General features: G+C 43.2%; 1 protein-coding gene across 2 annotated transcripts; it reads left to right on the top strand.

Moving 5' to 3' along the window:
* Positions 1-23,374: 23,374 nt before the first annotated feature.
* Positions 23,375-120,976, top strand: ATXN10 (ataxin 10). 2 transcript variants are annotated; one of them, XM_075855938.1, is made up of 12 exons: positions 23,375-23,537; positions 37,325-37,501; positions 40,743-40,825; positions 57,023-57,119; positions 58,384-58,548; positions 66,367-66,447; positions 67,872-68,037; positions 72,679-72,787; positions 73,103-73,272; positions 92,152-92,215; positions 107,422-107,626; positions 120,573-120,976. In XM_075855938.1, the coding sequence occupies exons 1-11, from the start codon at positions 23,398-23,400 to the stop codon at positions 107,601-107,603; spliced, it is 1,434 nt and encodes a 477-aa protein (XP_075712053.1). In that variant the 5' UTR covers positions 23,375-23,397; the 3' UTR covers positions 107,604-107,626; positions 120,573-120,976. The 2 variants fall into 2 exon arrangements, with proteins under 2 accessions (XP_075712053.1, XP_075712052.1); XM_075855937.1 differs by lacking the exon at positions 120,573-120,976 and having other exon boundaries at positions 107,422-107,839.
* The last annotated feature ends 512 nt before the right edge of the window (positions 120,977-121,488 follow it).

The raw sequence follows: 121,488 nt of genomic DNA, 5'->3' as shown, positions 1-121,488 counted from the left end.
CACTTAAATCCCAGTCCCCCACTGATCCGGAGATCTATAGAGGTCTTCTTGCAGGTTGCTGCAAACAGGTATTACGCTTAGATCCCGGGCTGTGGTTGTCATGACCGGCCCTTGGAACCTTTACGGGAAGTTATTTCAGACCGTTTTACTATACAGGTTCCAGGGTTATGATAACCGCTGCCCAGGATCAGTGGGTACTAGCAGTCTACAGGAGAGGCTACAAGAAGACCCTTATGGCACCTGAGATTAGTTAAGTATAACATTGCGGGTGGAGATCAACTGCAGTCAAATGTTGAATTATCACCCCAGAGAAAGACTTTAATGGTGTAACTAATAAATTATAACCCCCAGCACCGCTGCCGGTTGCCACTTTTCATATTATATATCACTTCACAGTGGAAGCTTAGAATTCTCTAAAATGCCATTGTAGCCTGCAGCCATTCCCCATCAAGTATGGAGCCCAAATCGTGAAAATATATATATATAATTACAGATATAATTTTAGTATACATTCAGCTCATTCTTAATGCTATATGTCAGTGAAAATAAATATATGAAATGCTAATGACTTCAGTACCTCATTCTGCTGCCCGCGAATAGGTTGTAATGATGTTGATATAGAAGGAGCTACAATACCATTGCTCAGCACAACTCGGCTTTTTACTATATATGTAAACTGAAAACCCTCAAGATTACTCCTTCTGCGGCGACATTTATGTTATATATAAGCTGCAAGAAAAATCGGTTCCATTCACAAACTGTTGGCTAGTCAATGCAGCCCTGGTTTCCAAATGAGGGTCAAGAATTCAGTGTGGTCATCGTGGAATAGTTCGACAAGAAATATATAATATATACACTATATTATTTTAACCCTGAAGCGCTGAGATTACAGGATAGCATATGTAGCATGTTTCCATCACCATCCCTCGCCTTGTTTTATATACTGTATCCCCGTTACCTAAAACAAGCCTATGGAGCCATAGAGAGGCAGTCTCCATGAAGAACTCCCAGTGACCACTTCAGTACAAGTAGCTACATGTAATGACATGGTAGTCACCCAGACAGCAAGTTTACCAGTTGCTAAGCAATCTGCAGAGCAAAAATCGAAATTCTGCAAGAGTCGGGTCCGGACTTCCTGGTAAGGAGATCCCATCATGGCCAGCGCTTTCCCATAACCCCCATAACGACCTACAGTGTAAAGCCGCAAGATCTCGAGTCTCTAGCGGCAGTCTCTAAGTCAAAGCCACGAGAACTTTACATTATATGCCGCTGTGGGGGGTTATGGAAATTTTCATACCAGGAAGTTTGGACCCAATTCCTGTGGTGTCAGGTCATTTATATGCTGGGCGCCCGACCTATATAGCGTTTTATTTTTATGTTATATTTAGATAAGTGTTATTCTTTTGGGGTGCTAATGATTTTTCTAATATAACAGAGTGGGTAATCCTGGTGATAGGTCCTCTCTAAAGTTAAATCGTGTCAGAAAGATGGTTCCCTTTGGAGAAGTATGGACAGTAGAGCCCTCACAGCTGTAAGATGGGTGGAAATGACTATTAGTCATGAGGGGTTGCCTGCTTTGGACAATCCCTTTCTGGTAAAAGGATCCACAAAAGTAAGCTGATCACAGGATCTCCCGTTTTTGGGATCCCCAACAATAACCTGTTATCTTTGGGGAACCTGGCAGTAACTGTTCAATTCCCCTGCAGCGCCTCCACTGGAGAATTGATTAATTACATGGTGATCATTCAAGTCAATGAGCTGTAATCATTGAGGAACCTTGCAGTAAGTGTTCAATTCTCCTGCAGCGCCACCACTGGAGAATTGAAGAATTACATGTTGATCACTCAAGTCAATTGGCTGTTTGTGTAATGCATGGACAGGCTGGATCCTCCAGAGAAAGAAACAGACACTCTTTGTAGCCACTCTCCACTCTGGCTAGTAGTTGGAGGTCGTGCATGAGGGGCCTTCCTCTATTACCCCAGAAATCACTAATAGGGCATTTTTGAACTGACTAAATTACTATGGGACTGACCCTTGTCTTCTGGACTTAGAATCATGTACGGCACTCTATACTTTGTGCAGATTTTAGACCAAAGTACCACAGATCTGGCATGTTATAACTAATACTGTGCACATACATCCAAGCGGCGCCCAAATTGCACTGGAATATCCCAACAGGACTTATTCTATTACAACGTGATAAAGAGTAGAAATCCTAGAGATGTGATCTCCAATTTTTAAGGTCATTGGTCCACCACAAACCTTCCATCTTAAACCCTATTTAATGCCGTTCCGACCTTGGATTTGCAACTTACGTTGGACAAAATTGGCTACTCCTCCTTTCAGCACCTCAAACAGCCAAACCACATAAAACCCAACTACATTCTTCTATTTTGCACTCGTTAAATCTCGGCTACAGCCTTGGAAACCAATAGGGTGTCTTTGTATGTCTAATTGCTTTACAACCTTGAACCAAATGGAGACAACGTTTGGTTCGTTGACCCAGAAAGGAATGTAGATCAGACTATAGAGTTACCGGCTAATTGCCTATCATTAAGGAGAAATAAGCCAAAAATATGGACGGGGGGGGGGGGGGGGGATACTCTGACTGAGAGATTTCAACAAGTTTGTTTATTCTTAGAAAGGCAAAAAATGTTTCCTTACTATTTGGTGGTTTTCCCAGTAAAGACATCTCTAATATAACCTTGTTTTAGGATTTCAAGAACTTTAGATAAAGATATTCTTTAGGTTCTAGTCCCATTTAGACTTTGGGGACTCCGACAATTTTGTTATGAACTCAAATCATTAAATAGATCTTACTCATAATATGCATGGGTGGACAAAGTAGGCCTTGCCCATCAATGTTCTGTACTTCCAAAAACATTGGGATTTAGTGCCTACCTTCTAGCCTCAGCAACCAAGCCAAGTTTTTTTGGTTTACAATTGATGTGGAGGCAATATCTGATGTACAAAAGTAGATGAACTGACATGTCCATATATTAAAAGAGATCATGCTAAGGCCTCAAATGTCCATGGCCGTATTCGGGATCCATAACACACAGGCCCTAAATACGCCCCCAATAGAATTCTATGGGTCCATGCTGTACCTCCGTGTGACTGCGAATGTATACAGAGGCAAAAAATTGCATTGCGTCTAGGGGAGGATATGATGCATCACGGGGGGAAGAACGTGGAACTGCAGACCCGTAGTGCACACATCATTGTCTTGTACATGACCCTTACTTGGGAACAACTTTAATAACCCAGGTGTAGATTAAAGTGTAGCTAAACGTTCGACAATCTTCTGACGTCATAGTGACATGTTAGAAGTTTGGATTGGTGGTGGTCCGAGCACTGAGACCCCCACCGATCGCTAGAACGAAGCAGCTGAAGCAATCGTGTGAGCGCTCAACCGCTTCGTGCCTGTTCGGCTTTTTCAGGAAATAAATGTATCGGTGTACGGACACAATAGAAAGTCTATGAGCCCGTACTCCGAACAGACACGAAGCGGCTGAGCGCTCACACGAGGGCTTCAGCTGCTTCGTTCTAGCGATTGGTGGGGGTCTCAGTGCTCGGACCCCCACCAATCCAAACTTCTGACATGTCACTATGACATGTCAGAAGTTTGTCAAGCGTTTAGCTACAGTTTAAGACTGCGAGGTGGAAATAATGAAAAACATCATTGTTCAGACATCACCAATTAAAAGACCTAGCGCCCCAAGATGGAAATAGTAAAAAAAAAAACACTTTATTCCTCCGAATAAAGAACCAGCACCCCTATCATTTAAAATTCTGTTGTTTTTGCTGGTGTATATACAGGTTATATACGGGTGTGGGTATCGGATCTGCTTTGAGTCCTTTTATATAAAAAAAAAGGTAAATTTTTGATAATGCATCCACTTTTTGAAGTATCTCTTAGGCCTCATTCACAGCGCGTTTGTGCTATCCGTCGAGCATATACGTTTTTTTTATAAAAACGCGGACCATTGAAAACGTATAGCAACGTGTACCATTTTCTGTTTACGTCTGTGTTTTTTTATAGCGTGTACGTTTAGCGTATACTCATACATCGGTATATGTTTCTGTCCGTCTTTTACTTAAAAAAAAACGTATACTTTTTTTTAAAGTGAACAGTGATAGAAAAAACACCCAAAAACGGATAGATTTATTGTATGTAAACAGATACAAACGTATAGCATTACATTTGCATACGTCGTCCATTGAGATCAATGGTAAAAAAATATTACGTCGCGCATACCATTTTTTGAAGTACAGAATAGCGTAGCAGACTACGCTTTTCAGTACTTTAAAAAAAAACAGTATCCCAGTGTAAACCAGGACAAACGTAGACCAAACGGATGCTATTTTGGTGTACGTTTGACCCATTATAGTCTATGTATACACTGAGCTATACGTTTCAATACTTTTTTAGTGTTTAAAAAACGTATACGCTCGGTGGATAGCACAAACGCGATGTGAATGGGGCCTTACCCTCAAAATGTAATCTTATTTTTAGATATTAAGAAGCCGATTTGAAGTTAATGGGGCGGGTCCCTTGTTTGGGACCTCCATCAATAAGCAGGAGAAGAGAGTAGCTGCAGATTGTATTTTCTACCTCTGGAGGACCCAGCATGCTTGTGCATTAGGCTTCGTTCACATCTGCGTCGGGACTCCGTTCATTGTTTCCTTGGGAGCTTTCCGTCAGGGGAACCCATGAACGGAATCCAAACGGAAACCATTTGCACCGGATCCTTCACCATTGAAATCAATAGTGATGCAAACGGAAACCTATGGTTTCAGTTTGGATTCCGTTCATGGGTTCCCCTGACGGAAATCTCCGAAGGAAACCATGAACGGAGTCCCGACGCAGATGTGAACGAAGCCTAACACATACAGCCCATTGATTTTAATGCACCATGCAATGCTTAATTTACCCTATGGAGGCGCTGCAGGAAAATTGAACAGTTTCTTACAGATTACAGTTACTCACTGAAGATCCCAGTAACAAAACAATATGTGATCATCTTATTTTTGGGGAACCCTTCTAACAATATGGGATTGTAAAAAGCAGATAACTCCTTTAAATGACCAACATTTTATTCCTTTACAAAGGGAGCTCTACATTTTTCATCAGAGCAGACATATATGTGAAATCTAAAATATTAAAAACTTTATAAAATTATTGTAACATTGGCAGGTGAATGTGTGTTGTGGCCCCAATGCTTTGCCCCACCTCCCTGATATCGGTGATGGAGATCAATCATGATCAAGGTGTCTTTGGTATGAGGATCCTTGAGGACGTCAAGTGATATATTTTCTGGCAAACAACGATAGCTCTCATGAAACCTTGTTATATTCAGAATAGGTACCTGAATATACAAAAAAAATAAGCGTGAACTAAAATCCCTGGAGGTTAAGCGACCCGGTCATGAGAAAATATTTGTGAATGAGACTGAGACCTCTTCATCATGTGGCTTCACCAAGGCTTAAAGATTAGTCTTCATCTACAAACAAGGAGTTTGCGGCCCTAATAACAGGCGTATCATCTTTCTGTCAACAGCCGTCATTGCGATTTCCTTTCCCAGTCAACCTGAGCTGTGACCTCCTCATTGAGAAGGTTGTACTTTGACAGGGATTAGCCCCGACTACTGAGAAATGTGGCAACAAAAACTGGCAAAGTGGAGAACTGGAGTAGGATGGAAGTGATGGACTCCAAGGCAATGTAGTGTGATGGTGGTAGCAGGGGCGTAGCTATAGGGCGTGAAGAGGTAGCAGTCGCACAAGGGCCCTGGAGCCTGAGGGGGCCCAAAAGCCCCTCAGCCACATAAGAAGACACCAGTATAATAAATTATATATATAGTAGGTGAGGACCCCATTATAGATTTTGCATTGGGGCCCCGGAGCTTCAAGTTACGCCTCTGGGTGGCAGCCTTCTATATCTCTACTGAGGAGACCTTCTTCATCTTATATGTGGAAGAGGATAGAATGTAAAACGTCAATGGCGTGCTCACTCGATTGGGGCTTTTTACTGTATATTCATCGTGTCCTAGTTTTAGTATAAGCTATGGGTAAGGGCCTGGATCACATAAGCAATCATGGATTAAATTGCTTTTAAAGGGTCACTCTAATTCCGTTCTGGGATGCTAGGAACATATTGGGTGGTACAGCTGCTGACGCAACCCTATGCTGCCTCTTGCTTAGGACCTATTCTAATTAATAAGAACCGCGCATGAGACTTTACAGTTGCCTCTAAAACAGTACCGCCCATGGCGTTCCCTGCTCCCTCCATCTCTCCATGCCCAATGTCTGATCAGGAAGAACGGAATTAGAGTGACCCTTTAAGGCTGGGTTCACACGTGGCGGAATTTCACTTAAATTCCGCAGCGGACACTCCGCAGCGTTAATCCGCAGCGGAGCCGTTTGTCCATTGACTTACACTTTAATTTAGCAGTGTTCGTTTAGACGAGGCGTAAAATTCCGCTGCGGAGCATAGGCTGCGGAGCGGAATTTGGTGTCCGCAGCATGCTCTGTCTGTTGCGGACCAGTGGCGGACTCATGGCGGAATTTCTCCATTGACTTCAATGGAGATTCTAATTTCCGCAATGAAGTCCGCAGCTGTCATGCACATGTTATGTGTGCTGCGGATCTGTCTTGCTTTTTTAACTTGACATTTCTTCATTCTGGCTGGACCTATGTATTTCTAGGTCTACAGCCAGACTGAGGAAGTCAATGGGGCTCCCGTAATGACGGGAGCGTTGCTAGGAGACGTCAGTAAATAGTCACTGTCCAGGGTGCTGAAAGAGTTAAGCGATCGGCAGTAACTGTTTCTGCACCCGGGACAGTGACTACCGATCCCAATATACATGTATCTGTAAAAAAACATATAAGTTCATACTTACCGAGAACTCCCTGCGTCTGTCTCCAGTCCGGCCTCCCAGGATGACGTTTCAGTCTAAGTGACGGCTGCAGCCAATCACAGGCTAATAACAGGCTGCAGCGGTCACATGGACTGCCGCGTCATCCAGGGAGATCGGGCTGGATGCCGAAGGAGGGACGCGTCACCAAGACAACGGGCGGTAAGTATGAATTTCTTTGACTTTCACAAGGGAAAGTGCTGTCCCTTCTCTCTATCCTGCACTGAATAGGGAGAAGGGAAGTACTTTTACCGCAGTCCGCAGCAGCTAGTCTGCATCAATTTTCTGCACATTTTGTGCAGATCCGCAGCAGAATCTGCAACGCAGATTCTGTGCGGCATTGATGCGGACAGTTGCGGAGGAAATCCGCCACGTGTGGTCATGCCCTAAAGCTTTTGATCAAAGTAAGGGTTTCCCCTTATGTGGAATCATCTTGAAGTGCAGGGTCCCTTATGTGTTTTCTTCATATCAATGCAAGGTCCCATGCACATGTACATATTATGGGCCCGTATAAGCTCTGGGTTGTATGGAGCCGTAATATGGCACCCAAAGAAGTTCATGGGCCCATACTGTACCTCTGTATATTTTATACAGAGGCATCCTGAGTTTTTTTCTGTTGGATTCATAAAGAAGAAAAATTGTGCCATGCTTCAACGGATGCCGTATTACGGAGGAATTCTCGTCTAGAAGCATTGCTTCAAAGTAAGAATTTCTCGATAATATGTGCTGTACAGACGGTCCGTGATTACGGGCATGGCCCGCCTTGGACGGCTGCAGACAGTCATCCGCATTTGCGGACTGTGCTCCCATTATAAAGTATGAAAGCACTGTCCACAAAAAAAAAAAAAAGAGGACATGTCCTATTTTTTACGGGAGGTTTCTACGGCATGGACACCTTCCCGCAAATATACAGGAAGGTGTCCGTCGGCCATAGAAATTAATGGGTCCACAATTACAGACGAATTCTACGGTCTTGTGCATGGGACCTTGCCTTTTCCCTTCAAGGCCAGATTCACACGAAAGTGGGGAAGCTAAGACATGAAAAACTTGATGTTTTTCATGTCCGAGGTGCCCCCGTGTGGGTCCCGCTTTCACGGATCCCCATAGGACATGTTCTATCTTTCAACGGACCCTTCACATGGTTCGTTGAAACAACGGCCGTGTGAATGGCCCCATTGAAATACATGTGTCCGTGTGACCGCCGTTTTTTTAACGTACTCTACATTTGTCTGAATAAGGCCTTAGAGTCCATTAGAGAAGATTTCCTATTCCTCCAGATTCAACAAAAACACAAATACCACAAATCCAGGGGATAATCTCGGAGCTGTGTTCATAGCTGGTTCCTGTCTCCGATTTCGAGTTATTTACCCAAATAATATTTTTTATTATTTTGTTTAACATTGTAATTTTCGTCTAACATTCCTAAAAACACTGCGGTTTCTGGCACATTAGCTACAACGGCTCCAGCGTTTCTTCACAGCCAAGTTTTACTACTTCTGTGCGGTTCAAGGAAAACAGTATATAAAACTGTACGAAAATCCCCGTTATTATGAGATAGAATTTTATTGGACGTAAATTAAATGTGTTAATCGTGTGCATTTCTTGTATCACATATGTCAAGGGAGACAAAGTATGTCAGTGCTGAAATATGCCCAGTGGCATCCCTAATATTAAGGGACATGACAATTTTCCTTAAAGGGAATGTCTCACAAATTTAATGTTACTTTCATTGATTAAATATAATCCTGTAGAAGAGAAATAACGTGTTTGTTCTTTTTTTAAATGTTATAGTTATTTTTATTTAATTTTTAAAACTGTCCCTGGAGCGGCCATATTGGCAACACACACTTCCTTCCTGCACTACCTGTATGCAGCAGAGTGTGTTTGCTTTATGGCAGCTGAAATGAAATAATGAATCGATTAAAAGAGAAATGTCATAGGTTATTACAGTCTCCAGCAAGCAATGGAGTATAGCCTTCCCCTCCCAGAGACCAGGTAGTGACAGGAAAGCTGCAAACAGAGCCTTATCTGTGTATATTTATACTATCCTGCCTTATCTAGGCCTCCAGCAGTACGATAGAGCCGCCATTAAATCTCCCATCCTCTAATGATGATAAGATGACTTTGCTTATCCTATCCCAATCTATACAGTAAAGCATCCTATTGTGACTGCTCTAGTGGACAGTTTGAAAACAGGAATATTTCAATTTTTTTTTAAATGGATAGTCACATAAAAATAAATAAAAAGCATCACCAAAATTTTTTAAAAAAAGTCTGTTTATAAAAAAAACATGATTTTAATAACAATTTTCTGATGATACATTCCCTAAAAAGTCCTCATATATATATATATATGTATTGTGCAGGATTTACCCATTAAGATACACCAGTTGGCTTAAAGGGTAACTAAACGTTCAAAAAACTTCTGACATGTCATAGTGACATGTCAGAGGTTTTCATCAGTGGGGGTCCGAGCACTGAGACCCCCACCGATCGCTAAAATGAAGCGGCAGAAGCGCTCGGGTGAGCACTGAGCCGCTTCGTCTCTGATCAGCTGTTCTAAGAAAGCCGAGCAAATGTTGTATTGGCTCAATAGACTCAATAAAGTCTGTGAGCCCATACACCAACTGCTCGTCTTTCCGAGGAAAGCCGATCAGAAACTAAGCTGCTCGGTGTTCACCCGAGCGCTTCTGCTGCTTTGTTTTAGCGATCGGTGGGGATCTCAGTGCTCGGACCCCCAACGATCAAAACCTCTGACATGTCACTATGACATGTCAGAAGTTATTTGAACGTTTAGTTACCCTTTAACATATATGGATATCACATCCATATGTCTCATCTCATTCCAAAATCATAGATATTAATACAAAGTTGGTGCTAGCTGTGATGATATAACACCCTCTACTCTTCTGGGTAGGCTTTTCATTGGGTGTGGAGATTCATGTCCAATAAACAATTATTGAGGATAGGCATTGATGATGGACGTTAAGGACTGGCTTTTCAACTCATTCCATAGGTGTTGGAAGGGTTGTGGTCTGGGTTCTTTGCATGCTAGTTCCTCCATTTTTTATGACCACTTTCAGCACTAAGTCAGGAAAAAAGAAAGGGCCCTCTAGATTCAATTCTCTAGAATGTTTTTGAAAGATACAGCATGAAAGAAGCCTAGCCCAAACTATTATAACCAACCCCAGACCATTATTCCTCCTGTGCCATACTTTACAATTGGCACTCCAAATTCAGCCAAGAAATGTTCTCCATAGATGTAATGCCGGGGTAGGGAGACAGACAGGTGAGCCCTAATCTACCCGCCACTCAGTCCCTGCCTACTTGCAACGGCCCGTCCTAGGCGACGGCGTACAACTGGGTGACGGTCCCTACGCTCAATAAGTGCACGACAGACAAACAGACAAGGGTACACAGAAGGGTACACAGAAGCTAGGGAAATGGGGCAGTTGCCCACAGCAGCACCGTGAGCAACGAGAGTAGTGAACGAGCCGAGTCAAACCAGGAGTGTACGAGGTACCAAACGCAGAGCAGGAGAGTAGTGGACGAGCCAAGTCAAACCAGGAGTGTACGAGGTACCAAACGCAGAGCAGGAGAGTAGTCAGTAAGCCAGGGTCAAAATGAGGACAAATAGTTCAAGCAGCAGCAGCAGAGCCAGGAAACAGGCAGAATCACAGGCACTGGAGGAGCAGGAAGTGAAGGTATAAATAGACAGAGGGCGGGAGCTAGCTCCGTCTGGCCAGGCTGTGATAGGCTCTCCCACTCCTCAGCCTCCCAGCCTGACTGGTAGAAGATGGAGTCACTCTCTCAGACTTAGGAGCAGGTGCAGACTGATTACTCACGGGCGTCGACACAGAAGCTGTGTCTGGCAGATCCTTTTCAATAGAGTTGGCTATTAAAATGCCAGATGGTGAGGGCCTTGCTTGATCTGTTTTTAAGTCTAGACCAAAAAGAGCTGACTTGCATTTCATTTTGTTTTTGTGATTCACTGATGAGGATTAATATGGACAAAACAGTTCTTTGTATATATACACTTGTTTGCTGCCCAACATTCTGAAGAGAACACTTGTCTACAGATTATTCTTCCCTATCTACTTTGAGTAAAATGGAAAAACAGTTCATCTTTTTTTTTGGCCATCTGCCGGAAATGCGAATTTGGGGCAACCTGATCGTTATGTGTATGGCTAGCTTTAAGGTGACCATACACATTAGATTAATGTCAGTGGAAGCCACGGATTTCTGCAGGAGTCGCTGACCATCTAATGTCTATCGGGGCCTCCTCAATCGGCATGTAAAAACCCAACTGCACGTTCCTTCTCTTCCTTAACATCTGCCATTGGGAGAGATGTCAGAGGTTAAGGAAGAGAAGGATCGTGCAGTTCGATTTCAACACGCCGATCCTTTTATTCTCAGGGGAGATAAGCTGCTGCCAGAGGTGTCTGCCACCCCAACACTTTTTCTCTGCCACCTCACCTGTAGCTACACCCCTGTATAAGGCCCTACAGTTGCTTTTTAGGCCTATGGCCAAACCAAAACCCCCCAAAAAAGTGGCTCCCATTCGATCTTGACGGATCTTGTTTTAAACCAATTGAAATAAATAGGATCCATCAACAGGCTGGCCACTTTGTCTCAACATCACAGTGGAGTAGCATCAATATAAGATTAAGCAGTGAATATTAACTTCAGATTTGCACATTTCCATATTATTATTCAGTTTTAGTAGGTGCTGGAAAAATGGCTGAAATGTCCTATAACTGTTCCCGTCTCCTGTTTTCTTCGTTCCGTATGTCAACTCCCGCACATTCTTTCCTCTTCTAATTGGCTTCCATGGAGCGTGTAGCAGCTGGTTTTATAACAAGACAGAAAGCAAACCGACAATTTAGATTATTTCCCGCAGGCCTTAGCAACCCCATTGTCATTCCTATTTCAAAATATGATTTACTGAAGAAAAGAAAGTGGAAAATTACCCAAAAATACGAAAATTATTTCCAACAAATTGCCAACCTCTTATGTAATATTATCAGTCAATGGAAAAAATTAATCACATCATTATTTATCCAATAGTCTGGAACCAGGGGCCCTTCAGCTATTGTGAAACTACAACTCCCAGCATGCTCTGACAAACGCAGGACCAACTGACATATGTGGAGACTCCAGATGAAATGATGCTCGTAAACTGTGGCTGCTCATTTCCCCTACAGAGGTTGCTAAAGAAAAATGTAGCACTAGGGTCAGTTCACACGGGGAGTCTTCATGGTGGGTCCCGCCGCAAAATCCGCTGCACAATTATTCCTGTTGTCGGCAGGAAGATTCCTCCTGCAACTTCAATGGGAGGTTTGGGTGGAATCCGCCCGAAGATCGTGCAGGACGCTTTCTTTACCCGCTAGCTGAAGAAATCAGCCAGTGGCAAAAAGAAGTGTCCGACTCCCATTGAATTGAATAGGAGGTGGAAATTTGCGTGGTGGGTTCCACCGCAAAAATTCTGCCATGTGAACAGGGCCTTAAATGCGGCCATTCGAGTTAGCGAGCAGGGTCCGACCGAACGAGAGCCACTGCTTGTCAGCAGCTTTCCAGTCTGGCTTATAGACGGGGCCCTGAGCGGGGGACCACTCTCGATGACGTCCAAGTGCCCTAGTAAGGCATATGGATAGGGGTTGTCGATAGGATTCCAACCTTTTGAGTCTTAAAGTGTTGGTCTCCTATTGACAATACCTATCCATATGACCTACTAGCCCATATAGATATCATAGAAAGTGGTCTTCCACTCAGGGCCCCCGTTTAAGAGCCTTAAAGTTTAAGATGTGATATTGATTGGCTGCCTTTATCCTGCTTGTTTCTGAGCTGGATATTGCCCTATATATAATGTTTTGGGGCCAACAAAGGAGCAATGCAGGCAAAACGTATACGCTGTGTTATGCCTAGCACAGGTCCTCAAGGGCAGAGTGTCTCTCTTTGGTGTTCTCTCAATCCCCGTGTCACGCCCCGCCTGCTCATGCCATGATAAGTCCTAAGGATCATGCTACTCCTTCTTGCACCATAGATGAGTCTGTTATGGGTCCTGCTCAGAAGAATGGCCCCTATCTCTCGTCTCCAATGCAATGTCAATCTCTGTAGAACTCCTCCACGTGCCGTAACACCAACAGGATCCAAGAAATGACTACATGGGCGTAACTTAAACGCCTGGGCCAAAATGCAAAAATCTGTAACAGCACCCCCCCCCCCCATTGGTGTCTTCTTATCCAGCGGGGGGCTTTCAGGCTTCCTCAGGCACCAAGGCCCATTTATGACTGCCACCTCTTCACCCTCCTATAGCTACGCCCAATTATTTCGGAAGTGTTAACCCAGGTTGTGTATTATGAGTATGATGGGTTATAAGGGGCTCGTGACCATTAGTGCTCGGGACCCAGACAACTCTCTATCACCGGTCATGCTGCACTTCTCCCCTACAAGAGGAATAGAAGAATGCAAAAATATTGGGCCCTCATATCCTGAGAAGCTTTTTTGGTGGCATAAACCATCTTCATTAAGGGTGGGCGACGCATTTTGATTTTTGCTTTGTACACCCCTGCCCTTACTAATCATAGCAGCAGAACATGCAAATAAAATAACGACCTTCACTCTGACAAGAAGTTCCGCATTGGGCTGGATGAAGACCATTTATTTTTGGAAAAAAGTACCAAGTGATCGTCTAGTTCATTGCTCCAGTTTTGGGTTGTCAGGAAAGTGCACATATTATGGACAGTATAACCCACATCATAGATCCTTAACTGCTTCAGACTGATTTAATCTCTGTCCCAGTCTGGATGGTTGTAATTCCAGACATTTTTTTTTTTATCTTCGCCCCTAGTCTTCTCAACCAATAAAAAAAAATCATCCTTTTATAAAATCATGCTGAATGACTGAGATCAGTGGGCTACATAGAAGAAAGGGGAGCCCAAGATCAAACTGCCCTTCCACCTAATTATAGTGCCCATTTTTTCCACCTAGAACATAAGGGCTTGTGTTTCTTTGCCCCATCCTTGTACATGACCCTTGGATAAATTCCCTATCCCCTTGTTTGCCATTGGATGGTGAAAACCTGTCCAGGACTCCCCTCTATAGAGGAAATGCATTGTTAGCAATGGGGATGGGACAAACCAGGTTTGGGACCCGTCTCGCAAGGGCCACATAGCAGTTATATAGTCGGCAATTATGTCACGTACGGCCTTGGCTGAGATACCACTAACCAGGAATGATCCATACCTTCACATGACAAGAAATCATTGTCCTCCATTTTTGCTGTAGCAATGATTCAAGGAATCTTATAGGAGATGTGTAGCGGTTGTTAAAAACAATATTCTCGACTACAAGGGCCCAATTGAATTGGGTTATTCATTTTTTACAAAAATAAAAATTAAAACCCACAAGATAACAGATAACTCACCAAATGTGAATTAACAGGAAAGATAAAATAGATGGAAAGGATGGAAGAATATAACTGCCAGATCAGACTACACAGGGCTTGTTTGTAGTCTGTAACCATGGACGCATAGGAACTAATAATATTGGTGGAAAAGGTCTTTAACTCTTTATATTTAAACTAGAATGTTTTCATTCACTGACAGCATGCAGAGATTTTCAAAATGGTGGCTTACTACCATAAGCTAGAGATAATAAATGTTCTACATTTAAACACTACATATGGATCTGCAAACCCTATCAACGCTATGTAAACAGGGACAATTTTAGAGAAAAAGGAGCTCTGTGCAACAAGCAAAGTATCGACACCCCCCCTGCTTGCCATTTTTAGATTTTTTTTCCTTGTAATTTCAGCCCACATAATACCGCCATGTAGTGCTACGACAATACTGTCATATATAGCCCACATAATACCACCAAATAGTGCCCATATAACACTACAATTAAATTCCCACATAATACCACCATACATCTCTAAATAATACTGAGTGGTTTTAGTTTTCTCTTGGGGTTCTGTCCTTTAGTGCCCCATAGAAAAAAGGGAGCCTTGGGAAAATGCCCAGCATGCCACCTCCTAAAACCAGCCCTCTGTATAAAAACTCCACATTTCAAAAACACAATACATAGCTATATGTACCATTTTGGCAATTATAACCCATTTTTAAAGGGAATGTGTCGCTAGAAAATTGATTATTTTTTTTTCCGTTAAACAGTTAGTATATAAGTGATTACACATTGTTTTAATTTTTTTTAATTTTTTTCACAAGTCAGGAAATATTATAAATTAAATTCTAATTTATAACATTTCCATGTGCTGGTCTCTAGAGGAAGCAATTCCCAAAATTGCAGCATTGGCAATGTGGTAAAGCAACCTCATTTCTTTATGCTGCAAATTTGGGCTAGACACACTCGCTCTAGTGTCCTCACACAATCCCCCCTCCCTTATTCTGGCTAGTGCCAGGAGAAGGAGGGGGTTGAATCTTCAAACTTCCTACACTGTGTGCCGCCATTTTCTGAGCGACTGCACAGTGTAGGAGGATTAGATACAGTGGTAATCAGACAGTATTAGGGTATGTTCACACGGCCAAATTTCAGACGTATACGAGGCGTATTATGCCTCGTTTTACGTCTGAAAATACGGCTCGAATACGTCGGCAAACATCTGCCCATTCATTTGAATGGGTTTGCCGACGTACTGTGCAGACGACCTGTTATTTACGCGTCGTCGTTTGACAGCTGTCAAACGACGACTCGTAAAAATACAGCCTCGTCAAAAGAAGTGCAGGACACTTCTTTCAGACGTTTTTGGAGCTGTTTTCTCATAGACTCCAATGAAAACAGCTCCAAAAACGAGTTGGTAAAAAAATGAGTTGGTAAAAATGCGAGTTGGTAAAAAAACGTCTGAAAAGCAGGGTCTGTTTTCCCTTGAAAACAGCTCTGGATTTTCAGACGTTTTGGTTGACTACGTGTGAACATACCCTAACACGAACATACACAAACAAAACTTACCTGCTCCTGCTGCTGCTGCCGCCTCCGCTCCTATACCTTGTGTCTTCTCTGTAGACCGGAAGCCGCGACCGGAAGTCGTCATCTTATTGTCCAGCCGCGACTTCCGATCCACATGAAAATGGCGCCGGATTCCGCTCTGCCGAAGACCTTCCTTTCGGTCTGTGTGGGACACAGACGGCGTACGCTATAGTGAAGGGAACGGCTCCCATTCGCATTCTCTATGGGGATGTATGTGCCGTATTCCATCTCTGTATGTGTCGCTAATCGACACATACAGAGATAAAAAATAAAATGGCAGCCCCCATAGAGAAGTAAAAGTAAGAAAAAAGTAAAAAGTACAAAACAAGAACACAAATAAATAAAATGTATTTTAATAACATACTAAAAGCAATATTGCATAAAAAATATTTTTTCGGGACACCTTCCCTTTAAATATATACAATACATGATGTGTAAAACACATAAAAATGGCCTCCCTTAAAACTCAGCTAAAGTTTTCATTATCAAAAAATTTCTTTACAAAAAAGCTGTTCCAACATTCTCCACTAGGTGTCACTGTAAAAGCTGAAATTATTTTTGATCTATTTGATCTTCAAATATCTTTCGAAAACCTTACTCAAGTGTTCCAGAATGTTTTGTAATGAACATTTTTTGAATATCATAGTGACTGCAAACGTACCTTTCAAAAGTTCCCCACTTGTGGTGTAGACAGGTTTTCCCAGCAACGTTAGAGGCCTGTCATCTCCAAAATATAGAGTGGAGGATGTTAGACATGTATCTAGTCACTAGAGCCTCCGGGAACCAGTGGCGGATTAAGAAGACCATGGGCCCTGGGCTGTTACCCAAACTTGGGCCCCCCTTCTCCACCACCACCCTGCCGCGCCGTAACTATTGCTAACACTACCTAAACACTAGTACACAAAGTAGGCACATTATGCACAAAGTACACACAGTACGCACATTATGCACAAAGTACGCACATTATGCACAAAGTACGCACATTATGCACAAAGTACACACAGTACACAAAGTAGGCACATTATGCACAAAGTACGCACATTATGCACATTATGCACAAAGTACGCACAGTACACAAAGTACCACATTATGCACAAAGTACACAAAGTAGGCACATTATGCACAAAGTACGCACAGTACACAAAGTACCACATTATGCACAAAGTACGCAAATTATGCACAAAGTACGCACATTATGCACAAAGTACGCACATTATGCACATTATGCACAAAGTACGCACATTATGCACAAAGTACACAAAGTACGCACATTATGCACAAAGTACCCACATTATGCACAAAGTACACAAAGTACGCACATTATGCACAAAGTAGGCACATTATGCACAAAGTACGCACATTATGCACAAAGTACGCACATTATGCACAAAGTATGCACATTATGCACAAAGTATGCACAGTACACAAAGTACCACATTATGCACAAAGTACGCACATTATGCACAAAGTAGGCACATTATGCACAAAGTACGCACATTATGCACAAAGTAGGCACATTATGCACAAAGTACGCACATTATGCACAAAGTACGCACATTATGCACAAAGTATGCACAGTACACAAAGTACCACATTATGCACAAAGTACGCACATTATGCACAAAGTACACACATTATGCACAAAGTACACAAAGTACGCACATTATGCACAAAGTAGGCACATTATGCACAAAGTACGCACATTATGCACAAAGTACGCACATTATGCACAAAGTATGCACATTATGTACAAAGTATGCACAGTACACAAAGTACCACATTATGCACAAAGTACGCACATTATGCACAAAGTAGGCACATTATGCACAAAGTACGCACATTATGCACAAAGTACGCACATTATGCACAAAGTAGGCACATTATGCACAAAGTATGCACAGTACACAAAGTACAACATTATGCACAAAGTACGCACATTATGCACAAAGTACGCACATTATGCACAAAGTACGCACAAAGTACGCACATTATGCACAAAGTACGCACAAAGTACGCACATTATGCACAAAGTACGCACAGTACAAAGTACGCACATTATGCACAAAGTACGCACAGTACACAAAGTACACACATTATGCACAAAGTACACAAAGTAGGCACATTATACACAAAGTATGCATAGTACACAAAGTACACACGAGTATGCACATTATACACTAAGTAGGCACATTATACACGAGTATGCACATTATACACAAAGTACACCTTGTAAACACATGAATATGGACATTAAACATACATGAATATGGACATTAAACATACATGAATATGGACATTAAACATACATGAATATGGACATTAAACACACATGAATATGGATATTAAACACACATGAATATGGACATTAAACATACATGAATATGGACATTAAACATACATGAATATGGACATTAAACATACATGAATATGGACATTAAACACACATGAATATGGATATTAAACACACATGCACTTACCTTTTATGTCTTCACTGCAGCTCTTCTCCTGCTCACAGCACAGAGCCCGCCGACAGTCTCCCCTCCCCCATGTCCCGACAGCTAGCAGCAGAGATGTTTAGAGCAGGGAAGGGGGGCTGGAGGGGGAGCTTCTATAGCAGCACAGACCACGGCTGCTAAGTAGAAGCAAAGCTCCCCTCGCCTGACAGGTGCGGTCCTGGCACCGGGGCTCCCTCCGGTGCTAGCGACGCCACTGGGCATGAGGGGGTTCGGGCGGTCATAGGCTCCTTGGGCCCCCTGGCAGTCTTGGGCCCCGGGCGACCGCCCGAAACGCCCTAATGATAATCCGCCACTGCCGGGAACTAATGTACTACTTCTACACGACCAAGAATTTACAATGGTCAAGCCGGGATATAGGCGGTATCACATTTCTTGGCAAGCGAAGAGAAAAGTCGCATATTTTACCGCTAAATTTTAGGCCAAAACCGGGTGTAAACTGCATAACAAATGTAGCCGATGTATTTTAAAGCGCCATGTATATATATATTCTCTTCACTCTGAATATGTCTGCACAACAATGGGCAGGAATGGATCGACAATGTGCGACAATCTCAATATTCTGAGTATTGTGATAATATTATGATTATTTCCCTATAGGGAAAAATCGAGATCAGGCAACAGCAACCTGTGATTTTACTGTTTGCGCCACACAACATAAGTGGCTTCGGATCCCTGTCCAGACACAGACTCGGCTAAATCCGTGTGTTAGGATGACAGAAAATAGAGGGATCGGCCATGATGTATTACAACACGGCCAACACTTTGTTCCCGCAGGAGACAGGCCGCTGCCAGAGGGGTCTTGTAATTGCTTATTCGGCCGACTATTTTTATGGGGGAGTCGGGTGCAATAGCTGTCAGTATATGGCCCACAGTTATTTCACGTGTATGGCCGGCTTTACTGTGCAGGACATTATACAGATGATCCAAAATAGAAAGGTAAGACCCCTGCCCCCAAGTGAGGATTAGAAGAAAGAGAAACCCGACACTCGCTTTGTAAAATGACCTAAAACAAATGAAACACTCCAAGCGGATAACTGACAGGAGCCTAAAGGGCTGTCAGTCAACCCCACACCGGCATCAAAAGCCCCAGCATCAATGCGATTCTCTGGAGATTAATTCTACTTTGCTGAAATATCTAAAATGATCACAAAACTTTTTATTTTATTTCAAAGGTAAGACGAGGTGAGAGATAAATGAGGTGGACTCGCTGGAAATATCCCAGACATCTGAGTCGTAGGCAGCGGTCAGGCAAACACTGGAAAATATCTTAAAGGGCAACTAAACGTTCGGCAAACTTCTGACTTGTCATAGTGACATGTCAGACGTTTGGATTGGTGGTGGTCCGAGCGCTGAGACCCCCATCAATTGCTGAATCGCTGCGGCAGAAGTCCTGGTGTGAGCGCTCAGCCGCTTCGTGTCTGTTTGGCTTTTTCCGGAAAGCCGATGTATCGGAGGACGGGCTCATAGACTTTCTATTGAGCCCGTCCAACGATACATTGATTTCCGAAAAAAGCCGAACAGACACGAAGCGGCTGAGCGCTCACACCAGGACTTCTGCCGCAGCGTTTGAGCGATTGATGGGGGTCTCAGTGCTTGGACCACCACCAATCAAAACTTCTAACATGTCACTATAAGGGTATGTTCACACGTCTTAACAAATTACGTCTGAAATTACGGAGCTGTTTTCAGGCGAAAACAGCTCCTGAATTTCAGACGTTTTTGCATGTGCAGGCGTTTTTCGTGGCATCCATTACGGACGTAATTGGAGCTGTTTTTCAATGGAGTCAATGAAAAACTGCTCTAATTACGCGCCAAGAAGTGACATGCACTTCTTTGAGGCGGCCGTCTTTTTACGCGCCGTCTTTTGACAGTGGCGCGTAAAAAAAAAGCCCGTCTGCACAGAACACCGTAAGACCCATTGAATTCAATGGGCAGATGTTTGCAGACGGTTTGGAGCAGTTTTTTTCGTGCGTAATTAGAGGCGTAAAACGCCTGAATTCCGTCCGTAAATAGGGCGTGTGAACATACCCTAACACGTCAGAAGTTTGTCAAACATTTAGTTAAACTTTAAAGCATTTTCACTATAGAAAGAAAAATTCTATCGATATTTGTTAATCACTGTGTACATACATTACATTACTGATCCTGTACTGATCCTGAGTTACATCCTGTATTATACTCCAGAGCTGCACTCACTATTCTGCTGGTGGAGTCACTGTGTACATACATTACATTACTGATCCTGTACTGATCCTGAGTTACAGCCTGTATTATACTCCAGAGCTGCACTCACTATTCTGCTGGTGGGGTCACTGTATACATACATTACATTACTTATCCTGTACTGATCCTGAGTTACAGCCTGTATTATACTCCAGAGCTGTACTCACTATTCTGCTGGTGGAGTCACTGTGTACATACATTACATTACTGATCCGATACTGATCCTGAGTTACAGCCTGTATTATACTCCAGAGCTGCACTCACTATTCTGCTGGTGGAGTCACTGTGTACATACATTACATTACTGATCCTGTACTGATCCTGAGTTACATCCTGTATTATACTCCAGAGCTGCACTCACTATTCTGCTGGTGGAGTCACTGTGTACATACATTACATTACTTATCCTGTACTGATCCTGAGTTACATCCTGTATTATACTCCAAAGCTGCACTCACTATTCTGCTGGTGGAGTCACTGTGTACATACATTACATTACTTATCCTGTACTGATCCTGAGTTATATCCTGTATTATACTCCAGAGCTGCACTCACTATTCTGTTGGTGGAGTCTCTGTGTACATACATTATATTACTTATCCTGTACTGATCCTGAGTTACATCCTGTATTATACTCCAGAGCTGCACTCACTATTCTGCTGGTGGAGTCACTGTGTACATACATTACATTACTTATCCTGTACTGATCCTGAGTTATATCCTGTATTATACTCCAGAGCTGCACTCACTATTCTGCTGGTGGAGTCACTGTGTACATACATTACTTATCCTGTACTGATCCTGAGTTACATCCTGTATTATACTCCAGAGCTGCACTCACTATTCTGCTGGTGGAGTCACTGTGTACATACATTACATTACTTATCCTGTACTGATCTGGTGTTACATCCTGTATTATACTCCAGAGCTGCACCCACTATTCTGCTGGTGGAGTCACTGTGTACATACATTACATTACTTATCCTGTACTGATCCTGAGTTACATCCTGTATTATACTCCAGAGCTGCACTCACTATTCTGCTGGTGGAGTCACTGTGTACATACATTACATTACTTATCCTGTACTGATCCTGAGTTACATCCTGTATTATACTCCAGAGCTGCACTCACTATTCTGCTGGTGGGGTCACTGTGTACATACATTACATGACTTATCCTGTACTGATTCTGAGTTACATCCTGTATTATACTCCAGAGCTGCACTCTCAATCCTGCTGGTTGTTGTGGAAACAGTCAGCAAGCTTGTTGCCAGACACACCCCTAACAAATTTAACTGCTATACTTCAGTGAAACAGTAAAGCTGTCCATACATTTACAATAGCTGTTGCCCGAACTAGCTAGTTTGGAGGACAGCTATTTCTCCTGACACCCCAATACACCCCAATACACATACTCGCTCAACTCAGCCAAGCCTGCATGTATTTTGAATGGGGAGAGGGGGATAAGCAGCTGCCAGACACCTCTGGCAACAGATTTTCTTTCCTTAGAACAAAGGATCGGGCATGTTAAGACCCCTATACTCATTAGGTTGTCGAAAGTCCTGTGAAAATCGGCAGGTTCTGACATAAATCTAATGTGTATGGCCACCTACCCTCTCACCGGAGAATGGGGTGCTGTAGGAACCCTGTTTATTGTGGTATGTATTTAGATTTCACCTATATCCTCCGGCAGCCGCTTATCTCCCATCGATCCCAATAGTTTGTACAAGCTCCTCCAACTTCCGAAAAATCATGGACGCATCCATTTTTCTTCTTTGGACTGTCAAGGAATTTACGGATGGTTGACAACCCTGGTGATGCTGCCCTTTTTTCTTAGTTATGGACAAGGATTGGGGAGATCTGAGTCCTCCTGTCCTGGGGGCAGTGGAGGTCAGTTTTAGGGTTTTTCACACACAACAGACTGCGCTATTCATTACAGAGGCAACCAGTAAAAAAAACAAAAAACGTATACAGCGCGGCAGGGTGAACAGTGCTGAAAGACCCTTTTACAAGGGGAGATGATCGCCCGTACGAACCCCCCACAATCATTGCTACGTGAAAATGAAACTTTCTATATCGTCGTTCGGCGCTTGTTATGGGCAGATCATCTGCAAACGTTAATGCATCGTGCCATTCCTCTGTTATTCCTCCTGGAAATTTTTTAATAAATTGACAGCCATTCGATATTGTTAATAGGGTGGGTCCCCTCAACGCTGACAATGCCAGCATTTATTATAAAGAGGAGACTGTGCTGGGACATACCATATTGACAAGGGGAAAGGTAACGCCCAGTTTTTAATTTATTCATACATTTCTAGGAGGAATAACAGAGGAACGGCACAACGTAGAGTAAAGATGCTTCATAAATGTTATTTCTAATTATCGCAAGGCTAGGGCTACGTGTCGCGTGACATTAAATCGTATGAGCGTCGGGCGACAGAAAAAGGTATGCGATTTGACATGGGTCTATGGAATACCACGTCACTTCCGACCAGTAAGTTTGGATTAAATGGGAGTAGTGACAATAATGGGAGTAGTGACAATAATGGGCGTCCTCTGTACTGGACGTGTGTGTGTTTCTATAGTGTCTACCAGAGGAATAAACACAAGCCACGTGGTCATGACATGACAGACAGTTAAATCAACCAATCACAGCTCGTACCTGCTTTATCCAATCGTTCCTCGACCCTGTTGTCCAATAGGAAGCCGTCCAAGTAGGTTACTATGACAGCGAAGTGGGCTGACTTGAGCGCAAGATGGCGGCGCCCATGGAGCATATGGCTGTGGTTTGTTCGGAGCTTGAAAGATGGGTGAGAGAAGATTTGGAAGGAGAAGAGCAGCCGGCAGCAGATGGGGTGCGGCGGATTACCGAGTTATTCAGACGGGCGGAGTACAGGTCAGTCCAAGCAGCTGATAATGCCGTGAATGTGCTGCGAGCACCGCTGCCTGTGCTGGAACTACAAGGCCCAGCACCAGCCGCTGCTCAATACGGCAAGGGCCTGCTGGGATTTGTAGTTCTATGCTCCAGGCCAAGCCACATTGCCTGCCCCCGTTGTTAGGCTTGGGTTTGACGACCAGTGTGGGCTGTTATGTGGCAGAAGCAATATTAGCGTTGAGTTGTATAACTCGCATTACACATATTGTATGGTCATGTGATGATATCCAGGGCCGCCATCAGGAATTCCTGGGCCCCATACAGCCAAGATGTCTGACCCCCCCCCCCCCCCTACATTACCGGGGGTTGGGCACCGGAAAGTTTGGCGCTCACATTTGTACGTTGTTCACATTAACTGATTTTGCTGCTGATGTCAATTACAGTGAAGGAAACCACGGAGTCGGCAGGACCGGTTAATGATCTGGATTTTGATCTATTTAGCCAAAACGTATGGCATATAGTGGGTTACGTCGCCCGGGGAGTGGCCTAGTGGATTCCGGCCCTGGAGAATCCCCTGACGTCACTTTACATATATGGACAGTGATGTCATGTGCTTTCCCAGGGACAAATGTGATGCTCTGCCTGGGGACACCGGCATTGGGAAGCCCCTGACATCCCTGGCCAGGTACTAATGTCAGGAGCGGTATATGATAAACCGACGTCCACCAGCCCGACGGAGGCTAAAAGGACGTAATGGAGCCCTGTGACTTATCGGCTACGTTGTTTATAGTGCATGTTAGGAGATTTCCTGACGTACACGATAAAGTTAGGGCAACGACATGATGTGAAGGGGCCTTAAGGGAGGGGGAAACGCTTGTGAGGACATAAGGAGAACTAATGCTCCGTTACTAGGGATGCATCGAAACTTCAATACTGTTTTGATACCGTGCATCTTGAAACGGTTCGTTACCGTTATTTCATGTGTTTCGATACTAAGCTGTGCGGCCGCACAGCTTAGTATAGTAACACATGACTGTATGAGAGCCGGTCTACGGCTGTATAACACAGCCATTGCCCCGCTCCTGAGTCCTGACAAGTGCGTGCCGTCAGCATGAGGTGATGCGACCGCTCATTAGTGCAGCGTCGGACGCATCACCTCATGCTGACCGCACGCGCACTTGTTGTCAGGAGCGGGGCAATGGCTGTATTACACAGCCGTGTCCCCACTCTAACAGCGGATATCAGAAAAACCTCTCATCTCCGCCGCTATTCTCCTGAATGCTGTGATCAAAGCTGTATTCAGGGGAAAATGAGAAGGAGGGGATGCCCCTTGGATTGCGTCAGAGGGAATCCCTGTGACGCGATTGAGGGACATACCATATATGGGCAGACAGCTCAGGGTCCATTGAAGAACTCCAGGGCTGTCCTACCATATTTCCTGTTAGGGCATACTTAGGTATGTCCTAACAACTGCCTGTGTACTATCAGTATATAGATGTATGCCTGTGTACTATCAGTGTATAGATATATGCCTGTGTACTATCAGTATATAGATATATGCCTGTGTACTATCAGTATATAGATATATGCCTGTGTACTATCAGTATATAGATATATGCCTGTGTACTATCAGTATATAGATATATGCCTGTGTGCTATCAGTATATAGATATATGCCTGTGTACTATCAGTATATAGATATATGCCTGTGTGCTATCAGTATATAGATATATGCCTGTGTGCTATCAGTATATAGATATATGCCTGTGTGCTATCAGTATATAGATATATGCCTGTGTACTATCAGTATATAGATATATGCCTGTGTACTATCAGTATATAGATATATGCCTGTGTACTATCAGTATATAGATATATGCCTGTGTACTATCAGTATATAGATATATGCCTGTGTACTATCAGTATATAGATATATGCCTGTGTACTATCAGTATATAGATATATGCCTGTGTACTATCAGTATATAGATATATGCCTGTGTGCTATCAGTATATAGATATATGCCTGTGTGCTATCAGTATATAGATATATGCCTGTGTGCTATCAGTATATAGATATATGCCTGTGTGCTATCAGTATATAGATATATGCCTGTGTGCTATCAGTATATAGATATATGCCTGTGTACTATCAGTGTATAGATATATGCCTGTGTACTATCAGTATATAGATATATGCCTGTGTACTATCAGTATATAGATATATGCCTGTGTACTATCAGTATATAGATATATGCCTGTGTACTATCAGTATATAGATATATGCCTGTGTGCTATCAGTATATAGATATATGCCTGTGTGCTATCAGTATATAGATATATGCCTGTGTGCTATCAGTATATAGATATATGCCTGTGTGCTATCAGTATATAGATATATGCCTGTGTGCTATCAGTATATAGATATATGCCTGTGTACTATCAGTATATAGATATATGCCTGTGTGCTATCAGTGTATAGATATATGCCTGTGTACTATCAGTATATAGATATATGCCTGTGTACTATCAGTATATAGATATATGCCTGTGTACTATCAGTATATAGATATATGCCTGTGTACTATCAGTATATAGATATATGCCTGTGTGCTATCAGTATATAGATATATGCCTGTGTGCTATCAGTATATATATATATATATGCCTGTGTGCTATCAGTATATATATATATATATATGCCTGTGTGCTATCACTATATAGATATATGCCTGTGTGCTATCAGTATATAGATATATGCCTGTGTGCTATCAGTATATAGATATATGCCTGTGTGCTATCAGTATATAGATATATGCCTGTGTGCTATCAGTATATAGATATATGCCTGTGTACTATCAGTATATAGATATATGCCTGTGTGCTATCAGTATATAGATATATGCCTGTGTGCTATCAGTATATAGATATATGCCTGTGTGCTATCAGTATATATATATATATATGCCTGTGTGCTATCAGTATATATATATATATATGCCTGTGTGCTATCAGTATATAGATATATGCCTGTGTGCTATCAGTATATATATATATATATGCCTGTGTGCTATCAGTATATATATATATATATGCCTGTGTGCTATCAGTATATAGATATATGCCTGTGTGCTATCAGTATATAGATATATGCCTGTGTGCTATCAGTATATAGATATATGCCTGTGTGCTATCAGTATATAGATATATGCCTGTGTGCTATCAGTATATAGATATATGCCTGTGTGCTATCAGTATATAGATATATGCCTGTGTGCTATCAGTATATAGATATATGCCTGTGTACTATCAGTATATAGATATATGCCTGTGTACTATCAGTATATAGATATATGCCTGTGTGCTATCAGTATATAGATATATGCCTGTGTGCTATCAGTATATAGATATATGCCTGTGTACTATCAGTATATAGATATATGCCTGTGTACTATCAGTATATAGATATATGCCTGTGTACTATCAGTATATAGATATATGCCTGTGTACTATCAGTATATAGATATATGCCTGTGTACTATCAGTATATAGATATATGCCTGTGTGCTATCAGTATATAGATATATGCCTGTGTGCTATCAGTATATATATATATATATGCCTGTGTGCTATCAGTATATAGATATATGCCGGTACATTAAAGTTTAAAAATAAAGTAAAAATAAAGTAATGTTAAATTTTTTAAAAAAATACACACATACACCTTTTTTTTACAATAAACATTAAAATAGGTCTCAATACATAAAATATACACATATTCGGTATTGGCGCGGCCGTAATAACCTGCACAAGAATTTTTTTGCATCATTTATGACGTGTACGCTGTAAAAAATAAAATAAAAACTGCTTTCTTTAACTTATTAATGTGAGGTGCGATGATGAATTTGGATCCTCCACGTGCCTGACATTAATAGTAATTAACCCCATCATGTACCTCACACATTAGCCCAATGTTGTCCATTATGATGGGGTTAATTACTATTAGTGTGAGGCACATTCAAAATTCATCATCACACCTCGCGCCTCACATCAGAAAATGGAAGAACGTATTTTTTTAAATTTTTTTTATTACTGTTGGCAAAGTATGGTTTTGGTATCGAGAATCGCAATACTACACGAAGTATCGGTATCCAAGTCCAAATTCTGCTATCGTGACATCGCTAGTTCTTACGTTTTCATTAAAGTTCAATGTGTTTTTCCACAGCAAAAATCTGAGTCTTTCCCTTGGATTTCTGCCGCAGATTTGCCACAAGCGTGTAGCGGATCCGCACGAGAATTAGTCCTATTGTCATTCTGCGTTTCTTATCCTCGGCTTTTCCATGCAAAATAAATAGCGTGCTATTTATTGCTGTGGCGGATTTCTTTTCATGGTGCGGACAAAAATACACGTGGAAAATTTTTCGGAGCATGTGAACTGGGTTGCGGAAACCTCATATGCATGGGATGCAGAATCATCGGAATCCGTATCAAATCCAACATGTGTGAACAGGGCCTTAGGGTGAGTTAAAAAAAACCTGTTAGGCCAAATGCACACGACCGTATAGTTCATCCGTAATTACGGACCCATTCATTTCTATTGGCCACGGACACCTTTCTGTATTTTTACGGATGGGTGTCCGTGCTGAGAAAATGATAGAACCTGTCCTATTCTTGTCCGTAATTACGGCACGGACTCGCCCATAGAAGCCTATGGGCGGTTCCGTAAATATGGACGGTTGCGGATGTGCATCTGTAAACCGTCTGTATTTACGGAAGAGTTGCTTTTCAACATGTTGGTGACATCATTTGCAGCCTCCCTCTTTTATTGTATATACGGATGAGTGACGGATGACTACGGATCCGGTTTTACGGACAGTGTTTACGGCTAGATGAAAATACGGTCGTGTGCATGGGACCTTAGGGGCCATGTCAATCGTCCGTGCTTAGGCCCCATGCACACAAACATAAAAACGGCTCTAATTACGGGCCCATAGACTTCTATTGGCCACGGGTACCTTTACGTTTGCTTACGGGAAGGTGCCCGGGCCGTTGAAAAATATAGAACATGTCCTATTTCAGGCCGTAATTACGGCACGGGCAGGCCCATGGAAGGCTATGGGGCTCCAGTAATTACGGGTGGCTACGTGTGTGTGCACCCGTAATTACGGGAGCGTTGCTAGGCGACGTCAGGGGATAGTCACTGTCCAGGGTGCTGAAAGAGTTAAGTGATCGGCAGTAACTCTTCCATCACCCGGGACAGTGACTACTGCTGGAGTTAATAGTATTAAAAGTTAACTTACCCAGAACTCCCTGCTTCTTCCTCCTGTCTGGACTCCTGGGATGACGTTTCATCCCATGTGACGGCTGCAGCCAATCACATGCCAATCACAGGCTGCAGTGGTCACATGGACTGCCGCGTCATCCACGGAGGTCGGACTGGATGTCAAAAGAGGGACGCGTCACCAAGACAATGGAATGTTTGAACTTCTTTTACTTACAATCGCTTCGGAAACGCTTCACGAAATGGCTGCCCCTTCTCTCTTTCCAGGTCCGTAAATACTGGTGGAATACGGGTCGAATACGTGTGACCAAGGACCCATATTTACGCCAGTGTTTACGGGAGGAAAAAAATACGTTAGTGTGCATGAGGCCTAAGGATGTTTTTTTTTAACTGCTGTCACGCTGTCTGTATTTCTATAGGGCCATTCACACGGTCGTTGTTTTAACTGACCGTGTGAAGGGCATGTAAAAAAAAAAGAAAATAGGACATCTTCTATTTTTGTCCATTTTCACAGATCCTTCAATAGACTCAAGTCTGAGGGATCTGTGAAAACGAGTCCCGCACGGGCGCAAATCAGCCATGAAAAACGTTTGTCTGATTATCGCCTTATCTTGTAATTTGTAGTGAATTTTCAGTGTGCAATCCGCACCAAATATAGGAGACCAGTAAGTGGCCTTATTCAGATGTCCATGTTAAGTCTCTGGTATACGGACCACGTGTCGGCCGCGTTCTTAGACCGACCACAGTTCAGGGAGCTGGGCTTCTAGCATCACCATTATCTATGATGCTAGGAGTCCCTGCCTCCCCGGGGGAATACTGTCCCCGGTCCTGTACTGAAAACATGCTGACAGTATTCCCTCGGAGAGGCAGGGACTCCTATCATTATAGGTAACTATGGTGCTATAAACCCAGCTCCCTGAACTGTGATCATCCCGGGAAATGCGGCCATCTGAATAAGGGCTTAAGACCCGTTTGCATTGACCGGTGCAGCGAGCGCTGATCAACGAGACATCGTTGATCGGCACTCGTTTGCTCCTGTCACACGGAGCTATTGTTGGGGACGAGTGGTCGTTACTCCGATCTCTCGTCCTCGTACGTTATCATGTCGGCAGCGCGTCTCCCGGTTTACACACCAACATGTGCTGCCGACAATGATATTTCACTTTTTTAGAACGATACGGCCAGCAGATGATTGAGCGTTTGCTGATCGTTCCCGTTTACACTGGCCAATTATCGGCAACGAGTGTTCTATGAACACTTGTCTGCCCGATAATTGCCTTGTGTAAAAGCCCCTTTAGGCCCCATGTATGACCGTAAAAAATCTCCGTAATTGCGGACAGTAATACGGTCCGCAATTACAGACCCGCCTGTTTCTATTGGCCGCAGACACCTTTCCGTAGCACTACGGATAGGTATCAGTGCCGGGAATAATGGAGCATGTCCCACTTTCTTTTTTTTCTTTTTTTATTATTTTTTTTACACGGGCCATGCTCCCATACTTTGTATGGGCTCACGGGCCGAAGATGCGGCCGGCCGTGTGCATGAGGCCTTAGTCTAGTTACACAGCGTGGTCAAATCCCATTTTTTTTTGCCACAATTTTTGCGAAATCGCTGCAAAAATGAGATTTGACAGCACTGGCCATAGCCTAACAGCACTATTTTTTTTTTTTTTCATGGTTTGTATCCTTTTAATGCAATTTTTGTAATCGCAACACAAATCAAGTGGTTTTGCTGTGTTTTTTTTAATATAATTTTGGCATAACCACCATTTTTGCTGCGATTACGAAAATCGCGGAAAAAAAACGCTATTAAAAAAAAGAAAAACATTTTAACATATATTATTCTTTATATATTCTACAAGTGGGGTCAGGAGGAATGGGAAGCAGGATGGAGAGGGAACGACGACGCTCACCAGCCTGCAGGTCCAGTTGGCTGAGAAGGACATGTCTGTTGGGCGGCTCCCTCCACGCGGAGCTTCTGCATCTTCCTCTTCTGTAAGTCCTCTCGGGCCCCAGCGTTAGTTAGGGCCGGTTCACATCAGCGGAGGTTTCCGTCGTGGAACCCTTCAACGGAAAGTCAAACGGAAACCTTAGCTTCCGTTTGCATCACCATTGATATCAATGATGATGGAAACATTGCTAATGGTTTTCATTCGTCGCCATTCCGGAAGGTTTCCGTTTTTTTCGACGGAATCAATAGTGCAGTCGACTTTTTTTGCCTACATAGTGACGCATATGCTGCTATTAAAGAATAATTTAGAGGCTTTTGTGTACACCTGTTTTATTGTTTGTCTCCCATCTTGGCTCCTCCTTCCCCTCTGATATGGCAGCCCCCTAATGCAGACTACATTTCCCATGATGCTTCTGGCTTTGTAGAGGGGGCGGGGTCTCATCACACTGCAGTTGCTCTGCTCCGACTCCTATCTAAGTGCAACAATTAATAAATCCATGACTTCTCTCCTCACTCTGCAGAGTCTCGGTGCATCCTGTGCGATGCAGCTTCATCCTGTCTTCTGCTTATGATCAATGATCAATGCACTCCGGCTCCCTTACATAGGGCAGAAATGATTTCTTCAGCAGCACTCTATGCATGGGGACATACAGAGGAACCAGGCGGATGGGGAGGGGAGGGGGTCTCAGAGTTGCCAGGAAGGATTTGATTGGTGATGATGTATTTCTGTAGTTCAAAGGAAGTCCTCTACACATGAGAGCATGGCCTATTCTGGTGGTCAGACTGAGATCACATGACACAACTGCTCATAATGAAAGGGTTCACAACTTATAGATGAAACTGACGCTGCTAGAATATTGCTGGTAAGTTAGCATTATATATGCAAAAAAAATATATATATTTTTGCTGGGCTCATTCTTTAATATGTAGTTGCCCTATTCCCCCCCCCCCTCCCCCCATTGTAGCTAAAACTTCTTTCACTCTTTGTGAGGTCAGATGCTGATATTGGGGGAGGGGGCCTGGCTCACAATCTCCCTTCTAGTTCATCCCAAAGGTGTTGGATGGGGTTAAGGTCAGGAGCTTCTTCCACCCCAAACTCCCCCCAACCATGTCTTTATGGACCTTGTGCACTGGGGCGCAGTCATGCTGGAACAGAAAAGGGACGAACTCCAAACTATTCCCACAAAGTTGGAAGCTACAATTGTCCACAATGTCTTGGTCTGCTGAAGCCCATGCCATGAAGCTCCCGGGCATAGTTTTTGTGCGGATGTTAATACCAGAGGAGGTCTGTACTCTGCAGTTATGGAGTCAGCAGAGCATTGACGACGTTTCTGCACTTGCTCCTCAGCACTCGGCGCCCCCGCTCTGTAACGTTACGTGGTCTGCACTTTGTGGCTGAGTTGTGGCAGTTTCTTCCATTTTATCACTCAGATGATGGGGGAATATCTAGGAGGGAAGAAATATCCAGATCTGACTTGTTACAGCGGTGGCGTCCTATTACAAGACCGCGCTGGAATTCAGTGATCTCGTTACTATGACCTGTTCTATCACTGTCTGTAAAGGCGACTGCATGGCGAGTGCTGGATATGGATATATATATATTTTGGTCTTGCATTTCTATTATCTGGCTGCCTCGGTTTGTCCATAGTTTTGCCTGTCGGAGCCCCTGACATCCCGTTATTACACTTTCAGGCTTGTGGTTCTCCAGCTTGTCCTGACCTTCTCCTTCTTCCTTTTATAAGTATCTTGTGATTGTTCCTTATTTCCTGCCATTCGTCCCGCACACTTGCCAGCGTATTTATATTTGTTTGGCTGCCCATATCTCAGCGGTACATATGTTACAGCTGTGTGTCGGTAGACGGCCTCTCCCATGTGGTAAACCAGAGATGGAGGGGAATACGGAACAGCAGCGCTCACTGAAATAAGTCTCTTAACCCCAGAACCCGTAGGGTGTGTGCGAAAACATGACAACATCCTTAACCCTAAAACTGCCGCTGTGAGACCGTCCCGAGTACTGCTGATATTGAATCAGTATTTCAGCTATGCTTTTACAAAAAAAAAAAAAACAACGAATTTGGGATTAAATATTATTGTTACTAATTCAGTCATGTAATGTAGCACTCCACCAGGGGGACGAAAATGTTTCTAGTACCCCCTATAGGTCGTTACCTTCTGGGTCGATGTCTGACCCTTTTTTAAAGAACCCTAAAACATGACTTCGGTTATCAGCCAAACCAAAGAACACTGTTGTAAAAGTTATGCACAATCTAAAAACTTTGTAACTAATGGACTGTAGTACCTTTGTACAGCCTCTATGTGGCACTGTTATGTTTTGTACGAACATCTTTTTGGTGATTCTTATGAAGTACAAGCCTAACTTTTTAGGGGGATCTAGTATCTCACAGGTCAAACCAAACATGCGTCTTAATGGGTTATTGGTTATTACATAGTTCGTTTTCTAAACCAAGATGACCCCTTGAACTTCCACAAAAATGGCCGGCAGATGTCTGGTATGTTGAAAAAATCCTTTTGTTCGTCTGGCAGCAGCTTTTTCCTAACTGAGCGATCAGGAGTGTGGGGGAATCGGGAGCAATATCTGTCGGCCGAACAAGTGTAATCTAAAATGTATGGCCAGCCTGAAAACCATGCACATCCGTGTGCAGTGCGCGATTTGCGCATCAATTGCGTTAAAAAAAATGGTTTGCGAGTGCGTGAAAAACGTATGCCACTCGCAGAGCACACTGATGCAACGTACACGGACAGATTTACGCACTTTTTTTACGCATGTAAATCTGTCACGTAAGTGTGAATGTGGCCTAAGTCCACACGGGGTGGTTACGCTGCGTAAAAGCACGCAGCGTATACGCCCGATGCACCGCAGGTAATTCCGGGCGAAAAACCACACCATGCTGAGCAGCCGTTTTTCGCCCAGAATGTCCGCTGCGAAAAACTGCAGCGCTTAGCAGGCCGCCCCTCCTGGGATGACGTTTTATCCCAGGGGATCGCTGCAGCCTGTGATTGGCTGCAGCAGCGGTCACATGGGATGACGCGTCATCCCAGGCGGATGACACACAGACTCCTAGGTAAGTGTAATATATTTTTTTAATATGTTTTATGAGTTGCGTTTTTTGCAGTGGGATCGCTGCGAACCTACCGCAAAAACTCAACATCTGCTATTTGTAGCTGGTTTGCCTCCCCATTAAATTCAATGGGGAAATCCCGCAACAAATAAGCAGCGTTTACGTAAATACAGTTGACGGGCTGCGGAATAAATCTCAGCACCGCAGGTCAATTTCTGAGCGTTTTTTTCCGCTCCGTATTTCCAGAGCGTGTGGATGAGATTTGCTTTACTCATCCACTTTGCTGCTACTGTATTTACTGCGGATTACAAATTCCATTGCGGAAAATCCGCAGTATTTACGCAATGTGTATCTCTTTTTCTTCTCTCTTTTTTTCTCTTCTCTCTTTTTTCTCCTCTCCCTTTTTTTTTTTCTCCTCTCCCTTTTTTTCTCCTCTCTCTCGGACCGGGCATGTCCATACGTTTCACGGACAGCCCGTTGATTTCAATGGACACCATGCAATACTTCGTGTCCCCTGTGGTGGCACTGGAGGGGAATTTAACACACTGCTCTTTAATCTGATCGCTAAGGTTCCTGGAAGTGTTACACCATGTGATCAGTGTATTTTCACGTAACGCTTCTAACAGAATAGAGGGCATCCCCTTTAAGTCTGTACACCTGTGTATTCACTATGTATTTGCTATGACATGTAGGAAGTAGTCATTTTACATCTAGTTCTATGAAAATGCATCATGTAATTTGACGTCTAGAAATTGTCTAGAAAAATTTCCGCCTGTCATATTTCAGCAGTGAATCTTTAGAACGTGTATCGTAATAAACTAGGAGATGGCAGGAAGTTTGGCACAGGGTGACCGTTATTACCCGTTTCTGCACAGTAGCTTCGGATTATTTTTCTATACTTTTCTTTGGGTAAACTTTCCTTTCTGCTTTACTAATCTGGAATGATTGAGTGATGTGTGTCGGGCAGCGGCTCACCACTAATGCCTTCATGCGAGACACCAACCTACTGCCTCCAAAGTGTGAGGTTTTGGGCTCGTGGGTCAGGTGAAAAAAAAAAAATGACCTTACTTTTTCCAAAATATATTTTTATAGCATCCGTTCTGTAAATATAAATTAACCGTTGCCATATGCTTTCTTAATCTCCCAGTGCTGTCCCGTTCCCATTAGTTATTTTTGACCACCTCGAATTGCCTAGTGTGCCATTTTTAAAGCATACTTGGCACTCTCTTTCTCGCAGTGGAAGAACCATTTTTTTTTTTACTATTGGGGGGGGGGGCTATGTTACAGCATATCCGTTTACGAAAGAGCCTGAGACACGGTTTAGTTTCAGATTTTGTCCATTGTGCGACATTTTTGATTTAAGATATTGAAAGGGCAGTTGTCACTTCCAGCAGGGGGCGACAAAGGGCACAAGAGAAAGCTCCACCCAGGTGATGACAACGTGCTCCATCCTGAGGCACGATGGGAAGGATGTTCAGTTTTCGCAAAATAGCTTCACAATTTATCTTTATATTTTCTGTATCATTTTGGATAATCTCATCTGCGCTACAATTTCCGTTATTGAAAACAGAATAACTGGGAAAACGGAAGCGCTGAATCCGTTGCATAAGAAAACAACGCGTCTGACAGAACCCATTGGACCTCATTTATCAAAAATTACTTGTTTCCCATAGCAACCAATCAGAGCTCTGCTTTCATTTTACCAGAGCCAAGTATGAAATGAAAGCTGAGCTCTTATTGGTTGCTATGGTTTTACAGTTAGCCAGTTTTGATAAATGAGGCTTATTGACTTTAATGGGTTCTGTCATTTTAGAGATAAAATAGCGCTACTTGCTACGCTATTTTGTCCAGCAGGAATTACAGAAACTGTATCAGATCCGACGCAGATGGGAACGGAGATTAATTTGTAGTTCAGTTCATGAAAACTCTAGCAGCAAAATAGTTTTTGTTGCCCATAGCAACTAATCACTACGCAGCTTTCATTTCTTACACTGTTCTTGAAAAATTAAAGCTGCACTGTGATTGGTTGCTATGGGCAACAAAGACCGTTTTCCTGAATCTCCCCCAATTACTAACTAGAAATTAGCGAACCCGTGAGCATTTGCTTCGCTGCTGTTTCCAAAATGGCAGAATTTCATATCACGGAGACATTTCCCTCCAATAACACAATGGAGACCAAAATACTGATCTCTATTAAAGTGGTGGCATATCACTAGGATATGCCATAACTTTCTGATCCGATCTGACTGCTGGGACCCCCACCAATACTAAGAATGAAGAGACATTGCTGCTCTGCGCCCCCTTAAAAGTTTTCCCGCCACGTTGGCGCTCCCGGTCATCCGCTGTGCAGGAAACTGCAGCGTGGCTTTATTAATGTGAATGAGGCCAGGCTGCAGTCTCCTGCACAGAGGATAACCGGGGACGCAGCACTGACGCGGCGCCGTGGCCCCCTTTATTTTCACAATTGATGGGGTCCCGGCAGTCTGACTCCTAGTGATGGGGTATCCTAGCGATATGCCATTACTTTGCGATGGGGGAAACCCCTTTTGAAGCATTTTACTCTCAGTTGTCTTATAGGAGGGAACTGAGACTCCACTTTAACAGTCGCCAGGCTCGGTAAAGCAAAGTTTCGCTCCACTCTACTATTGAGAAATGAGGCTGCTAGGCGGTCTACTCCTTGTACAATTCATTTGGCCTGGCAGCTCAGTGCTTCATATTGCCCCCAATGCTTTTTCTATTTGTCCTCATTTGGGACCATGATGTTTTTTCAGAATTGAACCTTAAGGGGTTGTTATATGCGGGACCCTCACCGTTGCCAACAGCGCAACCGTCCTCATTCACGGCTGGAGAGCAGGACAAGCATGCCACTCTTCAGCTTACAATGGGGAAGTGGTAGAATGAATGAGATTCCCCCCCCCCCCTCGCTCTTGGCAACAGTGGGGGTCTCAGAGGTCGGTCGTCAACCTAAGGCTTCATGCACACGACCGTGCCCGTAATTATGACCCGTATTTACGGGCACGGACGGCCGCGTAGAGCCGGCCGTTTTTACGAGCCATGCTCCGAATTATAAAGTATAGGAGCACGGTCCGTAAAACGATAGAACATGTCCTATTTTTTTCGGCAGGTTTCTACGGCACGGACTCCCTCCCGTAGTCATACGGGAAGGTGTCCGTCGGCCATAGAAATGAATGGGTCCATAATTACGGGCGATTTTACGGTCGTGTGCATGGGGCCTAACTTTTATAACCAGCCTAATAGACCAATCGTGGGACAACCCTTTTTTTTTTATAGACTTGGTGGATCTTCCACTTAGATTAGGCGATCCTCCTCCTTTTTCCTGCGTGTGGTGGAAGAAGCAAACATATGGCCAGCACATCATGGTGCATAGAGGTGCAGTCGCAGTAGTAACGTGCTGAGATTTCCCTCCATATGGTGGTGGAATGACGTTCATGTTCAGACCTTCCCTCCGTACAATAACTGTTGTCTATTCTCTTCCAGAGAGGTTGCAGATGAGAAGATATTCTCCTTGATATTACAGATCTTGTCTAGAGCCGCGCAGGAGATCCAGACAATGATTGAGTCTTCTGAGGGACATTGGTTCGACTTGTCAGCTGAATGCTTCCGGTGCTTGAGGAACGCCTGCGTCCAATGCCCTCAGAATCAGAATACCATCAGGTAAGCGCTTCTCTGCCCATTGTAGATGCTCTGTGTGGCCTGAATTTAGAGTTACCAGAGGTCACACTACATTTTTTTCCAGTGAAAATACTCCTCATAGTATTTTTTGCCAAGGAGAATGTAAATTTCAGTATTTCAAATCAATAATACATAGGGATACGTGGTGTCAAAAACGCGCTACGCAGGGAAACATTACTATAACTTATACGAATGATTTCATGCATAAATAGCGAGTTTAGGTAAATTCGCTCAGCGCTCCCCTGAAGGTAGTGCCGCACAGCGCTCCCCTGTAGGTTGTGCCGCACGGCGCTCCCCTGTAGGTTGTGCCGCACGGCGCTCCCCTGTAGGTTGTGCCGCACGGCGCTCCCCTGTAGGTTGTGCCGCACGGCGCTCCCCTGTAGGTTGTGCCGCACGGCGCTCCCCTGTAGGTTGTGCCGCACGGCGCTCCCCTGTAGGTTGTGCCGCACGGCGCTCCCCTGTAGGTTGTGCCGCACGGCGCTCCCCCTGTAGGTTGTGGCGCACGGCGCTCCCCCTGTAGGTAGTGGCGCACGGCGCTCCCCCTGTAGGTAGTGGCGCACGGCGCTCCCCCTGTAGGTAGTGGCGCACGGCGCTCCCCCTGTAGGTAGTGGCGCACGGCGCTCCCCCTGTAGGTAGTGGCGCACGGCGCTCCCCCTGTAGGTAGTGGCGCACGGCGCTCCCCCTGTAGGTAGTGGCGCACGGCGCTCCCCCTGTAGGTAGTGGCGCACGGCGCTCCCCCTGTAGGTAGTGGCGCACGGCGCTCCCCCTGTAGGTAGTGGCGCACGGCGCTCCCCCTGTAGGTAGTGGCGCACGGCGCTCCCCCTGTAGGTAGTGGCGCACGGCGCTCCCCCCTGTAGGTAGTGGCGCACGGCGCTCCCCCCTGTAGGTAGTGGCGCACGGCGCTCCCCCTGTAGGTAGTGGCGCACAGCGCTCCCCCTGTAGGTAGTGCTACACTTGCCTGTCTCATTTCCTGTGCAGTCCTCTCCTCCAGTGATGCAAGTCTGGTCTTCTGATCAGACCTGCTCCAGCAGAACGACGCAGACATGTGCCGCCTGCATCACCGGAAAAGTGGCACGCGGCGGGGAAGGGAACTGATGATTCCCTTGCCTCTCTAGCGCTGTCAATTATATCTGTGCCCGAAGGACACGGATACATTGGAGTCTGATGATCTGTGAGGGCCTCCCAGCCCTGGTCACTGCTGTCCTCCTGCTCAAAATGAACTCTGTATCAGGTGTAAGAATATGCATGAGACGGTTATTTAAAGCATCCAGGAGTCTTTACAGGCGTCCGTGAGGTGTTATTGCAGCCTCTGGGTGTTCCATTATAGTTTTTAAATTGTAGAAACTTGAAACCAATGGTGTTAAAACTCCTGTACACGACCAGTGTTTTTTTTTATTTTTATTTTTTATACCGTCTGCAAATATGGACCCGTAGTCATCCACAGATCTGCCTCGCTGTCCGTAAGCACGGTCTCGAGTGCACCCGTATTTACAGATCTGCACCAAAAAGGGAGGCTAGAAATTATGTCACCATCGTGACCCAGCTTAAAGGCCACATGATCGCTCAGGCGCCATTTTCTTTGGGATTCCTCTGCCGTCGCATAGCAACGCTTCCGCAATTACGGACGCACATCCATGATTTCCGTGGGCGAGTCCCTGCTGCAATTGCGGACAACAATAGGGCATGTTCTATATTTTGCGCATCGTTCTTACGGCCCGGACGCACCCATAACTATACAGAAAGGTGTCTGTGACCTTTTTAGAAATTAACAGGTCCGCAGATTATCCGTAATTACGGATTAAAACTATGGTCTTGTGCATGTGGCCTAAATGTTCAGCCCCATGCGGTGATCAGCAGGTTGGGCTTCTGACATCCCTGTCAAATAGTTGATATTGCTGGGGGGAAGCTGTGTTTAGCCAGACCTTTTAGTATTGTAGTCTGACGTGGCTGTCCATATAATACACAGGGCACCAATAAAAGTCCTGCAGTGATGACGTGCCATACGTGATGTCATCACCACTGAGGACACTGATTGGCCGCAGCAGTCATGTGAGCGTACGGCACGTCATCGCTGCAGGATAAGTAAACAAACACCGACAGGGTCCATCCACCGGTGCTGTAGGTCTAGGTCAACCCTTTTTAACCCTTTAAGGATGAAAACCTAATATCAAATTTATGGATTTGATAGAACCAGTAATGTATATTTTCCGTTATTTCTTTGATTGTACTTCGCTCTCCGGCAGATGTATCTCAAGCAAAAACCGGCTTTTTCTGTTACTGTACAGGTTAAAGGAAAGCCCTGAATAAGCACAATATCTGTTGCGAGTGCCTTGGCACGTAGTGCCCTGTGCAGGATACTTGTATGTTCGTGCGGTTTCACTGTGTGGGGCTGAAGGCTTTCCCTTTAATTAGGTAGAGAAAGCTTGCATAATGTTACCGCAAAGCTCAGGGAGCTGCTCAGCAGATGTCGCTGCAAGGTTTGGAGATCCTGGTGCGGAGAAGGTCCGGGAAACGGTCTACGGGGAGATCATTTAACTGATCACCTCGAGCTGAAAGCTGACATTCCTTAAAGTGGAGCGTTAAATTAGATCTACCTTTTTAAAAAAAAAAATATATAATTATAATGAAAATTTAAAACATCCCGCCCAATATTACGGAGCTCTGCTTATTTAAGATCTGCACATAATATATAGTAACTTGGCAAATTCTTTGCTTCACTTGTCCTGATCGTAATCTCGAATTACATCATGCTCTATTACCTTTCAAAGCTGCATCCAAAATTCTGCTAGTTGTCACTTTGAATAAAGTACCTTGCGATAGACACGCACATCAAGTGCACCGTATGGGATAATCGCTAAGCTCTAAGTTTTCCCATTCAGCACCCTCCTCTATTAGCCAGAGGGGAGAGTGGCTAGAAAGAGTGGCTCTTGCTCTAGAGGACCCGGCAAGTCCGTGAATTACATGGACATCCTATTGATTTTAATGGGAAATGTGTAATGCCTCATATATCCTGTGGTGGCACTGCAGGGAAATTGAACACTTGCTACCGGTTCCCTCACAGTTTACAGCTGATTGTTCGGGGTCCTAGAAACAGGACAACCTGAGATCAGCTTATCATCTGGGCTCTATTCACACAGGTCAGTTGCTTAATTTGTGGCTGTATAGTTGGTAAATATGTTGTCCTTCATTTTTGGTCCTAATTGTAATCCTTTTTGTGTGACAGAAACGTGGGACTTATTGAGAAAACCACAACTCTCGCCAAAGTTTTCAGTACATCAATCTTCTCACAAGAATCATACTTAGTCGGTAAGTAGCTCCACCCAGATTTCATATAATATTTAGGTATTATTGTTGAAGGGAAAGTCCCCCAGCGATCAGCTGTAATCTGTGGGGAAACCTGGCAGTAAGTGTTCTATTTCCCTGCAGCGCCACCACAGGGGAAACTAAGTATTACACAGTGTTGTGTCGCCTGTGTAGGACAGGACAGGTCCTCCAGAGCGAGAGATGCTCTTTGTAATCACTCTCCACCCTGGTCAAGAGATGAGGACCTCCCCTCTATTAACTCTGTAAGGAAATGGGATTTCTAAACTGGACAAGCCATTAAAGGGGTTTTCCATGAAGGGCTTTCTGGCATTACTACTGGCTACGGCAAAAAAGTCTTATTAGTGGGAACTTTAAAAACAGGTGTGTCTGTTACCAGCTCTTAGCAAAGAAGTGGCTGTGAATACATGGTCCGTCTCCATTGAAGTCTTTGGAGCATACAGAAACCGCCAAATGAGCACACTCCGCTATTCCCATATCTCTAATGGAGTTTAACTACACGTGTGCGGCCACTCCTCACCCAGGAATGGGCACCTCTGTTTTCAGGATCGGTGAAGGTGCCCAGTGGCGGGGTTCCCAGTGATCAGGCTTTTATGGCATATCCAGTGAATTTTCCATAAAAGTCCTTTGTGGAAAAATCCTATTTTAAAGGGGTTATCTGGGTTTATAAAATGAATGGCCTATCTGTGGGGGTCTGACTCTCGGCACCCCCGCCGATCACTTGCTTGAAGGGGCTGTGGTGCAATACCTTGCACGGTCGCTACAAATGTAGCGACCGTGCAAGAATGAACGAGGAGAACTATGTAAACAATCGTACTCGCACCGCAACTCCTTCAGACAGCTGATCGACGCGGGTGCCGAAAGTTGGACCCCCACCGACCTAATATTAAAACCTGTCCTAAAGATAGGCCATCAATTAAAGAAACCCGGATAACCCCTTTAAACTACTTGATGAATATGCTGTGCAGGCAAGTTTGGGTGGCTTCCTATCAACAGGCAGAGGTGACCGCTCGCGTTCTGCCATCAATGTATGATCGGTGCGACCCCTCCACCCCAGAACCCCCATCGATCAGGACGAACCGGCTGTGGCTTTTTTTGTTGGTTATCCAAGCACCGCAACATACGTAGGATTGTGACTGTGCCTGGTACTGCCTCGGCCCCTTCGTCCAGGGGTCTAAGGATAGGCCATCAATAGAAAAATCCAGGTGACCCCTTTTAATATAAAATCTATAAGCCTGCCTAGTGACCAGTGATACATTTAGTTAAATGGGGCAGGGTTGTCTATTTGGGATGGGACGTAGATAAGCTGTAATCCTTCGTAAACTATTAGACCGCATTCTCCTCCTTCAGACAGACTTTCTTGTGGCTTGGTAATTGCTACTGAAAGTTCAGTATGTTCTATAGGACGTGAATTGCTAGGAAATGGTGTGTGCAGAGTCGCTGGCACAACATCTAGCGCTGCGGTCTCTAACAAGTATATATTCTAGTCCGTGAAGCAGCAGCATTGTCATTAAATAGACAGTGATTTATTAACTATAGAAAATTAAAACCAGCTTCTCCATTCTCCGCTCTGCTAATAGCCGCGCTAAACTTAGACCTGAGCGTTCCTATAACACTATGATGAGGACTGCTCATAGGGGAGATTGGAGAATCCGCACATATGGCCACCATTACATTATAGCATTGTGTTGCCATAGTACCGCTCAACTCGTTAGTGACTGCCCATTAGTGTTTTCTACGGCGGCCACTAACTGGCTTTATTCCGATGCTGTAGCCTTTTTACGGAATAAATATGCAAAGCAGGGAGCAGTTAAATCTCCCTGCTCTTGGCTGGGAGCAGCTCTGCTGGAACGGGCGAGATCGATATCCGTGTCGGTCCCGCACGTTTAACCCCTCAGCTGCGGCTCTCAATAGTGAGCGCCGCATCTTGGTGCTTTTGGAGGGAGGGTGCTCCCGCTCTCACCCCACCGGCATCCTGCTATACGATTGCAGGGTGCCGGTGTCTTCTATGTCAGTCGGGGGCCTAATAAAGGCCCCCAGGTCTGCCTCTAGTTAATGCCTGTTAGGCCATGCCAGAGGCATGGCCTATCAGTTGCCTGTCCGTCCTACATGGACAGGCAGTAATACACTGAAATACAGAAGTATTGCAGTTTAATATAAAAGCGATCATGTGATCTCATACTTAAGTCCCCTAGTGGGACTTAAAGTTTATAATAAATAAGAATCCAAAGTAAAAAAATAATAATTAAAAACCACTTTTTCCCCCTTACAAAAAGCCTTTTATTATGAGAAAAAAAGTTACACATATTTGCTATCGCCGCATCTATAACGCTATTACATTTACTCGCTCGACGAATGCCCTAAAAAAAAAAACAAAAAAAAACACTGCAAGAATTGCTGTTTTCTGTGCATCCTGCCTTAAAAAAAAAAATTTGATAAGTGATCAAAAAGTCGCATGTACTCCAAAATGGTACCAATAAAAACTGCAAGCCGTCCCCCCCCCCCCCCAAACAAAAAAGCCCTCATACAACTGCATCGGTGGGAAAAATAAAAGATATCACTCTTCAAATATGGAGACACAAAACCAAATAATTTTGAAAGTGTTTTTACTGTGTAAAAGTAGTAAAACATAAGAAAACCATATAAATTTGGTATCGTTACAATCGTAACAATCAGCTGAATAAAGTTGTTGTTTATTCCACATGGTAAACAGCATAAATTTAGGACGAGAGAGTGGCAAAATGGCTGTCTCCCCCCCCCCCCCCTAAAATTAAGTTAATAAAAGTTAATTAATAAATTATATGTACCCCAAAATGGTGCTATTAAACACAACTTGTTCCGCAAAAAACAAGACCTTATACAGCTATATCGATGCAAAAATAAAAAAGTTATAGGTCTTTGAATGAGTTGAAAACAGCTTAGTCATTAAGGCCTAAAATAGGCTGGTCACCTAAGTGGTTAAAGGCGTTGACCAGTTTTGTAAACCATTCACATAAGCCATCTATTAGGGTATTGTGAGATAAGAGGGGGAACCTCCTATTCTGGGTCCTCATCTATTAGTCAGAGTGGAAAGGCATCTCTTGCTCTGACCTGTCCTGTCTTATGTTACACTGACAACACATTGATATGAATGGATATTGTGTAATACCAAATTTCACCTGTGGGCGTGCTGTAGGGAAATTGAACACTCACTGCCAGGTTTCCCCACAGATCACAGCTGATTGCTGGGGTCACAACAGGTGGACGCTTTGTGATCTGCTATTCTCAGTGCAAGCGTCCGTAGCAGTGTCACGCCCCCTTGCCAGTTCGGGTGCAACACTGATCTCTCACGAGCTGAAGAGATGAGAGCGCGCATGCGCACTCTCCTCTCCACACCTCTTACACTGTCCATAGCAGTGACACACTCCCTTTCCAATTCGGCAGAAGACTGATCTTGAGAGAGTGAGCGTACACGCTCTCCTCTATCCTCGCTCTTGCTGTAACACTGTCCATATCTGATTGGACAGTGTCACAGCCATAGTAACACGCCCCCTTGCCGTTGACTGTTCAGGGGGTTATTTAAATATCGGGCGCCAAATATAACGGCACCGATATCTAAATAACGGCGGAGGGTAGAAAAAAAATGTAAAGTGCCCCTGGGTTTGTGCAGCCCTCCCAATTATATGCTGCACTCAGCTGCACATGTATGGGGAGGTGAAAGGTTCTCTTTAAAGAGGCTCTGTCACCACATTATAAGTGCCCTGCCTCCTACATAAGGAGATGGGCGCTATAATGTAGGTGACAGCAGTGCTTTTTATTTACAAAAACGATCTATTTTCACCACTTTATTAGCGCTTTTAGACTCGTGCTAATGAGTTTCTCAATGGACAGCTGGGCGTGTTTTGCTATTGACCAAGTGGGCGTTGTACAGAGTGTATGACGCTGACCAATCTGTGACCAATCAGCGTCATACACTACTCTCCATTCATTTAGTCAGCGCATAGGGATCCTTTTAGATCACTATGTGCTGTCTTATACTAACACATTGACGATACTGAAGTGTTTAGACAGTGAATAGACATTCCACGGGATATCTATTCACAATCTCTGCACTTCGTTAATGTTTCTGTGGTAGTTGCAGCAGAGCAAGCGTAATCCCGCGAGATTACGCTGTAAATGACATGTTACAACGAGATTACGCTTCCTCTGCTGTAACTAGCACAGAAACAGTAACGAAGTGCAGAGATTGTGAATAGACATCCCGGGGAATGTCTATTCACTGTCTAAACACTTCAGTATTGTTAATGTGTTAGTATAAAACAGCACATCAGTATCTAGCAGGATCCCTATGCGCTGAGTAAATGAATGGAGAGAATTGTATGACGCTGATTGGTCAGCGTCATACGCTCCTCTGTACAACGCCCACTTGGTCAATAGTAAAACACGCCCAGTTGTCCATTGAGAAACTCCTTAGCATAAATCTAAAATCGCTAATAAGGTGGTGAAAACAGATAGTTTTTTTAAAATAAAAAGCATTACTGTCACCTACATTATAGCGCCGATCTCCTCATGTAGGAGACAGGCCACTTATGGTTCAATCTTTTTTTATTGGTATTTTCAAACAAACAAAACATGATCAATAACCACATATTTCCATATATGCAAAGTGAAAATGTACAGTACTGTTTCGTTGAGTTACTGGAATACAAATTATATATCAATACCTTGGGAATTGATCAGAAGAACAGGTACCGATCAGGTATATTCATACCTAAACAGCATTAACAACAGTGATAAAAGAGAACATAACATCACAGGTATACTTTGTAGATCTTTTCTCCAGGTATTTCTTATAGCAACTGCAGTGTCGTATCACATCAATTCTCATACGTTTATACAATACAAGCTAGTCTTCCACACGTCCCATATCCCTGAAAAAGTAGCAAATTTGTCCGAGCCATACAGCAGAATCCTTTCATATGTATATGTGTCATTAATAGAGGAAATGACCTCCGCGCGTGTGGGAATGGAAGAGGACTTCCAATATCTTGTCACCACTATCTTAGCAATGATCAGGATTTTACATATAAGGATCCTAAATCTGGGAGGTATCACATGGATGTCCAGCAATAGTAATGCCATCTGTGGAGAGCTAGAGATATATTGATTGGTCAGAGAGGAAATCAAGCAGAGTATATCCTGCCAGTAGGTTGTCAGCATTGGGCATTGCCATAGAACATGAAGCGGAGTACCTCTCTCTCCACAGCCCCTCCAACATCTACAGGAAGAAGTTGGATACATCCTACTTAGGCATTCTGGTGTATAGTACCATCTTAGCATGGTTTTCATCGCTGCTTCAAAATGAGAACTGCATTGCAGTGATTTATTAATCCACTTAAAAGCTCTTGTCCACTGCTCAGGTGCAAAGGACTGTCCCAACTCTTTTTTTCTCAATCCTTATATGGGTATGATTTGCGAAATGAGTCATGATCATGTATAAAGTTGTAAATGGCTTTCAAGCCTTTGCCTCTTCTCGAGAGTATGGGAAATATAGCGTTGTTGCAATAAGTCGCGTCCTTATTTTGGTGATGTAGAAAGTGACGATCTAATGTCGGGGTAGGGAGACAGACAAGTGAGCCCTAATCTACCCGCCACTTAGTCCCTGCCTACTTGCAACGATCCGCCCTAGGCGACTGGGTACAACTGGGCGACGATCCCTACACTCAATAGGTGCACGACAGACAAACAGACAAAGGAACAAAGAAGCCAGGGAAATGGGGAAGTTGCCCACGGGGACACCGTGAGCAACAAGCGAAGTGAACGAGCCGAGTCAAACCAGGAGATGAGCGAGGTACAAAAACGCAGAGCAGAAGAGTGGTCAGTAAAGCCAAGGTCAATCACAAGCAGAGGATCAGTAGTTCAAGAAGCTGCAGAAGGGCCAGGAAACCAGCAGAGAAGAATCACAAGCAAAGGAGGAACAGGAAAGGCAGGTATAAATAGACAGAGGGCGGGAGCTAGCTCCGTCTGGCCAGGCTGTGATAGGCTCTCCCACTCCTAAGCCTGCCATCCTGAGTGGTGGAAGATGGAGTCAGTCTCACAGACATAGAAGCAGGTGCAGACTGATTGCCCACGGGCGTCGACACAGAAGTTGTGTCTGGCAGATCCTTTACAGACGAATTCTGAAATCGGTATAGAATTCTGTAATGGGTAAGTTGAACCTTTGGGACAGTGTCTCAAATGATATCATATGAGATCCTTCCAAGAGCTGGGACAAATCCCTCACTCCTCCCAGTTTCCAATGCTTAATATGTAGGTTAGGAATAGCTAAGGTTAGTAGGTCTAATGGAGAATTGGCCCCAGACAAGGGACTGCGAGACTGAGAGTACTCATGAAATTTCGACCAGCTAGAGATTGAGGCCCGTGTCAGTGGAGTGACACAAGGAGGAGTCGGTATTCCCCCAACACGAAGCCAGCAATAACAACTTCAACGATACTGGATGTGCCCCACATGACTCAATATATACCCAGTGTTTACTACCATCCTCCAACCACCACGATGCTAGCTGTGACACCTGCGAAGCTAAATAATAGTGATAAACATCGGGCACTCCCAATCCTCCTGCTCTCCTACTTTTAGCTAGTAATCTACAAGAAATTCTGGGATGTCTATCGGCCCATATGAAATGAGAGATTATCTTTTGCATTGAAGTGAAAAAGGACATGGGAATCTGAATAGGGAGAGTACGATAAAGGTATAACAATTTTGGAAGCTATAACATCTTAAAGGCCGCAATCCTTCCAATCCAAGACACCTCTGATTTAGTCATTCTCTGTGCTTCTACTTGTATATGTATTAATAAAGGTTCATAATTGTGCTTAAAAAGCAGTTTGTGTACTAGTCAAAAATACTTCCAAATAATTGATGCCGTCCGATCGCCAATCAAAGGGAAATTTGGTCTTCCAAAAGTATAAAGATTGCCTTGAAATGTTGAGTGGGAGAACCTGCGATTTCTGAGTATTAAGTTTATAGTTCCCAAATAGTTTAATAACATCTATAGAGACAGGCCACTTATAATGTGGTGACAGAGCCTCTTTAAAGTCAATGATTTGACCATGTAATACACGGTCTTGCCATATCCTCTAGAGTGGCAGCCGTTTTGCGCTGTGGCTCCCCCTTCTGAAAGGGAGGACCCACCTTTTTATAACGTCCATATTCTGTAATAGATGATATGAACAGGAGTTGTCCTAAATGGACAACCCCATTAACGGGTAAGGAGCCATTGACGTACATGACAGGAGGCCCTCTACGCCAGGGGTCTCAAGCACGCGGCCCGCGGGCCGCATGCGGCCCCTGGGGCTGTCATCTGCGGCCCGCGGGACACAGAGCCGCTAGTATCGGCTCTGCTCCGAGACTCAGGAATTCCCTGACATCGCTGCCCATATATGGACAGTGTGTCAGGGTCTTGCCCAGAGCGGAGCAGAGCGCTGGTGTCGGCTCTGCTCCTGGACTCTGTGGAATTCCCTGACATCGCTGTCCACATATGAACAGCGATGTCTGGGGCTTCCCCAGAGCCGGAGTCCCGAGCAGAGCGCTGGTGTCGGCTCTTCTCCCGGACTCTGTGGAATTCCCTGACATCGCTGCCCATATATGGACAGTGTGTCAGGGTCTTCCCCAGAGCGGAGTCCCGGGCAGAGCGCTATTATCGGCTCTGCTCCGGGACTCTGGGGAAGCCTCTGACATCGCTGTTCATACATCGACAATGATGTCAGGGGCTTCCCCAGAGCACGAGTCCCAGTGATGTAAGGAGCACAGCTGGAGTCCCAGGAAGAGCCTACTAGCGCTCTGCCTGGGACTCCAGCTCTGGGCAAGCCCCTGACAGCACTGGGGCAGCCTCTACAGAGGGCACTGGGGCAGCCTCTACAGAGGGCACTGGGGCAGCCTCTACAGAGGGCACTGGGGCAGCCTCTACAGAGGGCACTGGCATTATCTAGGGGTGTGTTGCATTATCTACAGAGGGCACTGCGCCAGCATCCAGAGGGCACTGCGGCACTATCTAAAAAGGGGCTGCCCAATCTTGACGTGTGCTAACTGAGTCGCCGGACTGCATTTAGCGACACTTAAACTGGAAAGCTGGATTGTTGAAATAAGCACGTGGAGAAATATCTCAAATTTTAAACCTAGCGCTATTATTATAGTAATGTAGTATTATTATTCTAGTAATATAGTGTTCTAGTAGTTCAAATAACTAATTGATTAACAATAATTTTGTATTGTATCAAATTTGAAAGTAATGCGGCCCGTCAACTTCCCATTTTTTCTATATGCGGCCCACTTACCCGGCCGAGTTTGAGACCCCTGCTCTACGCTGTGGTCTTCATCCATAAGAACGTATTTATATCACGTTAAAGGTCTTTGAACCCCATGGATCTCCAAAATTGGGAGAACAAGGCACTGAAATTTTCAGTTCTATCCAGATTGTCTCGGTAAAAACGTTGCATCAGACGTGTCCCGTGCGTACCAATAACGACCCGGAGACTTAGTAATTGCGGGATTCCAGCTTCTCACTAATAGCTTGTACTCCTTCTTCTGAACTCCTAACGGTTGTTTAATATTGGCGCCGCTTCTGAAGAGCTCAGCCCACACTGATGTTTATACCGTCCCGTCTCCCCATTCGCATGATCCGTTGCTGCTTTATTATTGGACCTCCACTGCTCTGCACCGGATTGCCATGAGCGGGCATATTTCTGTTCCGCAGACCTCCTCAGGTGCAGGAACATATATTGACTGCTGATTTTTAAGTTCTGTGTTCGGTTTATTATACATGTATATGTGTCGTTTTTTTGTTTTTTCTCCCTCATTTGAAAGAATTACGGAGTAAGGAGCCAGGTCGGCTCTGCTGCGTCCGAAGACAAGGCTGTAATTACTCTGTCAGACCACAATTTATATTGTTTTCTTTCTTCAGGAAATAATTATGGGAGTGTGACAAATATATATTATACTCATCAAAATTTAATATAAGTTTAACCCCGTTATTTTTTTTTCATATGTTTGTTCGTTTTGAGTTATCGATGTTGTTTTTGGACGCCCGACGCAGTTTGGACAAATTTTTAACCTTTCAACGACTATAAAAATAAGGAAGGTAACTCGGTACTACTTTATTTTTATACTGTGTTTGCTAAAAGCGTGTAGAAACAAGAATTTTCAAATCCATTTTTGGCACTACACCTCCTAAAGTGATCTTTCCTCTGAGTTTTTTGGATAGAATTTAACTCTCTGAGGGATTGCTGGTTATGGAATAATGGTATAGTAAATACTACTTGAATACACACCAGATTTTTACTGGAATAGGGGCTTCAAATTGAGAGCGTTGGTTGACCTTTTATAGAACCTCCACAAATACATATTAGGTAATCGCTTAAATAGCAATTCCTCCAGGGAAAAATAAAACTCCCCCGTGCTCTTAGATCCTCATGTATATTTTTCTTTCAAAGCTCAGTTGTTTGTGCTGTTCATCTCTCCTTCTTCCCTAAAAAGAAGCTATCATTGGCTGCCATCTTACAGATACAGAGGATCTGCAACCCGGTCACAGTCACTGCGTCTACAAGTCTACGAGCTCATATTACATTAGCAACTTCTCCATGGATTCCCTGTTAGTACATTTCTTCATACTTCTTGAAATCCTGCCAAGGCTGCTGTAATCCTAGTACTTTATTAATTAGCAAGTTCCCTCTACAGACTTGTAATTCCTTTTAGTTTGGGAAAGTTTTCAAATCCATCCATCTTTTAGAGCAGGGAGGAAGTAAAGGTCTGGAGTAATTCAAGTCCCCTGCTTGTAAGTGAATGAGGCTAATAAGCAGCATAGCACACTATTTATTTTTAAAATTTTAGATTAGACCCTTAAAGGACGAGTTTCACGAAAAAAAAAAATTTTTAGATCAATTTGCTTTTAGTGTTTTATTAAAATTTTTTTTATTTATTTGTGTTTTTTTTGTTTTACTTTTTTTTTTATTTTGTAACTTTTTCTTGTCTATGGGGCTGCCATTTTTTTTTTCCATCTCTGTGTCGATTAACGACACATACAGACATGGAATACGGCACATACAGCCCCATAGTGAATGCGAACAGGACCCGTTCCATCCACTATGCTGTACGCCGTCTGTGTGGGAACGGCGCATGCGCCGCTCGCACAATCCAGACTGAAGGTCTTCGGCCGAGCGACGTCCGGCGCCGTTTTCTTGTGGACCGGAAGCCGCGGCCGGACAGTAAGATTACTACTTCCGCTCGCGGCTTCCGGACACTGTTCTGAAGCAAGCACGAGGAGCGGAGGGAGAAGACGAAGCGGACGGACCGGAGGCAGCGGCAGGAGCAGTTAAGTTTGGTCTGTGTATGTACGGGATTTACTGTGTGTTTACTACTGTATGTAAACCTTCTACACTGTGTGTTAGCTCAAAAAATGGCGACACAAAGTGTAGGAGGTTTGACCGTTCAATGTCCTCCTTTCTCCCGGCACTAGCCAGGATAAAGGAGGGGGGAATCTGTGAGCTCACTAGAGCGAGTGAGTTTTCTCAAATTTTGCAGCATAAAGCAATGAGGTTGCTTTACGACATGCCAATGCTGCAATTTTGGGAATTGCTCCATCTAGTGACCAGCACTGGGAAATGTTATAAATTAGAATCTAATTTATCATATTTCCTGACTCGTGAAAAAATTAAAAAAATTAGAACAATGTTTAATCATTTATACACTAACTGTTTAACTAAAAAAAATTCTAGCGACACATTCCCTTTAAATGTACACCCTGAGATTCTTCTAAGAGGTTTTTAAGTAAATCACTGGAGGTATGCGTTAAAGCGTATTTAACCTTTCGGGTGACTTTTTTTCTGAATAAGCTGTTGCTTGTGTAGATGAGAAATAACACTACTTCTGGCCATTATAGGCTCCATCTTTAATTCTTAGTTTTTCCTGAGCTAGTGGGCAGAGTCTAATTGCTATCCTGTCTGCCATACAGAGCACACAGATGAGAATATCCTGCTCCCCGATCTTTCTAATATATATATATATATATATATATATATTACAGCAGCATGGAGGACATCATACAACAGTAATAAGCAGTGTAGCTGTGAATCCAGCACTGGGGTGAGATCTAACACTTACTAGAAGCTGCTGCAGCACGTCTCTGTGTGTGTCTCTGCCTCTCCCACTAATCCTGCTCCCTTCTCTCCATAGAATCCTTTGGGTAGCATGTAATTTGATCTCTCAGTGATCTGATGGTCTGTCTACTCTAGAGGAGATGGAGATACCAGTAAATTGATTTAAAGGGGGTTTTACACTGGGCAATTATGGTGCAAACGATTATTCATAGAATGCTTGTTGGCGATAATTGCCCTGTGTAAACAGGGCAGCGATCAGCAGATGAACGTGCAAACACTCGCTCATCTGCTGATCGTATCGTTCTAAAAAAGTAAAATATTATCGTTGTCGGCAGCACATCTCCCATGTAAACAGGGAGACGCGCTGCCGACGAGATGATAATGTATGGGGACGAGCGATCTGGGTAACGACTGCTCGTCCCCATGCATAGCTCCTTGTGACCGGAGCAAATGAGTGCAGAGCAACGAGACAGATCGGCACAACGAGTTGATCGGCGCTCGCTGCGGGGGGGGGGGGAAACCGGCCTGGGGAATTAGGGCCTTAAGTGAACAGATCGGAGGAAGGGGGGGGGGGGGGCAGAAAAATGGAAAAAGAGACCTTTTTCTCTAATAAGATATATATTACAAAATTTCTTATGTTTGCTTATACTATTGATTTATGCAAAGTTAGTTGAAAAGTTAGTGACCATTAAACAAAATCCTATTGATCTCACAGCAACGATGGATAATCATAGGCGTACTCCGGATGGAAGAGAGATCCTTGTTGCTTATGTATTTAGCTTACCCATTCCAAGCACCCAAGTGTGAAATTGGAGCAAATCCCCAGTATTAGGTCTGTACTGGTATTCCGCCTACGGATGTACACAAAATGTTCCCATTTACCGACAGCAAGCAGAGATCCTGAAAATAGTGAGGAATTGAGCATTGATATACATGTACAAAAGCCTTTATGGTTTAGGTTGTCTTTTCAGCCACATACGAAATAAAGTAATATTTTATATAGATATTAAAAAAAATACCCGAATTTCTGTAAAAATTCAGTAGCCTCAACACTTCTGCTCCAGACCCGTCAGTGGCTGGAAAATTGGATTTCGTCCAATGCTTTTGGGGTAGAAAAAGTTAAATGTTCTTCTGACCCCTCAAAATTGTTACGGGTGACATAAAAGTTCTATTTTTACCGGATTATGAAGGACCCAGGGATGGACAACATTTCTACGTGTGCAGTCTGGACATCCCAAGCTGGAAGTCATTGTAATGTTTCCACTTCACAGAAGAAGGGAATCTTTTCCAAAACCTGACTCTTAAAAGTCCCAACGTGAGTGGGCTTGTGGGCACTGCTGCTTTTTATAGCTGGGCTCGAATACACACGTATGTTTATTGAACGTACTACATAAAAGTTCTGTCTCAACGCTGTTCAAAAATAGCTGAAATCTTATTTTTAAAGTGGTTGTCCAGTGTAGAAAACCCATTTTCATACACCATATTAGGGAATTCTGAATTAATCCTCTTCAGGATCCTCATCTCTTGGCCTGAGTGGAGAGCGATTTACCAAGAGCGTCTCTCACTCTGGATTGCACAGAGGCACTACTGTGTAATACTTAATCTCCCCTGTGGTGGCACTGCAGGGAAATAGAACACTTACTGCCAGATTTTCTTACGGATTAGAGCTGATCGCTGGGGGGGTCAAAGCCAGGGGACACTCTGCGATCTGCTTAACGTCAAAGCAAAAACCGAAACTGAATGCCAGAACTAGCTGCCTTAAGGGGTTGTGTGGTCTAAATCTATTCTGAGCTAATTCAGGGGCCACATCTCCATAAATAAAGCTAGGGACCCACATCTATTTTGCCTCTTGGCTCCGGAGGACCACAGGTGACCATGGAGTTCAATGTGACCCCCGTAATACTTAGTTACTGCAGAAAAACATACCATCGCACCCGAAAGATTTCCTTCTATCCATTTACGGCCTCAGCCTGACGGACGTATTGTAGCCTTGTTCTGGTTGTAGCACCCAGTCTCACCTGCGGTTGTGCTACACTTGTATGGCTGGCTTCACTGTCCTCCGATGATATCAGCAGTTTGCTGGACTCGTGGTAAAGAACACTGGTAAAATGGACGGTTTTGTTTGGAAAAAGGGGTTTTCTTGAAACACTATTTTTGGGTAAGATAAAGGTGTCTGTGCATGGGTGAGGGAAGCTGAACTCTGAGTCCGACCCACCATTTACATCCTAGGTGACAGGCCCGCCATCCCATGGGCCTAGTCTACATTTGACTCCATTTTTTTTTATATAGAGGGCAACATATAGGGCAGGAGTGTCACCCTATGTATGGAAACAGTTCAACCGTTGCTCGGCGAAGTCCAGTAACACGTAATAGACCTGGGAGGAAACCACACGTTGCTCTTAAATCTCAGAAAAAGGCCCGTCAAGGTATGGAAATCCTTGCTTTCTATTTATACGTGGTAAGAAATTGCGGCAAACCTTGTGCTCTGACTGTAATTTTCCATTTATATGAGCCATGATGGACACTGTAGCGGCTTCTTATAAGTGGCAGTGTGGGTGGATCTTGTATAAATTATGGGTTCAATCCCTCGTTACTCCCCCAGAGTTCTGTGCTGTGGGTCGGCAGTACATCATCTTGTACCTACACAGTGGGTGGCATCCCGGCTGACATATCCTCGTTGGTTTTCTTGGTTTCCTGGTGAATTTTGCTTAATGCTGAAATATTAACTATAGTGCGATATTATGACAGATCATTATTCTCTTGTAAATCATTAAAATTATTCTCACAGATGTTTTTGAGCTTAAAACGAAGATTCTAAATGTAGTGGATTTGTCATTTTTTAATGAAGAGGTTTGGTAAAGAAGGAGAAAAAAATGAAAATAAATTTTGAAAATATATATATATATATATATATATATATATATATATTTTTGTTTTTAACTTTTGTCTTTTTTTTTCTTTTTTTTTAACTGAGAAAAAAAAAAACGTGGAAAAACGTTTTTTTCCTAGCCTGGGGTAAGGGGCTGTTCACATCTGTGTTGAAGGCTCTGTTAGGGGTCTCAGTCACAGATCCGGCAGAAATTACCAGAAACAATAACAATAGTTCAGCATGCTTCACTATTGTTTCCGGTAAAACTGCAGACCCCTCACCCCCCAACGGGAAGCCGAGGGAGCCCATTAAAGTCATTGGGTTCCGTCGGCCACCGGTGGTGTTCGTATGGCAACAGAACCAATGCGTCCGTCATTCCCTTGTTCTGCTCCTCTGACGGAGCAGAACAACGAAATATCCTGACGCAGATGTAAACAGGGCCTAACCCAGCAAAAATGTTCCTCTCATGAGAAACCTTTACAAAAACGTCATCCCTACTATAAGGGTATGTGCACACACACTAATTACGTCCGTAATTCACTGACATATTTCGGCCGCAAGTAGTGGACCGAACACCGTGCAGGGAGCCGGGCTCCTAGCATCATACTTATGTACGATGCTAGGAGTCCCTGCCTCGCTGCAGGACAACTGTCCCGTACTGTAATCATGTTTTCAGTACGGGACAGTAGTTCCACGGAGAGGCAGGGACTCCTAGCATCGTACATAAGTATGATGCTAGGAGCCCGGCTCCCTGCACTGTGTTCGGTTCACTACTTGCGGCCGAAATACGTCCGTCAATTACGGACGTAATTAGTGTGTGTGCACATACCATAAAGGTCACAACTGTCTTATGGGGATCCACTAATCAGGTGCCATTCAACCCAAAAAGTTAGACCCAGCACATAATTTTAGACCAGCTGTAGTCCTGTCTTTTTGCTTTTATTATTCAGATTTTTGACTAATTAAATTTGTAGAATACTAGTTTTTACAGACCGGCTCTCTGTTCTGGCTCCTAGGGGGAGGTGCTAAGTGAGAGACCTCCCCCGCTGTGATGTCTATATGGCCTAATAAGGCATAAGGATGTAGCTTGTCTTCATAAAACAACCCCTTTAAGTTGAGACGTCTTGTTGTATTCATGACATCCGCTCTTGGTTCTGCGGTAATATTGTATTTTTGTTTTGCAGTAATCTTGTTTGTTTTTTAAGGGACTATTGTCCTCAAAACACATTCTATTTCTGTACAAACTTGTGTCCATAGATCATTTGTGGCGTGGTTTACCAGCAGGATAAAATTAGGTCGCTCCTTCACACACTCCGCATCTTAGTTTTTTTTTTTTTTTATCTTTTAAAATTAAAATAACACTGCCCACTTACGCATAAAGAGTGAATTTCACATTCGGGCAGGTGGGATATGTTTGACTTGATATTCGAGTTGGGGGCATGGGGTGAAAATGGCTACCGAAACCAATGGAGAATTCCACAACGTAGCAAAATATATTTATTTACTATCACTTCTATATTTGGAGGCAAATTCCAGTCATTGCATAATGCTGCACTAAAGACCTCTCCGTAAGCGACTAGAAATGACCGGGCTTCAAGTCCCATGATGCATCATCTGCTTCACAGTTTTCTAAGTCTATCCCTCGAGGGCTGGTTTTAGGGGGTCGCAAACTGGGCAAGTACCCAGGGCCCCCCAGGACAGGACCCCCATGAGCAAACACTTTTTTTTTTTTTATACAACCGGTGCTACTGGAGACTCTCTCACACACTTGATTTTGTAGGAAAATATGTCAGGGAGGTGACAGCCACTGGTTGCTACAGTGTAGAAACCATACTGTAACCGTAAATACAGAAGGCACAACGATTTTATAAGGTGCAAGTAAGTAGCCAATCAGATTCTAGATCTCGAGGGTATGGGAAATAATTGGTTCCTGTGGACAACATATTTGTAAAAACACACATATATATATATATATATATATATATTCTATAATCTCGGTTGTAAGCCTAGAGAGGCTACGGGAAGAAAGTCCAAAATACTATACATAGATATATATTGCAGTTTGGTGCCGGATTATTAGACTTTCCGGATTGTCCGATTCCAGTTTAAAGGATTTTCATTGTTCTTACATTTTTATATTTTATTCTTCATGAAATATTTTCTCTGGTTGTGTTTTTCAGCCTTCCGCTGCAGCCTACAGTTTCTTGGCAATGCTGCAGGAGGGAACCAGGACTCCCAAAATAACATCTGGAAGCACGCTTTTCCACATCTCTTCCTGTAAGTATGTGCGCGCCGGTTTTCCATCTACTGCACTAAATCCCTCTTTTATAATTAGCAATTTTGTGGCGGAGGCGACTTGTAATCCAACCGTTCTCCTCTGATAAGATTTATTTACTCTCTTGTGTTCGGAGGTAACCCAGAACAAACGACCAGCGAGATCGAGCAGCCGTACGTTTCAGGTGTGTCGCACTGCGGCGCTATACAGACCCCGAACATGGGGTGTATGTGGTCTAAAGATGTCTCCACTACTGCAAACAAATCAAAATGTATAGAATGAACATTATAAAATAAGCGTAACTTCACCCAAAGCAACACGAAAATAACAATAACATATATAATATTGGGCATGTGACAGGTCTTCTAATTTATAGGTCAAAAGGAGTTAAACTATTCCTTGCTTTTGGGTAATAAACCCCCCAAATTTTTTCATTAAAGTTCAAATTAATAGCAAGCAGAGATCTTGAAAAATTGAATACCACGTTTACAGGTTCTAGGGAAATTTACAAGTACGGTTTCAGATGTATGAGATAAAGCAACGATGTGCCGCGGATGTTTTAGGCCACACAGCTACTTTAACAAATAGTCGTTGGGTAGAGGGGTATATCAAGACGCGACAAGGAATATAGTTTTTGGGTGTTTGCAAATTTCCCATATATGAGAGCTCGTTTTTTTTAGTTTTTTTTTTAACGAATAAAGTTCATTGATTTGATGATGAATAGTTCTCTGACGTTCTGATGTACTTTTTTTTTTTTCTGCTTGCTAACAGTGAATAGGAACCTTTTATTGTTTATATTCAGTGGCTGAAAGCCTGACATAATGGTCAGCTCACACAACTGTAAGGCTACAAAGTGGTGGTCCGGCTTCTCTCACTCCCAGCGATCAGCTGTCCTCACTGGGGGACTTCACGACCAGCCACACGATTTCCCTGCAGTGGCCACTACAGGTGGAATGTAGCATTACATGCTGGCCATCCAATCGAATGACTGCCAGGCACGTTGAGGTGGGTGCCATGTTGGAAATTCCCCTCTTACGTCCATTTACCCAAATAGAACAACCCCTTTTATAGTGTTGTTTTTTGTTTTCTTTTAAAAGAACATTTCCATTCACTGACAGCAAGGAGATGCCTTAAAAAAACAGCGAGAAAATAAAAAAAACACCAAAGTATAATAAAAGGTTGCTTTATTGACATTAAACCGGAAAGCCCCTTCAATTCCATTTTTGCAAAGAGATAATTTTTTTATTTGTCTGATTTATGTTGTAGGAATTGCCTGACCCACGAAGACGACAAAGTCTCTGCTTACGGTTCGATGGTTTTGTACACTTGTATGGACGATGACAAAATGGCCGAATTATTAGAACCTGCCAACCTTAACATTGCACTGCGTGTAATAACTGCCCACGGAAAGCGGTCCGATGCGGAGTGGCTGTACGTACTATTTGTTTTTCCCATTATGATTGATTACTTTACGATACACGTATGGACTTTATTATGCTGCACGTACATTATTTGGTTTGTGGACTCTCGGGCTATAGGCAGTTTAACCAAATATATTATCCGTTCCCCCTACTTTTTTTTAATGGAATCTACCACTTGTTGACCCCTTCTTAACGCTCATTCTGGGGGGGGGGGGTCATGCTGGTGGTGTCTGACCTGGTCAAAAATTCAGTTCTAATTAATTTCATAATATATCTTTATAGGTAGCAAAATTTAGTTTTTCTGATACAAAGCTCCAAATCTCCTGCATAAACCTAGTTAAATCTAGTAATTCTGGAGACCTGTAGCCACCACTAGGGGGAGCTTAAGAGCTTCTATGTACAGATTCTGTTCAATGGGGGCTGTATACTTCGTTCTGTAGTAAGCTCCCCCTAGTGGAAGAATTATTTACAGCAGCTGTGCAGTTGGGGATCTCAAAAATAATCTTTTCCATGTCACTGCCTGTGAGTGATACTTACCTTCAGTTTAACTTCTTGAATTTCAACTCCTTTTTAGCGCTGCTCCATTTTGGCAGAGCTAAGGTCAGTGACTGTAATTTAGACGTGTCCTGTAACACGGTCCGAAATGGCCGATGAATGAGCGCCGATCGACAAGACTGCTCTTTGATCGGCGCTCGTTTGCTCCTTTCACAAGGATCAGTGATCAGTTATGAATGGGGACAAGTGATTGTTACTCGAATCGTTTGTCACCATACATTTCCATCATGTCGGCAGCACATCTCCCTGTTTACACAGGGCAATTATTTGGACTGAGCTTTGATATAAATGCTTGTTTACCCAATGTAAAAGGGCATTAAGGTAGTCTAAAATCTATCATCTGTTTTTGGCTGCTGCTCCTTCCCTTTCCCCCATGCTTTATACTGCAGCTCTGCTTGCTCAACAGGATGTTCATGTCCTTTCTATTCTACAATGAATCAAATTATTATAAACTACAAGCAACTAAACCACCAGTGAGCACAAGATCAATTAATTTGGACAAATACACCAAGGCAAATGGTCCTGAATGAAGCGGGGAGAAGCTTTAGCACCATAAAGGGGTAGCCTTCTTTGACAAATCTTTGTCAGAAGGGTCCCTTGACAATAAACTGATCACAAAGTGTCCCCTTGCTGGGACCCCCAGCGATCCGCTGTAATCTGTACATAAACCTGGCAGGAAGTGTTCCTTTTCCCAGCAGCACCACCACAGGGGAAATAAAGTATTACACAATGTAAATTTATAGCAATAGATTGTCTATGTAATGAAAGACCGGACAGGTCCTCCAGAGCCAGAGACGCTCTTTATATCCGCTCTCCACTCTGACCAATAGATGAGGATCCTGAACACGTGACCCCCCCCCCCTTTATTTACTCAGAATTCCCTAATAGGGGGTATAGGAATGGGTTTTCTTAATGCAATATATGTAATTATGTCCATTGAGTTGCTTACAGTTAGTCAGTGTATTGACCCTAATCCTGCCCTTTTTTTTAATTTTTTGTTCTAACATGCCGGGTATTATTTTGTAGTTAAAACTAAGACATTGTGCATTTCCAAGAGGGCTGAAGGGATTGTAGACAAGCGGGGAGAGGTCTTCCCAGATTCAACTTTTTTTATTTTTTTTGATAGAGCAGATCAAAGTGTAATTGCCCCCCATTCATCCCTGTTACTGGTGCTTTGTTTTATTCGGGAGGTCATTTGTTTTATAAGAATGTGGCTTAAAGCCTTGTTTTTGGACGGAGACCTCCTGAGCCGCTTCTATGAAGTGCCTGGTACCGAGATAAAGGGGGGGGGGGAATTAATCATATATGAGCGAGTCGCTAAATGAATGGCTTGCAAAAGAATAAATCCTCCCACTTCAAACACAAAAAATGAGGGAGAGTCCTCGTTTGATGACCGTCGTGATCACAGCCATTACTCCCTGTCCAAGTTTCTACAACGTTTTCTCCGAAGCCAAGACACATTGGTCACTTCTGTTTACTTGGCGAGCTTGTCGCACAGATGTAGATCCCACAAACTCCTCTCAGCCATCTTTTAAGTAAAAGAATCTACAATGGCTTTATTGTAACAAACTGGACGCGAGCCTAGAAATCAAGTGCTTACAAGTCCGGTGGAAATGGAGACAATAAGTCCTCTTACTCTTTCTTCGTGTCTTTTGGTTTTAATCTGTTTTTTTAAAGGGAATGTATCGTCAGAAAGTTACATTAGGGCATATGGACACCATAGAGGGAGGGGGTCCCCGCTGCTTGTATGCTCCCCCTATGAGCCAGAATGGAGGGGCGCTCTGTAAGGCATCATTCATGGATGGTCTGGATGACTGCGGCTTCCCTAGCAAAATCAGCTGGAAAGATAAGACTAATCTAAAACCTTTTATTATGGACTTTTTTTGGTTACAGAATACACAATAGGCTGACATTTCCTGTTTTCTGCAGGTCACTTTTGCTGTGTAGACTGGGACGCATACAGCAGAGTCATCTCATTATCATTAAAGAGAAATGATGGCTCTATTGTACAGCTGGGGCATAGATAAGGCAAGATGGCAATACTATAAAGACCTATAAGGCTTTGTATGCAGCTCCCCTGCCTTCCTCCATTGCTTCCTGGATACTCTATTAGGCTACTTTACAGATTTAGAACCATTAACTCACACTCCTTACAGCTGCCGTAAGGTGCGCACACCCTGTCGCACTTTTTGATGGACATTGATGGAAATCTGATCGATCTCATTATAGGCAATAGGTTCCATCGTGCGCCATATGTTTTCCATCATTTGACTGCTCCGGTTTTTCTTGGAATTCTCCTATGGCGGAACAGAACAACGGAAAGTTGCTGTGAACAGAGCCCAACATGTAATAAATAAAAGGCAAACTAAATACATATATACCTTGTCTTATAACATATATTTTTATTTTTTTATGCATTAGATATAATAGAGCAAAAAAAAAGTGTATTTCCTCTCTAGAGGGTAGTCCTGCCCATGTTCTCACCACTAAGGGCCCCCTCTCTCCGAGGGCTCCATAGAAGCCATGTGAATTGCCGGTACATACACCCTTAACCGGACGTCAGACACAAGCAGAACAGAAATCACTTGTTGCAAACACAGCAAAATAATAAGCAAAACAACTCAAAGGACAAATAAAGAGTTAATGCCGATGTTTGCTCAACTGAAGATTTACATTGGTGTTTTGATGCGATTTCCATAATGGAGCAGTCTGTATTTTAATTATACTTCTCTATTAGAGTCGTTTATGGCTGAAACGGAGTTCAAAGCTAGCGGAAACCTCATAAGCGGTGAACCTATCATTTATCTATGAAGGAAAATTAATCCCGGGGCAGTAAATCACAGCACAGAGAAGCTTATCTCCAGCCCCCGGACCCGTTTCTATGTCGTTCAATGAAATTTTGACCACAAATGGCTTTTATATTTAGTTACTTATTTAGCCACAAAATAAAATGTTTGCTTGAAAGCGGATCACACTTCTATTATTCCTCGGCTTGTTCGTTCCAGTCCAAAACGATAAAAAATAAAACCTGCAAATGTCCAGCAAGGCACCACCTTGGAGCCACCGCTATCAGCGTGTATATATCAGCAGAGTTCTTCCCTTTACGAGAGGGATCGATACCCTATTGTCATATGGACGGCATAGATGGGCGTAGTAGTGGCTCTCGCTGTGGACTTGAGCTCTCCATGTAATACATGTTCGGCCATGCGGGGGATTTGCATGGTCCACTCCTTGGTAGTGGTCTTGCTAAGCGGCTCTCAGATTAAAGAAGTTGCTCCAATAAGTCAACCCCTTTAATCGGATTTTACGGTGCATACAAATCGCGGGGAAACTCTAGGTAGCAGGGAAAATGTCTGGCTTCCCCAGCAAAATCGGCTGTTCGCTGGGAGGCGAACAGCTGATCACTGGCGCGGCTTTAATATGAAGACTGTGTCTTTGGTTGTGTAATTAAAGGGGTTGTCTCGCTTGATAGACCATAAGAGACTATTCACATAAGCTGCGTAATCGGCCGTGTAACAGCCGTTTTTCTTTAAAAATAATGTTGTATGGAGCCTGGCCGTCATTTTAATGGACCGTGTGAACGGCTCGTGAAAAAAATAGGACGTCTTATTTTTGCCTATTTTCATAGATCCCTCAATAGATTGGTCTATGAGGGATCTGAGAAATCGGGTCCCGCACGGATTCAAATTGGACGTGAAAAGCTGCCGATTTGACACCCGTTCGTGTGAATAAGCCCTAATAGTTTGATCATTGGGGGTCCGATTACTGTGACCTCCACTATTCAAGGGTGTCTGCTCACGTTTCTTGGCCCAGTCTGTGTAGCTACTTTTAGTTGTGGACCATCCCTACTTGTTAGCATGGTCCCTTGGCAATAAACCGATCACAATGTGTCCCCCTGCTGGGACCACCAGCGATCAGCTGTAATCTGTGGGGAAACCTGGCAGTAACTGTTCAATTTCGCTGCAGCACCACCACAGGGGAAATTAGGCATTACACAGTGCCAATTCATATCGATGGGTTGTCTGTATAATGTACACCGGTTCTCCAGGGCATAACACTCTCTTTGTAACCACTCTCCACTTTGGACAAGAGATGAGGATCCCGTGGACCCGAATAGGGTGTATGAAAATGGATTTTCTAAACTGGACAATCCCTTTTAAAGTCTCTGTAGATTATGGAAATCATTCTCTCAAAGAAATATGGCTGCTATCGTTGATGTCGAAAATTTTGCCACCGATGAATGCAGTGTCAAATGCCGTTGCCTTGAAGATTTACTCATCTGCAGTTTACTGTGTCGTATTTTTCTTTCAAGGGTTGAGAATTCAGCCCTGAGGCATGGGATCTCGATAGTTTCTCCTATTGTTCGGGATGACCCTATTCCCCCCCCCCCCCCCCCCTCAGACTTCACTCCCATCAGGATTGAGAGGGTGGATAGCGTGTTCTTATTTGTCTCCTGACATAGTTAAAAGTTTATGAGCCCCACAAATGTCTGACTTGTAGAGTGTGCCTTTCTCCGCTCGCCCTTCTCGTTTGTTCAGCCGGGCTTATGAGCTTACACTCTCAAACAGGTTGTATAACCATTTGCGATGTTAAGTCTGGCTTTTGTAAAAGGTTTACGGTGAATGACGTTTAGGGATTGAAGTAAATACAAAACTTGTGCAGCTTTCATAGGAAACCGTAATACGGATAATGGTTTGTTGCCTTCAGCAACTTAAATGTCTTGTTGATGTTGAATATTTATTGCTTGTGTACTCCACCCTATCCACGTGGTATGTTGCAGGAAGGCCCTAAAAATTAAAGGGGTTGTGCAGTTTAGAAAACCCATTTTCATATACCCTGTTAGGGTAGGATTCTCATCTCCTGGCCAGAGGGGCGTGTCTCGCTCTGGAAGGACTGTCCTGTCATGCTTAATTTGCCCTGTGGTGGCGCTGCAGGAAATTGAACACTTACTGCCAGGTTTATCCACAGATTACAGCCGATCACTTTGTGATCAGCGTATTATCAAGGGACCCCTTTAATAAGGTGGACTTGCATGAAAGTGGGGAACACTTTTTTAAAACCCACTCAATAATTAGGTGAGAATAGTCCCTTTCCATGCACAAAATACCTGACCAGGCTAGAAGTGGAATACACGGTCTGATAGAATCCGTCTTGGGCATGTTTAATGAGCAAAGATACTTTCAAAAAGAATAATGAAAAAATACTACATAGTAAAAATTAGCTATTAATAACAGTAAAAAACATAATTGATATATGGTGGGAGCTCTCTTTAAAATTGCATCAGTGTCCTTGGTAGGTGGACACGAGCTTCTTAGAGAAATTGTCATACTTCTACCCTTCCGCATTCTTGCTTCTGTGTCTTCGACAAATTCCAGACATCCTCCATCTTCTCTTTGGAGCTCATCGTATCTGTTAGGGTATGTTCACACACACTATTTAGGGACGTAATTCAGGCGTTTTACGCCTGGAATTACGGCCGAAAATACTGCTTGAAAGCATTGGCAAACATCTGCCCATTCATTTGAATGGGCTTTACGATGTTCTGTCCAGACGGTCATTTTTTTTTCCGCGCCGCTGTCGAAGGCGGCACGTAAAAAAGACGCCCGCTTCCAAGAAGTGCATGTCACTTCTTGGGACGTAATTGGAGCCGTTTACCACTGACTCCATAGAAAAACAGCTCCAATTACGTCCGTAATGGACGCTGCGAAAAACGCCTGCACTTGCCATTACATCAGACATTCAGGAGCTGATTTCTCCTGAAAACAGCTCCGTAATTTCAGCCGTAACGGACGTGCACGTGTGAACATACCCTAACAGGGCTCCCTGTTCTTATGTGTTTATGACCTTGGCCCATGAGTTTGGGTTCATTGTCCTACAGTATTGCATTAGGACTGATCAGACGTCTCCCTGGATGTATTGTATGATGGATTAGAATCTGTTTGGTCTTCTGCCCATTGAGGAATCCATTAATTCTAGCCAAATCATTAACTCAAGTGTTACTCACCTCGCGCCGCTCTACTGCTCGCAATCTCTAATTTTTTTAATCCAGCCATACTGGGTTTCCTTGCCGCCTGGCCCACTTTGATGACGTCATGCGTAGCTTTTGTAAAAGCAGATGATCGGCCTGGATAATGTTGCCTGTGAACATTTAGTCTAGTTGTTACTTACATCATCTTGACCTAGCGTGCCTCTGGATTTTGACTCTTTCCCGCTCCTTTTAGGTTTGTTGTCTGATACTTACTGTTCGATCTCCTGGCCCTATTCTTGTCTTCTCCGCTGGTTTTGTTGCACCTTCTACTGCTCCTCTATTACCAACTTCTTGCTCCTTTCCAACTAAGCTTCAGATATTCCAATAGTGCATCTGCTACCAATCATTGACTTCTCTCGGGACCGGGACTTGCGAATCTGACCTGGAAAGTCCAAAGTATGGGGAGATTCAGTTTAATCCGTGCCAAACCAGTATAAGGTGCCCCTTCTCCGGTGAGAACAGTAACCTCTAAATGTAACCCCAAACCTGGAGGAGAACTTAACTGTTGGCTGCAGACACTTTCTTGTAGCTTCACTACCCGGGTCTTTGGGTTTTAATGTATAGTAGATTGGCTTCCAGTGTAGGATGGCTGTTTTGGTAGACACTCTTCCATGAAGACCACTTCTGATAAGACTTCTCTGGACTGCAGTGCAGTCAGGTTAAGTTTGTGTTTTTTGTTTTTCTTTAGTTCGAAGCTGGTTGCAGGGCTACACTTCTTCTGATTATCGAAGGGACATTTCGTTTTATTTATTTAGCTCTGAACTCCGTTGACTGACCATTTCTGGTCCTCAACCTAGTATGTTTCTTTATGCTTTTCTGCTGTTCTCGTAATCCATATATTTTTATTTATTTTTTTTGGATGTAGTTGACCGTCTGATATGTATGTATGGTTCCTGAAAACAGGTGGTCAGGGACTGATCAATAGATTTTGTAAGACAATGAATAAATAACTTGCGGACTATGGGTGGCAACCGGTTTGGCCACCATTGCAGCTCCCACAGGGGATGTCACCAAGCTTTCCCAGATTGCTGAATAACAATTCTCTCTAGTTAATCATTGATATATTGGCCATTCTCGTTACAGCTTTCGGTTGTTAGGTAGAGCTGGGCGACCTCTCCTGTGGCCATATTGGTTGTCGCCCATCTTCTGAGAAACAGATATTTCTAAGAATCGTCTGAAAGAAATGATCTTTACAGAAGACGACCACTCAAGGATTGTCTATATTTATTTTCCTTCTACCTCCAGACACCTCATCGTCACGGACCGTTTCCTGAGGTGCCCCGAACTGGTGAAACTGATATATGCTTCACAGAGCCATGCTGATAGGTAAAACCATGTTAATCCGTCTTGACATTTAAGGGGTTTTCCAATTAGAAAAATGTATGATGAACATCTGAATAAGCTATAAATGTGTTATCGGTGGGGTCCAACTACTAGGACTGCGCTTCCGGCAGTGCATGCAGTCCCTCTGCATTTAAGTCCTATTATGGGGGTACAGACGCAACGGAGCATGCTCACTAAGATGTTTCACCATTTCCTATAGACTTTAATGGGGAGTGCTATACTGGACATCCCCATAATCCGGATCAATGGAGTCCTAATGGTCAAACCCCCATTGGTTTAACCTTTTTTGGCGTATTTGATATGCCGTAAACGTTTTTTTTTTAAGACCCTTTAAAGGAATATTCCCATCCTAGACACTTATGGCATATGACACGAATGTCTGATCAATGCGGGTCCCAGCTGTAAGAGCCGGATCTATGCCGAGGGGGGGCTTCGATCCCTGACCCACCTAGTGAGATGGTAAATGAATAGAGAGGTGGCCACTTGTGGGCATGGCTGTTTCTGTAACCCCCATAGAAGTAGATGGAGAGAGCTGTGCACAAGCGCGGCCACCTAGCCATTCATACTCCGTCTAGAAATAGTATGGGAGTCGGCGGACCCCTCTTTTTGACATAGGTGCTGGGACCCGCATCTATCAGATATTTATGGCATATGCCGTGGATATGCTATAAACTTCTGAGATTAGAATAACCCTATAAAAGTCCAAAATTTGGCACGGTGTACCCTTTTTAGCGTTCTTTAATATGTGTGTGGTTACTAAGCTGGCACACATTCCCTAAGTACATGTTTCTATGTCTGTAATGGTTTTAAATTGGTTGGTTAACATCGCTTCTTGGCCACAAGCTGGCATCAAGTTAAGGTTTAAGATTACAGGATCCAGGTTGGCGCAATTACTGAAGAAGAGTCTTAACGGCTTCGAAGCACAATCTTCCTTCCTGACAAATTGTCCGTATTTCCGGTTCTTTTCTGTGTAGTTCACATTCTTATCTTTCGTGAATACAATCTAATGAGTAAAATATCACAAAACCCTCTTTTGGCTGTGTAGTATTAATTATAATGCATGAATAATTGTAACCACGGAGACGCATATCTCTGCATAGGGGATGTTTGCACTAAACGGCAGGAGATTTTTAAAAGAAAATGTACATTTTTTTTTTTTTTTATTATTTGCAGTCGCCTAATTTTTTTTTACATTTGATGCATTACAGCAATAAACAAAATTTGGTTGCAAATCTGTACATGCCCTTTAACAAACCCACTTAAGTGAGTTGAAGAGTTCTACTTTATCGCATGCATTCACCTTGTACAGGAGATACTCCATTTTTTTTTCTGCAGTCATATATGTAGTAGTATTGTAATGCTTACATTGCCCCATCAAATAATTAGGTCTGTGTTCTCTCCACCAGGATAACCCTTTTAGAACTTATTTTGTCTAAAGTTAGTGAGAGGAGCCCTCTTACTGAGATGGAGTTGACAAATCTGCAGCAAATAGCGGAGTTCGTTTCTGACTGTTTCCAGAAACAATGCAAAGCGGTGCTGAAATTGACGTCTCCAGGGGACTGCGGGGACGAGGTAATATGGCTGCATTCAATTGCCTAACTAGGAAAGTTTTAGGAGTGTCCAGAGTTGACCTCTATATGGCCCATTTCATGCATGACCAGTAGACTGGGCCATAGACTGTTACCATAGGAACCTGTGAATAGGAGGGAACCAATTGACTTTGGTAGAGTATAGTGAGAAATCTCGCTGACCTCCGTAAAGGTCATTGTGCATGGAGGAGTAGGAGGGAATCCTCAGCCATCACCCATTGCTGAGAAGTGATCTCTACAGAACAGGAAGGGTCAGTCTTGTGAGGCTCGGTGGTCATAATGTCTCCATGGTACAAGCTACCTTTTCCTATAGCGCTCCAGCAACTTTTTCTATTGGCCAGCGGCAATAGAGTTTTGACAGAGGCCGGATTGCGGCCGAAACGTTACAGATTTCTCTATTACATTGCCTGATCCGAAAATTAAATATTTTCTTTGCATATTTAACCAGAGGAGTGCTTGAGTTTTATCTTATCAATATTGACGGGGTGGGAACCCTACCTACAGCACCCAGACCATGTTGCAGAGTGCCACAGACTTGATTTATAATGAAAACTGCAAGATTTTTTATATATATATATATATATATATATATATATATATATATATATACACTACCGTTCAAAAGTTTAGGGCCACTTAGAAATTTCCTTATTTTTGCAAGAAAAGCACAGTTTTTTTCAATGAAGATAACATTAAATTAATCAGAAATACATTCTATACATTGTTAATGTGCTAAATGACTATTCTAGCTGCAAACGTCTGGTTTTTAATGCAATATCTACATGGGTGTATAGAGGCCCATTTCCAGCAACCATCACTCCAGTGTTCTAATGGTACATTGTGGTTGCTAACTGTGTTAGAAGGCTAATGGATGATTAGAAAACACTTGAAAACCCTTGTGCAATTATGTTAGCACCGCTGTAAACAGTTTTGCTGTTTAGAGGAGCTATAAAACTGAACTTCCTTTGAGCTAGTTGAGAATCTGGAGCATTACATTTGTAGGTTCGATTAAACTCTCAAAATGGCTAGAAAAAGAGAGCTTTCATGTGAAACTCGACAGTCTATTCCTGTTCTTAGAAATGAAGGCTATTCCATGCGAGAAATTGCCAAGAAACTGAAGATTTCCTACAACGGTGTGTACTACTCCCTTCAGAGGACAGCACAAACAGGCTCTAACCAGAGTAGAAAGAGAAGTGGGAGGCCCCGCTGCACAACTGAGCAACAAGACAAGTACATTCGAGTCTCTAGTTTGAGAAATAGACGCCTCACAGGTCCTCAACTGGCAGCTTCATTAAATAGTACCCGCAAAACGCCAGTGTCAACGTCTACAGTGAAGAGGCGACTCCGGGATGCTGGCCTTCAGGGCAGAGTGGCAAAGAAAAAGCCATATCTGAGACTGGCTAATAAAAGGAAAAGATTAATATGGGTAAAAGCACACAGACATTGGACAGAGGAAGATTGGAAAATAGTGTTATGGACAGACGAATCGAAGTTTGAGGTGTTTGGATCACACAGAAGAACATTTGTGAGACGCAGAACAACTGAAAAGATGCTGGAAGAGTGCCTGACGCCATCTGTCAAGCATGGTGGAGGTAATGTGATGGTCTGGGGTTGCTTTGGTGCTGGTAAAGTGGGAGATTTATACAAGGTAAAAGGGATTTTGAATAAGGAAGGCTATCAGTCCATTTTGCAACGCCATGCCATACCCTGTGGACAGCGCTTGATTGGAGCCAATTTCATCCTACAACAGGACAATGACCCAAAGCACCTCCAAATGATGCAAGAACTATTTAGGGAAGAAGCCGGCAGCTGGTATTCTATCTGTAATGGAGTGGCCAGCGCAGTCACCAGATCTCAACCCCATAGAGCTGTTGTGGGAGCAGCTTGACCGTATGGTACGCAAGAAGTGCCCATCAAGCCAATCCAACTTGTGGGAGGGGCTTCTGGAAGCATGGGGGGAAATTTCTCCCGATTACCTCAGCAAATTAACAGCTAGAATGCCAAAGGTCTGCAATGCTGTAATTGCTGCAAATGGAGCATTCCAAGACCAAAGCAAAGTCTGAAGGAGAAAATTACTATTTGAAATCATTATTTCTAACCTTGTCAATGTCTTAACTATATTTTCTAGTCATTTTGCAACTCATTTGATAAATAGAAGTGTGCGTTTTCATGGAAAACACAAAATTGTCTGGGTGACCCCAAACTTTTGAACGGTAGTGTATGTATGTATGTGTATATATATATATATATATATATATTATATCTGGACAATCACATAAAAATCCTAAAAAATGTTAAACATAAAAACTTGATCTAAACAATCGGTCATTTTCGGATGACACATTCCCTTTAATAATGGAAATGCTCAGAATGTACACTATATGGCCTAATTTATTAAGTTCAGCTGTTTCAGCCACACCCATTGCAAACGGGTGCAATAAATCAAGCACACAGCCATGCGATCTCCATAGACAAACATTGCTGAGAGTATAAGTCGTACGGAGGAGCTCCGTGACTTTACACGTGGCACTGTCATAGGATGCCGCCTTTGCCACAACTCTGATCTGCTAGATCTGCCGTGCTTACTGGTAAGTCCTATTATTGTGAAGTGGAAGTATCTGGGAGCAAAAACACCTTAGCCGCCAAGCAGTAGATCGCACAAATTCAGAGCGGGGTCGCCGAATGCTGAAGCGCATGTAATTACGACCTATCCTCTGTTGTATCACTCACTTCCAACTTTGTGGGAACCGTTTGGGATTTGGACCTTTCCTGTTCCAGCATGACTGTGCCCCAGTACACAAGGTCCATAAAGGCATGGTGTGAGGTTTTGGGTGTGGAGGAACTAGAGTGGCTGCAGAGAGTCCTGACCTCAACCCCATCATACACCTTTGGGATGAATTGAAATACGGATTGCGAGACAGACCTTCTCCCCCCAACATCCGTGTCTGCCTCACAAATGCTCTCTTGACTGGGCACAAATTCCCACAGACACCCCAAAATCTTGTGGAAATAATTCCCGGGAGCGTGGAAGCTCCAAATTAATGCCCATAGTTTTGTAATGAGATATCCAACAAGCTCCTATAGGTGTAATGGTCAGGTGTCCACATACTTTTGGCTAGAAGATATTTCCCTCACAGCCCAATAAATGCTGAGGTGGCATGACCCCTTACGCCCCATACACACGAACGTGCTTTTGCGGCAGCAATTCCCCCGAAAATCTACGGGAGAATTGCGGCCCCATTCATTTCGAAGAAGTTTTTACGGTCTGTGCATGGCCCGGAAGCCCGCACCGCAGAAAGACCGGACATGTCTTATTACGGCCGTCTTCTGCGGTCCGGGCTCATTGAAAATAATGGCCGCGGCCATGTGCATTGCCCGCGATTTGCGGGCAGCTTGCAGCTGACAGTCTGCTGCCGGCCGACCCGAAAATCACGGGCGTGCACATGGCTACGGTCGTGTGAATGAGGCCTTAATATTTCCGAAATTGTTGTTTTTGTTTAAATATGTTTTTGTTTTTGGGTTTTGTTTTTTGCACCTAAGAAAAGTTCACTTTTAGGCCGGGTTCACACAGAGTTTTTTGCAGGCAGAAAATCTGCCTCAAAATTCAGTAAATTCTGCCTGCAAGCCGTTTTTCGCCCCCGGCCATTGAGCGCCAATGGGCATAAACGCAGCAAAATACATTTTCTCTGCCTCCCATTGATGTCAATGGGAGGTCAGAGACGTAAATGGCCGAAGATGGGGCATGTCGCTTCTTTTTCTCGCGAGCCATTTTTTCCGCTCGTGGGAAAAAAACGCCTCCGCTTAAAATCAATGCAAGGCATTTTAGGCCGTTTTTTTGGGGTGTTATCCGACGCGGTTTCCGTGTCAATAAACTCAGTGTGAACTGACCCTTAGTTTGTTAATCAAGGAAGGTGCGATCCCCATTTTTTTTTTTTTTTTTTTTTTTATGGACCTTTGAACCCAATAATGAACCATAGGAAAAATAACTATTTACTGATAAAAGGACGATCTCAGCAGTGGTGTTAAAAAGGCATTGGGGCTCTCCCACCTAGATTTTTACACCAACATGGCCATAAGAGATCGAAAAGTGCGGTCTGAGTTATTGCCCTTTTGTCTCTTCACACCTCTGTTCCAGTTCAGCCTTGAGCAGGTTAATCCAAAGTAATCAAAGTCAGACTGGTTGCTAGGGACATGCTTCCTGACAACCCTATATAAAAGGCTGTAGTTTATCCCTAGCAACCAGTCTGTCTCAACTAACTGGGCTGGGTGTCAATGTGCTGACAGCAGAGAAGCGGAAATCTTCTAACCACTTTGAATTTTTTCTTTTTTTTTTTTTTTCTTATGGAATTTTTTCTAGGATTTGGGACTGGGGTTCTGATTAGCAAAAAAATATTGCCCTTGATAACACTTTATAAGTAAATGCTGGACACTTCTGCCTAATATCTCACATAGTAAGATGTGGAAAGCGAGGTGACCGCTATTACAGCTCACATAGGGGTTGTCACCCAGGTTTCCTAAATGGCATACGCCATATATTAATGTCATGACTTGCATCCTTCACTACATATCTTTTGTTCTCACCGTATACATCTTTTATATATGATGCTTTTTTTTACTTCCACAGGAGGCGCTAGTTGCGACCAGGCTCCTGGATCTTCTCTGTGAAATGACCTCAGACACTGATCACCTTTCCTGTTTGCAGTGTTGCCCGGGTTTACTGGACACGGTTGTAGGTGCGTAAAGTTATTTTTGGGTAGTCGCATGTGACTCGCATTTTTTTGGGGACTCTCTTGGACAACCCTTTAAGGACTTATTTGATCGTAATTCAGGCTTAGATGGTACCTACTGATTCAACTTCTTTTCTGCACGGTGCCAATCTGGTATGTGGCTGGGTTATTGGGGGCAGACTTGTTTCTCGGGATCCAGCTTTTTTGTGGGTTGTCCGGTAGCCTGACCTTAGCAGGTAGTTACAGGATGGAGGACCGTCCCTTTCATTGAATGGATCGGTTTGTCCAGGTTTATATATGGTCTTTCTCCATTTTCCACAGATACCCTGCGTCTGACGCATCTGGCTGGAAAACAAAGCAAGAATGTGTTCACCTCCACTCATAGCGCGTCCCTCGGAAGTGACCTGACGCACGCGGCAGTGGGGTTCAAGGCTCATCTCATTCGTCTCATCGCTAACATGTGCTACAAAAACAAAGACAACCAAGATAAGGTACGAGGTTTCCTTATAATGAGGCATTAGTAGTCATTGCACTGACAATCTTTGATATCTTTCTGGGTTCACTGTATGGAGTAGACATTGGTCCACTCACTCTAACCCGTCTAATTCAGAATAACTTTTATAAAAGTGGTTAACTAATAAAATTTCTAAAACGCCCTATGTTGGTGTGTTTTGGCGCAGACCGCTGTAAATACCCCATCACTTACCCCTGCGCTTCATTTCAGGGCCCCCTGCCTCCTCCTGGAACAGCTTAGTGGACGGCACGATTATTCCATCCACAGATTTCAAGATGGCGGCAGTCCGGTGATTTAGCCACTTGACCACCTCCCCGGCTGCCTGCTCTTCTGCACAGAGGGCCTGGGCAGATACAGTCAGCCGATACTTCTGTATCTGCGCATGCGCTAAAACCATTCAACGCAGAAGAGCAGGCAACTGGGCAGGTGGTCATGTGGCCAAATCACCAGACCGCCGCCATCTTGAAAGCTATGGACGGGATAATGTGCAGTCCACTCGTTACTAAACCATTCCCGAAGTGCTGGGGTAAGTGATGGGGGTATTTACAGTTGCCTCTGGCAGAACACTGCAGCTGAAGGCGTTTGGTGAATTTAAAGGGGTTTGCCACTTTTTCCTTTTTTGAAATGTCTAAAATCATGAATAACTAATAAACTTGTAATGTTTGTAACAATCAATGTAAAAAATAACAAAACTGATGGTCTAAAAATCTAAGGCAGCTGAGATGGACAATGTCTGAGAGTTCATGGCCAGAGGGGGCCTTAGGGTATTTGGTTTACCAGAAATCTTACAAGACTTCGAGAATTTTACCTAAATTTCGTAGGGCTATGTTTGAAAATAAGATTAAGATTCCATGAGCCCAAGATCCCTGCTAATTCCCCAAACAAGAGCAATCTCGAAGACCTGTCAAAATATAGATATAATTAGAATTTTACTTTATTCCATGGCAACCGTCTCTTTTTTTTAAATTTTGAGTATGATGGGTTGAGGGATCTTGTTTCCATGACCCCCATTGGTACCTAGATCGAGGAGCAACAAGTCCTCGTACCAAAACGAAAAAGAGCTGGGCGTGCGTGCATTGAACTTAAAGGGTTATTCCCAACTTAGACCTTTATGGCATATCCTCAGGATATGCCATAAATAAATTTTAAACGCGGGTCCCATCTCTTAGGCCTGCACCTATATCGAGAACGGTGGTCCTCCGACCATCATCCTCGCTTGGGGTTCGACCACCGTTCTGGAGATAGGTGCCGTTTCCGGAGCGGAGACCTTCACCTAACGGACATTTTTGGCATATCCTGGTGATATTCTGGAATGATCTGAGTTGGGAATAACCCTTTTAATGCCAGCGTTGGAAGCAACCATGTCTTCCAATGCCACAGAGAAGGCATTTAGAAACTCCCTTGGGCTCGTATCCAAGTTTTTGAGCCAGATTTCCCATTCCTATAAATGCCTGTCTCTCGAAAGCCGAGGTTGTTCTTCTATTGTTGAACTATCGATGATTGATACAAAATGTTGGGACCTGTAGTTCGGCACACCTGGAGGTTCACTCCAAGTCAGGTGTAGCACATTTTCCACTTACAGGTGGTTGTAAGCCTTGTGATTTCGGGATATCTGCCAGCGTTCCTGCAGGGTCACAAACCAAGCGGACCTAGAAATCTAATTCTGTGCGGAAGCCAAACATTGATTCAACATTTTGTCTCCTACAATAAGCCTTTTGAAGGCAATTTCATAATTGTTTGCCTGAGATTCACGGTATCGCAGCTCGGCTCCTTGAAGGTTGTATTTGAAGCCCCTCATCCTGTTGAAGGGTTCCTATCTCGATGCAAACTGCTTGAGGGGCAGGAAAGATTTAGGTAAATATGATGAGTGTTCTCATTCAATGATCATCACTTAGACCTTCAAAGACCCAAAGAAATCTAGAAGCCCATCCTAATTAGTCAAATAATATGATGACGCAATGAGAAAAAAAAATATTTGCACAAATTCCCATTTCCCCACTCCCACGTTAATCTATAAGAATCTCCTTGTGTACGTATTATATATATATTTTTTTCTGAGCCTGTGGAGTTATTTCTGATGTGAGACGGTAATCCTTGATGTTTCCGTCTGTCATGTTTAAGCGGACATCCGACTTAAATAGAACCTGTCATCAAGTCCAAAGACCATTTCCTTATCCTATACCACATAGAGAGCTGAAGGCAAAAAACAGGGTTCCAGTAAAACCTCAACAGCTCATCTGAGAGGCAACAATTTCTCTCGTGCCCAAAAGATATATTGCTAAAAAGTGTGTGTCTTATAGTCCAGAGTCAGGGTGACCCTTTGGCGGCGTAAGATTTGCCAAAAATCGTTCTGCTCGATCATAGGGAGAACTGTGTCCCCTCTTCTACCAAAGACTAAGTAAGGGGCCATTACCCCAGACCACCAGTGGATTTAAACCGCACTACTACCCTTGACCACCAAGAACGAGGCCAATAACCTAGACAAAGTATAAACCCTCTCTCCTACCATAGACCACCAAGGATGGGGGCATTACCCCAGACCTGTAGGGAATCGGATATTAACCCCACTACTACTCTAGACCACCAGGACAGTCCAAATCTAATCTGACATGAAATACTACCAGATTCCACATATTCCTTGTGTGAGCAGTGAGCCGCTTTTGTTTCTGTTCGGCTTTTACCGGAAAGCCGATGTAGCGGTCTACGGACTCAATAGAAGGTCTATGGGCCTGTACGCTGCCATATTGCTTTTCCGAAAAAAGCCGAACAGTAACTAAGCGTCTCAGCACTCACGCGAGCGCTTCTGCCGCGTCGTTTTAGCGATCGGTGGGGGTCTCCGTGCTCGGACCCCCGCCGATCAAAACTTCTGACATGTCACTATGACATGTGAGAAGTTTGAACGTTTAGTTACCCTTTAAAGGGAATGTGTCGCTAGAAATTATTATTTATTTTTTTTCAGTTAAACAATTATTATTTAAGTGATTTACACATTGTTTTAATTTTTTCACAAATAAGGAAATATAAATTAGATTCTAATTTATAACATTTCCATGTGCTGGCCACTAGAGGGAGCAGTTCCCAATATTGCAGCATGGTCAATGTGGTAAAGCAACCTCATTGATTTATGCTGCAAATTTGGGGTGGACACACTCTCTCTCTAGTGTCCTCACACAATCCCCCATCCCTTCTTCTGGCTAGTGCCAGGAGAAGGAGGGGTTTGAATCTACAAACCTCCTACACTGTGTGCCGCCATTTTCTGAGCGACTGCACAGTGTAGGAGGATTAGATACAGTGCTCAGCAGACAATAATACACGAACATAATGCACACGAACATACATTACCTGCTCCTGCCGTCGCCTCCGCTGGTCTACGCTCCTCTTCCTTGCGCCTGAACATATGGCCGGAAGCCGCGACCGGAAGTTGTCATCTCGCTGTCCGGCAGCGGCTTCCAGTCCACATGAAAATGGCGCCGGATTTCGCCCTACGAACGAGCTTAGTTTTGGTCTGTGTGGGAGCGGCGCATGCGCCGTTCTCACACAGACGGCGCACGCAACTGCGAATGGAACGGCTCCCGTTCGCATTCTCTATGGGGCTGCATGTGCCGTATTCCATCTCTGTATGTGGCGTTAATCGACACATACAGAGATGAAAAAAAGTCCATACAGACACATACTGCTTAAAAACAAGCATAGCCATTAGCTGTGATGGTGTTTTTTTGGTTCAATATCGTTTTACCGGTTCTTGCTTTGTTTTAGTAATTGATATTTAGAAAGGTTTTCAAGTCCTTTACTTGGAGTCATTTTCTATACTAATTTATCTAAAGCTCTCCATACATATCAGATAAATCATGTCATGTGTTTGGCCAGCTTCCATAGGTTTTCCATTCATACCAAGTGACGAAATATCATTAGAATATACCATCACTTGCAAAAAGGTAACGGCCCAACCGCTGGAATGAATGGGTTGCGGCCCTCCGTGGAGTTCTGGGGCTCTTTCTAAATGTTTTTCCTGCACAGTGTCATGGCACAGTGCAGGTACTGCAGCTCACTCTTATGGGGCCAAGTTGACAGAGCATGGTAGAAGAGGGGGGGCTAATATATTCCCTGGTGGTCTAGGGTAATGCCCCCTTCCTTGGTGGTCTATGGTAGAAGTGGATGTTATTATTTGATTCCCTGTTGGTCTAGGCTAATGCCCTCTTCCTTGGTGTTCAATGGTAGTAATGGAGGTTAGTATTTGATTCCCTAGTGGTCTTGGTAACGCCCCCTTCTTGGTGGTTGATGTTAGAAATGAAGTTTTAGATTTGGTTTCCTGGTGGTCTAGGGTAATGCACCTTTCCTTGGTGGTCAGTGGTAGAAATGGTGGTTTATATTTGGTTCTCTGGTGGTCTAGGGTAATGCCATTTCCTTGGTGGGGTATTGTAGAGGGGGAGCTTAATATTTGATTCCCTGATGGCCTGTGGTATTGCCCCCTTCTTTGTGGTCAATGGTAGTAATGGGGGTTAGGTTTTGTTTCCCTGGTGGTCTGTGGTAACGCCCCCTTCTTGGTGGTTGATGTTGGAAATGGAGGTTTATATTTGGTTTTATGGTGGTCTAGTGTAATGCACCTTTCCTTGGTGGTCAGTGGTAGGATTGGGGATTAATAGTTGGTTCCCGGGTGGTCTAGGGTAATGCCCTTTTCCTTGGTGGTTGATGGTAGTAATGGGGGTTAATATTTAATTCCCTGGTGGCCTGTGGTAATGCCCCCTTCTTGGTGGTCGATGTTAGAAATGAAGGTTTATATTTGGTTTCCTGGTGGTCTAGGGTAATACCCTCGTCATGGGCGGGAGCGGCGCTGTTCAAAGAGAATTGGACATCCACCAATCAGCAGGTGACTGCAAATCCAGCAATATATTATCACATATTAGACCGGTGTACCCCATCCTGATATCTGGGCTATCCCTTCTGATGGGTGTGCCCTCTGGGGTGACTTAACCAACCAATAAAATATACAGCCTCATACACTCTTTTTTTACAACGAGCCAACGTTAAATTCCTCTTATACACAACGATGCAATTACATTTCTAATTTCTAGCCGGAAAATATATATATTTTTTTACATATCTGTGAAATACGATGATACAACCTCGATGGATTAGCACCTCGGCCATTAGTTACTTATCCGACCCTTCCTTGACTTTATGGTCCTGGAGATACATAGTGTGCATACAGTAAGTACACCCCCCCCCCCCCCATAGGACTAATTATCTTTTACTTGTTCTGATAACCTCCTTTTTATCTCTTTTTCATCTGCGGCTGTGGTTTCTTCTAACATGTATTTTGCGAAAAGCAACTTGCTTTTAAGGCTTTAATAGTGACGACAAAGTAAGGGTCAGGTTTCAGGAAAATTCCATCAGAACAAACCACATTGATTCCTAGAAAGTAGATTGAAATTTGTGCAATTTAGTGTTTGGATATGAAGACCCTCTCCATAAAAGTAGGGATGAAGAAGGCGATTACTTATCTAGTTATCCTCCCTCTGGTGTTGGGGTGCATCGGCCATCTTGCTGCAGCGCAGAATCGAAAGGGCCGATGGAGACGGTGGACTCCAGCACTTGCCATCTATGTTGATGGAAGAAGATCTCCATCGCTGGACTGATATGTTATAACTTGAAGCTCCTGGGCATAATGGGTGGCCGGGGAGCTGCTGTGCACTGAAAAGCAGTGAAGAGGGTGCAGAGCTAAATCCGCTCTTCGACCCCCTTCTGTCTCGTGAACGTTGGTCCCAGAGGTCGGTTGGTCCCACCGATCATGAAGTCATGGCATATCCTAGCAATATGCCATCACGTTATTAGATGGGAATAAGACTTTAAGGTGTTGTCCTATTAAGGGTCTTCACAGAAGCCATAATTGGAATGAAAATAAAGGCATATTAAAATCTGTCAACAGCTAGCCTGCTTGTCGACTGTTTCCACGTGTCAACATCGCTTTTTTTTATTTTTTTATACATATGCATAGATGCTCTATATCACATTAGATGATTATAAAGCCGCTGTTGGGTGGAATTTTACTTTAACGTTTGACTTGCACTTTCGGAGAACAATGCTGTTTAATTACAAACTCTCAAGATTTTGATTGATGCCCTTTTCGTTGGATGCCGTCGTTTTACTGTACCTGCCAAGTAGTGATCCGAGTCAGACACATTTCCGCACACCTTTCCTTGAACTCGGACCTCAACCGCAATTCAGGTTTTTTTTTTTGGTTTTTTTTTCCCCAGAAAGCTCCTCTGCGACCTCTCTTGATAGATTGCATGCAGGTCATGAAATTATGGCTTCAGGGGTGGAAGAAGGAATGAATGGGATCACAGCGTGTCTGCCAGGTCCGGAAGCATTCATACCCTAGAGCTGTGTGTGCTGCGGTCGATCGTGAATCACACCTTTTGTCTCCACGTTCCTTGTCATTTCCTCCATATACTGCAGAGACAGGGTTATATCAAATTAGATTATGCCAGTCTTGAGGTTGTGGCATGCAGGATTTGGCTTGTTTCAAATTCTTTATTTCGGCAATATATAATTTATATGGGAGCTGATTAATCATAATTTCCAAGAACGGGTGTCACCCACCTATGGAAACATCTGCAATTAGTATCTCTGTTCCCCTGGGGTTCGTATGGACCTCCCAACATCCCAAAACGTTCTTGGGTTAAAGGGGTTGCCCAATTTAGAAAACCCATTTCCATATATCCTATTAGGGGATTCTGGGTTAATAGTGGGGGGGTCCTCCGTTCTGAATCCTCCTATTTTGACGAGCGTGGAGAGCGGTTACAAAGAGCGTCTCTCACTCTGGGGGACCTGTCCTGTCCTGCATTACACAGACTATTCATTGATATGAATGCGCACTGTGTAATGCTTAGTTTCTCCTGTGGTGGTGCTGCTGGGAAATTGAGCACTTGCTGCCAGGTTTCCATATAGAGTACCAATGATCGCTAGGGGTCCCAGTAGGAGGACACTGTGTGATTTTTCTTTTTGTCCCTTTATTATAAGTAGGGATTGTCCATAGTGGAGAATTCCTTTTAATTGGATCATTAATGTGTATGATGGACTTTTACAGACTCTCCGGAGAGGATGATACATGCTCCATCTTTGCTGATGTACAGGCCTTCATTCCTAACCTGTCTGGTTCAATACTATTTTTTAGTTAATTTACTTGGGGGACGCAGTACCTTAGGTGTACGGCCTACCACTGAAAGGCCTGGACATTAGGATAAAAAAAAAGCCTACATAGGAGGAGCCAACGTTCTTCTTTTTATTTTTTATTTTTTTTTTCTTAAATATTTTTATCCTATTGGCATGGCCATATACCCACGGTATTGTGTCGTCGTCGTCCCCCCCCCCCCCCCCCGATATATCTAATGAAAAAATGTTTTAACGGTAAGATGCAGAAATCCAATTTTAGTATTCTCCATTAAATAACAATTCTGAAGCATCTTTACTTAGAACTGTGTGTTGTGCTGTTCCTCCGTTATTCCACCTGGATGTGTATGAATAAAATGAGAACTGGTTGTAACCATTCCCCGTGTCATTGGGGTATACTCGTACACACTGACACTATTCACACTGATTGGACAGTGTCCGACTGTGTAAGAACACACCCATTTTACAAAGGGTATAAATGCACCCAGTTGTTAATGTATTCATACATTTCCAGGAGGAATAACAGAGGAACCACGCCACAGTATTCTGAAGAAAAGACGTTGCAGAATTCTTAGATTGTATGTACTCAAACAGGCGTCAGGACAGCTTATCAGGTCTTCATTAAAGTGTAAGGCCTCATGCACACGAGCGTTTTACTGTCTGCAAATGCGGATCCGACCTCTACGGATACACATCCGTAGCCGTCAGCAATTGCAGAAGCGCCCATAGACTTCTATGGGGAGTCCGTGCCACAATTGCGGACAAGTATAGGACATGTTCTAGATTTTGCGGATCATTTCCATAGCCCGGACACACATCCGTAAATATACGGAAAGGAGTCCGTGGCCAACAGAAATTAATTGGTCTGCAATTTCATCCATAATTTCGGATTCTGTAATTATGAATGAAAATTACGGTCATGTGCATGGGGCCTTACTCTGGAGAAAAAGCAAAACACTCTAGACCACGCCCATTTATTCTAATATTTAGGCACCATAACAATTTTTTTAGTTTTACGTTTTTTCTTTTTTCCTCCTTCCGAGAGCCATACTTTTTTCTGTTTATTTATAGCAGTGTAAGGACTTTTTTTCTACAGGACGAGTTTGTTTTTCACTGCACCATTTATTGTGCCATATAATTTAGTGGTAAACGGAAAAATATTTCTTTACGGAATGGGGAAAAAAACAGCGATTCCTCCATCGTCTTTTGGGTTTTGTTCTTATGGCATTTACCGTGTGGTAAAAACGACATGTTAACTTTATTCTGTGGGTCCCGACACTTCGGTAACGTTTCTGTGGTACTTACAGCAGAGCAAAGCGTAATCTCTCTGTAACCAGTCATTTACAGCGAGATCTCGTGAGATTACGCTTTGCTCTGCTGTAAGTACCACACAAACGTTACTGAAGTGCCGGGATTGTGAATAGACATCCCTTCCTGGCTGGAAGGAATGTCTATTCACTGTCTAAACACTTCAGTAACGTTAATATGTCAGTATAAGACAGCACATAGTGAATAACCCAGTGTCACTATACGCTGACTAAATGAATGGAGAGAAGTGTATGACGCTGATTGGTCACTGATTGGTCAGCGTCATACACTTCTCACTCTGTACAACGCCCACTTGGTCTAAAGTAAAAACACGCCCACTTGGCATTAAGAAACGAATTGGCATAAAGCTAAAATCGCTCCTAACGTGGTCAAAATAGATCTTTTTTCGAAATCCAAAGCACTGCTGTCACCTACATTACAGCGCCGATCTCCTGATGTACGAGATAGGGCACTTATAATGTGGTGACAGCCTCTTTAATGACTTTGTGTTAATGCTTGTAATTTATCAATGTAAATACATTTGTAATATACTTACATTTTCCAAAGTGGCCCCGTTTCCAGATCCTGCCGTGGGGAACTTGACTGGCGACGTCACTCTCTGCTCTGGCTCTGCCGCTTTGTCGATCTTGAATTTTTTTCCGGGTATACGACACGTTACTTGTGACGTGGTGTATATCGGCTTGTTCTGTTGTAACGCGCATGCACGGCCCGTGCTGTTATCTCGAGAACAGCAGGGACCGCGAGAACAGCAGGGACCGCGAGAACAGCAGGGACCGCGAGAACAGCAGGGACCGCGAGAACAGCAGGGACCGCGAGAACAGGGGCTTCTCTGACAACAAACTTGTTGACTGTTTCCAACCAACAGAATTGTGAAAGCATCTGTGGATCATTATACAGACTAGACTGGGATCGATGCACAATAAGTTATGTATTTACAGAGTTGCGTTATGCTACAGAACTCTGTAACTTTGCTACAAAATTTTCCAGGTACACCACTTGGCTTTGTTCCTGATGCCGCGTCCATCCTACGAAGTCTCCTGGAGATATAAAGACATGGTTGAAAATGACAATATAAATCAGTGTGTGTGGTATAGTCCCCGGAGGATAGCTGTAAGCCAATGCATCCTTGTCATCCAAAGATGGAAACCCCCTTATATCCATCCATTACGTCTCCTCTTTAGAACAGCTGTACTCTTCTGGCTGTTTGCCTGTTACCAGGATGATGTTCATACACTACTGAAATATGACTTTTTCTGAGAACGCAACCGGAAGCCATTGCAGAGGTGGAGACGCTCTTTCTGCTCGTTCCCGGCATGTCTGATTTAATTATACCTCTTGTCACAGGTAGCATTCTTCCACTGCTTTTTTTTCTATTTTAGACAAATGTTCCTTCTTAAAGTTTTCTCTGGGCAAATTCTGACAAGCTATGGCCCCCGAGTTGCTCTTTGAATGTCCTTGCAATGAGTACCCCTTGTTTTGGAAATCTTCAGCTTTCGACCACCAGGACGTCTATGTAGATGTCAACCAAGCAGCATTGTAATGAGCTCCCTGGGTGATGGGAAATGCTGCCCCTGCTGGGCAGGGTAAGACATAGCAGAGGTAGTATGAGCAGACTCTGGGGTAGATCATGAACTACTTTGGCCAAAATGGCAATGTCAAAGTAAGTAGGACATTTGATTGCAGAAGATAAGTAAAAAATCGGCAATGGGAAGCATTCGAAATGCCCTCAAAGGGTTGCCCAAAGTGACACCCTGGAGACCACATGCTAATGCCAGGGAGATGTTATTGCCAACACTTGCATGCTTCTCCCCATTATAACATCTGTATCCCCCTCTAATAGGGCTTATCGGAAGGGGTTGTCTCTTAAAGCGTCTCTCCAGGGTCGGAGATGTCCTCATGAGAACATGGCTAAGTACGAAGGAAGTTATGGAAAAAAAAAAAAAAAGGTTCCTTAGCTTATTCCATTGGATGTGTAGGTAAATATAACGGTGACGTCACATAGCTGATATCTCCTCACTAGATGGCAGCAAGATCTTGACGCTCAGGCCAAGTGTTGTTTATACAGCCAGTTTAGCATTGGCGACCATGCTGTGTGAGTGAACAAAAGAAGAGGTTCAATCTTTTTATGTTGGCAGAAGACACGCAGAAATCCTGCCGACAGATCCGCGTGTCTTTCTGAAACAGAGATTTCATCTCCTTCATGGCACAAAATGGGAACAGGAAATGCTCGAGAAACTGTAGGCAGGGAATTTATCACAAGAAGCCGGAATTGCTTTCCAAGGGTGTGCGTCAGACATATTTTCAATGCAATTGCACCATTTTTCTACGGAGGAAATGTTATGTAACACCCATTCAAATGAATGGGCGACCATGTAACACATGGTAGAACCGAGTGCTCCAGAGAGAAGCTGCTCTTCGCCCTCTTGCACACAACCGATGTGCCCCTCGGGCTGTTTTTCACGGCATCCGAGTGGCACCCAATAGTTTTCACAAACCCATTCAAGCGGACCATACTCTCCGATCCGGGGAAAGATAGAACGTGTCCTATCTTTCTGTGGATCACGGGCGGGACTCAGGTGGCACACACGGTTGTGTACATTAGGACTTAGAACTTGCTCTATTGGCGCTGGTTAATAGGGGGAGGTCTACATTGGGTGGCCCCACTCTTTGATGTCCATGCTATGTTGGGGTATATTTCGGAGCATTTGTCCTGATAACCCCTAGATCCTTTCCATTCACCTAATAGGCTATATAAACAGGAGTATTGGTTAGTTACATTACATGCCAGGTTCATATATGTTGTCCATACCTTTTAATATAAACCTTACAAGGGCTGGACAATCTTGGCCGCCATTGATAGGACTCTTTACTTGGTTCTCTTTGATGCTATTAAAAAGGTTGTACAGGATTAGAAAATCATGGCTGCTTTCTTCCACTAACAGCGCCACACCTGTCCACAGGTTGTGTATGGTATTGCAGCTCCGCTATGATCACTTCATTGGCGCTGAGCTGTAATACCAGACTCAACCCATGAACCGGCATGGTGCTGATTCTGGAAAAAAGCAGCCAATGTTACTCTAATCTTTTATAACCCCTCATACATGAAATATGCTTCAAATATCGTGTGTTGGCAAAGTTCAACTAAATCTACATGATCGTACCTACAAAATAACCCTACTTAAGTAGGTCACTTAAAGAGCTTATGGGGCATTAAGGCATCTTCATTCATTCTGTTGTGGCTGCTGGTTTTCTCTATAGACCTAGTGCTGTGTCTTTGTTGTTTTTGTTTTTTTTTTTAAACCCTTTTGATTCCCACTGCCCTGGTCCCGTTGTGAGACTAGACACACGGCAACTAGCTCCTCAGGAGTGGAGGTGCTCTTTCTGAATTTGACTTGGGAACATCTGTACATCAAAAAGAAAAAGCTTAATCCCCAGCTTACCTGGTATTCAGGTGTACCTTTGAAAAAGATTCACATTCATAATTAGCGGAATGCACATAAGACGAGTAAAACAAAGATCTTTACGTTTAATCTATGGTTTTAAAAAAAAAAAAAAAAAAAGTTTTTGTAAATCTTTCAAGAGGGGGTAGTAATTATGGGGTGTGGGCCTAAAAGCAACACAGGGACAAAAGCAGCAGCCTGATTTAAGAATTGAGATATATATATAACAGTATAATGCCTTCATCCGGTGGTCCTAATTCCATAATTGCCATAAGTGATGGTCATCAACTTTTTTTTTTGCACTTTAATCCCTCCAGGGCAGTAGGCTGTCGCGCTCCACGTTGGGGCTGTAGATGACCATAGTGCGGGAAGTAAGTGTCCTGCAGTCCATACACATGACTACTTACAAAGTCAATTGGCGCAATATTGTAGTGCATATTGATTGGTGGAGTTACTACTGTGCTGCTCAGTCATTCCAATATTTCTGTCTGTCTATAAAATGGTCATTATGAACTTTTTTTTTTTCTTGAAAACTTGAAAAATAAGAGACCTTATTTGCACTTGCTGTATTATTCTTCCTGCCCACAGGAGGCGCCGGTGCTCTGCCAATCACTGAAGAAAAATCTATTTCTAGAATGATGTGAGGTTCGTCAGCCACCACGCTTGTTTGCGATCACTTTGATCTTCTTCACATTGTCGTTTCTGTGACTTATCACACGGCGTGCGCTCTACATAAAGGGTTTACAATTTCACAATCTACATGCAGTCATTTGCACCCCTTCAGAATAACTTTTTGAAAAAAATTTAGACCCTTCCTCACACTATTAAAATTCCAGGAATGGTGAGTGAAGATATGGTCACTTTTGACTGGCTGAGCGGGCTAGCAGATAGCCAGGGCTCCATATTTACATGGGGGGCCACTATGCGGAGGCAATTGTACCAGCTAATTTCACTATTATTCTACAGATGTACCTTGTAATATATTGTCAGTATGTTCATCGATCAGCCCTATTGGGTTCTATTTTGTATAGAAATTACATATTTCTTTGTAACATTCCTCAAAGTCTGGTGTTTATAAAGGCGGCCATAGACGTTTTGATGTTTTTTGGTTTTTTTTTTGGGCAGAATTCAACAAATTTGGTGAGCTATAATGACAGTCCAATGTCTATAATCACATTAACATTGTAGAAACCCAAGAACTCATTTCATGTTGCTCCAACCATGTCTTAGAAAATGTCATAGATTCCTGATGTTCCTCCTGCCCAAGATTCCTTTAAGGATATTCCATTCTGATATTAAATTTTTGTCCCTTCTAATTTGGATCCATACTTGCTGGGATTTTTTTCTGTAACCATGTAACATGGATCAGAAGCACACAAGGATCGCATCCCACCATTCCCCAACCCTCTGAGCCAGAATGCCCTTCTAGCCTCCCCTCACCAAAGCTTTTGGCGAATTCTATGTTTTTTTTTTGCCGAAGCCTCTTTCCGGTGTCTGGCTGTCTAGAGTAAATGGTCCTTTACAAGGCGAGACCATGGTGTGGCAGCTGGGATGAGGAACATGATGTCCATACACAAGCACATCCCCATTTCAGACTGGGAGAGTTCCGTAAGGGCACCACAACCCTACAATTCTTGTGACCCCAGAAATGGGTGCATGTAAACATATATGATTTGAGTTATTGTCCTACCTTGCTCAAATCCAAAAATCTACTGAGACTAGTCTTGCCTTTGGCTGGACAACCATCGAATGGGCTTGAGAAATTCACATGTCGTCGTAGAGCAAGCATGTTTACGAGGAGGTTTTGAGCGATGGCTATTTGCCCAAGTGAAAAGCCAATGATTTAATCTAGAATCCTCTTACGTGACGTTGGGATGTCTGTGAGCTGGACACATCCCCACCAAAATACTTGGGCCACCAACATCACATCAGTAGTGCTCCTTCTCGAAAGTGGGTACAGATAGTCCAATAAAAATGGCAATGGTACTCTGTTGAGAAACCCATCACCCTTTGTTTGGGAAATCAAGAGGGGTCCCTCACCAATGTCCCCCTATTTAAAATTTATGTGCCAGACAAAACAAAAAGACACAAGTTGAAGGGGGTAGGGCAGTAGGGGTGAGCAGGTAGTCTACTAACAGGCTTCCTGGGAGCAAATTCCTTCACTTTTACAATATGTCTGATTTCCACATGTGTTGATTCACATGCTGCCAAGCACGTAAAATGGAGCTGGCAATAATTGAACGTTACATTGATAAAATAGTATGTAGATTTGTCTCCAGGGCATTCTCCTAATTGAGAGGGATCATGTGGGAGCTCGTTCTCCTGTTGAAGCCCCAGGGTTTCTCGGGAGGAGCACACCGTGTAGAGTGCCACAGCTTGCACACACCATTAGCTATACATCATCTGGAGACAAAATATGTCCTGGCCAACCATATAAATCACAACCGGTATTAAGAAAAATGAATCTCTCGCATATCACGCAGATTTTAATCTTCGCATGTCTGAGAAAGACTTAGTAATCAGAACGAACAGGAAGTTAGTTCTCCTTCGAAGAATCTCTCTCTGCGTCACTAAACCAGGCATTGCTCATGGTACACAACGGTCTTGTGGCAATTTATGCAAGTTGACACCTGGTTGTAGATGTACCTTAACAGGGTTGTCCCAGAAACGACAATTGTCTCAATATCCCATCCCCCCCCACCTCTGAGACCAGCTTTCCATGGAGGTCTGATGTGTACCTCTAGCCAAAAATTACGTGTTTGCTCCAGAGTCTCTATGAACAGTAAACTGTTTACAGTCCTTCTCAGCCCCATGGACATGAATTCGCTGTAGTCTGGCTACTAATGGCAGCCATATTACCTGATAGCTAGTTTCGCTTTCACATGGTCACTGAGAGGGCCTTCCTCCTTCCATGTGAAACATGATCTCCGGTCAGTGACTCGATCTTATTTGTTCATTAGGCACATGTCAGACCAGAGCCTTTCAATTTATGGGCCATGATGCTACAAGTTTGTTATTTTTTGTTTTTTCTCTTAACTGCTGAGATGTGTAGTCCAATGGTGAGTGACATCAGGGGGAGGGAGGAAGTAGCTAACTTCTCCTTTTACTTTGGTTCCAATAGAAATTTAGTATAGTTGGCAGCCTGAGATATCAGGACTCATGCACACAGCCGTATCATGCCTTTGTAAACCTCCGAGTTGTACAGAACTCTTCTACTCTTTTTATAGAGGTTTTTGGATTATACTCTACGCATCGTGAATATGTCCAATTTTTAAATGGAGGCATACAGAACTTTTTTTTATGGAAGCCGACAGGAAAAAAAGTGTGTTGCGCTCTATTAGATGCCTATTATCGAGGTACTGAATTCTCGCCTAGAGACTTCCTCTTATGCACATAGACATCGTTTCTCAGGCGTATAGACTTTAGATGGTCTGTCTGCGATTGATAAGTACTGTTGTTAAACGGGTTGTCTAGTTTAGAAAATGTATATATACCCTATTAGGGATTTCTGTGTTAATTGAGGGGGTTTTCTGTTCAGAATCCTTATCTTTTGACCAGAGTCGGGAACGGTTAGAAAGAGTGTCTCTCGCTCTGGAGGACCTGTCCTGTCCTGCATTACACAGACAACCCATTCATATGAATGGGCACAGTGTAATGCTTCATTTCACCTGTGGTGGCGCTGCAGAGAAATTGAACGCTTACTGGCGGGTTTCCCCAGAGATTACAGCTGATCGCTAACAAGTAGGGATTGTCCAACGCGGAGAACCCCTTTTAAGTTCTTCTGAAACAAAAGGATGGCCTTTCGTCACTAAAGTTTTACGTTTATATATCAGGAATCTTCAAGCGAGAAATAAGTATTTGAGATCCTCAAGTACACAGAGGTTGTCAGGTTTAGCTTTTTTTTTTTTTTTTTTTTTTTATTTAGGCCTGGTCTGCTTAAAAAATACTTTTTTTTAAGAGGTGTTTATATACAGTAGATGTCTACTGTAGGATGGTCCGGGAGCCCCACCAATTACACTTCAATGTTGTTATTCTACTCAAAAGGAGAACAAGCAAAAGAAGAGGCAACAGGAGCTCAACCTGATAACCGCGTCCGTCAGCAGCGTAAGCTCCTAAGAATCCAGTCTGTGTTGAGCCTTGGCACCCGGGCAATGCTTGATTACCGTACCCTGAGGCCTAATGGATCAATGCCCTTCACTAAACCTCCACCCAAACGGCCAAGTCATGACAATGCAGCTAAAGAGTATTTAACCTTTGCCATGCCCTGGCTCAACTATCCTCTCCTCTTAATATTTTTGTTTAGGTCAAGGTAGATTTATAGGTAAAGTTTTGCCTTCTTCCTTTTTTTTTTTTTTTTTTTTTGTGTAGGAGAGGCAAAAACCAGTAGCCTAATTTACGATGACTTTGGTGTCCAGCACGTCAGCGGAAAGAGCGAGTCTCCTCTCATTGTGTTTGAAGATGATTGACAGCGCAGTGCCTGCTCGCCGCTACCTTTTTGGAAAGCAAGTCTGTACAAAAACACGGGCTTTTTAGAGGAGGAAATGAATGTGCTTAATGCAGCTAACGTAATCTTCTAAGCTGCAAGCGTAATAAAGATAATATTTGTTCTCCATTACCCATAACATATTTTCCTTGGTAGCACCCCATCTGTCGGAATTTTAAGACGACCGTCCTAATGAGCCAGATATAGTAGTGCAGAAATAACTAAATAAACTTTATGGACACTGTTCTAGATCCCCAGAGGGTTGTCACCCTGCTTTCCTGGACTCCTCAATGGAAAATTGCTAATTATACTATAGCGGTTTTAGGTGTCATCGTATCGTAGGTTTAGTGATGTCACTAGTTCCTAATGAATGTTCTTCTTTCTTATGTATGTTGACCCTATCGGCGAGGACAAGTGATTCAAATGGGTATTCCCGTCTTAGGCATTTATGGCATATGAATAGGATATGCCATAAATACTTGATTGGCACCCTCCGCTATTGGGAGAATGGGATCCCACAGACCCGTTTACCATTTTAGAGTCCGTCAGCGGGAGTTGCTTAGCTTTGAATCGGGTAACGCGGTGTGGGATGCCTGTTCTCCTGATGGGCATTTATGGCCTTGTACATGTTTTACATCACGGCCCATGGGCTTCTGCTGCTGATTCTAAGAGACCCATTGTAGGGTAAATTCCCAAGGCCCCCACGATGGTTATCCACCCAATACTGAACTTGTAATAAATCAGAAGATCACATTGGTGGAATGCGTGCGTTTGGGCCAAGCAAAAAGTCGCCAAAGGGCCGTGCAAATCTGATTTTCTTAGAATGTTTTTCCAATTCGACTTCACTGCATTAGATTGTTTAGGCTCTTTTCACGCTGTTTGATCCTTCTGTTGGATGTATAACTCTGAAGTGTGTCCCTGTATAGGTATACAGTAGCATTTCACCTATAGTTTCCCAATGGGAAAAAAGTGGACCGAGCAGTATTTTTTTTTTTTATATATTTTTTTTTCTTTTTTTTTAATGCCTTTTGTATGGTATAGCATAGTCTACTACACTATGCCATAGTTAAAGAAGAAGAAAAAAATCGGTTCGCCGACCACCAGGGGGACACTTATTTTTTTTTTATTTTTTTTTTTTGGGGCATATGCTGGGTCACTGCATACACGGAACATACACTTCATTATGTAGACCCTAATAGATAGTGGAAAACTTACAATTTTATGTACTATTAGTCACTTGCGTTACTTACCATATTTTCTAGAATTTGATTATATTCTATGAATTAAAAAAAAAAATCCTTCCTGACCGCAAGGTGAACCAATATTTAGATTATAATGCAGGGAGTGTTTCCTTTGCACAATTTTCAAACAGTCTTGAAAGTGAAATAGTCTAATAATTGGTGTGCATAAACTCCGAGCTAATTGAAAATATGTGTAGCACTTGAAGCTCCTCTATAAGGGCCGGGATTGTTCGCGGCGGAGCGTAGGGTGGAGGTGACTTGCTCATACAATGCTCTCTCTCCACACTTCACATTTTTGGTAGGATGGCAATCTTTCATTCAGGTATTTGGACAACACTTGAAGTCACTTCCCAGCTTTCTAAAGGTAAACGTTTGCCGTGCCTAAGGTGATTGAAGAATCTCAGAAGTCTGTCGCTATGGGGGGAGGGGTGCGAGGAGCTATTGGTTGTTACTGGCTGTCAATGACCTTGAAGAAATGTTTCCAACCCATCGTAAACGCCGTCCTTGCCGTTGACCCGCTGGATATAATGTGTCACTTTAATTCACTTGATGGTACACGTGAAAATAAGGAATGTATTAAAACTGGGCAAACCGGGATGAAGGGCGCACACTTAATGCGTGCTCACTTACAGGTGAGCTCAAATCGACTGGTTTTCGCGTAATCCATTAGCTATATGAGATAAGTGGCGTTGGGGTTTGCAATTTTTATCGTTTCGGGAGTGAATTTTATTTTCAGAAACGTGAATGTCCATTCTTGTATACCATTTCATTTGTTTTTCTCTAAATAAGTCTAAGTTTTGTTCAGATTCATTTAATATATTTTTATAATAGTTGGAGCTCCATTTTCTAAATTCCCTACATCCACAGACTTAAATGATAAAATTCTTACTGCCTGCAGCCACCACTAGAGGGAGCTTACATTGAACTCAATAATAAAATAGTATGGACTAAGCTCCCCCTAGTGGTGGCTGCAAATAGCTTGAATTTGAATTTGCTGCACAGGAGATTTGGAGCTCTGTATCCAGAAGTACGAAGCGCTGACCGATATAAAAATATTTTAAGAAATTAACCGGTACAGAATTTTGAACGTAGGTTTTTACACCATGTAAATTTTAGGTACTAGGTAAATGACTTTGCAATGATGAACAGACGCTTTTAATTTGTTTGATGTGTGCTTTCCTATGTTCTTTCAGATTTATCAGCTAGACGGGATTCCCCTCATCCTAGATAACTGCAGTATTGATGACAACAATCCCTGTATCCTTTTTCCAAAAATACATCAAATTGCATCAACAATCTAATTCTTGCCACACAGGCTTTGACCTCAAGGAAGGATTCAGGTAATGGGATCCATGTTTGGTGTGCACTGGGGCTTGTTTTCGATGGAGAGCGAGCGCTCGATGGGGCGAGGGAGAGAGGAAGAAATTTACTAGTTCCGACTCCTACATTTGTCCACAGGGGGCAGTATTCTAATAGATGATGCTGATTAAGAAAAGCTACGTAAAATTTTAATATTCAGTATAGTTTGTCAGACTAGTGTCTGAATAGGCTTTAAAAGTGACACCCACCCATCTGATTCAGAAATAATCTCCAAACCACTATCCCATATCTTTCTTCTTCTACTCTGAACTCCTACAATGTGCATTACACAGGAAAAAAACTCTCCCATGGGGAAAAATATAATATATATTATATTTTTTTTAATTTATTTTTTTTTGCTTTACTTTTAGGCATAATTAGGTACAAAACAAGAAATTTGGCATACTCTAGAAAACCAGATAATAGAGGAATCTTTCCTATATCATTGATTTGTCAATTATAAATTCTGGGCGCACCGATTAAATAATTACTCCATATGATCAGTTCGGCGTGTCATTACCAGTAATATGTCCTCTTCATGCTGGAAGCTGCAGCTGCTTTTCTCAGCTTTCTTGTCTGCTTGTTTCTAACCCTATACAATCTGGAAACCTGAAAAGGATCTCTTCACCCATAGATTGTTCGCAGTGTTCTCTCTTAGACTAGAAGGTTTGATAAGTTTATAAGATTTATTATAGGTCTAATGGGTGAATGACACGTCACCTGGGTAGAAGCTGGATGCAGGGACCTGCCGGTTCTGTAAGGGTATGTTCACACGGCGGGGGTCCGTAACGGCTGAAATTACGGGGATGTTTCAGCCTGAAAACATCCCCGTAATTTCAGCCGTACCGGCATGTGCAGGCGCTTGAACGCCGCGTCAATTACGGCCGTAATTAGCGCTGCTATTCATTGGAGTCAATGAATAGCGGCTCCAATTACGGCCAAAGAAGTGACAGGTCACTTCTTCTACGCGGGCGTCTATTTACGCGCCGTCATTTGACAGCGGCGCGTAAATATACGCCTCGTGTGAACAGACAAACGTCTGCCCATTGCTTTCAATGGGCAGATGTTTGTCAGCGCTATTGAGGCGCTATTTTCAGACGTAATTCGGGGCAAAAACGCCCGAATTACGTCCGTAAATAGGCCGTGTGAACATACCCTTACAGGCACTCTAATCATCCTAAATTGAGATTGTTTCGGTGAAAAGGGAGCAGGGAGTACTGCGGGGGTGGGAATAATGCGAAGTACCGTCGGTGGCGGGTTAAGTAGACCATAGACCCTGCGCTGTTCCCTGAACTTGGATCCCGACCTTCACAAACACCACGATGCCACGCCATGCCTATAGTCCATTTATGCGTAAATTGTCAACTGGTTGTTACCATTCTCTTTGTCAAAGGGGTATATCCCTACACAGGTGTCAATTAGGCCTTGGCTACACTGAGACTTTTTGTAGTGCGACTTGATCAAGTGACTGCTGCAGTCCACAAGATTACATGCAACTCAATGTACTGCAGCTGTTACTCCATAGTTTAAAATCAATTTGTTGCGCTGAAAAAAATTCTCCATGTAGTCCAGGCCGCCTTCATAAATTTCCAGGAGGAATGACAGAAGAACAATGTCCTTCTCACTACGCCACACAAAAGAGCGGACATTCCTCTTTAAGTCCAGTGACTAATAGGTGACATCTTCTCTGATTCTAGACGTTCTCTTTTTCCTTTTCTTCCTTATCCAGTCCGGATCGCTATGACGGGTATAGGGCACTATTTCTAGCATGGCCTACCAAAGAAACCGAATATGCTAACAGTAATACGGAGAGTACATTAGGGAAGTCTTGTGGGCACGATCTCATTTAGCTCTTCTTGGTTTTGCCTGGAATATAAATGGTTTTATGAAATTATGAATACATGGCTGCTTTCGTCCAGAAACTGCGCAACTCTTTTCCATGGAGTTTGTTTGATATTGCAGCTAAATTCCATTCGAGTGAATCTGGCTAAGCTGCAATACCAAATGCAGCCTATTGACAAGGGTGGCGCTGTTTCTGGTAGAAAGCCGCCATGTTTTTATTCTCTTACAACCCCACAAGGTTTTGTTGTGTACATCGTCCACCTAGTCTCCAGGCCGTTTACAGAGAATCTGGGGCTGGCGGGAGCTTTACCTGCTTCTGGTTTGGCAGTTTATTCCAAGTGGTCGGCGCGGATCCAGTCATCAAGTGTTTACATATCGGACATGTACGACTTTATAAAAGATACAAACTCGTGTACTGATACAGTTACTGTTCTTTTATTTCTGTGAAAATCCTCTGTGAGGTAGCTGCTAAATACTTCTGCCTCTCTGGCAGCTGCCTCTATAATTATGGTTTAGGAAAACTTATGGCTAAAGCAAACCCCAATCCAGTTGCTCTGGTTTACAACAATGGCATTTTGTCTTTGTGCCATGCCAGAAAAGACAATATGAGGACCCGCTGTATTTATTTTTCTTTTTTTTTCTTTTCTTCCTTTTTTGAAAAAAATATAATTTAAAAATCCAGTAACTTTTTTGGCATTGAGAATGCAGACCAAAGCAGAAAAGTCTAGGATTGGGGGTGGAAAAGCCATGCTAAGACACAGAGGATCTTTATTTTTTATTTTTATGTTTATTACACTGTCGGAATTTCATCAATGTTTTTATTTTTGGTATTTTCCTGTTCTTTACATAGTGAACATAGTCTTAACCCGTTAGTGACCGCCAATACGCCTTTTAACGGCGGCCACTAACGGGCTTTATTCTGATGCATATGCCTTTTTACGGCGCTGCATCAGGATAAAGTAAACCGAGCAGGGAGCGTCAAATCTCCCTGCTCTCAGCTGCTAGAGGCAGCTGAGGGCTGGGGGCGTCCCTGCTCTGCCGGGTGAGATCGATAGAAGTATCGATCTCACCTGTTTAACCCTTCAGATGCGGTGCGCAATAGCATGCACCGCATCTGAGTGGTTTTGGAGAGAGGGAGGGCGCTCCCTCTCTCCCCACCGACACCCGGCGATCAGATCGCCGAGTGTCTGTGTCTCTAATGGCAGCCGGGGGCCTAATAAAGGCCCCTAGGTCTGCCTGGAGCGAATGCCTGCTAGATCATGCCGGAGGCATGACCTAGCAGATGCCTGTCCGTTTTAAACGGACAGGCAGTAATACACTGCAATCCAAAAGATCGGAGAATCGCATATTATAGTCCCCTAGTGGGACTAGTAAAAAAGTGAAAAAAAAGTTTAATAAAGTTAATTGAAAAAATGAAAAACAGAGCTTTTCCCCATACATAATGCTTTACTATTAAAAAAACTAAATAAAGTAAAAAAGTTACACATATTTGGTATCGCCGCGTCTGTACGACCCAGACTATAAATGTATTACATTATTTAACCCGCACGGTGAACGCCGTAAAAAATGTAATAAAAAACTATGGAAAAATTGCTGTTTTCTGTGAATCCTGACTGTGCTAAAAAGAGATCAAAAAGTCACATCTACTTCAAAATGGTACCAATAAAAACTACAAGTCTTCCCGCAAAAAAAAAGCCCTCATACGACCGCATCGGCGGAAAAATAAAAACGTTACGGCTCTTCAAATATGGAGACACAAAAACAAGTCCTTTTGAAAAAAAAGCGTTTTTACTGTGTAAAAGTAGTAAAACATACAAAATCTATACAAATTTGGTATCGTTGCAATCGTAACAACCCGCTGAATAAAGTTATTGTTTTATTTATATCACACGGTAAACGCCGTTGATTTAAGACGCGAAAAAGAGTGGCGAAATTTCAGGTTTTTTTTTCTATTCCCCCCCCCCCCCAAAAAAAAAGTTAATAAAAGTTAATCAATAAATATGTCCCCCAAAATGGTGCTATTAAAAAGTACAACTTGTCCCGCAAAAAACAAGACCTTATACAGCTATGTCGACACAAAAATAAAAAGGTTATAGCTCTTGGAATGAGACGATGGAAAAACGTAAAAAATGGCTTGGTCATTAAGGTCCAAAATAGGCTGGTCATTAAGGGGTTAAAGGAGATCTTTCATCTCTTCTGACATATCTGTTTTGTTATTTTTTTGTATTCCCCATGAAATAATAATTTTGTATCACTTTTTCTGTAAACTCTGGATTCTGTTGTTCCTCTGTTGTTCCTCCTGGAAATTTTATGAATACATTGACAACTGGACATTACCATTCCCCTTATCAGTGGGGTATGTCGCTACACAGTATGATAATGTCAGCACTGATTAGGGTATGTTCACACGGCCTATTTACGGACGTAAATCGGGCGTTTTTGCCACAAATTACGCCCGAAAATAGCGCCTCAATAGCGCTGACAAACATCTGCCCATTGAAAGCAATGGGCAGACGTTTGTCTGTTCACACGAGGCGTATATTTACGCGCCGCTGTCAAATGACGGCGCGTAAATAGACGCCCGCGTAGAAGAAGTGACCTGTCACTTCTTTGGCCGTAATTGGAGCCGCTATTCATTGACTCCAATGAATAGCAGCGTTCAAGCGCCTGCACATGCCGGTACGGCTGAAATTACGGGGATGTTTTCAGGCTGAAACATCCCCGTAATTTCAGCCGTTACGGACCCCCGCCGTGTGAACATACCCTAAGACACTTCAGAATGTGAAAAGACACCTCCCATTGACAGAGGGAATGGTAACACCCAGTTGTCATTGCTATTACCATATATTTCCAGGAGGGACAACCGAGCACAATGCAGAGTTCTAATGTTATTTCATGGGGAATACAAGCAATTTCTAAAACAGACGTATCAGGAGAGCTGATGACAAATCCTGGGTAGAAGGAGTCACAGCCATAATTCGGCCCCTTTTTCTTGCGGCCCCCCTGGATGCATTTGAGAGCACTGGACCTGCTTCAGTTAAGGGACCTCATGCATAATTAATTTTTATTTATTGTATTTAGGGTATTAATTGCCCCTAATAGCGTTGCACCTGATTAGAAAGACTTGACGGCATAAAGACTTCCATGAACTTTCTATCCAATCCGCAGGTGCTTGGGGTATTGCATGGGGTTGGCGAGTAGTTAAGGACTTTGTGGTCGGATTTGGAAGCTGAGTGTTTGGATAATAGGTCTTAATTCCTCTCTCTGGTTATGAAGAATGTCCGGTGCCTGTATGTACTGATGAGCGATTGTGTGATTCAACATATAGATATCTTAATGTGTGGTGCCCACGCAGAGGTTATTTTGCCATTCCTGGTAGGTGGTCTGGTCACCACATATGCATGCACTACAGCAATACCCATCACCACATCTGAGCTTTTCGGAGCTCTAATGTATATCATTTCGGTCACCACACTGTAAAAAAAAATGTAGGATACATTGTCCAACAGAGAATAAGATAACATGTGCAGGACTACTCATTAACTCCTGCTTGGCACAAACATTTGAGGGTCTTGTCCCAGAAAATCTGGACACTGCTGACAAAAGTGGATCAGTTTACTTGTAGATGTGTCGCGATTTATGGCTGAAGAATTTTTATTTAAAGTGGCCCTTTCGGTTTAGAGGTACACGGGCTGCATTATAAATGTTTTCTCGATCAGATCTTATCCCATTGTAAGAGATTTACGAGAAATCCCTCCATTGTAGTCTAGGATAAGGAAAACATGGCTGCTTTCATCCAAAAACAGCGCCACACCTGTCCATTGGTTGTGTTTGGTATTACAGCTCCATTCCATTGAAGTGAATGGAGCTGAGCTGCAATACCATACACAACCTGTGGGCCAATGGGGGGTGCTGTTTTTGGGAGAAAGCAGTTATGTTTTTCTACTTCTAGACCACCCCTCCTGTCACTAGAACATGTCAGAAGTTTGAACATTTAGTTACCCTTTAAAGGGTACCTAAGTTTAAAAAAACAAAACTTTGTTACAGTAACATGTCAAGTTTTAATCGTTGGTGTGCAGAGCACTGAGATCGCTAAAATGATTCAGCAGAAGCGCTCGAGTGAGCACTGTGCCACTTCGTTTCCGTTCGGCTAGTCTCAGATCGCCGAGTGAGCGGTGTGTAGACGCCTAGACTTTCTATTGAGCCCGTACAACTTCTATGACCTGTCAAAGGTTTTTTTAAAGTTTAGTTAGGCCTCATTCACACGACCGAAGCTGTGCGGACGTTCTGTGATTACGACAAGGATGGCACGAGGAGTGTCATCCGCGGGCCGTCTGCCATCGCAGACCGTGCATACAAAAGTTTAATGAGCCCGGACCCTTTAATATCTAAAGCAAACGGGATTTCAAGTTGTCTTGATTTGTAGGGAATTTCATAACTAGTCCTGTAATTACAGCAGCCTCTGCACTTTTTCAAGCAAGCTTTCTCTTCAGCTGGAAGGGGGGCGGGGGGGGGGAAGAAGTGTCAAGTTTAATATGAGCTAGAAGGAGGGTTGTAGAAACCGTGACCGGTGGCCGGAATGCAGCTCCACTGTATCTGTAACATGGCAGCCAGCAATATCTTCCTGTTTGTGAATTAGGGAAAAAAGCATCGGTGCGCAGCACAAATGGCTGAGCTTTGAAGGGAAATGCTCCACAAAGGTATTGTACATGCGAATCTAAGAGCTCTGTCAGGTTATTTCTTTTTACACTTTTTAAAGGGGTTGTCCAGTTCCTAAAAATTGATGGCCTATCCTCCGGAATAAGCCATTAGTCTCTGATTGGTCGTGGTCCAACTCCCGACACCCCTGCCGAGCGCTGCTTCCCCTTTCATTTCTACTTGCTTACTGAATCATTGACGCCAATGTAGCGGCGACTCACCGGTATTGCAGCTTCTTCTCCCCCCCCATTGAAGTGAATAAGAACAGGCTGCAATACCTGTGAATCGCCACTACATCCGTGTTGGTGATTCACAGTGAGCAAGAAGAAAAAGAAGGGGAAGCCGCGCTCGTACTGGCGCTTCACCTCCTTCAAAACAGCTGATCGGCGGAGTTCCTGGGAGTCGGACCCTGACAGATCAGCTATTAATGGCCTATCCTGAGGATAGGCCGTCCATTTTTAGAGACTGGACAACCCATTTTAAGGGCTGGTTTACAAGCTCATATATCACAATTTTAGGGTAGTAGTCTTCTGTGCCACCACTTACCCCATTCCTAGGCTTTCCATCATCAAACCAAGTCCTGGTCACATAACCTGTCGAAAGCCATTCTCATTGCACCTAGCGGGGTCCTGTTCTTTCTGATGCTGAAATTTTAGTTCTGTGGCTACAAATTGTTTGTTGCAGAGTTTCCTTTCATTTCAATGTTTTCAATTTCGATCCACATGACTGCATGAAAAATAGCTGTGTAGCACCTGTTGATTGAGTGAGTATAGGGCGGCATTGCAAAGCCTCCGATACCATGTAAAGCGTTGTCAAATCACCATTTCAGTTTTGGCTTCGTAGATCTAAAACCAAATGTAGCAGAGCCAATTATGCGTGGTATGCGTGTGATGTGGGGGACCCTTGGCTTGAGTCTTTGAGGCCACCAATTGACTTTCAAACAGAACCACAAACTGGGCTGGAAGTCCACAGTGTACAGTAATGGTTAGCTATTCATCAAACATCATTTTCATCCACAAATTGACTTTTATTATAGGACCATGAACGAGCTGTCCTGATTCTGTGGCATGATACATGTGCCGTCCTACTCGAAGCTGCTCGTTTTTTACTTTTTTGAAATGCAACAGATCAAAACTCTGGTCATTTATCCAGTAAGTTTATTCTTGTTTTTCCTGAAGATGGGCTGCTCTCCTGGGCCCCTAAAGTAATACAAGAATATGGATGAGACACAACTGCTGAGCACTGTTGTCATGATTCAACCAATGTGTTGTACTTCACATCCGAGAGAAAATATTTGGCCGTACCTACTGTAGAGGCAAAACCTGCGGCTGCTTTGGGGCCCCTGGAAAGTGGGAGCCCAAATCTGGTTGGCTGCATCCCTTATTTTAATGGGGGGTTACATTTCTGTATGGGATCTCCTTTCCACTGGTTGTACATACAAGGATAATAAAAGGGAGATGGGGGCAAACAAACTTTCTTCTCTCCCAGATAGTTAGGGTTTGGGAGTTGTAACTGGCACCAGTAGGGGGCTGCCTTATAATCTTTGCTTTGAAAGCCCCCTAATCTCTATGTACACCCCTGGCAAAAATGTAATGTGCAGTTAAACTTTTTCAGTTCTTTTTATATGTAAGAAAATGCTTAAAATCAGTCCTAGTACCTAGTATATGGTTGTAAATTTATATTTGTGTGCTTTTTTTTTTTTTTTTTTTTTTTTTTTTTTTTTAATAATATACAATTAATGGTCACTTTTTTTTTATTTAAAGGGGTTGTCTCATTATTTTTTTTTTAAAGGGGTGATCTCACTTCCCATGTACACTATTAGGGCACATGGAAATCATGAATAAAGTCCCCATTTGGGACTTCATTCTGAACCAGCTGACAAAGAGCAGCTCTCATTTTAGAATATCCATGCGATTGGCCGCCATGTAATATTACATGTCCTCTGCCGCAGGTGTGGTAATGTCTTGCGGCCATAGCATCTCCAGCGATAATAGCTGATCGCCGGGGCTAGCGGGATGGTACTGGAGCCAGTTCTGCTGACTGCCATGCCGGCTTAAATTGCAAAGAACTTGTCTTCGTGAGACAACCCCTTTAGGCCAGGATCACACACTTTGATGCAATTTTTGGCTCCGATTTTTAAGCCAAACACCGTCGTGGATATAAAAAAAAGGGGGCTGCATCAGTTTTTTTTTATTTTTTATTCATACCGTTAATTACTTTTGAAACCACTTCTACCTCCACAAAATAAATATGTGAATACAAAACATGCTACTATAATGTTTCCTAAAGGGGTTGTCTGGTTTAGAAAACCCATTTTCATACACCCTGTTATGGAATTTTAAGTTAATAGAAGTGGATCCTCTACAGGATCCTCATCTCTTGGTCAGAGTGGAGTGTGGTTATAAAGAGGGTCTCTCTCTCTGGAGGACCTGACCTGTCCTGTATTACACAGACAATACAATGATTTGTATTGGCACTGTGTAATACTTAATTTCCCCTGTGGTGGCGCTGCTGGGAAATTTAGCACTTACTGACAGGTTTTCACACGAATTATAGCCAATCACTGGAGGTCCAAGCAGGGGGGACACTTTGTGATCAGTTTATTTTCAAGAGACCCTTCTAACAAGTAGGGATTGTCCAAAGCAGAGTATCCCTTTAATCAGAGGAACTTCGTATTTGCTTCTCTCTGCTCGGTCTTCATCCTCTGGTCTTGTGCAATTGCACATGTTGTTACAGCTCTGTGATGGATTATCAGATTTTCTAGATTATCGAATACCAGATGACAAGAATTTATTTTATTGAAGAGTTACATTTGGTCTATTGACTTTTTTTTTTTTTTTAAATCTTTTTCCTTTTTGCTATCTTGTTTCTGGTAGATGGCATAATGTTTCTGTTTGTATTTTTACTTTTTTGTGTCTTTCAACAAAATTGATACTTTTTTGGTCCACTTTTAAAGCCAGGATACAAGGAGTCATTAATATTGCTGAGATCCTCTCTTTAGAGCGTACAGAATAGGCGGCTGGGGGTCTTCACTGTCTCTCTTTTGTATCCATGAGAGATTGTCCTCTTGAATTGTTGATAGGTATTAGTTACGGATCCATTCGTAAAAACTTCATCCCTTCGAGCTTTTATTTCATGTGAACAGATAAGACTCGGGCAAGTAACACAAAAAAAGCTTTCACTTCTTTGTCATGTGGAGAGCCGTGCTTGAATACAGCCCAGTGTATAATATTGAAGCTAAACTCGTTGTAATCCACTTGTTATAGGACTTCAGTAACTCGAAATCTCCTGGCAGTGAGAACTCTGTACAAGCCATTTGTTCTCCGCTAGCAAATTCATTTGCGAGAGTCACAAGTTATAAAGGGTGAGTGCCGGCTGTGTCCTCTCAATCACAACTTATTGACCAAAGCCGCGCTAAGTGTGCCAATAGCCGAGAAAACCCCTTCAATGGCAACAATGACTTATAAATGTGTGTTCAGATATAAGGAGGGGATGGTGTCGAAGAAGAAAAGCTATTTCTTCTCAATGATCCGTTTTCCCATAGCCTGTGACTCATTCCTTCTCCATTATCACTTACCAAGTGGGTTCGTTGATCTTGAGCGCTTCTACTTGTTATATAATGGCCAAACTGTATTTCTACAAGCGTAAATTTCCGGGTAGGGGGAAAAAAGTGTGGTCATAAATTTTGTTTTCGAATTTTAAAGGAACACTCTAGGGAAAAACTGATACATTGTGTTAAACCTAGTGCAGGGCTAGAAGGGGCGGAGCATGACTTCTATCTTTGCTTAACTCTCATGCTCCGCCCCCTACAGCCCTATACTAGGCATAACACTAAATCCATTTATCCTGTAGAGTTCCTTTTAAGGACGTGTTCACACTAGCATCGTGGCTTCCGTTTATAGCCATGTTTAAGACCGATCTATTTTCAAACAGATCTTGACTTCTAATCGGATCTATTACGTTTCCTTCTGGGTTATAGTATTTTTTTTTGGAGGCCGGAATAGCGCTGCATGCCTCTGTAGCATTCTTGCCATTTAAAAATACTGGAACCCTGGATGGAAACCCCATAACGCAAGTGTGAACAGAGCTTAATACACTGGGTCCTCCAGAACGAGAGACGCCCTCTATAGTTACTCAGTGGCTACTACAGGGGGAAGTGTCATACTACATCAATTTGAATGGGCGTCCATGTAGCGACTCTCTGCTCTGGCTCATATAGGGGGACCCGAGTAAAGGGACCCCTCTATGATGTAGATTTGCCCTTGCCCTTTATAAAACACATGGACGGGTGTTGTAATGAGACAACCCTTTTCGGTACAATGTTATAGCTGCTATTTAAGAGGAAGTTATGTGGGGGGGGGGGTCAGTACAGTCATCTTCCAGGCTAAAACCACTTCTCCATAGTCCACACAACTTTTATTGCAGTAGGAAACCTCTCCACATGGTAAGTTTTTTACCTTTTATATACTTGTAGTTATTAATTTCTATATATAAGTAGTATCTCTTGGTTTTAGGTTAGTGGCCTTTTAAGTGTCTGTTACAGGAAGCTATAAAAACAAGGCGTTCAACCACATTGTTCAGCCAATGCACGGGACAGATCACACAATGTACCGTTTTGTAGGAAACCTTGGGAGTCCGTATACCACACAATAACAGGGGGCACGGATCTCCAGCGAGGAAAATATTCATTTTTAAGAAGAAGCTTTCTCCAACAATAACAAAATAAATAGACAAAATAATTAGAGGGAGAGGAAAATTCTCGGGCTGTATTTTTAGATCTTTGTTTTTCCAATATGTATATCAAATTTATGTATCGGCTCCAAGGAAAAAAACAAAATTTAAAAGGAGAGGATCACTGTTACCCCCCCCCCCCCCCCACCCCTCCTCACTACCTCCGCTTTCTTGACTCAAAACTTTTTATTGGGGCAAATGTCATTGGATACAGATAGAGGGGATTTTCCTCAAATATTCAAAAATCCCCTGTAAATGTCAATCCTTGAGTCGTCGTCCTCCTCCTTTTCCGTCAAGTTTTCTGAGCTGTTATATGGGTTTCTGAGAAAGCTTGGTGACAGCTGACATGGTCGCCGTTACAGCTCCCACAGGGCCGATCTGCCCACCATAGGCCCAAATGGCAAATTTGACCATTTGTGCAATTGTGCTTCACCGGGTCCATAGAGAAGTAGACAAATCTGCTGTCTGGTAAGGCATGGTTACGCCCCATTGGGAGCAGTAATGGCGGCCATACCGTTTTGGCATTTAGCATTCATGCGAAAAACATTAGAAGAAACAAAAATAAAATAAGAATAGAATATTGGATCACATATGTAATATTTTTTGTTTTCTTTTAATTATTTTGAGATTACTACTCCAGCAACCACTAACAAGTGGAGATAACTCTGCTGTCCGTTTTCAACGTATCTGGCTCCAGGACATGGTTGTCCAAATAACATATGATCTGCCATCCTACCACGGGAATGTCCCTATATAGCGTGGCTGATGTCTTATGTGGTAGAGCAACTTTTCGGCCACCTCAGGTGCCAGGATCCGGGTCACACTACAACCTCGACGTACTGTATGGCTATGCCGTTGTAGAATGTCATATACAAGCCTTCACTTCTGGTAATCTGGGCAGGGGTAAATGGTAATGGTTTGACTGGTATGTAGTCCTAAATAAGTAGACTCACTAGGCAACATTTGATACCACCTATACCACTTCAGGAACCGTTTTTGAAGCCATATGGCAACTCCCATTGTGATTTATTTTAAAGTAACGTGTAAATAAGGCATTTTTCCTTTTAGATTAGGGCATCAAAGTGGACGAAATCTCACTCACTAGTGTCCCAAAGGGAAAACTTGAGGACCAGACCAGTGGGCCATTACCCCCACCTCCCCACTTCCGATTCCTTTGAAACCAAGTCCCTTTCATCCACTCGCCATGACTGATATGGGTCAAGTCATACACATTTCGAAACCCTCATGGGACTTTTTGTGTTCGTAAGGAGTTGGGGAAACGCTTGCTTCTTCTAAGCCTCTGATAGGCCAATTTGACGGGCCACCTGGTGGTCATGTTTGCACCAGCCAGTTCAGCTTGGATAAAACAGATGTACAGCTACGCAAAATTTCTATTATTCCTAGACCACGTGTACATTTCATAACCTCTCCAAAACCATTTTCCATTTTTTTATTTCTGTTTACGTTTAAAAAAAAAAAAATTTTTTTTTTTTCAATTTTTTTTTTATATTCTTCACAAAATTACATAAATCTTCCTCCCAGAGATAATCGTTTTATTGATAACAAATCTGAGGATTACTGGTTTTAAAAGCCTTCTGGGATTTATCGGTCTGTGTGGAGATCTGGATGAGTCAGTAGAGCTGTCAAGTCGCTGAAAGCTTAATGAGCCGAGAATGCAGACAACGCTTTCATTTTATAAACATTTAATCCTTTAACAATTCTAAACTTCTTACAGCAACCAAAACTCAGCACCTTGCTAGCAACGGCCCATGCTCAACCCGGGCTGCATTGTTTCAACATGTTGCTGTTTGTTCACATTCGGGAGAAAAATGGTTGAAATTTTAATTATACATTATTGCTTTTTTACCCCTTAGGCTGTGTATATATGTATTTTATTTTTTTTTTACCTGATGATGGAAATTAATTTTAGTACTTTCTCCTAGGGACTTATTCCCTTTTGTAGTTTAAGGGTCAAACTCCAAAATTGACTTGCATTCCAAATTAAGATACAGAAGTCAGCAAATCCTAATTCCTACCTCAATCGGTATAAAATGTTGCGTATTTACGACACTATCCTATTGGATTCTGATACTAAAAATGGAAATCAGAACATAGAATTGGGTTGACTATATGTTTTTAACACCCTTAAGCATAAGGAATTGTAAAGCTCTCTTCTGTATTGTGGGTTTCCACCCAGCTGCTGGGTAGGGGTCCTTAAAAAAAAATAAAAAAAAAAATGGGCTGCAATGCCAGGTGTATCTCAAGGGGCAGGTGACCACCTCGGATCTTCACACACTTGTGGATATTCAGTGTTGTCACTCAGGTGTTCCCATCTTCAGCATTTATGACCTATTCACAGTTGTGGGTTCTACCTCTAAGATCTGGTGACCCCTGCTCGCCAATTCCCTGCTGCCGCATTATCCATATGTTATGCTGCTTGCTAGTCTCCGTCCGTAACTACCATAGACTTCGATAAAGCATACGGTAGCCAGGAATCGGTGAACGAGTTTCATCGGACCACCATTCTTTTACTAGGGGGGAATCCCAGAGATGGGACTTGCACCGCTCAAGGAGTTTATGGCATACTCTGTGTATGTGTAGATGAGAATACCCCTTCAATGCAACAGGTTCACTTTAAACATCTGGTGACCGCAGGTTATAGAGCAGGAGGAGTTGAGCAGATAGAAATACAATTTTTGAATTAGTAGGCGGTCCTACTCTGCGATTGACAGCTGCCTCTGCATATACTCTGACACAGCTAAGGCTGTCAATCGCAGAGTAGGACCGCCCACTGGACTCCTAAGCCCAGACTGACCGGGCATTTGAAGTGACCCTCCAGTTTTAGGTAAAAATGTATGGTTTGCTGGGGAGTGCAGAGTTTTCTTACCTGGTGCCCTTCTTATAGCTTGTTGTGCCGTCGATTCACGAGCCTCGTCCTCCAAGATGGCTGCAGCGCTTTCCGCACTACCCAATGCAAATAGTAATTTGGTTGTCCGAGACGCTGTTCCCGGGTCTCCGATTAGTGCTACTAACGGGATTGACTGCCAGGAGGCCTGAGAGAGTGAGGACTCTGAAGGATATTGGCCACATGAGAAGTTATGTGACCAAGGGTCCCCTTACACAGGCCGACGTGGGCAGTGTAGACTAGCGCCGATCAACAAGATTCGGTGCTCGTTTGCTCCTTTCACAAGGAGCTGTGTATGAGGACGAGTGTTCGCTACTACGATGGCTCGTCACCACACATTTCCATCATGTCTCTCTTTACACAGGGAGATGTAATGCCGACAACGATGATATTTCCGGCTGCATAAACGACAAAATCAGCCGATGAACCAGTGTTTTGCTCGTTCATCGGCTGATCGTTCCCTGTTTAAAACAGGGCAATGATTGGGCAAACAAGCATTCATATGAACACTCGTTGCCGATAATTGGCCCGTGTAATAGGGCCTTAGTAATGGTAGGTATCAGACCGCTGCTTCCTGTCCTATAAGCTGAAGGCCCCAGGCGTCTGGAGAACCAACTGGGTGACCTTACAAGAGAAATATGAGACCTAATGAGCCGTCATGTTTTACTTTTAGCTTGAAGAATGCTTTATCGGGGGTTCTTCACCTTCATGCACAATGTGAACTTTTTGGTTTTCCATGCCTAAATCTCAAAGTGGATACATCTGTACCAATATATATTCGTAGGGAAGGTCAAACATGTCCGAACCATCTCTATATAGTCCTGTATATTTTCCATGTGCTTGCATGTTTTCCTGGGTGGTGGTTGCTTCCATAACTGATTGCTTTGATTTCAGCTCTTCGTATGTTCCTTAACTCCCCAAACCTCAGTCCTCAACCAGTGGGCTGTTTATGCCATTAGAAACCTTACAGAACACAACGAGAAGAATCAGGAGATGATCGCTGGTATGGAGCGTCAAGGCCTGGCCGACACCTCCCTACTAGAGGGAATGGGGATGCGTGTGGAAGAACGGGATGGCAAACTGCTTCTGAAATCTGTCAAGAAAAAGTGAATCCTATGTGTATTCGAGAAGAGGTATCCAGAACAGTTTTGGCCAAGAAAAGCTCTGCAGAAAGAGACGTGTGGGCCACACAAAAAGATCCTTGAGATGATCATCTTGGTGCTGAATCATGTTAAGATTATTTGACTAGATCTTCCAAGACTACTGCCTTACAATTCGTTGGCTCGAAAGTTGACCTCAAAGGGATGCTTGAGATGAAAAAAAAAATTAAAAGGCTTTCGGTTTTTCCCCTGAAATTGCGCCACTCTTGTCCATGGGCTGTGTTTGGTATTGCAGTTCAGCCACCGTTCAGTGTATGCCAGCCCTTTTTAGTCGACGATCACACACCGTTTTGATGCAGTTTTTTGAGCCAAAGCCAGATTTGGATCCAAAAGGAAGGATCGGTATAAAGAAAAGACTAATCCTTTCTTTTGTGTCTAGGGCTGAAATTTTTCACATTTTTTTTTTTGTTTTTTTTGTGTTTTTTTTTTTAGGCCATACGTGTACGCTCTGAGGCCCACTTCAATTTGTCATTGATTCCTAGTCCTGTGCTGTATGAACAAGGCCTAAAAGAGAAGTTATATTCCAAATAGATTTTGGGTAGACGTTCCCATATATCCAATCAGATCACTTTAGTTTTTTTTTTCTGAGCTGCTGTCGAGAAATGAACACTGCAATCTGGTTGGTTGCTGTGGGAAACTGCTCCAATATTTTTTTTTTTTTACTGCATTGGTTAGGAACTGACCGTTTAGGATTTTATATTGCTGCTTTCATAGGGGTTGTCTTTTTGAGACAACCCCTTTCCATATGTTTTATTAGAGCACATGTGCGTCATAAAAATTCCCATATATATATATATATAAACACAAAAGTTTTTATTTAATTCGGCATGGTTCTTAAAGTGGTTGTCTCAGAGACCACCCCTCTCGGAATAGAGACCCTAGGACATATGGACAACCCCTTTTAATTGTCCTAAAAATATGCATGTGGGTTTTTGTTTTTACATACATTTTTGTTTCCTCCATTGAAGCAAATTGGGGGAAAACACTTACTAAAAGTTTGTTAAAAGCATAAAATTGTGATAAAAACAAAACAAGAAAAAACCCTCTAAACTGTAGCTGTGTAAATAGGCAATATAAATACCGTAGTATTACAGGAAGGAGGGAGGGGGGTGGGAAAAAAAACAACTCGCCAAAAGTGTAAACCGTGTCTAGATAAAGGGGTTGTGCAGGACTAGAAAAACATGGCTTCTTTCTTTTAAAGCTGCGCCACACCTGTCCACTGGTTGTGTGTGGTATTGCAGATCCGCTCCATTGACTTCAATAGATCTGACCTGCAATACCGGACACCACCTATGGACAGGTGTGACACGACACTGGCTTTGGAATCGAATTGCGTACAACTCCTTTAGAATTGTGGGAAACTGGTATTAAAAAAAAAAAAAAAAAGGATGAAAATTGGGTCCGAGCTGGATAAGGCTTTGTTCACACTTGTGTCATGGTTTCCGTTTATAACGGAAACCAAGACACAGCCAGATCCGTTAAACAGCGGTCTTCACTAGTTCCTGAAGACTTTCAATGGGGTCCGTCGGGTTTCCGCAGAGTTGTCTGTCAAATCTGACGGAATCCGTTTCCAACGCAGATGAACAGAGCCTTAAAATAACTAAAATCACACAAAACAATAACAAACACATCATGGAAACATCGGTTTTTACATGACCTGATCTAATGCTGAAGACTGTAAGAAAGTAGGGTAAAACAGGCAAACATACCAATAGTAAAATCGTACATTTTTTCATCCGCAAGGCCTGCCCAGTCTTGTTTCCTCTCATTATCGCACTGTAAGCCATTTTTACTGTGATCAGAAATATCTCCTTAGGCATTATGTATTGGGTTACTGAGAAAAATAATCTAGTCTTCAAAGATGTGGGAAAATGGGATTATACAGTGAAAAATACAGCGCCGAGCGTCACTCTCAATCTGTTAAATATGACTTATTCTACTAGAGTCCGATCGTGATCCGTGGATTCAAATTAAAGTCAAAAATTTACCCAAAACCATCTTGGATATTGTAACAAAGACAAACCCAAGAGTACCACAGAACCAAATCCTAAATTCTGTAGGAAACCTATGAAATGACCTCTAGTGTATTATGCACAAAAAAATGTTCAAAAAAGAAATAAAGGTAAAATAAAATTTGTTTCCCATTTTTCACATAAAATAGTGTAAACATAATTGGTATCGCCGTCTCCATAAAAGTCTGAGCTGTCAAAATATCACCCGCCGAATGACGCTTTAGGAAAAACAAAAAAAATTCACGATGCCATAATTGCGGAAGTCACTGTCCAGGGTGCTGAAAGAGTTAAACGATCAGTGCAGGATATAGAGCAGGGGATGCCCTGATCGGCAGTAACTCTTTCAGCAGCCTGGACAGTGACTACCGCTGGACAGTGAGAAAAAACCCGCAAAAAAGTTAATACTTACCCAGAACTCCCTGCTTCTTCCTCCAGTCCGGCCTCCTGGGTTAACGTTTCATCCCATGTGGCCGGTGCAGCCAATCACAGGCTGCAGCGGTCACATGGACTGCCACGTCCTCCAGGGAGGTCGGACTGGATGTCAAAAGAGGGACACGTCACCAAGACAACGGCCAGGGTTTGTATGAACTTCTATTTCTGTCTATCGCTGCGTTCCGCTGTGGAAACTCTGCCAAAAAGGGCTGCCCCTTCTCTCTATCCAGCACTGATCAGCAGCCTCTTGTTCTCTATCAGTGCTGGATAGAGAGAAGAGGCTGCCGATTAGTGCACTATAGCAGAGAAAACGGGTCCGTAAATGGGGAGGTAATTTGCAAGGGGGCGTGTAACATCGCTGTGACACTCTCCAATCAGATACGGACAGCGTCACAGCAAGAGGAGGAGAGCGTGTGTGCATGAGCTCGCAGCTCCGCCACCACTACGGAACAGAAGAGGAGAAGAGTGTGAATTCTTCTTCTGTTTCATGGCATCGGAGCTGTGCTCGCAAGAGATCACACAGTCTTGTACTTGCCTGCCGAGAGCTGAAGAGTGAGAGCGTGCGCGCGCACATGCTCTCCTCTCTTCAGCTCTTGCTGTTGACCTGTCCGTAGCAGATTGGAGAGTGTCACAGCGATGTTACACGCCCCCTTGTCAATTACCGCCCCATTGACAGTTCATGGGTTATTTAAATATCGGGTGCCAAATATTACGGCACCGATCTTTAAATAAGGAAAGAGGGTAGTATTTTTTTTTCATTTTTTTTTTTTAAAGTGTCCCAGAGTTTGTGCAACCCTGACCATTACATGCTGCACTCAAATGCACATCTATGGGCAGGTGAAAGGTTCTCTTTTTAAAGTGTAACACCTTTTTTACAACTTTTGACATGTCAGAAGTCTTGATCAGTGGGGTCCGAGCACTGAGACGACCCCCCCCCCCCCACTAGTCGCTAAAACGCAGCAGAAGTGCTCAGGTAAGCGGTGTGCCGCTTCAATTCTGTTTGGCTTTCCTTGGAGCAGTGTACAGGCTCAATAGAAAGTCTAGGAGTCCGTACACCGCTCACTCGGCTGAAAGTCGATCATAAATGAAGCGGCACAGCGCTCACCCGAGTACTTCTGATGCTACGTTTTAGCGATCGGTGGGTGATAAAAGTTTAAAGGCTATGTACACCTTTAAAAACTTATTTTTATATATATAGATATCAATGCGATTGGTGCAAGTTTTAATTACTTTTTATTGAAAGTTATTGTTACTTTTAGAGATATAGCTGCTTTGTATCCTGTATACAGAGCAGCTGTATATAGCGCTTAGACCTGAATCCATTAGGTCGCCTATTCTCAATCACATCTGAGTTATGAATTTAGATGTGATCGGTAACAGCTCGATCCTGCAGGACCCGCTGACCTGACGGATACAGGATTCAGCGCTGTATACATTTTATTTATTTCTCTCTATATATATATATATATATATATATATATATATATATATGTTTATGGGGAAGGATTAGGGCCTGTTCACATCAGCATTGGCTTTCCGTTCCGCGGTTCCGTCGGAGGTTTCCGTCGGGTGAACCCTGCAATGGAAAATTAAACTGGAACCAAAGCTTCCGTTTACGTCACCATTGATATCAATGGTGACGGAAACATTGCTAATGGATTCAGTTCGTCACCATTCCGGCAGGTTTACGTTTTTCCGACGGAATCAATAGCGCAGTCTTCTGCGCTAATGGTGACTGAAGCTGTGGTTTCAGTATGGCTTTCCGTTGCCCGGTTCACCCGACGGAACCCCGTAACGGAAAGCCAACGAGGATGTGAACAGACCCTTATGCTGCGCTCAGCTTCCTGCCCATACTAATTTAAAAGGGGTCGGCCAACGCTGGGGGGACGGGAGCATAATGCAAGGGGGGGGGTCTGGGTGTTTACTGACAGCAGAGGGCTTTATAGGGGGGAATTATCCCCCCCCCCCGTAGAGCCCTGACTAGTTACTATACTGCAAGGTTAGAGGGGTCTGAGCATCTGACTGACTGCTCTAAAGGTGGGGGGCAGAATCCCCCCCTATAGAGCCCTCTGCAGTAAGTGAGATGCTCCGCCCCCCCCCCCCCCCCCCTTCCCCTATTCTTCCGTTATAGTGATGTGAGGGCTCTGTGGGGTGGATTATTCCAGCCCCATAGAGCCCTTTGCTGTCAGTAAAATGCCCAGACCCCCCTTGCAGTATACTCCCGGTTCCCGGTCCCAGCAGCTTCGGCCGACCGAGTTAAGGCTGGAACGTACCTCGTGCATCTTGTCACTTCTCTTCGCTCGACCGCTCCTCCTGCAGACCTGCTCCTCTCTGGTGGCGTGTGCTGCATACAGCGTCAGAGAGGAGGAGGAGTGTTACACATGTGCCCATCATGCGGCACGTCTGCTAAGTCTGCATGCCCCCTCCCCCCGGTCCAGTCCGTCCATGGCTGAAAATGCTGTCCCCCGTTTTCGGGTAGGAGGCGCCGCCTGAGGCTGTCTGCTCACCTCACCTCATGGCAGGTGCGGCACTGACCATCAATATCAAAGTCCCGGAAAACCCCTTTAAAGAGGACGTGTCCTCTTTCCTGACAAGTCTGTTTTAGTAAATACTTTTTTCCCCATAAAAAAAATAATTCTGGAGCATCTTTTCTTAGAACTTTACATTGCGCCGTTCCCCTGATTCCTATGATTAAATTGGTAACATCTAGTTGTCATTTGGGGGTGTGTCCCTATACAGACTGACCATGTCCAATCAGAACTGACAGTGAGACTGTGTAGGGACACGCCCCTCTGACCAGGTGACTGTAAACACCCAGTTGTCCATTTATTCATACGTTTCTAGGAGGAATAACAGAGGAACGGCACAGCACAGAGATCTTAGAAAAGGTGTTGCACAATTGTTATTTCATGGGGAATACAAGTATTCACTAAAAAAAAAAAACATCAGGAAAGGTGACCGGTCCTCTAAGTAGAAGTTGAGGGATCCACAACTTTTTTTTTTTTTTTGTTCTTTTTCCCAAGAAAATGTTTGCTACTTCCGTTTTGTTCGTTGCAAGATCACACTAAAGGTGAAAAAAATAAATCTATGGTGGTGGTGTAATTTATCTTGTTTTTAGATTTTGTAAACCTATCATTTTATTTAGGGTGTGAAGACTTTTTTTTTTTTTTTTAAACCGTTGAATTATTATTTTTTTATCATTCTGATTCCGGTATGGAAATTGGAACGTTGACATCAGATTGAGGAGTCTCAAGTCCACTGTGTGAGTCCGGGCTTGTTTTTTGGAATGGAGAGTCAGCCAGAACGCCTGTGTTTTTTTTTTGTTTTTTTCCCAGAAAAGCAATTCACGGCCCCCGGCAGGTCCCTGAAGTGCTAGTTTCTCACTGTGATTAATTCTGTAAGTCCCTTTTCATTCTCGCTGCCTTCCCAAAACATTGACAAAACTCATTTCCAGTTCATTAATTCAAGAGACACTGGAGTACGGAGTCCTTTCCCTCTTCATTTCTGATATTGTTTGTGAACCCGGGCCGTATGGAATGTAACACTGAATGAAAAGATCTGGGGGGGGGGGGGGTAGGGGGCCGCACTCAAAAATTCTCCCCGTCTTTCGAGATTGAGTTGTTCTGAAATATACCCGTATTGTAGGCTCTGCTTATAATGTATCTCTGGTCTTCTCGCTACCTAACGACCTTGTATAATCTTCTTCTGCTTTACAGGAATTGTAAGGGGAATCTGTAATGAGTCCATTAATTTTTTTTACTTACTGTGAAGCAAAACATTTACACAGTTGTCGTCAGGGATTTTCTTGATTTGAACAAGAGAAATATTTTCGACTTCAAACCTTCTACCGGCCAAAGGAAAAAATGTATTTTTGAAATTTTTTGGAATTTTTTTTTAAGACCTTGTTACTTTTAATTTAAAATATTGATTTGTTATATTTTTATACATGTAAGTTATGATCCCCCCCGACACTTGGGTTTTGTAGTCTTGGTGACATTTGGTGCTTATTACATTTAGCTGGAACCCACTCTTGGTTTTTTTCAATCACTAAACTTTGTCACGTCTCTGAGCAATGTAATCTATAGGTTCACGGGAGTTCAGAGGTACAACATTCTATACCCAATCCTTCAATGCAGGAAAATACAAAAACATTGAGCTATGCGGAGCGGAAGGTGTTCATAATGTTACGTTTTTCAAGCATTTTCTTAAGGCCAGGATTTTTGCACTGACTTTGCAGCACAAATCTCTGCTGTCCTGAACTCCAGGCTGTTAGCTCTTACCTACACTAATACGTAGTAGCAAAACTGCAGCTGTTGACCAGAACTAGGTCATGAGAGGTTGCAGCCTCTAAATGGTTTTTGTTTTTTTTTGTTCTATTCTGTGATAGCAAGCAGCCGTTTTGCAAATGCATAAAGTGATTTTCCCATTCAATAGGTAATAAATGATAGTGTTGGGGGTCCAACTGTGCCCCCCTCTAATCTCAAGAATAGAGGATCTCAGCCTCTAGGACGGGTGGAGTGGAGAGGAATTGTATAGAGTTGCAGCCGTACAGCCATACAACTCCACCTAGACGGCCATCGTGGTGTTTGGGGCTGCGATTCCACTACTGATCATCTTTCCCGTACCTATTTGACCGCTGGAATACCCCATTAGACTTTTATTAACATAATATTGGACGACCCCTTTACTCTAAATGCACACGTTTCGTATTCCTTGTGGATTTGGCGCGTGTATTTTCATGCGGAAAATCCGCAGGGCAGGCACAATGCACACGATGCGTCCGGAAAATCTCCGCCGTAATAAAGTACCAGCATAGTCAGATTCCAGGAAATCTCATGTACACACTGCCGTCTGTTTGGGGACGGAAATTGACCTGCGGTGCTTTTTTTTTAGAATCCGCAGCGTGTCAATTTATCTTGCGTTTCCGCTTGCAAATTGTATTTGCCTAGTGCTAAGGAAAATCGCACCAAAATTCGCAGCTTTGAAAACATGCCAAAATACGGATCCAAACATAAAAACACACGATTAGGTGCCATTTTTACTGGTGAATTTCCTGCGGTTTTGCTGCGTATTTTCCGCAGCAAAATACGCAACGTGTGCATGTAGCCTAATACAGTACCAGCAAAGTAAATGAGATTTCTTGAAATCTCATCTACACGGTGCAGATTTTTTCTACGCGTAAATTGACCTGCGGTGCGTATTTTAAAATCTGCCGCGTTTCAATTTATCCTGCGTTTCTGTTTGACTTGTTTTAAAGAAAAACGCACCAAAACTCACAGCACAAAAATGTAACTTTTTCCGTATCAAAATGTTAAATTCCTCAAAAAAGCATTAAAAAAAACCTGCACCATTATGTTCAGTATTAGCTGCGGAATTACGTGCGTACGCCTGCGATTTTGGTGCAGAATTTCCACGTCCAATCATGCAACGTGTGCATGTAGCCTTACCGAGGTTGTTAAAATAGAGGAAGTGTTACTGTCCTGTGTCTACAGCAGGTGATCAAGGCAATAGTGATGTATAGTAAAGGTGAATCCAGCGCTCAAAAATAAAAGTTGTAAGGTTTATTTGGTCATATTAAAACAAAGAAGTTAAAACCAAAAAATCCCGGGACCACGCTTACGCGTTTCAGACCAGTAAGGTCCTTAATCAAGCTATGATTAAGGACCTTACTGGTCTGAAACGCGTAAGCGTGGTCCCGGGATTTTTGGGTTTTAACTTCTTTGTTTTAATATGACCAAATAAACCTTACAACTTTTATTTTTGAGTGCTGGATTCACCTTTACTATACACCACTATTGTGTTAAAATAAATGTTTTTGTTTACTTTTGTAATCTGAGTAAAAGTTGGAGTCCCGCATGGTGTGACCACTGCCAAACTGCTTTAAGCTGAATGGTCTTGTCACACAGTTTGGTTGCTAGGGACAAACTGCCTAACAACGACAGCCTTTTATATGGGTTTGTCAGACTGGTTGCTAGGGATGCGCTGCCTATCTTAAGTTCGCTTGAGACTGAAACGGCGCTTGGTTGAGGAAACGTAGGCAAAGGCCTGGCAGTGCTCAAACCATTTTCTCTTACTAAGGGGCGTAGCTGGGGGTGACTATGGCGGCATGTGCCCCAGGTTCTGGTTGCCAAGGAGGAGGCTAACAAATCACTATGCCTTGGCCTGGGTATTTAGATATAGGGCAGCAAACTGAATCTTTGCCCTGGGTGAAGTAAAGCCTAGTTATTGCTTTATTAATCCGATTAAAGCCCTGTTCACACTGAGTTTTTTTTCCTGCAGGCAGAAAAGTCGGCCTCCAAAGTCCTTCAGGAATTTTGAGGCAGATTTAGACCTGCCTGAAAAGTGTTGCTGCAATTTTCACTGCGTTTTTCACCCATTGAGCACCGCGGGCTAAAAAAGCTGCGAAAAATGCTTTCTCTGCCTCCCATTGATTTCTATGGGAGGTCAGAGGTGGATCTGCGGCAAGAAAGAGCACGGCGCTTTTTTTTTTTTTTTTTTTTTTTACCGTGAGCGGCTAAAATCCACTGCGGGAAAAAACGTCTCCGCCTCCCATTGAAGTCAAAATCAGCGGCAAAAAACGGTGTGATCTGGGCTTTTCGTGAAAATGGATGTGGAGCTACTCCTGTAGCCAATTTGGAAACCGCATGGGTCATCTTAAGATGCGTGCCAAAAAGTTCAAAAATTTCATGCCACGTTGTCTGTACTTGTTATATACGGTACTAACAATGTAGCTTGTTTTCTTTTTGTATTGTTGACCTGGGTACAAGAGGCGGCCCGTTACCAGCTGAGCAGTGGAAAGACCAGAGGGAAATTTTATTTCCCGAGCCCCCTCACCTTTTTTTCTATGGCCACCCTCCAAAGAAATATTTTACTATGTATATATTAGTGCCGTGCGGTTGAATAGGGACCATTTCCTCGTAGAATAGAAATGAAAAAAGTTCTCTTTACGAAAAAATGCCGGTCATTCACAGTGAAAACACGCTGATTACTGTATTGTGAGGGGCTTTAGAGTCTCTCGGTTAATCCCCTAGAACACAACAGTCCCACTGTCCTCCATGCTATAGAGTCCAGGCCTTCAATGCTTGTTTTACATGCGGGAGGATTAATACTTTGCCCCAATCAGCCATAAAAAGGAGGCCGCATAGAAGGTAAGAGGCACGATCAACATATTCTCATTGCTACCAAATAGTCCTTCAGATTGGGAGAACCAAGACCCCATCAACATAGCTGGGTCGTAGTGGTGACGTCGCTGTGGCATCGGTGGGAAATTCGCTTCTTTTCTATACATCCAGTCAAATGTGTTCTGTTACTGTGGTCGAAGAAGACAAACTCTTTCACCCATGTGCCATAATATGGAGATGTAGCAGAGTTAAATTTTTATTTTTGTCGTTTTATTTGTGCCAGTCCGGTCATAGTCAGTGATGCCCTAATATTGCTATCCATATTGTGCCCATATCAGTGGTAGCTAACTCCCGGTCCCTACCATGAGACCCCATATTGTATATCCACTAACTACTCCATGCTCCCACTCACATAGAACCTCCTTCTGTGCTACCGAAAAAAGTTTTGCTCTACAGAACTGATCTGTTTGATTTTGAGACTGTGCCGAATTTCCCACATTTTAGACACATCATCACTTAAAGGGGTTTTACCGGTGAGGAGAGGTTTTTTAACATACTCGCCTTCCTCCTCTCCACCATTCCTGAGCGGCCCGTCGGCTTGCATCCCCCACCACTCTCGTAGGCATATCTGCCGACATGTTGTCCATAGATACAGTATATAAATATTCTAAAACACACTTTTTATTTAAAAACTTTTTTAATTTTGTAAAACTTTTTGGCTACTCTTTATATTGCATGATCTTTTGAACTGTTGATAAGAACATGGCTCTGTCCCTTGAAGAAAATACACAGCTTATGTACCCAAGGCCTGTCTATCATAATAAATAGAAAAACTTACAAATTCCTCGAAAAGGAACGAAAATTATTAAAGAATCGTGTAAACAATCACCAAGACCAAAAGTTTGATCTGTACATAAATCCGTATGGATCTGCTCACTAAGACAACCCCTGTCCAAATGCTTTATCATGGCATATGGACATCATAGTCGTACCCACTGCTCGGGACCCTCCTCTATAAGCCAGAGCAGAGAAGTTACTGGTGGAGTTGGCCAGTCCATGTATTACGTATTCAGCCATTCATTTGAATGGCCAATATTTGATACTACATTTCCCTTGAAGTAAGGGCGGCTATAGCTCCGGTAGATCTCTGACTGGCTTTAGTTGTAAAAGGGTCTTCATGAGACAACCCCCTTTAACTATTCCTTTTGTCCTTAGACCTAGCCAAGTAGTGATTCCAATAATTTAGAAAGGTTCAGGGTGATTTTGGAGCTGTCCAAGGTTCTGATGGGAAATTATCCAATGCTTCTGATGATGAACCAAACCTAACACAGTCTTAATGGTCTTTCCTTGTGGGCTTCAAACTTAAAGCGAGTGTCCAGGATAAGAAAAACATGACTTTTTTTCTTCCAAAAACAGTGCCACACCTGTAAAAAGGTTGTGTGTGGTATTGCAGCACAGCCCCATTAACTTAAATGGAGTTAAGCTGCAATACCAGACACAACCCATGGACAAATGTGGCGCTGTTTCTGGAAGAAAGCAGCCATGTTTTTCTAATCTTGGACAGCCCCTTTAATGATTTAGTATTTTTTCCACCTCACTATTCGGATCAGTCCCCGCCACTCCCTGCTAATGACCCTACTACATAATGACATGTCGTACATAGTAACGAGTAACACAACCCCTTTCCATATGCCAGTAGGACATGTGGACAACAAAGAGGTTGGTCCGCCCCTGGATTTTGGCCAGAGAGGAGAGCCACTAACAATGAGCAGCCCAAAATCTGGTGGTGGCCATCCATTCCTCTCCCTCATGCCAGCCTGAGGGCCAAAATGGAATGGCTGGTGATGTACTGTGGTGGCATGAGCTAGTCTAATAAGGGGACCCTGTTTTTCTATGGGGCACCCTCTCTTTGTATGCCACCTGATGGCAACTTCAGACATGATGATGACTGGCACTTCAAGTTGACCCAACATGCCAGTGGTGAAACATTTCACTTGATTCCTACAAGTCAATGGAGATGGCACTTCTCATGGCATATGGGTAAAAATCAGCCCAACTTCCATTGATTTCTATCTCGTATCTGTTTTATTGCGAAACTATTTAGCCCAGTTACAGGCTCCAAACCCTCAGCTAGAGAAGTCCGTCTCAACCAGTCACAATGAGCGGCAACTTCAATGAATCATTTTAGAACAGACTTTCGTTTGTCCCTCGCCCATCACTTTGACCTTCCCTGTTGAACCATTGGAGGGATTGACCACCAGGTGCTGCCACGATGCACAGTCGTCTTCTGTTCTCTCCGCAGCCACTTGAACTCTGTTGTCCTTATGTAATTTTATTATGAATGACGCTTTTTTTTTGTGCCATGGGAAGAAAGTACTTGGGGGTACAATCTTCATCCCGGCCCTTTTTCTCGACTCGTGAAAGAATGTTTAGATCTGCAGGTATGAGTTAAAATTTGTGTTTCTAAAATTTGGACTCGCAAAATTTCTGTACGTTTTTAGAATTTTTGTTTTTTGTATTAGAAACTTTTGAGGTGATAGGGAGGGAACATTGTCATCAGTAGGAAACGTCTTTCCAAGGGTTGGATATATGGTGGGGGAGACCAGGTTGATGTTCAATGGTGTCGTGAATCCAATAATCCCTATGAGTTTAGTCACAACATACTAGAAAACTTTTTGCTAGTGACGGGTCAGAAGTTTTGATCTGTTGGGGTCCGGGTGCTGAGACGCCCATCACTCACTAGAATGAAGATTCGGAAGCCTTCAACTAAAACCCTTTTGCTCCAATCGGCCTTTTCCATCTTGTCTGGGACAGGCCATGTAAGGCTCTGTTCACATATAGTTGTTGCAGTACTATGGGCATATGGGAAAGCTCACGGCGCAAATATTGAATTTATCTATTGGGCCCCATTTACCTGACAGATGGCAAAAGAGTATCCGTTTGGCATAGACCAGGCTGGTATGCATTTGCATACTTTTAGTTTTACTGTTTAAGGAAGCGTAGTAGAGACGTACAGTAAAAAACACGTATACTGGTTGGGCGAATTATGCCACTATACAGTGACATATTTTGGAGCCTTATATGTTGACCTCAAGCCATGAATAAGAACGCAGGCAGTGTTCGAAACGCGTAGGCTATTTAAACTTCATTTTTTCACTCCCAGCATTCCAGGACTTGATCATAGCTTTGCAAACGATCCCAATTTTAATGGATACAATTAAAACTTAGAAATAGTTTCTTTTTCAACAACTACAACGCTGGATCCACCCCCCTCCCTTTTCTTCCACAAGCATGTTGAAAAATACTCAAGGTGTGCTGAGAACTAATTTCTCTGTCTCTTGTGCTTTTTCCTAGATACAATTAAAGAAGAAATCAAAAAGAAAAGTTACAGTGGCCATTTTTAGCATCTGTGGAGCTATCATTTAGTCACAGTCACCCTGCCCTATTAGAAATGCATAGTCCCTGCTCTCTCCTCCCTTATCCAATTATTTAATCACAGAGTTACTGAGTCTCATAGAAATGCATAGTCCCTGCTTTCTCTTTCCTTCTTCTATCTTTTTTTTTTTTATCGGTATTCTTACTTTCTCTTCTTTCTACCTGCCCAAATTTAAAAAATAAATCCTGACATCGAATATAGCATATGCTTGAACCACAGAAGTGGTTTGTGCACTTTATTTGCATTTTAACTGTTTATATTCCAGTCCTACTAAACAAATTATTGGAATTACTCTAGAACACATGACATTTGAAATTTGTTTTGTTTCAATGCATCTAAAATAATAAGAAAATTAAACAACATTGCAATTTGTTTATTTCCTTTGGGTGTATATAGCTCATAGAAAGAAATGTGTCTCCATGGTTACAGACTACAAGCAAACACTGTATGTGGTCTGAGGGCTCTCTGTTAACTAATGAATGAAATAAAGACCAAGTCTGCAATCATAATATATAGTAATCGAGATCTTAAGTGACACATGGAGATCATTTATTGCTGGACAGTACTGATAGATAATGATTGCACCTAACCAAAGCAAATATTAAAGTGACTGGCTAAAGACGGGTAGCGTGTAGTTACTGGTGAATATTCCTGGAGGACAGCCAGACCTTTGTGTCAGGAAAAAACTGAGGAGGTTCTCTTCTCCTTGTGTCCGCCTTCCGTTTCATGCGGTCGACCGCCAGCAGGATGGAGGATCGAGTCTGCTGCCAGATCTGCAGAAAGTCCCTAAAAGCCGTGTCAGCAGCTGATACCTCGAACGTATCCGGCACCGGG

Source organism: Rhinoderma darwinii, chromosome 3, assembly GCF_050947455.1.
Source record: "Rhinoderma darwinii isolate aRhiDar2 chromosome 3, aRhiDar2.hap1, whole genome shotgun sequence".
NCBI lineage: Eukaryota > Metazoa > Chordata > Amphibia > Anura > Rhinodermatidae > Rhinoderma > Rhinoderma darwinii.
This window is presented reverse-complemented; position numbering and strand designations above follow the sequence as displayed.

Bases quoted from the DNA above. Each gene is read 5' to 3' on its own strand.
- ATXN10 (XM_075855938.1), top strand. From the start codon at position 23,398: ATGGCGGCGCCCATGGAGCATATGGCTGTGGTTTGTTCGGAGCTTGAA. The intron at 37,502-40,742 runs GTAAGCGCTTCT...TTTGTGTGACAG, and splicing joins CAGAATCAGAATACCATCAG to AAACGTGGGACTTATTGAGA. The intron at 58,549-66,366 runs GTACGTACTATT...TTCTACCTCCAG, and splicing joins CGGTCCGATGCGGAGTGGCT to ACACCTCATCGTCACGGACC.